The sequence below is a fragment of the Mya arenaria genome, chromosome 4 (assembly GCF_026914265.1).
Source record: "Mya arenaria isolate MELC-2E11 chromosome 4, ASM2691426v1".
Taxonomy (NCBI): Eukaryota; Metazoa; Mollusca; class Bivalvia; order Myida; family Myidae; genus Mya; species Mya arenaria.
The window spans coordinates 65,460,622-65,604,800 of record NC_069125.1 but is presented as its reverse complement, the minus strand read 5'-3'; the positions used below and the strand labels follow the sequence as shown (position 1 = coordinate 65,604,800).

Genomic DNA, 144,179 nt, shown 5'->3' with positions numbered 1-144,179 from the left:
CGAACAACACTCCCGAACCACGGATATATAGGATCTCACATGAGTTGTCATATGATATAAGATTTTATTAAACGAGCTCAAGAAAATGTTACATAGCGAGCCTCGGGCGAGCTTTATAACATTTTCTTGAACGAGTTTAATAAAATATTATATTTTTTGACAACGAATGTGAGATTCGTTTTATCACATGACTTAAAACATAAAAATAAAACATATAAAATAAACCCTTTTTAACGCTATGAGTACGCACGCTTTTCACGCCTTTTTTCTATATGGAATGTATTGGCGGAAATGAGTCACGTCAAAGTTATATTACACGTGTTAAATATAAAGAAATTCGTAATGATTATATTACATGAAAAACAAGCGATGTCATGTGATAAAATCAGATCTAGCAAATTCAACGATAATGCTACCAAGACCCGTATCTATATTCACACAAAAGTAAAAACACTCTAGAGGCCACATTTTTATATGAATCTTTATAAAATTTGGTCAGAATGCTAGTTAATTCGAGTGAGTTTAAAACTGAGTCATATTAGGTCAAAATTAGAAGTATGTCCGTCCGTCTGTCCGTTTGTCCGTCCGTCCGTCTGTCTGTCTGTCTTCCGGTAATGTCAAACACCCCCGGGGACGTAGACATGGTTGCGCGTCAAAATCGCAAGAAGGTTTAAAGAGTAGTTTAAAAAGATTTAAAAGAATGTTTAAAAGGGTTAACTAGAAATACATTCTGCATGCCCACGGGCAGATGTCGAGCCCGCTTTGTAGGTTTAAATTTTCACAGAAAGATTCATAATGGACATTTGTGAAGATGAAAGAATGATAATGACCTTGACCTTTGATATTGTGACCCCAAAAACAATAGGGGTCATTTACTCAATATGGGTGATCATCCTATCAGGTTTGGCAGCTGAAGGTTGAACAATAATTAAGTTATTGAGCGGAAACCGTTTTCAGTTTTAAGGTCTATGTAACCTTGAACTTGTTATTTGACATTTGACCTCTAAGTGTGACCTTGACCTTTGCCACAGAGACATAATTTTTTCGCGCGACACACCGCCTTGCCATGGAGAACATTTATGCCAAATTATATTAAAATCCCTCCATCCATATAGAAGTTATGCTCCGGACACGGATTTTGCGCCGACTCCAAGTGTGACCTTGACCTTTGACGAGCGGATCTGGGTGGTGTGCGCGACACGTCTTCTAATTAAGGTTAAAATATATCTCAAGTTAATGTTAAATTCCTTCAAAAAATGAGCGAGATATTTCGTCACGCAATCTGATTGGCACATACGAAATAAACAAGTCTCCGTGACGTCATATGGGCTGGCCACCGCTCTTCCGAATAACGGACGCGATCGTCGTGTTAATAAGATGCAATCGATTTTCTTAGAAGATAATCCAATAAATCGACTATTATTCTTTTGATATAAGTAGAAATAATATAAATGATAATATAAATATAAGAAATGAACGCCTTCTCGCTATAGTTCAACGGGTATATGAATACAACAAGTAGCGTGCATAGTTAACGTAAACCCCTTCGGGGTTTACGAACTATGCACGAGACTTGTTGTATTCATATAATCGTGAACCGACGCGAGAAGGCGTTCATTTCTTAAATATAGCTGCACTGAACTGCTCAGGGGTAGGGAGGAGGGCAACAGTAAGTGGTAGGTTGTTCCAATGGTACACAGTCCTGGGGAAGAAAGAACATTTATGATAATAAGAGGTTGCTGTAATTAACCTGTAACTCAGATCTTTTGCATGAATTGCTTATCCTTTTTGTGCTAAATGATTTCTAAAACCACTTTTCGAATGGTCATGAAAAGAAAAAAGGGATAATATTTTTAAGTCATTCATCATTGCTAGTTCCATTAATCTGTGTGGGACGTTTAATCACTATACAACTTTGATGACTACGAAAATGATTCAAATCACTAACAAACACTTGTCACTTACAGTGCACTTACAGTGATTCTGCTTGTATAATTAATAATTATTTAATTTCAATCGCAGAGAGGTTTATATAGTTGACTCCTAATCCAGTTGCACAGATTCGATTCTTAGGCGAGGAAGCTATCGAAGTATGTTACATCAGATCAGGATTAGACGAGTTCTGGTAAGAAGTCCAACGATACTAGATTGAAATCCAGCCACCCTCGCCCCCTGAAAACTAGCTAGTTCTGTGATTATAAATATTTTTGATTGTTGATATTCAAACAGGCCGTAAATTACAACAAGTAGTTGCGTATTTTGTTGATGGAACGTTCCTATGCAGTCCATCGCCTATGTTTTAAATGATAAACTGAGCAGCGCACAGTTTGTATGCCTGTCACCCATACACGACCCTGGTAGGCGTCGAACTCACAACGGTGAGGGGCAAGTGATTCTCGGTCGGAGACTTTAACCATTTTTTCTTTCCACACAAATAGGCATCGGTAGTGGTAATCCCTGAAGCTTGGATCAATTCCATCTAACTGCGGTCAAAAAAAAACGTGCAGTATGGACGCATGCACGGACGGGTGCCATCTCTCCTCCGATGTCTATGGATGAAGATAATTATGTTGTGCAAGTGTACCTTAGATAGGTTAGGTCAAGGTTTGGATTGGGGGGGGGGTCCTTATTCTATAGGGGGTCACATTTCTACGTGAGGGGTCATTTTTCTACGTGTGAGGAGTCATAATATAATGACCCCCCAGTCATAATATAATGACCCCCCGGTCAATATTTTATATAAAATAATGACCGGGGGTCATTATTTTATATAAAATAATGACCGGGGGGTCATTATTCTATGGGGGTCACTTTACAACGTTACACCGGCATGAACGCGCTCAATATAGTTTATGAACAGAAACAATACTGGTTCCATCACCTTTACGTCTTTTTTTTCAGGCTGATAGTATGTGCAACTTTTGAACGAAAGTAGTGCTATGTGTGACCGTAATAGGGCTCTGCCGAGCTTCGCTCGGTTTAGAGCCCGTATAAACAATGAGTGGGGAATTGTTTTAAAATGCAACCAAACAGTCGAAGCAATTTATTTCACTATTTCAGGTAATGTACGTCACTCTTTCATTCCCGATGCTGTTTTCTTCAGCGTTGTTTATTTGCTCTATTTTATTGCCTGGATAATCAGATGGAATATATTACCATTTCTACCCTAATTTTGCAAAGCTTTTTAACCCTAGGGTAAGTAAATGAAAAGGAAAGAAATTGACTTGAGTTTGTCTTAGACATCTTCACTGAAATAACTAAAATAACAAATATTGTTATTGCAAATACATTAATAACCTTATTAATACATCTAGTTATGAACATTTCATGAACGGAGCTCGCGGTTACTGAAGAAGTATGACAGTTATGTATCATTTTAATACTTTTTAAACATAAATTGTTCCATAAGAATCGAACTATTTGGATAGAGGCTACCTTGATGGTGTTCTACACACTCGCCTTTAGATGGAGAGCGATTATAGTAAAGAGTTCACATTCCTCATTTCGTGATAATAGCTACAGGTAGGTATTTGTACAAAGAACATATTGGTCATTTGGTAGAAATTCCTCTTAGGCATTGTTCAAATATGACTTACATGGTATGTTCAGCAATAGATATATGTATTCGTGACATTTATAGATATCAAAATATGTTGATAAATACTACAGTTATTGTCTCCAAATAGTACTTTGAACATGTAAACTGGAAATATCTTCCAGGGTAAACTCAATTATTATTTTCCTTTATCTCATAAGATATCCTTTGGCTCACATATGTTCCCAATTCTAGGACAGCCTTTGTTTGTACTTTCCTGGACATGGGAATGGCTGCTTTTAATGGATTGGTTTGCTTCTCCGTTCTTGGCAACATGGCTCATACCCTCGAGGTCCCGGTCACCGAGGTGATCAATGCAGGTGGGGATGTTTATGAGATGTCTGAGTTTCGATTTGCCATGCTCATGTCCACTTTTTAGCCGACAATGCATATGTTTAACGCAATGCCGTACTGCATTAGACTAATGTAAACACCAGTTTACGGATGACCAGTATTCAATTCAGTTCCATTTATATTCGGCCTAAACACGATTTAACAACACATATGTAAACCATGCAAATGCAAAATTATACAGATATTTGACACAAAATGTATCACTTGTTAACAAACTCATAATGGTCTTCTCTATGTAACATGTTTATTCCATGCTTGACTAATGGGCTCGTCCGTGTAGTTTTGACTGCATTATTGAAGATTGATTGGGTTATTACGATTTTGAAAAAAAAGATGGCCATCGGTCAAATTAGACATTCGTTGAAGTTCAATGGCGCTTAAAATTACACGAACGCAATCAACATGATGATCATGATATTAAGTTCTGATATTTTGGTTATGTTTTAATGGGTCCTAATCGTATTTTGCCAAATTAATGTGTGCATTGCAAATAATATTTTGCCAAATTATGTGTACCTTCCAATCTATACCTTGCCAAATTATGCGTGCATTGCAATTCATACTTTGCCGATTTCTATGTGTATATTACAAATCGTACTTTGCCAAATTAGGTGTGATTTACAATCCATACTTTGCCGATTTCTATGTGTATATTACAAATCATACTTTGCCAATTTAGGTGTGATTTACCATCCATATTGTGCCATATTATTGTGCGTATTACAATTTATAATAACGTCTTGAAGGGTTTTCCACTGGTTTGGTATCGTACATTACAGCCCTCAGCATTTTGCCTTTGCCTCAGCTCTGGACATTTTAATTCCTATTGTCAGGAATCTTGTCTGGAATGGAAGCACAGGTTCAGATGGCTTTGTTTGTGGATATGTATTCTATAGGCAATTAAAAACAGCTACACCTCGAGTAAACAATGATTAAATAAACTAAACTGTAACAGATAAACGTGGTGGTGTAAGTATTGTGTTAATAAGTTGCCTGTACGTAAAATTCATCATGTCCCTATTAATAGGTCAATTGACGAGTAGTTTTGGATTTTAAAGAGCATGTTTTGTCATCCATTTGCCAATGAAATATGTGTGAGATTCACTTTGTCTATGTTGCAGATGATTCCGATAGAGATGATGATTCAGCTAATTGGATACTTGTTCCCGAGACTGAAGGCTGGGTTCCGCATCCCCACGTTAATTGTCATAACTGTTGCAATGTTTGTCCTAACACTTCCGAAATGCACAGGTGTACATGTTAAGCAATAAAGCTACTTTCAACAAAAGGTATTTTGTGCCACTTGACAAAAATTACTTTCATGTTCTTTTTTTGGGCCGCAACAAAAAAAAATGCTGGTAGACTGGTACACAGGAACATGGACGGGAACAATCGTTGCTTTATTCGAGGTTATATCTATTTCTTGGGTATATGGTACGTACGATAATTATCCCTCAACCCCACACCCTTCGAACATTACGATTTTAAGTGTTTTCATTCAAGTGAGTTACGGGTTTCTTTGAACTCATTCGTATCTGTATTTAGTATCTTAAATATATTCCGAAATACTTTTGTCTCTGTACTTTTTCTTTTATTAAGCGAATTACTTCGTATGTCATGATATGTAATACGTAATAGTATTGTAAAAAAGGCATACTCAGTACCGGTATATTTATGTGATTTGAATTAAATTGCATTTTCCCACTCACACTGCTATATTATTGAAAAGAAATTTAACAGTTTAAAGATAACAATGATCAAATAAATGCATATTTTACAAAATACATACTAATATTGTATTGTTTATTGTGTATTACCAAGGTTTCCATAACATTTATCAACATACTCATCGATGCATTCTAATGCATGTTAATGAGTATTATACTAGTGTCCTGTGTTTACGATTAGATTCGTTATTGTTCAACATAACTGATATCGCATTTTCATGTGATAAAAGAATTATAATATTTTCAAAACGTTGTACAATAAGGAACGTATAATAAGTATGTATATGGTTATTCTGTGAAAGGCTTATTAATCAGTTTAATGAGTAACCATTTTCAGAGAATCAGTTCCCTGTGTAGACCCACCGACACGTGGGGACCATGTGGGGATGGAATGGATTGCAACTACAGGACGAACATAATCAAATACTCGGAGAGAACATTCTGGGATCTGTTCTACTTCAATGTTTTTGGTCGATTCCAAAGAACTCTGCCGTGAATTTATTATTGGAACATGAACTGACTTACAAGACGCTTCAGATCAAGTTGCAAATCGGTTTAATCAATCAAATGTTGACATTATTATTGAGAATTATATAAGACATGCCCAATTAAGAGAATGAACAAAATGAACTTTTTCACGTTTTAACAATTTAATGACCAACGTCGGAATAAAATACGATCTAGTCGTTTATAAGAATACTGATGAAATATTAACTTTATTGCCCTGACCACCACATTTGCTTCAGATGGAATAAAAAATGACAGAATAAAAGTCGCGAAGACAAAGCAAAATTGGGTCATGTTTTATATTTAAGTGTCATGACTCCAGAGAGAATAATTTGATCGAACTGTTGATCGTATTTGTACAATACACTACGTGCTTAAACATTGTAACCCAGTGTAGTTACGTGATATAGCTGTTCCGCATACTTTTTTGACCCTGTGGTGTTTTTCTTTTCCTGAGAAGTATGAATTTTACATTAACGCTTTGTCGCTTTTTCGCTTCCTCGCTTTTGTAAAATGGATAAAAAGTGTATAAATTTGAGAGCAGACATGAAAATGGGTCGGCATGGTCGACGACGATGCCAATCGGCACCACCCCTATGCAGGCACCATACAAATGAACGCAAACGCTTACGTTTAAATTGTTTACTGTTATCAACATCCACGCGATACTTGCCTTTCAGTAGGTCAAATGAAACGGTTTCAGTAACGACGGGGTGTTTTATGGCAATTTGTTATACATCTATGTCAATTATTTAGTGACACACCCAAAAGTCTTTGATTTTAGTTACAGTGCAGTCTAACGAATGTGTCACGTAATTCGTAAATGGCCATAACTAGAGGCTTCAAAACTTGAATAAAGGGATTAGACGGCAATCGCTTATAGATGATTTATTTTGGAGTTTTGACGAATTTAACACTCAGACTATTCAGCTCTCCAAACTGTCGAAATATTGTAGCATTTCCAGACAGTATAGTATCTTAATATGTGCGCAATACTGCAATAGGATATTTATACTGAAGAAAAAAGGATAGCGAAGGAAAAGCGATCGATGTACATGTATTAAAAAACGCCATTTTTATATGATTTAAATAAACAAAGAAAGCAGCGATTCAATCTCGTAAGAATATGCAAAAAGCAATGTCATTGCACTCAAAAACATTCCCTTGTCGTATCGAGCTAGACAAATAAACAGAACGTCTTTCAGATATACCCTTGGATAATTATTATACTTCTGTGTGTTTCGGCTGTAACCATCATGCATGTGATGACAACAAAAAATGCAATTTTGTTTATCCGTGAATACATATAGAAATAAGCAGATAATTAAAGTATGAGACTTTATCGACATCAAATTCTTACAACGTCTATTGTAAAACGCTTAAACATGGTAAATCAATTTTAATGTTACCATATAAAGAATATGATGGCAAATAAACTTCGGGACGGATGTGATGACTTTTTATTTTTATTTTCCCCGTACATTTATGGTATGCGTGAATGTGATGACTTGATGGTTACAGCCGAAACCCACAGAAGTATAATAAAATTATCCAAGGGTATAATTTTTGTGTTTAATTTACTGTTTGACAAAACATTGCAAGATATATACACAAAATATAGCATGTCGCAGTTCAAACGCTATTTATTTACAAACACCCATATTTAAAGTAATATTTATTACATTGCATTTGAACTTCTTTATATTAGCATAAAGTGCTTTGTTGAATAAAAGTTTGTTTTACTTAATCCCCTTTCAATTACGTGAAATAATGATCTCATCTTTGCTTGCTCACCAAAAGTATCCCTTAATTTATGGAAATAACAAAAATAAATTTGAAAGGAAAAAAGAGGTTCGCACTATTAATGACAAATATTACTGTACCGTAGAAACATACGGTGATTATGAACGATGGTATGAGGAGTGTTTCATATATTGGGGAATACATGAAGAAATCTGAATAGGTTTAAATTGTAATTCATTTCACATTTTTACAAGCACATGCTAACCATGCGAACGTGATATTGTGGTAAACAGTGTTATCAAATTGATAGATCATCAACATTAACTTGTGGTGAAGGTGGATATATTGTTTTTCTTTTTTTATAAATTTATTTAACTTAAATCAACTGTAATATTTTTGACAAATATTGATTATTGTTTTTACTCGATTGTTAAGAATTCAAATGTTGTTGTTTAAGTATTAAATATACATATTATAAACATGGACTTATTTGCAAAGAGACATCTAAAGCAAACAATAAAGCAACGGATAACACACAAATGGAAATATTACGCTTAGCATTTATATGTAAGAAACAGAGAGTGTTTCTTAAACAAGTTGCTTATCAAGCCGCGCGGATAATGCAAAGTTGAGGGAGAAAATAATTAAATAAATAATAATAAAATTACACATGTTTAAAATTTCCTCAATAAGAAATATGCTACCTCAGGATGCGATGATATACGGATACGGATATACACTTAACATGTCATTGTTTCCCAGTCTAGATCTCTTCGTTATATGTGACGTATTTAAAAGTTAGGTTGAATACTTCATTGAATATCTTGTACTGTCTTAAGATGAATCAGGGGTAGAATTCAACAACTTTTTAAGAATGCTTTGAAAAAATATCAAGGGAAAAAGTTGTTTAAATTTAATGAAAAACGTTCTTACTTAAGATGCTTCAAATTAACATTTTGATATGATATTGAGCGTGTTAACATTTCAACTTGACAAAACTGATGTGACCTCGTTAAGGTCAGGTCAAGTCGACCTTATTCTATATTTTGACGTAAGTCATTGTATGTTGAGCAACATAGTAAAAAGCGGTATTCAGATTCATATGCATTTTGTTCGCAAGTACGACAATGAACAAAAACCACAATATTATTGTTTCTTTCATGCTTTACGATGAAATATGGGGTTTTAACAGTGAAATAACATCAGTGAAAATATCAATTTGATATTTTCACTGCAAAATAAGGAGTGAAAATATCAACTTTCAGAACTACTTTTAAATTGCTTTGTTGTAACATGTACTTGCCTTGATCAAAACAGAACACTGGACTTCAGTAAATTATGTCAAAAAATGTTTAAAAAAATAAAGAAATGTTTTATAAATTTAAATAAATATATAATTGGAAATTAACAACTTACCGTTTATTACCGGTTATCCCGTTTATCAAACATTTTACTGATCTTTGAAGCTGAATGTTCGAACATTTGCTTTCATACCAAACAAATTACAGTCAAAAACAACTGTTCGAACATAAATAAAATTTTATATCATCGTTCAAATGTATTTTGAACTGTTAACCGTTGTAGTACGTAAATGAGCTTCCTGGAGAATTCACACATCAATTTACAGATAGATCCGATATTTTTTACCCCACCCACACCTCAAAATGTGTCAACAAATTAGCGTGGCATTTACTTTTTATCTGGAAAACCAACATTTTAAAGCGAAACAGACTGGTCTCTGACAGTAAGATGACTGAATATTAACTTACTATAAAAACACGTGTACATGCAGTCTTAAACTAAGAAGAATGGTTAAAATCCAGTGTGTATCCACATTTGTTTTGCTAACACATTTGACTTTCCAAATTTTCATTCTTTAAATATCGGCGTAGTAATTTGGTTATGTATTCATGCCCATCTTAAAATAAAGAGTGTTTTCATTATTTTTTGGAACATATGTGCGCTAATAATACTTCATTGTTTACTGTTGATAAAGCTTTGCAATAAAAAACGAGCGAATATTAAGCTATAGGAATGAATAGCAGAGAACTATTTCTCAGCAAACCGAAAGTAGAAAAGTTGACAGCTATAATTATGCATGAGGGGCGCCCCACGGGTAGCGGCGGAAAGCCCACCCTTTTCAAAAAAGGGGGTAATTCAGAAATAAATAAAAAAAACAAATAAAACTCCGAAAATAAGCATAAAAGAAACAGAAAATTTGTTTATTTCAGTGTAAGATCGTATTTAATTTCACTCGTGATCATAAAAAACTACATTTTCACTCGTGGCTTCGCCACTCGTGAAAATATGTTTTTCTATGACACTCGTGAAATAAAATGCGATCTTACACTGAAATAAACAAATATCCTCTATATCTTCCGACTTCAATTTTTAAAAAATCAGAACTTAATCTAAATTTGGATAGAACCTTTCTATGTTGATCATTCGTAATAAATTCAAAATATCGTTTGAAATGAAATGAAATTAGCTTTAAACATTTTATAAGAGTCCATTTTGTTTTGATTGAGGAGCATCCTTCGTGTACATATTGATCCTTAAGTCCTTGAGCTCACAAACTAGCATTCAACACATGTAGTGTTAAAAAGTGTCTAAATGCAATACTTTTTAAGATTATTTTCAGTGACGTGCACCAATGATGTGTGTGCATACCAATCGTATTACTTAAGAAAGCAAATAATAGTGGTCACAAAAGACATTGTTAATGAATACATTTTGATTTTTCAATATTTTGATCCAAATGAAACTTAATTTGTCAGAACAAAGAAAAACTTATGAGTTTTGTATTTTTTCCAGAAACATAGTTTCAATATGACAAAAGAGTAAAGTTGAGCCGTCGGAGATCGGACATATCCATATGCGTAGTTTCAAACTTTGCAAATAAAATACCCACAGTTTATAAGTAGATGTATTTCTATTTCGACTTTTACATCTGCATGCATTGGTGGTGATCGTTTTGCTGCTCCTCTTATCTCTTTAGTGCTATTCTTAACTCGCTAATTCAGTTTCAGAATCATGGAATCCCCGGATACCATCAGCGTATCGAATGGACATCAGCAGCAAAGCAAGACCGTGAAATTCTCATCCACTCTCAGCACGTACATGACCTTGCTAGGATATTCACTGGGATTTTCTGACATTTGGAGATTTCCGTTCCTGGCCTACAGGAATGGCGGAGGTATTTTGTAAAGATATAGGGCTATAGCTATATGGCTATTGAGAAGCAATGCTCTAATAAGTTTAAAATTTATATTTATAGGTCATGGTATGTTTTCCTTATTTTCACACTAAAACATTCAGAGATAACAATTAATTGTCATTTCGTCTGTCTTTATTGCACTGCTAGCATCAGATACACGTATTTCACATGATTTCGATACAGCTTGAAAGTTTTATTTTAAAAATAATGTACTGATTAAAATATAGTTTCTGCCATTCTTTGCGAATGACTACGTTTAGTAATAAAAGTCAACGAATGGCTGTTTTGTCTTTTCATGAAGAAACAATCTGGCAGACTGCCGCCCGTGTGCAGGCCTTCTTAAGGATTCAGTTTTGATTTTTGATCAGTAAGGTCATTAGACACCGTATAACTACAGTTAAGCAGCGTTCGAGACACAAAATTTCATCGATGGATTCCAGAACCTCAAAGTCAGATGCTCGGATGGGACACCATATTTTGGTCAGAAAGTTAGATAGAAACCCAAAATGAATGTTCAAGCAGAAAGTCATTAGCAATCGAAAATATATATATATATAATAAATGCAGATTTTTTAGCGCAAGAGGTAATGAAGTGCACATCGTTGGTTTTGATAGTCATTTTCCCCTTTTATTTTGATCTCAGAAATTATTCTGCATTCTATACATTTACATTTAATTCTATATATTTTGGATGAAAACTAATCAACATACAGTAAATTTTAACCTCTCAAGATAAATATGCCAATACATACTCATAGAATTCAATTAGGATTCGAAGTGCTTTGCGATTTTTTTAATGCTTGTATTAGATTAATATATACACTTTTGATATACTTAACTGAATAATTTAAGAAACCTTCTACACCATACGGCATGTGATATAATATGTAATCGAGGCAAAAACAACAACAATACAAACACATAGAAAAAAGTCTTCTTTTCAAAAATAGAAAGTATCGTCCATTCGTTAGGAGAGATTGCCTACTGCCAAATGTATGAACTTGATTTAACCAGCCAAAGTCGAGTATACAAATGTTTCGTTGCATTTGTAAAAATTTTATCAAGGTAATTTATACCAAGAAAGAAATAGTGTCTGACATTTATTGTACTTGTCTTGAAGGTTTATTTTTGTTATGTCTATGTGTATCAAAATCAATAAATAAAATATAAAATGAAAGCCACTCGCTCAATCTTGAATATATTTGCGCATAGTGTATATATGTCATAATTTGAATTTGGAAGACATTTGCACGTTTTTACATCAATGACTCAGATTGTTATTACAAAACAAATGAAACTAGATATGCAATCCACTCTTCAGTTTAAATGGTGTATGCATTATAAAGTAGATCAGAATTTAATGAATTTTGAAGAATAGCCTGTCTGTGATATAGAAAATAAAATAAATGCATTTGACACCATATGAGTCAAGGTCACAGAACCGTTGGTGAAACATTATAAAAACATCAAAATATTATGTTTTTCTTTCAAAGAGTTTATGCTTATCATTGGAAATTTTGTGGAAGAGAACCTATTGTGCATCTGCTATGTATGCTACTCTGTTGTTGCCTAATCAACGTTAAAGTTTTTGATCATTTTCATATTAATGACGCACACGAATAAAACCTCGAAATTAATGTGTACCGTTTTTACAATAAAAGGACCAGTTTCGACCAATTTTAATACATATACCATAGTGCGATACATTATCAGAAGTTACTTTGTCTTATATTGCAAAAGTGATGTCGCTGGCAAGAAAATTATTTTGCAGGAGCGTTTCTGATACCGTTCGTTATTATGACTTTCGTTTGCGGAGTGCCACTATATTTCCTAGAATACACGATATCAAAGTTTTCTGGAAGAGGGCCATACCAAGTATGGGACTTTTGTCCCTTACTCAGAGGTTAGGACATTCGTTATTGTACACACTGAAAAACTGTATTTGTATGAAAAACAATACTTAGCTACACTTTGGATTGATCCAGCAACTTGCAATAGGAATAATGTTAACAATTAAAAACAAATGGCAAAACAAATGTATGGTGTGCCTTTCAGGAGTGGGGATTACCGTTTCGTTTGCCTACTTTTTATATATAGTCGGTACAAGCATCTTTCGTTGTTGGCTATATGAGTTTGCCTATTATTCTTTCTACAATCCAATTCCATTTACATCCTGCAATAACCCATGGAACACAAACACCTGCAGAAATGAATCAACTATCAAACTCTACAGTGGATCTTCTATGGTGAACATGAACATGAGTACCGTGTCAGTCATGTACGTGGAGAATGATGTCAGTACATCCAAGATCGAGATACCAATAATGTCCGCTGCTGAGGAGTTTTGGCAGTATGTTTTCATCCTAACACATTCTGCCTATACCACAACACTAGCATGTGTTTAGGATTGTTTGATAAGTGCAACCTTTTCAAATGAATTACAATCATAGAGACTGTGTATCGTATACACGTAGAGTCAAATGCTGAGATTGCCAATTCTGGAACTGTGTATTTAATTTAGTTCTCAACTGAAAATATTTATTCCAGTATCACATGAACCTTTCCCATTTATTTTACTTAAATATTTCATTTTGAGAAAGTGTATGGTTATCACTCGTTTTGAATTTCTTATAGCATTGTCAAGTTTGTATTTTACGTTGAATTATTAGTAAAAGTGGCAGTTTAGAAAACATATAATATATATTGCTACATATCATGATTTTTTTTTAAATAATAACATAATTATTGTACAATGTATTTCAAACAGGTTCCAAGCTTTGAAACTATCAACAGGTATCGACGATTATTCACATATTATATGGAAATACGTCCTCGTGATGTTTGTCTTTCGAATAATTGTGTCGTTAACTGTCGTCAAGAGTATAAAAACCATAGAAAAGGTATTTGTTATTTGCTCTTACACATGTATACAAATACTCGATAAGTGGAAAGACAGTGAACTGTTACCACCTCAATCAATCCGAACATCAACATCTACTGTTATTTTAAAACACGTACGTGTGTATGTGTGTGATATTGTATACGCTAGTGTCTATAGTACAGTTTTGTTTGTGCCCTTCTCTTGTGCAGCTAAACAGGTTTTAACATAACAGCGTGTCCCTGTAGTTTTCCTTGTATTATTGGTACTCAACGAGAGACACAAAATGCCACAAAATTTACTATAATGTTATTAACGATGAGTGGGGAAATGATTTAAAATGCAACCAAATAGTGGAAGCAATTCATTTCATTATTTCAGGTAATGTACGTCACTCTTTCATTCCCGATCCTGTTTTCTATAGCGTTGTTCATCCGCTCTATGTTATTGCCTGGATCATCAGATGGAGTATATTACTATTTCTACCCCAACTTTGCAAAGCTTTTGAACCCTAGGGTAAGTAAATAAAAAATGAAAAAAATGACTAAAGTTTGTTTCATATATATTCACTGAATTAACTAAAATAGCAAATGTTGTTATTGCAAATAGATTGATAACTTTATTAATTCATCTAGTTATAAACATTTCCAATGAACGGAGCTTACGGTTAATGAAGAAGTATGACAGTCATGTATCAGTTTAATGCGTTTAAAAAAAATTGTACAATCAAAACAAAAGATTTGGATAGAGGCAACCTTGATGGTGTTCTACACACTCGCCTTTGGATGGGGAGCGATTATGGTAATGGGATCACATGCCTCATTTCGTGATAATAGCTACAGGTAGGTATTTGTACAAAGAACATATTGGTCATTTGGTAGAAATTCCTCTTAGGCATTGTTCAAATATAACTTACAAGATATGTTCACCAATAGATCTAGGTGTTTGTGACATTTATACTTATCGAAATGGTATGTTTATAAAATACTACAATACTTGTCTCAAGTTCCCTCCAAATAGTACTTTGAACATGTTAAATAGAAACATCTTCCAGGGAAAACTCAATTATTATTATTTTTTTTAACTCATAAGATATCATTTGGCTCATAAATGCTTCCAATTTTAGGACAGCTATTGTTTGTACTTTCGTGGACGTAGGAATTGCGATTTTTAACGGAATGGTTTGCTTCTCCGTTCTGGGCAACATGGCTCACACTTACGGGATCCCTATCACCGAGGTGATCAATGCAGGTGGGGATGTTTCTTTTTTGTAGGAGTTTCTATTTGCCGTGCTCATGTTAACTTTTTAGCCGACACTTGTTAACAAACTCATAGTGGTCTTCTCTATGTAACATGTTTATTCCATGCTTGACTACTGGGCTTGTCCGTGTAGTTTTGACTGCATCATTGAAGATTGATTTGGTTATTACGATCTTGAAAACAATATGGCCATCGGTCAAATTGGACATTCATTTAAGTTCAATAGCACTTAAAATAACACGAACGCAATCAACATGATAATCATGATATTAAGTCCTCATATTTTGATTATGTTTTGATGTGTCCTAATCATATTTTGCCAAATTATGTGTGCATTGCCAATCATAGTTTGCCAAATAATGTGTGCATTGCAAATAATATTTTGCCAAATCATGTGTGCATTGCAATTCATACTTAAAGAATATAAGTTCATACTTGCCAAATTAATTGTACATTGCAATACATTGCAATTCATACTTTGTCGAGTTCTATGTGTGAATCATACTTTGTCAAATTATGTGTGAATTACAATCCATATTTTGCCATATTATAATGCGTATTACAGTTTTTAAAAACGTGTCGTCTTGCAGGGTTTTCCACTGGTTTGGTATCGTACATTACAGCCCTCAGCACTTTGCCTTTGCCTCAGCTTTGGACATTTTTATTTATATTGTCAGGAGTCTTGTCTGGAATGGAAGCACAGGTTCAGTTGTCATTGATTATGTAGATGTTTTCTATAGGCAATTAGAAACAGCTACACTAAGAGTTAACAATGATTGAATAAACTAAACTGTAACAAATAAAAGTGGTGGTGTAAGTCTTGTGACTATAAATTGCCTGTACGTAAAAAAAAACATCACATCCCTATTAATTGGTCAATTGACGAGCAGTTTTGGATTTAAAAAAGGATGTTTTGTCATACACTTAACTATGACATTTATGTGAGATTCACTTTGTCTATGTTGCAGATGATTCCGATAGAGATGGTGATTCAGCTAATTGGAGACTTGTTCCCGAGACTGAAGGCTGGGTTCCGCATTCCCACCTTGATTGGCATAACTGTTGTAATGTTTTTCCTATCACTTCCAACATGCACAGGAGTAAGTGTTAAGTAATAAAGCTCCTTTCAACAAAAGGTATTTTGTCCCACTTGACAACATTCACATTCATGTTCTCTTTTCAGGCCGGAGCGTACCTTTTCTTGCTGGTAGACTGGTACGCAGGAACATGGACGGGAACAATTGTTGCTTTATTTGAGGTTATATCTATTTCTTGGGTATATGGTACGTACGATAATTATCCCCCAACCCCACACCCTTCGAACATTATGATTTTAAAGTTATTTCATTCAAGTGAGTTACGGGTTTCTTTGACTTCTTTGCAATCATTCGTATCTGTATTTAGTATCTTAAATATATTCCAGAATATTTTTGTCTCTGTACTTTTTCTTTTATTTAGGATATACTTTGTATGTCATCATATGTAATAGTTGACAGTATTGTAAAAAACATACACCGTACCGGCATATTTATGTGATTTGAATTAAATTGGATTTTCCCACTCACATTGCTATATTAAAGAAAAGTAATTTTACAGTTTTAAGATAACAGAAATCAAATAAACATTTTACAAAATACATACTAATATTGTATTGTTAATGTGTATTCCGCGGTAATCATGTATCTGTTATATAATTCATTTTTTAAACATTTATTAAATCATTATAATGCATAGACTCCAGCTCAGGTGTGCAGCTGGATTAGTTTCTGATCGCCTCTGATCCCATTTCATGCCAAGCTATTAAAACTCTGAATGAATATATGTAGAAATACTATTTTAGGAACATTGAATTCTTTGTAGAGATCTGGTTCCCTTAAACTATACGAGCATGATTAGTATGAAGGAACCATGTGGTAAAGTTCGACATTTATAACTCAGATATAACTTTGTCTTTAAGAAAAAAGTATTTGATCGACGTTCCAAGCAGTGCATGAATACTAATTCTTTAGTGTACCCTTCCATAAACATTTGTGTATACTGTAGCACCTGCTTGGATTTATTTATGTGAATGAATTTTGCCATTGCAGGTTTGGATCGTTTTAGTGAAGATATACATGTTATGTTGGGTCGTCCTCTCCATGCAGTGTTTCGGTGGCTCCTCGCTTTCATTTCGCCTGCAACTGTGTTGGTAAGGAACTATTACTGTTTTTGTCGATAAAGGTTTTATGAATGTAATCGGCAGGTCACTGTCGTCGTTTGCGTTTTAGTAATACAGTAATAAAGTTTAGTAATTTTACAATGTATGAATTAATGATTGCAAAACCTGTTGATACACAATCGTAAAGTTTGCGAATTTTGCAGGTTATATTTTTCATGAGTTGTGTGGAGTATGTTCCCCCTAACTACGGGTCGTATCATTACCCTGGTTACGCACAAGCTATTGGGTGGGGAATGGTTGTAATCGCCGTGGTCCCGGTATTCGGCTACGCTGTTCTCAATATCTACCGGGCCAAAGGCACCGTTACTCAGGTTTGAATTGATTTCACCAAGGTTTTCATACATACTCATCGATGCATTGTAATGCATGTTATAGAGTATTGTATCCTTTGTATACGATAAGATTCGTTATTGTTCAACATAACTTACATCGTATTTTCATGTGATAAAAAATTATATTGTTAAAACATTATACAATAAGGAACGTATAATAAGAATGTATATGGTTATTTTGTAAAAGGCTTATGAATAAGTTTAATGAGTACCCATTTTCAGAGAATCAGTTCCCTGTGTAGACCCACCGACACGTGGGGACCATGCGGGGATGGAATGGATTGCAACTACAGGAAGAACAAAATCAAATACTCGGAGAGAACATTCTGGGATCTGTTCTACTTCAATGTGTTTGGTCGATATCCAAAGAAATCTGCCATGAAATTAATGTTAGAACACGAACTGGCTGTTCTTAGATCTGAGAATAATGTGTTTGCGTAAAATTAATTCATGTAAGAGGTTGCAAATAGGTTCTGTTAAATCTTAAATATTACCTGTATCTTTATTAAATTATAATAGAATAGCACCCGCCATATCACAATCCTGTAAAACCGTTATATTTAAGCAGAATCTTAGCAAAACTTGCTTGTCAATCAAAGAAGAATTCAGGATCGAGTCAATCAATAAGTGACGCACCAAACATATTTTATTCAAGCGCAATCTGGCAATACAAAATTTAGAGAGTTTTTTCACGTGATATATACACGCTGCTTGCTGGCGGTGTTTGGATATACGCTGTTAAGAATTTCAGAAAGAAGAAATTCCGTCCGCTTTTTCATTTCATTTTTATCTGCAAAAAAGAAAGCCAAGATAAAATCTTGTAATTAAAGTCACAGGGCAAGGGCTGTAACTATGACAAATTACACCCAAAATTGAATATTTGTTGAATCATATTTGGAAAAATAAAATTGATGTGCTTATTTTGATGAAGATACTGTTCTCACCAAGTTACCCTCGAATAATTTTCTTATATGTCAATGCTACAGACTTATCGAAGATCAGATCGTTTCAAAGTTTATATTCTTTTTATGATACCTTTAAACAATTTTTTACATTAAACTGAGCATAAATGTTTGCAAAATATGTTTTATGACTTTAATATCACGATAGAGTATCATACTTGATCTAATCGTTCTTATAGGTTTACATCTCACACTTCTTGGCCTCTAAAATGTTTAGTACGAAACTATTCGCAGCCGATGATGTCCTTAATTCCCTTTCGTTTTCAATATAATATGTTCAATGTTTGGGCATATTCTAAGGATCCACTGTGAATAAATGTGACTATATGACATGGAAAATATTATATGCACAAAGCAAAATAATCACGATAGAATTAAGAATGAACCTTGTTCGCTTCTGACACTCTTTTAAGCTTCTCATACTGGTGGAAATTGCTGACATGCTATCTCGCTTGCTCATATATCCAATCGTATCAATATCTTTGCTGATAAAGCAATATTTTTTGCTGGTATAATCATAACGTATACAGTTCAGCATTTGAGTTTTAATGTGTATTGTCGACCATTGGTATTCCATTGAATGATTTGTGCGTCAAAATACACTATAAAGGAACCGTAATTTATATTTAAAAAACAACAACATAACATAATATTTGATACAGAATATACAACTACAAATGATATTATTGTTGTTATAATGAATTCATATGTACACAGTTCTCGACGAACAGTATATATACAAACAAATCTCCATACGGTTTAAGTACAGGAATCCTGTTATTATACAGACTCTAGAGTTCGTTAAGATATAAATTATATTGCCTAAATCTCACTCATATCCAGTTGGTTATTCGCGATTATAGTTGGTAGTTGGGGATTCAGATGGTGACTTGTTTTATGGATAAAAGGTAAAAAAATCATACGCCTAATGTATTTATATGCATCATACACAGATGAATCCTAGTGAGAAACACCTTTTTGTTTGAGTATGTTTTCTACATTCGCCAGTTGGATATTCGAACGTTTCAGGTTGGTTATTCACGAATGTCCCAACAGGTACACATGTAAAGAAATCAAACAATCAACAGCAGGTAGTTGAATAATTAATTATTCGAATCCCAAACTCCCAACTACCAACTATCTCCAAACTTTACCGCCATAAAATAACGCTAATTCGGTTTTATCAACACACACATACGAAAAAACTGATCATTAAAACTGTGAGATAATTAAATATAAAGTTGCAATTCCGGTGCCAAGCAAAGCAACAAATTATTCTAATAACAAGACAACGCTCTAGCATTGATACAAGTTTAACTAGTAAACGATAATCATTGCTAAAGGGACCAGTTAGTTTAAGCTACTAGTATATCTATTTCAAAACGACTGTGAAGAATGTCATATTAGCTTATGATAAGTCACTGTCGTTGTCACAATGTTGCTTGAGAGTATGGTCTTGTGATGTGGAGTACCCAGAGAAACCCCGCCTGCGTTTGACCACAAACCAAACTCACATACGCTAAGGCCAGGATTTGAACCCGCGACGCCTTGGTGAGATGCAAGTGCAAAAGCTACTGCGCTAACCGGATGCCAAACGAACAAATGAATTATGGATTCCAGTAAGATTTAAGAAGAACATTATCAATATTCAACAAGAAACACTGGTTTTAAATGATCGACAAATGAACTACAGCGTGTGTTGTGAAGAGGACCAAATGTTTTACTGCATACATAGAATAATGTATTGAAGCAAACACTTATTGAAGATAAATTTAATCAATTTTTATTGTATCGTAAATCATACGAATAGTAACGAGATTTAGTTAATGAATGTACTGTAACTGTTTTCAGTGTTTCCACTGTTTCTCAATTTTTAGTAACAGTGACATTGACACAAGGAGCCCTAGAACGCAATTCAATGAAAGATCTCTATTAACTCTTTATAAATACCAAATTTGTTCTACATATGTCGACCGAAACTTAAGATATTCAGTTAAGTTTCAACCGTTTTTCCATGTTGAGTAAAAGTGAACTTGACCCTATGGGGTCCCAAACGCAATCCCATGAAAGGTATCCATATAATTATTTTTATATACCAAGTCTGGACACAATATGCCAACCCAAACTTAAGATTTTCAGTTTTAGCCGGGGTTTTCTACTTCTAGTAACAATGACATTGACTTTACCCTGAAGGTCCAAAACGAAATCACATTATAGGCATCCATACACTCTTTCTATATACCAAGTTTGGTCACAATATGTCAACCCAGACTAAATATATTCAGTTTCAATCGTTTTTCTATTTAAAGGTACAGTGACAGTGACCTTGACGCAATGGGCCCACAACGATTTCCAATGAAAGGTCTCCATGAAATATTCCAAAAGTTTGGTCAACCTTATGTACGTATGTAAGTAACTTGGCATGCAAATGTCATATTGATCGCAAAGTTACCAAAAAGTTGTGAAAACAAGATTTCATCGAGGCAAATATTCTGATAGGTTCCGGACATGATATTAATAGACTTCACAATGTGAACTTGTTTCTGTTATCCCAGTTCCAAACTATTTAATAACTTCATCAAGAAAAACATTCTGACTAAGTTTCATAAAAATTGGACCGGATTAACTGCGTCAAGTATGTTCCCAATACAAGATCAGATTTGACCTAAAGACCTAGGTTCAACCCATGTGACCCTCTTTAGATGTGCGGTGAGTTTTCATCAAGGGTAACATTCTGTCAAAGTGAAAACATTCTGACCAATCACAACAATGATATGGTTCCAGACAAAAAATCTAAGATTTGACCTAGTGACCAACATGTGCCCCAGTTTTAATTTCATCCAATATTTCATTAAGAGGAACATTCTAATCATGTTTGATGAACATTGGACCAGATATAATGCCCCTAGTGTTCCAAAGATTTTTCTAAGATTTGACCTTGTGACCTAGTTTTTGATCCTATGTGACCCACTTTTACAAGCGTTGAGAACTTGAACGAGGGAAGCATTCTGGCCAAATTAGAACATTATAAAATCCTTCCAAGAACTTGTTCCAATGTTTTGATTCCAGACAAAAAAATCTAAGATTTGACCTAGTTACCAAATTGTTCATGTGATCCAGTTTAAAATTTATCCGAGAGTTAATCAAGGAAATTTTCTGATGAATATTGGACCAAATATAATGTGTTTGGTTCCAAATATTTTTAACAAGTCACCTTGTTTTTGACCCCATGAGGCCCACTTTTCCACGCAATCGAGAAATTCATCAAGGGGAACATTCTGACAAAGGTTTGAACATTATCTGACCAAATCCTACCAAGATATGTATACGGAATGATGGACGAAAAATCTAAGATTTGACTTTGAACTATCATATTTGACCCAGTTTTAAATTTGCCCGAGAACTAATTACGGAAAGCATTCTGATTAAGTTTGAGAAATAATGGATCAAAAATAATGTCTGTGTACCAAAGATTTTTCTAAGATTTCACCAAAAAACCTTGTTTTGACCCCATTTGACCCACTTTTACAAGAAGTCGAGAACTCATCAGGGGGGAACATTCTGACCAAATTTGAAAATTATCTGACCAATCCCTACTAGTATGTATTGGGCCGAATGGGATTCACTTTGTGTAAAATGTTTGTATCAAAGGAAGCCGACATGTAACACGGCCATTTAAATTTAAAAGCGCATTTCGCATTGACTCAGACCCTTGTGTGCTGGTACATGGACAATGAAACATCTTTTTTAATAATGGAGAGAAAAAATTCACTATTACAAGCCATCTGACTGGATGCTGCCATTTTTAGCGCATGCTTTCAAAGAAACTGACCATCACCTCAGGTATTGATTTCAAAAGTAATAGCCTCCTGGGGCAAAGTCGAATGGATTTTTCCAATAATATTTACTTTGAATTTAATTCGTGACATTCGCTCGATATTTAGCGGACTTCGGTAATCGTTCCATATTTTTCCAAACACTTATTGATTAAATAACCCTCAGTGTTAACGAAAATTCGACCTGACTTAGTATTTGACAAGATACCCATTATGAACTAATGTTCATAAAAACAGTATGAAGAGGAGTTTTATGAAGAAAGAAATACAAGCGTCTAACATACAATATAGCTTAAGTTTTGACCAGACGGGTCCAAAACAATGACTGACAAATATCAAATTATCCTAAACGCTGAAAAGTCGAGGTTGAAGTAACATGTTCTTTTAGAATTGTTTTGACAGTTTAAAACGAATTATAATGTACCAAAATTGGAATTATGACGAATAAACTGGACGTGATTCTCGAGTCCCAGAGACGGCAGGACCATGGCACCTTTGAATCAGACAGACAAGTGCCAGTTTTTCGAATATTCGCTACATTTCTAACGAGTTGTTAAACTAACTATTGTTATTTGCCACTTGCTCTTACCTGGCGAGTCGTTAAATGTTCAGTCGTTTGCAACAATTTAACGATTTTCGTCACTGTGACAATGCTTTCATTGTTAAATATTTAACAAAAGTACGAACAACCAGGTCAGTGTGACGAAAGCGTAAATCTGATGATTTCATGGTCAGTAATTCACGAAGAAAAAAAATGCATCGCAGTATTTTATTATGTTATCCTTGACAAATCCATCAAATGATGAAACATTTAAGACATATCTGACAATATGCAGATTACATATATTACATTAACACAAAGGTAATTGCATTATGCTAACTATTTCATTTTAACTTGTACATAAATATATTGATAAGGTTAAACACTTTACTAGACTACATTGCGAAAAAAAGTAATTTTCATATAGTTGTAACCCAATCTTAGAAAGGAAACTTGAGGTAAAATAAAGGAAACAAATTCTGACTGAGAGCTTGAGCAAAACAAAGAGGAATGTTGGTACACTAAAAGCATGAGGAAAAGCCAACAATAGTTCACATGTATAGCGATGAGGTTCGAGTTCAAATTACAGATAAAAACGATGATGTTACCTTTATAATTCACAATAATGATGAACACCATTTTGTGTATCATTTTTCCCAAAATATAAGAAGCAAGACTTGATCTAATGCATGAAGAATAAATAGTACGAACATGTATTTACAACCAATGTTTCAATAAGGTGTTGTCAGAGAAATATGAAATAGCTAAAGCGAGCAATAAATTGTCAGAGAAATATGAAATAGCTAAAGCGAGCAATAAATTATAACAATAAACCTTCTCTATATACAATTATAATAGGTAAATACAACATTTCTGTTTAAAACAAGCATATTTTTATGTGCACAACATACAGTTTAACAGGAAACCTTTTTTATGATTTTGCAATATTACAAGAATTTTCCATCTGTCCATGAATCTGAATATTAAGATCATAATTATATAGATATTAAAACCATAGAAGTGTAAGTATATCCCTGAATAACTTAATCTAATGCTAGTTTAACCAATGCTCAGCCTACATTGGTAATAATAGTACCTTTCATATCAAATGCAGCTTTTCCATAACACCAAAGAAATGTTATTATTTTCTCCTGGCCTGGATTTCTCAGACATTCTCAAGTCTCTTAAATATAATGGGATCAAGATAAGCTCACTATTTTGGTATGTATTGTGTGTATTTGTCATTGTTAAGAGTTTTTAGACATTTAATTATAAGGTGTTATATATCAGATAGCACAATAAAGTATTTTCTTTGTTGACAAATCAACTGACTTGGATAAGTGTAATAAGACACTTAAGCCTGTTATGCTTTAATAAGAATTTTTGAGAAATTTGCGTCTGGTTTAGTAAATCATGTTGCTGATTTGGTGAAATATCAAACAGTATCAATTATTATAACACAAATGTTAATGACATGAATAGATAAATTAACGAAAATGGACAAAGTATTCTTGACTGAGGTCAAACTATGGTATTGCCTTCAAAAACGTGATCCTTACAATTGACTAACTTATCAGAAAGACCATACAACAAATGCATAAGTCTAGCATGCCCATACATACTATTGCACTGTTAACAGTGATATCCCTGTATATGGATACAAGCTTAGTGAAAAGTGATATTAAAGGCATAAAATGTATACAATATATACTATTCTGAATCAACATGATCCACTGATAAATTAGTAACCATCATACAGCAATCAATGTTTTAAAATCCAGACACAGTCAGATATTTTTCACAGCTGTATTCATTTAATAAATACATTTACATACACCTACATACAAACATGTACATACATCTACATATATAAATACATGTACAAAGGCTCATATACATACATGTACAAAAACACAAATGCATACATGTAAAAAAAAACATTTACATACTTTTACAAACACACACACATGTATACATGTTTAAAGACACACATACATACATGCACAAAGACACACATACATACATGCACAAAGACACACATACATACATTTGCACAGACACACATACATATGTGTACTAAGACACACATATATGTACAAAGACACACATACATATATGTATAAAACACATAAATATATGTTCAAAGACACACATACATACAGACACAAAGACACACATACATACATGTACAAAGACACACATACATACATGTACAAAGACACACATACATACATGTACAAAGACACACATACATACATGTACAAAGTCACACATACATACATGTACAAAGACACACATACATATACATACATGTACAAAGACACACATACATACATGCACAAAGACACACATACATACATGTACAAAGACACACATACATACATGTACAAAGACACACATACATACATGTTCAGAGACACACATACATACATGTACAAAGACACACATACATACATGCACAAAGACACACATACATACATGTTCAGAGACACACATACATACATGTACAAAGTCACACATACATACATGTTCAGAGACACACATACATACATGTACAAAGTCACACATGCAAACATGTATAAACACACACATACATACATGTTCAAAGTCACACATGCAAACATGTACAAACACCACTTACAAACATGTACATGTAATTAACCGTTTTCTCAAGAAGTTCTTTGAAAAGATTTTTGATTTTGTATAATTCAAACACTTTAGACAAAATCCAACTTCTTTATACAAAAACAATACTTTTTTTTTTGACTTTCCAACTAAGCCAGTCAAATTCAGCAGACTTTGCAGGTGATCGACAATGATAAATACAAGGCTAACATAGCAATGGACCCATGTCATCATGAGGAATTATGTGTAAGCTGGTCCACTATATGCCTTCTTAAACAGGTCATTTTGTACAATGGCGGAAACGGATTTCAAGTATTTAAAATTAATTAAAATTTCAATACCATCTTCAATTTGTAGCTGTTTTCAAAAGAACTTTCTTCTTTGTGTTCTTTCTTGCAATATGAATAATCAAGGGCATTGTGTTCTGACAGCGAAGGAGAATGCCAAGACAAACAGAAGAGATTAATTATCAATGAATTCACATCCACACACTTGAAATTAAAATCAAATAAATTAAAAATAAAACAATTTAAAAAATTTAAAGATCTCTGTAAAATCCAAATATCAATTCTCATGTACAATGTTCTATTTATACAAATGGCAAATACAAGGCTATGATATGGTGTTCCTATCTGCTGAGTAGCCTCTTGGTTTTACACTGTCTCTTGTGGTAGTTCTGTGCCATGGAGTTGATGATGGAGAGAAGGAAGTAGGCCACCATCACTATCACAACCTTCTCAAATATCCATGCCAACACATTCCCAGATTCCTGCAACACAAATGATTCCTGTAAAACATCTTACTGCCAACACTATTAATGCAGGTTGATATCCGTTATTTTTCTCACTCAAACTCAGGGCTTAACTCAAAACAATTATTTAATCATGAGTTATGAACCTTACTACACATGCAGTCGAACCCGTTGGCTCGAAATCACTTGGCTCGAATTCCTCGTTGGCTTGAACTGAATGTAAAGGACCGATTTCATTTAACTGATTGTAAGCCTTCATGCTTGGCTCAAATTATTCGAGGCTCAAAGTTATTTTGCCGGTTCCTGCAAGTTCCGGCCAACGGGTTTCGACTGTATGTGTATTGGCACTGTTGACATGTTCTATAAGTTTCTTATCAATACAGTGAATGTTGTTGTTGTTTATTGCCGAATTTGTTAAAACATAATGGCATCAAGGCTTTGACAAAAGTACTTTGTATAATTCATTTACTTTGTTTAAAGGAACAACAAAGCAAGCATTGAAATAATTTAAGTCAAAATAAACATTCTTCTTGGATGGATATGATTAGTGGTGCCTTACCTTATGAGAGGAGGAGCCTGGTTTGTGATGGAGCTTCTCCTTCTGTACTCTGAGATACTCCTTAAATGGGGTTTGTAACACTGGACCATACTTCGGCAGCTTACTGCAAGCACAAATATTCATTTTTGTCAATATAGTGTCCACTTAAGTTTCTTTGTACTTGTAAATCAATGTTAGGTTGTATGCATTTTATAAAGAGGCTATGGACATGAGATTTATACTTTGTTAAAAAAGTGTAATATACACAGGTAACTATAGAGGTCCTATTATAAGACTGTGTTCTTCACTTATCATACAGGCAGCATGTTAATACTGAAAATGTGATCTATAATATGAAAAATAAGATACTCACCCTATTAAGCTGACTACAGTCTCTACATGATGTTCACTAAACAGGAATATCACAAATAATTTCTGAAATAAATTCAATCATCAATGTTATTATACACTCATTATTATCATTGGAGAAGCAAATACATATATATGTATGCATCTTTTATTAACAAAATATCAAAATGATACAATAATCATTACCAGAACAAATGTTGCATAATCATTTATGTCTAAGAAAATTCCATTATCAGTCTGAATTACACACATGAGTATCAATATCTACTGCACGAGAATACAGACTTATAATATGAGAGTCGGACAATGATCAACTAGAATCTGGTACCTGTATATGCATTTTGATAATGGCCTTTCCAATGAGAGTGGCTCCAAAGAAAGTCCAGAATGGAATGAGGAAGTGCCCACAGGTGATGCCCGCCAGATCAAACAGTGGGTTGGGTATCTGAAAAATGAAAACACCTTAAGTTGTGTTCCTAAAGCATCTTAGTGAAACATTTTAACTTAATAACAAAAAAAATAATAGTTATCATTTTAAATATCCTCTATTTTTCATTGCATATATTCATACGCATTTATTGTTTTTTCCATTTTGTTTTCATATTTTTGGTGTACAAACATTATTACTTTTCTTTAAATTCAACATGTTGAAAATGTTCACAAAGATGCTTTATAAAAATGGACTATGGTAAAAAAACTTTGAACTTACTTTAAATGCTTGTTGCAGGTTGTTTCTACTTATTTTTAAAAAATGCAATAATAGTGAGGTACATGTAGGTCACTAGTTATTAATATTTCTTTTTCATAAGGTGTACTTACAGATGCACACAGCAGAATACCAAAGAAGCCCACTCGCTGGACTAGATTGTGGATGGACAACTTTGCCTTCTCCAAAAAACTCTGCAAGGAGTCAAACAAGGGTTATCAGTCCTTCTCAGATAAAAATCATTGGTCTTTCTCTTTATTGATTTTGTACTGCTAACAAAAGAAGAAGAGAAAAGCATACATCCGGGTAAATATATTAAAAGCTAAAGACAAAAACATTAACAAGATATGTAAGCTTTTGCAGAAGTCATTGATTCGTTAAAAGAAAATTACATTTAAAATTGACTTGTATAATCCCCAGATAAGCATTGCAGGATAACAAAAGAAACAGAACCAGACATATGCATGCAATAGTTGATGCTAACATGAACCCTATTTGAACTGATATTCATTCATACACATACATGTAAGATGAAGCTACATCACAGTTTATCATACCACCACTTAATGTCATCAGTTCTATACCACCAATCAACTTTTACCTTCAAGCTATGGAAAAATATGGAAGCTGGTAATTTAGGGTTAAGTTGTTCATACATCCCTCTTAACTACAAGTATGTTAAAGGTCTCCACCAATGGTGCCATGGGTGATAAGCCCCTTACAAGCCTCTGTTTTGTTTACTTACAAATACATTCCTTTCAGTCTACAATCATAAGAAATGTTTGCAGTAAAAATATTTCTTTTAAATTTAAATAATCTATGATAGATAAACAACCAATATTTGTGATTCAGGGCTATTAAATTGAAATAACATGCTTTCACTTTCTATGAGAAAATAACTGCATAACACAAATATTCAAAGATCTCATATATCCCTACCATTTCTTCTGGGTGATCTTTCTTCTCATGAATAAGCTCTTCGAGTTCCTCAAAGTCATCATCATCAATGTCTGCCCCAGATAGACGGGCAGCGCGTGCCATGAAGTATGGGGGTAGCTCCCCAATGGCTGTGCCCGCCCCCCACATGAATGACTCCAGCCGAACCTTACTGATGATCTTCCACATGGAGATGTATTGATGGCCCTCATCATCCGGACACACAATTCTGAACGCAAAAGTAAAGTTATCATTCACTGGACCATCTTATTAGATTTATAATATAACCTATATTTTTATCCAATGAAATCGTTAATTGGCCGGTATTAAGCACTATGCAGCATTGCTTAATAGCTTAAAAATTCAACATTTAGCAGGGTTTTCAAGCTCTTCCTAGAGAATCAGTGGAAGCCATACAATATTTAAAAATGTACTCTACTTGTAAATGACAGTTTCTACACTTTCTACCCTTTTTAAAATGTAACAAGTTAACATTGATTCCGATGATGGCGATGAATAAGATCTTTTTTTCTTCATTTCAGCCTCATTCAGATCAAAATTAAAAAAGTAACAATGAACAACGATAAGTGTTCTAATTGCACTGAGGGACCTGACACCTGTCAGAGACAATCATACATCCAAAAGACTAATTTTAAATATTATAGTAAAGCAACAAACAGAAAAAATTACTTCTGATTTTTTTAATTCTAATTTCAAATTCATGGAATCTGTTTGGCAAATGCTTAAATCACAGTGAAAATGTTAGATGAAAGTCCTAAATATCTGATGGAAATCTGTTTTATAAATCAAAATTAAATTGTAAAAAGAACCCAATGGAAAGAGAGCCAGCTACCCGGTATCTTGTTTTTTAATTTGAACACATCATTTTTTTTATTTCAGGTTTTAAGTATAAAAAAAGTCTTACTGTGTGGGGTATGGAGGTTCAGGGAAGTCTGTGGACATACATTCATACGCTGCCAATGTTACTGCTGCTATGTGAGGACCCTGAGTAATGTTTAATAAAATAAATATGGACATTCAGTCAAATTGGAAATGATAATATACTTCTTATGACTATACATTTTAGAGACAAAAATAAACTGATAAGTGTTGTGAAAAAGCATGGGATTAATAATTATGATATAAATAAATCCATCTTAGATAAAAACAACAAAAGTATTCAAATGCTTAGAAATTTGTAAACAGCCATATTCAATGTCATGAGGGAATTCAACAGCTTCTCAGTGCCATGCCCTATAAGCTTACCAGGTAAAGTAGGAATGTATGGAGGCCAGTCCCAAGTCCGACGGAGGAGAGGATGCCCAGCCCGACCCAGTATGCGCACCACAGAAATGTCTTTTCCACACTCCCCACAGTCTGAAAAATTTCATTTACATATAAACATTTGATATATGTATGTAAAGTTCAACCCACTAAATGAAGGTGCACCACTGAACCGTCTTTAGTGTTTTGGGGAAACGACCTACAACCTTGGAATTGAGAATCTCTGTGTTTTTACACAATTGGGAATTTTTTATAAATAGTCATGAAGTTGAATATACTCATACACTCTCATATAAAGTGCATCTATCTAGGCTCCTTTGTATCTCCACATTACTAGATCAAGTTGTCTTGGAAGTCTCTTACATGGTGCAAACAAAGTGATAAATATACTATTTCAAAATAAGTAAGTTTAAACTAACAGCCTGTTATAGAAGTGTGTAAGTTAAGGCCATTACCTCCTGGTGGGCTCCCTCCACATGATATACTGCCAACAGTATCAGCGAAATCAACACACACAAGGCAACAGCCTTCTTTCTGTTGTACAATCTGAAAAGCAACAAACAATACTCTACAAGATATCCCATAAATTTCAAGTTGTTTGAGATCATATAGATACGTGTCAATATCATAGCAAAATAACACAAATAATTGGTAGAAATGTTATATACAAAGACCAAGGTCTTTCCTGAAAATGACTCTCAAGTCTCACCTTTTCCCTAACAAATACAGCAGTACACTGGCCTCCAGAAAGAAATATCTGATAGTCCTCACTGGGGACCGCCACAGGACTATAGACTCTCGCTCTTGTTTGTCCATCTCACGTTGTTTTTCGTCTTGTTTTTTGTCACTTACACTTCCATTTAGATCCCTATCACCTGAGCTAGCAGCATCATCATGTTTGCGCTGTCTTGCTTTTGTTTTTGATTTTTTCATTGTTTTCTCAGATTCCATTAATCTTGCCACCTATAATTGTATAATATTAACACTAATGTCAAATCTTACAATACCACAAAAACATATCACTTACATGTAGGTAAATGAAATACCACTAGAAAATACTTTTTTTTAAAAACAACAACAAAATATTGTCATTTTTCTAAATCATGTACACATAGCTTAAACTAGACAAAGACAATTATAATTTATGTAATAAGACAGACTCCCACAACAAATGTGCACCAAGTGAAAAGAACAACTATACTATCATCTATGTTATGAGAAAGGTTAGTCATGGTTAGTCATAATAGGGGATCCAACTGCTTTGTGCTATCACTACAGGGGTAGTTGATAACTTCAAAACATTGTCTTGAATTTTAAGTTGGAAGCTGGACAACTTTACAAAACTGTGAATTTCAGTGTCAACTTGTTCAACACTTCAATTAATTATAAATTGCTATGCTGATAAGCACATGTTTTTTCTGCACTATTTAAGTTAATTTTATCATTTTCGGTAATGTTTAAATATACCAAAAAGGGTGAATACCGGTAAATGTAAAAAACAATAGCTCTTATAAAGGATACTGAGTTTAATTTGAATGAAAGATGCTGAAAACACAGTATTTCTACCTTATGAGACTATAATCACAGTAAATCTTTTAGCACTCACCAATCATTTAATGTGTTTTGCTTTTACAGCCATTAAATACACAGTTATCAGTAAGTAATATTTTTCATAAATGTGTTATTTAGTAAGTAGTTAAAGGTTTATCACTCAAATTGTATTTTAATTATACATGTGTACAACTGTACATATTGATTTTGAATAAGAGTGTCTGTTTAAGATTCTCATTTGCTCTTTTTTTACATGGGGTCGCTGTGCACAAACAATCTTCGATCAGATATGTCTAAATTATGGGAACTACGGACATTACGGACCATGGCAATTTCAGACCAAACATATCGGACCATATTTGGGGACAGTACAGACCATATTTTGGGACAATACAGACCATATTTTGGGACATAACGGACTATATTGTATATTTCGAGACATTATGAACCATGATTTATAATTTTACTAACAGTTTGTTTTAACTCATTTCTCCACATCGTCTTCATATTACGCTTAAAAGTTTATTTTTAATTTATTAATAAATACTTGTATATGAATCCTCATTTTGATATGACACCTGCCAAATGCCTTCCAACTGAAATATTCCCATGAAATTCCAAACAGTCGATGTTTTATATGTGACTATTGTCAAATTCCTGTGAAATTCCATTAGGTATAAGAGACCAGTGTACACCTACAGTAAATAAGTATATAGTAAATAGAAATACATATTGAATTTATATCAAACATGTATAAAATAATATGTAAATAAATTATGTTCATCATGAATTAAGTTTTAAACTACGTCAACTAGAGCTGTCACAGGAGTGACGAATACCCCCAAATGCCGCCTGGACACAGGAATGGCAAACCATTCCTTTGAAAAGAGGCCATAACTCCAAGGTTACTGCACACTGCATCTTCTTTTATCATGCATGTATTGTTTTATTTAAATCTGTTGAGTAATTTAGAAGTTACACTGCTGACAAGAAAAACTAGCTGATGCTCTAGCTGATCTCTTCTGGAATAAGACATCTAGAGCATTCACGAGCTTTTCTTCCAACACGATCATCATCAAATTTTACAAGTACATAGTACAGGTCAATATTTGTAATAAGCACTACTGTGGCAAATAAGCCATACTTAAGTTCTGCTGGTATTCCACTGGCATCTGGTTCAAATGAAGCATGCTGGATTTGTTTTGTTTGTTCATCTTTCCAAGTGTCAATTACTTTTAAGGTAAATATTTGCTCATTTAGTTTTTGAAGGATCTATCAAACTTGACCTGTATCTTCTGATGTTATACCTGTGTACCAAAAAATGTTCAAATCTGTCAAGCCTTTCATGAGTTATCATCCGGAAACCATTTTTCTATTTTTAGTAACAGTGACCTTGACCCCATCAGCCCCAATATCGAACTTGATCTGTATCTTCTGATGTTACACCTGTGTACCAAAAATTGTTCAAATCCGTCATGCCTTTCATGAGTTATCGTCCGGAAACCGTTTTTCTTTTTTTAGTAACAGTGACCTTGACCTTGGCCCCACCAGCCCCAATATCGAACTTGACCTGTATCTTCTGATGTTACACCTGTGTACCAATTTTTTTTAAAATATGTCAAGCCTTTCATGAGTTATCGTCCGGAAACCGTTTTTCTATTTTCCATAACAGTGACCTTGACCCCACCAGCCCCAATATCGAACTTGACCTGTATCTTCTGATGTTACACCTGTGTACCAAAATTTTTTCAAATCTGTCAAGCCTATCATGAGTTATCATCCGGAAACCGTTTTTCTATTTTAAGTAACAGTGACCTTGGCCCCACCAGCCCCAATATCGAACTTGACCTGTATCTTCTGATGTTACACCTGTGTACCAAAAATTGTTCAAATCCGTCTAGCCTTTCATGAGTTATTGTCCGGAAACCATGAAAACCGACAGACCGACCGACAGACCGACCGACCGACAGACAGACCGACAAGCTCAATCCTATATACCCCCTCAAACTTCATTTGTGGGGGTATAATTAAATCAGATGAAAGAAAATAAACAAATATGACAATCTGAAGGTCATTTCAGAAAGCAATCAAGCAAATAAGAACATATAAATATACACATGATACACAAATATACATGGTCTGTAGTGTCCCCAAATTGGCAGGTGCGTAGGAGCCAATATTCTGGCTAGTAACGGCAATGGGGCAACGAATATTTGATACCAATTTTCTTAATAATAGTATTTTAAATTTAAAGCTACGCGCATGTAGATCAATACCAGTCTGACACGATATTGAATAAACAGGTCACAATGTCATAATTAAACCTGTGATAATCTAGCTAATTGATGTGAAAACAGGCAGCAGATTATCAAAGACGGGTAAGTTGAAGAAGAGGCAATAAGACAATAATTATTTGTGTCGTTTTTGATGTGTCAAAAACTGTAGTTGATTATGATAATTGCAATTAATCGTTAAAATAGAATTGTCATTAAATAGCCAGCAATATGCATTTGTTCAAACTGGTCACATTAAAGTTTGACTTTAAAATGGACGTTCCAAATCTGCCTAAAAGTTTTAAATTTCCAAAGAGATCTTTTGGTACTAAAAAAACTGAACACGGGGCATTCAACTCGCAATGGTTCCAAAGTCAGCTGTGGCTTCACTATGAAGAAGTAAACTGCGCTTATTTGTTATTTAAAAATACATTGAATGTTTAAAAGTAAATAAATACTGGCATTTATTATAATTTATGATTGCACAATAATCGATATGTCGCTGTTGCTCATAATGTTATTTTAACCGAAAAAAGGTTTAGACAATAACATGAAAAAAAAACCTGAGCTCACTGGAAATCGAGTCTTTCAATGCTTCAAATTTAAAAAAAACTCGACAGGAAGGGGACACACCTCCCCAGCCCACCCCTTCCGTGGCCCCAATGTCAATTTCCTTCTTACATGCCTGAATGGTACATTATGAAACACACTGTAAGTAATCTTAAATCATGGTCCATAATTTCCTGAAATATGGTCCGCTATGTCTGGTTCATAATGTCCATGGTCCGTAATGTCCTGACACCAATTATGAAGGTGTATTGCTTTTTGTCTACTACTTTTCCAATATGACTTATAGTGCATAAAGAGTTAATTTTATGAGCAGTATATTGATATGAAATAATACATGAAATGATAGACTTTCATCTTACCAATTCATTTTTCTTTCCATTTGTTCCTAGTTTACGCTTTTTTAATTGAGCACGTAACTGTGCGGCTGTCCAACTTTGTATTTCCTCTTGTGTCAACTTATTCAACATTGTACACTACAGTAAAGGGCAATTTCTGACTTTCTATTGGTTATAGATAACATTGGTTAAGAGGTTTAAGAGTGTTATGATATTTATAGGTTACTCTACATAACGAACGTATCATATCCTTTACAAATAAATAAGAAAACGGACTTTGATCGTATGTAATCAGTTTGTTGGCCACGGTGAGTTGTGAAAATAGCCGGTTCCCTTAAGCGTCGGTGAATATTGAAAAATAAGAAGGGAAGCTGGATACCAAACCAGTTTCCGGTGTTCGATATACAGTAAAAACGTCTCCACCCCAAACGGTTATTTGTTTAAGCTCCGTGTATAACCATTTATAATTAACATTATCAAATGATAAGCTGATGAATTGAGTGCGATGATTTTGAAAGAAATACCTTTAAATTTGAATCTAATAGTTATGAATTGGGGTGTAACTAAGAGACAAAACCTTTTGACATTCGCCCCTCCCTCAGAACCATAATTTAAATGGTTTAAAATGTTGGCAAGGGGGTTAATGAAAATTTAACACTTTTCAATCCGAAATGGTGCATTTTGATCATATGCTATATTTTCACCCATATGGTTTATAACTCTACTGTATTAATATTATCACTTACTCCATACCGTAGATTATATTCCTATTGTCTCTTTGGTAATGTAAAATAATTATACTTTGAACATAAATAAAATAGTCCATTTAAATTGATGAAAGCAAATGAAAATTGCCTTAACATGACATGACTCCGTGGGAAAATTTACTCAGCTTCTTATTGTACCACCTATCTTGAGAATCTCGGCATGCAAACGTATCAGGGATAAGGTAGACACACACTAAAAAGTATATGTAATTTCTTTACTGCTTTACGTACTTGTCCGGACTGTTAGCTTGATCACGCATAATTAACAAGGTCGATCAACACAAGGCTAAGTGTCGCCCACAAAAGTAAAGGTTACATTTACTTCATTTAAGTCAATAATACTTTTTTATATAGCTTGGCTTGTCTTGGCTTTATGCACAAGGTCGTGTATGGTAATTAGGTAATTCAAGTACATACACGCCTTTTTGTGTATATATTCTATAATTCGAGCACTTAAGAAATGGGTTTCCATTGATGCCATACACCTGAGCTCTCGGACTAATAAATCAAGACGGTCACTCTCAATGGGCATTTAATAATTAAAATTTCTTACTTGAAATAGCTTAAATATAAATTAGCAAACTAATATAATTAAGACACGTACGTGTTTGTAATTACGACATAGGTAAAGGTAATATTTAGAGGTCATGGTTAAAATTATATATTTATATAATCTCTATAGATATGCTTTTTTCATCACTTACTTGCATTACTGTTAAACAACACTGAAATGGAGTTAATGGTCCTAATAACTTATTCTCAAGATTTTTCTGGGCTACTTTCAGTCAATGTAACGTTTAATAATATACACCCTTAGCTGGCTCGATGTTGATGACGGGCGTTGTTTGATAATACATATTTATTAACTATTATCCTACTGAGGAAAACTATTTAAAAAATACACAAAATTTAAAAAGAAAAGAAAAAAATCTGAACTATAATCCAAGTTGGCATTTTTTCACACATATTCACCCTGCTGAGGCGGTGTCATGTACAAGGTCACACGAAGGAATGAATTGTCAAAAGCAATTATATTTTGGCTCAATTGTTGAACGAAAATGTGGCCTCAAATGTGTATTTTTAATACTTGATCCAATATAAACCATTCTTGACCCTGACCTAGATCAAGCAAACTTTGGCTTTAATAAGTGACAACACGGAAGTTTAGATCAAGCAAACTTTGGCTTTAATAAGTGACAACACGGAAGTTTATATCAAAACTTGATATCAAATAAATTGCACTTAATTAAGTAAATATTCATGCTCAGACATACACACTTGCATATGAATTATTCTTAATTGGAAATGCCTCATTCATAAAACTCCAAAGGTCAGCGTCTAGTGATTCAATGGTATTTCGAAGCATATTTAATTTAGTTCGTTGAACATAATTTTATAGTAAATCATTGCCTCTGTGTGCCTTGCATTTGTGCCAAGTTATTTTTATAATAACAGGATCAACTATACTGTATGTGCATATAATTAGGCGGCATTCCATAATGATTAACCTCTAAATGTGACCTTGACCTTTAAGGCAGTGACAGTTACAGCACGGGCACAACCACTAAAACTCTTGTGCATTTATGCAAAAACAAATTAAGATTAACCTCTTCACCATGACCTTCAAGCTTAGGGAATAGGGTCTTGCATGCGACACGTCGTCTTTATATGCCAATTATCTTTGCCAGGTTATATTAAAATTCCCTTCTGCATGACAAAGTTACAGCCTTGACATGACCATCTAATATCTTTCTATACATACACAGCATTCCATAATGATCAACATTTTAAGTGTGGCCTGGTGGCCACGTGGGGATGTGGGACTCTTCACAAGACACGTAGCCTCTGTGTGTTACATCTGTGCCAGGTTTTTATTCAAAATCACACTGTGCAGATTACAGCCCAAAAGGAAAAACAAACAGAAGGACGGATGCATGGACAGACGGACCGTGCGATTTGAAAATAGTTTCAAAAATTCACTGAAGAAGATACAGTTTCAAACATTTATTTGTATAAATTAGTCACTAATAAATAAATAAAATACATTTATATTTACAATGTTAACAACTTACACAAGAGTACCACAGAGCTGACATAAATAGTCTGTAGTTGTTTATTTCAAGAGAATGGGAATTATTTGACAATACTTAAAGCCAGAGTTACGGGCCCTGCTGTTCATGTGCGTTCTGTCTCAGGCAACATGGGATCCAACTTCCAAGTGTTGTTTCAATATTTAAAAAAAAAATAAATCTGTAATGTCTATTTTCTTATATGACACATACGCAGACAGCAAGTGTATCACAATACAGTGACTTGTTTTCTTAAAAAAAACAGACAAGCTAAAAAGCACATTCTTTTATCTATTTAACTGCATTTTCATGATTACAATTTAACTTAATCATAAACCTTCAAATCAAAGCTTCATTTTGATTTTAAGGGTTAAAACAAATATGGAAGTATCCAACATTTATCTAAAAAATATACTGTACTTCACACTGATTTTCCAAAATCTCTAGCAGTGATTAATTAGCACACTCAGACACCCTAGTAATAGCGGTAATCTATTTATAAGATTTTTTTATCAATATAATTATGCACCATTCCCTGTCACAACCATGCCCGGGATTCCCTGTCACAACCATGCCCGGGATTCACCATTTTCCACCATCATACTTCATCCATTGAGTTCAGCTGTCATTCTCCCACACAATGGATAGCAGGATTAACTTTTCCAGGCAGTCAATGAACATTAAATCTCTTATGAATTTCTATCAATTACGAGTGAACATGTAGTTCTACCGGTACTAGTTTTACATAACTCTTCCTCCTATCACAGCTGAATTTAAAACTCCCCACTATTTGAGCAACATCACCAAAATGGCCTAGAGACAAGGCCGTATCCAATGAAGAATATGATTGACAATGAAACCATCCCAAACACGTATTCACGACTCTCAGAATTATACCGCCTGGTGAAGGGGTGCATGAGGTTGTCCCAGCATCGGTCACCAGGACATAGCTGCTTGTTATCTTCACGCGGTGACTCATAATACCTGCAAAATAATCGAATTCAATTATAATTAATTGTAACTGTAATACGGCTTTTTATTTAACAATAATAAAATACTGACTTGAGTTTAGACCAGTAAATAATTTTTTACATTCTTTATGACTGGAGTAGCTTGCCATCTACGCTCGCAAACTAATTACAGAAAGACATATTACACAAATAATGTAAATATAAATATTAAAAATGGAATCAGTTGAGAACTTATCCCAACAGCAAGGCACACCATAAAGGATGGGTTGTTAAATGAATCATTATATTTTGGTAATTACAAATTTAAAACTTTTATCACATCATGTACAACATTTAAAAAAACAACAACAGTGTCACATACTTGGAGACGGGCTTGGGTATCTGAGGTGGTATCTGTGTGAAGCGGACGCGGGAGGTGAGCAGGAAGGGTTGGCTATCGGTCCCCTCACACACGCCCCCGGCCATATTCGAACAGCGTACAGACCAGCTGGTGTTCTGGTAGCTGTAAAGTTGCAACATACATGCAATTATATTCTATTTAATTGTAACAACATGAGACAAGTCTGACAAAAAAGGAAGAATTTGTATTACTTATTTGTGTTATTGATTTCTTTTTTACAAATCAAAATTACAAGATGAAGTAATGCAACAAGTGTACAAATCACAACACAATCCTCAATTTATTGACAAGCATGAAATACAACATTAACAAACACATTTTGATGAGCAAAAAGAAAGCCTGACCTAACTTTACTACCAAGCACTTCATAGATTGGGTAGCTATTAGACTGTCCCGTTTCTGCGTAGAAGATGTCTAGTTGTATGGTGTTGGTCATGTTGAAGCAGATTCCGGCCCTCCGGTCCACCGGGCTGGAGCCCAGTGGGAAATACTCGCTCAGCGTGCAGCCCTGGGTCAGATCTTCCCTGAAGATGATGAGTTAGAGAACTAAGGTAAATTATTCATCTCAAAAGATAATCTTTCCACAAAAAGAGGGAACAACTGATTGCATCCATTGTAGTCTGGGTATTCTAGATTAGCTTTTCATTTTTTTAAAAAGTTTTTAACATGTGAGGAATAACCAATTTGTGAAATAAACATACCGATATTAATATCGACATCCAAAGCAAAAGTTTTAACAATATGTTTTCCAAAGAACCTTATGTAGCATGATGATGGCATGATTGTGATGATCATTGCAATAATACTTATATTTGTTTGCTTAAATCTAGGAATGAAGTTCAAACAAAGCATGAATACTACCTGAGGACAGGGACCCAGAATGCGGAGTTTAGCTGATCATTGTATCCCCGTCTTCCCAACACATCTGCTGGCATCAGGGAGTTGAGGTAGTAGATCATGCGCTTCCTGTCATAAGGCAAATAAGCAACAGTGTTGTTGTTTTTCTCACCATTTTTGTGAATGGGGCCATTGCCCTTAGAATTGTGAAAATAGTGACAAAATGCCTTAAATTGTGAATTTATGATTCTATCGGTATATTTCAAATACTATATTTCAAAAAATGAAACAAAGCAAAGGCACTTTAAGATACAGAAATTTAAGAGATAAGAAATGCATTTAATCATGACTGTTCTAGTTTACTTGTTAAGAGTTGAATTGTTTCTTAATATTTTTGGGGGGATTGTTTTAAAACCAACTTTTGTGAAAAAAGTATATACTTTGTGGCATTGTGAAAGGGGCCGATTTCGGCCCCATTTTCAGTCACAAGAAACACCGTTTTATGCTTTTAAATTGTGAAAACAAAATTATTGGTACCAACTAGACAAGCTGCAAACATTTTGAAAGCAACCATAATGTTCATCTGTTTTAACATTTATCTGCAAAAAGTTGGTTGATGCAATACATGTATGTATGATAAATCAGTGTGTGTTACATAGCCAAGTGTTTACTCCAATAAATGTGTGTGATACATAACCAAGAGTTCACTCCAATAAATGTGTGTGATACATAACCAACAGTTCACTCCAATCAATGTGTGTGATACATAACCAACAGTTCACTCCAATAAATGTGTGTGATACATAACCAACAGTTCACTCCAATAAATGTGTGTGATACATAACCAACAGTTCACTCCAATAAATGTGTGTGATACATAACCAACAGTTCACTCCAATCAATGTGTGTGATACATAACCAACAGTTCACTCCAATAAATGTGTGTGATACATAACCAACAGTTCACTCCAATAAATGTGTGTGATACATAACCAACAGTTCACTCCAATCAATGTAAGTGATATCATACATAGTCAATTGTTAACTCCAATAAATGTGTGTGATACATAACCAACTGTTCACTCCAATAAATGTGTGTGATGCATAACCAACTGTTCACTTCAATAAATGTGTGTGATACACAACCAACAGTTCACTCCAATCAATGTAAGTGATATCATACATAGTCAATTGTTCACTGCAATAAATGTGGGTGATACATAGTCAATTGTTCACTCCATCATTTACCTGAGGGCTGTACAGTCAGTAAAGTTCGCCACGTTCAGCTGCAGAGTACAGGAAGTTGTGATGTCTTCTCCAAATTTTAGAACCCTCCTTCCCGACCCCTCACACAGGCCGTCAGGTCCTGGGAAAAAAACAAGTCTTCATTATTATTATTTTTATCTTATTGATTTAATCCTAATAAACAGCAAACAAAATTGATATTTTATGTTAAAAGAATACACTTGAATGCATTGAAATGGCATATAAGTACCAGTAGTTTATGTAAGCCCTATACTATAAAATGTCCTCAACATTTAAAATCAATGAACTAAATCTACTAGAAAGTACACTTTGACCAAGAAGTCAGTGACAACATCTTGTGGAGTTTGTTTTGTCATAATTAGTTCATACCTGGACTAAAGACTGCCATCTGCCTGGATGCATTACTGTTGACAAAGAGGAACTGCTGGGGATCAGTTGTGGTATTATACACCATGGATCCACTGAAGAATTCACTCCCTTTGTCATATCCAACCTTTCCTGACCTTGTGTATGGCTCACCAGTTATGTTGTTAAAATTATCTGTTGCTGCATCTGTTATGTTATTGTTGAGAAAGGTCATCTTGAAACGTTGTGAAAGGACATTGGGCACGTTATTGCTTCTTACCGGAATATCGCCAACAATTATCACAGCATCTACTCTAACAATAGTGCTGCCAGCCCACTGGGCAGTGTATTCAACATCTATTACAGCATTTGAGCAGATTTCAGACACACTATTATATGAAGGGGTAAAATTGACCAATACATTTTGAGATGTACAGTCATCCACAGTAGTAGATGGGGTTGTCGAATCAGGTGTATTTAGATCAACACAGAGATCTGTTCCACAGGTTCCTACACAATTTTCATCCAGTCGAAGATCTGAGGTGGCTGAGCTATCAACAGTTATTGGAGTTGTTGAACGTAAATATGTAGAAGCTTGGGCAGATGATGCACATTTATATATTACATTTGTAATTGCCACATTAATTCCATTGAATTCTTGTAAAACACTGAAGGAAGAGGTGAAACTGCTATTTTGGACATAGAAAAGTCGGCTAAGGATGGATGAAGATGAGCACAGATCAGTAGTGAGGGTAAATGTACATGAGTGGTCAAGATTCTTCAGGTACTGGACAGGGGCTGTGTCCAGGCACTGACCACTGAGGACAGGCTGGGGAAGAGTGAAGGTACCAAACCGACTAGGGGTTTCACTCTTTGTTTTCACTCTGGTTCCATACTTGTACGCCACAACACCCAGGTCGGCAACCTGCCTGGAGTCCTGTTCCCTAAAGTAATCAATCACAAGCAGATTTTAAACAGTTTTTCTCAATTAACCTATGCTACACCAAAACAACATTTGAAAAACCTCCAAAAAATCTTACCTGTTTTAAACAACAAAGACAAGTTTAATTTAGGGAAAAATAACATTTGCATTTAAAATTGTTTCTCTAAAAACTAACTCTATCCTTACCTGTACCAATAATAGGACACAGTGCTCAGCCTGTCAAGGAATGTCTGAGTATTGTTTGCAAGTTTTTTCTGCCAGTCATAAAAGTATCCGAGGAAGGCGTTATACTCAAACTGAACACAGAGCAGGGGAAACCAGTCCTCCTTGTTTTGGTGGGTGGAGGTGCATCGGTGATGCTGTGTCTCTGGATCCTGGCCCCCAGGCAGAAATGGTATACAGGCCTCAAAAGTCCTCTTCTGATCATCTGTGCAATCCTGAAATAGCAGTGGAATAGTTTAAGAAACATTTACACTTAAAAGTATTATTATAAAGCATGTCTTGCACTCTTTACAGTAGTCATATAAGTTACGATACATTCATGTTTTGCTTTTTACTCAATGCAGTATATATTAATGGTTGTTCTTAAAATCATATGATCAACAGTGACTTCAACAAAAAGAATCAAAAACTTAGTCATACATATAACACTAACAAATTTTACTGTTTTTAAACTTTCCAAATTTGTTTACAATTTGAAATGCTTACAGAATCACAGCAGCAGTTTGTATCACATGAACCACCAGTGAGATCACAGGGACAAGGGGCTATGTCCTCGAAGGCTGCATTGATAACTTCTGTCTCCTGGGCAACTACAACAAGACCAATCATAGAATTAATTTAGTTTTGAGTAATGAACTTCAAGCCTGGGTCAATATACAATGAAGTTCTGCTTCTTTGGACATGTTCAACTTCTTTGTGGCTTTAATCTTCAAAGTATTTCCCCAGTTTGAGTTGGTGATACCAATCATTCTTTTTCATCCTCACAAACCAATATTAAAGAATTTTGCCAAGGGTATCCTTTTAATAGGACTTTCCACTGTAATACTCAAGTCAAACAGTAGACCCTTTTGACCATGCTGTCAGATAAAAGCTTTAGCCCACCCACCACAATGGATTCCCTTGTCAATAAAAGAGGGAATTCTACAAGCTAGGAAACAAGCTTCCAACAACTGCAATGCTGTCATTGACTGGTATGTATAAACAATAATGCAACTTAAACATTCACAGAATGTTGAGCCGAAAGGGCCAAGTAAGATTCAATAAACACTTGGGTGTCTAAAGCTCTTAAATGGGGTTCTCCCTGTTGATTTTTTGGTCTGATTAAACAGTTCTCAATTTCATTTGTTTTAATGAACAAAAAAGTAATCTTGGGAGGAAAAGTGCGCCATGTTGGGCTCGGACCCATGACCGCGGAACACTAGCAAGGCAATCTAACCAAATGAGCTAAACGGGCGGCTGGTTCTTACCCACACACACAACATTCCTCCCTATTAACCTTTTAGGTCGATCCAGTTTTGTGCTAAAACTGAAGACTGCTGGGACACTAGCATTGAGCTAACAGGGCAGATTCTATTGTTCAATGCCTATATAAATTTTAATATAATGTTTTCATGATACCGTTCCTAAACACATATTTTGAAATTTGAAACTGTTTGGTGATAGCTTTTCATATTTCGATATTTAATAAATTTTGAATAATAATTTAACACTTTTTCCACAGTAACCACAGATATATTGTATAGTATGGTGATAACTATTTATTATGTATTTGGCATTGAACGGGTTTATGTAGTTGAATTTGGTAGAGACCGGAATAAATGCGTACATTGACCATAGTTATGCAATACAAGGTGTTTCACCCATACCAAATTAATGTTTAGCTTCTGCAGATGGATAGGTTTTGGGCTTCCTGATCAAGAAAAACAACAATATTTTTTATGATCAACAATCTTTTACTATAATTCCAACTCCAGAACACCAGTGCAAAGAACATGCTTCATACTTTGCACTAGTATTCTTCGCATTTGATATCAGAAAAGGCTCCTGTGATTATGTGTAATTCCTCTGCAGGCACAGGCACCGCCGCCCCAATATTTTGAGATGTTGAAACTGCGCACTAATACATTTATTGTAGCCCAAGTCTTGTGGCTCCAATATATTTAAGAGTCTGACCTATTATTGTCATGCATACTTTCACAACAGCAGCAGACGGGCCAATTAAAAAATGTGTCACCAGTGTAACCAATGATACTTGAAAATGTATAAGTGCATTAATTAATAAATTTGCAAATTATTAACTGCATGAAAACTTAAACAGTACACGAGATAGAACAAAGATATCCAATTCTATGTGTTCAGAAAACACAAACAAACAAAAGGGCCAATTAATGGAAATTCATTTTTTTATAATAAACTTAAGCTTGTATTCTGTTGAAATAATGCAAAATCAAGTGAAATTAAACAACTTAACTCTATTTTCATAGGTTATGTCAGAGGAATTCAGAAGAGTTTAAATTTTAGTTTGACAGTAGTAGTTCTGGAAAGCTTCCTAAAACTAACAACATAACTTGGAATCCTGCCCTGATATTATGGTTTGCTTTTTTGCGTATTCACACTTAAATTGTGATTTCAGCGGAAGTGAGATGTGATTATGTCAACAAATGGAGACTTTTGAAATTTAACTTCTCATAATCCTTACCTGATGAAACCAGTGTTACTTGCTAAGATGTTTCTAGCGCCTGATTGATAATAACCTGGCGCCTGATATGTAACATCCAATATGAAGGGAAAATGTCATTGAAATGTCTGAGAACTACTGCTGTCCAAGAACTACTGCTGTCCGAGAACCACTTGCCTGCTAGCTTATATGTATAATGAGCTATTCATATTGAACTGTATTCATTCTATGTTTATTATGTGCTATTTATATTGTTCTATATTTAAGACAGTCTATATAAAAGTCTAAACCTGTTGGCTTGATATTTCAGGGACCGGCCAAAATACTTTGAGCCTTGCGAATATCAAGCCAAGCAGGAATTTTTACTGAATGTGTATTTTTCTTTGATACATTAAATAAAGTAATGTTTATCTGCATACTTATCCGATATTTAGGCATTTGGAGATTTTATGACATTGTCAAACTGCAGTAATTCATAGATATTTTAAGCTAGATAGTTGGTAGGAGTGACCTCTTTGATAAATTTGAAGAAAAAATAATAATTCTGTTCAATGTCACTTAAATTTATACAGGTCATATGACACCAAAGCAGGAGTTCATCAAACCACTGTGGTCCAAGATGGACTAAGGAGGCTCTGGTTTCTATATTCTACATGGGATATGCTTTCGTGAAAAGCGCTCATGCGAAACTCAACTTATTGAGCTGACCGACGATCTTGTAAGAATCACTTCATCAGGTAATCAAACTGACTTAATTCTTTTGGACTTCAGCAAAGCTTTTGATAAGGTAAATCATCTCAAACTTCTATTCAAACTACAGGATTATGGTGTTTGTCCACAGGTTCTCAAGTGGTCTGAGGCATTTCTCCTTCATAGAAGTCAGACAGTAGTCTTGGATGGCGATCATTCTGAAGAAGTACCTGTAACACCTGGTGTACCTCAGGGCTCTGTACTGGGTCCCTTGTTTATCTTGATTTACATAAATAACCTCCCTTCTAGTATCAAATCACAAGTTCGACTTTTTGCAGATGATACTGCTGTTTACCTTACCATCAATTCTCCCTCTGACTGTGCTATCCTTCAAAATGATCTCAAACAACTGGAATTATGGGAAAATGATTGGGATATGGAGTTTAATCCCTCCAAGTGTCAAGTTTTGCACATAACAAAGAATAAGCATATCATCAGAAATCGATACATTCTCCATGGCCAGATCTTAGAGCCAGTCAGAAGTGCAAAATATCTTGGTGTTGACATATTAGCAGACCTCACCTGGAACACTCATATCTCGAGAATTACCACCAATGGAAATCATACTCTCAACTTCATTAAAAGAAATATAAAAACAAAAACAGAAAGTGTCAGGACTTTAGCTTACAAAACCCTTGTCTGTCCACAGTTAGAATATGCAAGCACAATTTGGCACCCACACACAAAATCAAACACCAATAAAATTGAAATGGTTCAATGTCGGGCTATCCGTTGGGTTAAACATGACTTCTCTCCTCTCTCCAGTGTTACAAACATGCAGGAAAGTCTTGGTTGGCGCTCACTTGAACAACGTAGACTGGATTCCCGACTTGTAATGTTTTACAACATATACCATCATCATGTTGCTATTACGCTGCCATCTTATATTCAAACACCAATAAGATTTACCAGACTAATGCACCCACTATGTTTCAGACAAATTCAAGTAAAAACTGACTATCACAAATTTTCATTCTATCCTCCCTCGGTTGTACTTTGGAACAGTTTGCCAAATCATATTGTCACTATCCCCACCCCTGACACATTCAAAGTGGCTGTGGCAACCATTAAGCATTAGAAAAGCGAGCAGTATTTTTATCCTTTTACCAGTTCACCAATCTCTTTTTATCATGTTACCTAAATTGTGTTCTCTTTTATACCCTAGTTCTCACTTTTCTGATGTGATTTGCCTCATCAGTGTTTTATTTTTTTCACTAACAAGCCGGCGGTCACCGTTCATGTCAGTAACACTCGGAAGAGGAGTTGACATTAAACAGAGATAGATAGATAGATAGATAGATAGGGATGTCACTTATTAGACTAAAGGCTAAACTGTAAACATTTTACAGATTTTGGTTTATATTACGAACTTTGGGCTGAAGCTGATGAAACAGCCAGTAGGAACAGCGCTGCAAAGGTATGCATGTTGATCATTCAGCATCCATATTGAATAGAGTACACGCGTTGAATTGAGATTTGACTTCGATGAAACAAGAATGTGCAGATCTTTTCCTTCCCACCATTTGTTTACATGTCTCTACGTCAATGTGTTACGCCGGATTTCATTGGACGAGAGCGGAAGAGGTGAAAGTCGTAAAATATACAGACAGGTTTAAATGATTTAAACTACAATAGAAATGTATAATTTTTTACTGAAACCATTATACCATATTTTATCATACACTTTATGTACTTTTCTTTTAAGCATGATGTCGTAAATAGTATGCGCTAATCAAATCTTCACAAAAGGTCAAGGAGAAGAGTGCCATGCTACTTTTACTTTCGCTTTGTTGCAACTTAGTAAATTGTTGTTCAAGATTTTTATTGTATTTCAATACATTGCCACTACATTAGCAAACAAAGATGGTTGAAATCCTAAGTAGTTCTTTCGATGAAAAGTTTGCTGAAATAGAACAAGCAATCAGAAGCTGTGATTATATTGGTGATTATTTTTACACTAAATACCAATACATACATGGAACTGAAAGTTGTTTTTTATGGTATACATACTGTATTTGTATTTGTAAATTAATTCTTTATTTTATTTTACAGCAACTCAAATTTGCAAGTGTCCTATTAGTTTGCTGATGTTTTAAAAGTTTTAGTGACTATCGTTTTCTGGCTTTTGTTTATTTAGGTAGATATCTGTGAGTGTCATTAAAAATAATTCAGCTAGGACTATAATTTAGCATGCCATTATTTGACATCAATCACTTACATGTAACTTCCTAAGACTAGTACGACGCTCTGAATTGATAGTCAGATACTGAACTCCTGTTTATTTGTTTAGGATTCTATGATTCATTTTGCACCAGAATGGTTAAAAGAAATATTTTATTTTTGGTAAGCACATGTATGTATGCGTAAGATGAATAAATGTTTCTCACTTCCAAGGAGAAATGAAATGCTTAAAGACCCAACTGGGGTATAAAAGGGAGGTAATGGCAGGTGGGTGTTTTCCCCTGTTTTTTGAAAGCATTTCAAATCAGGAAAGCATTTTTCAAAATTTTAACCTTAAATCAAATTATTACAACCCATAAAAATTTAGGCATGTAGTTTGAAAGTATGTCCATCAATATGTATACATATATCATAGTTTTATGTTAAAACATGGTCTTGATAATAAGAAATGCATATCTTCAATTTCAAATTTTGAATATTGTAGGAGCTAACAATCTGGCTTGATCATGTGATCTTCTGTTTGTAAACATGAGCACATGTTAGACAGGTCTATCTAGAATCAGATTTTCAATCATGTAAATGGCATGCATATAAACTTACTGAGTTCAGCTGCATTTTTTCTCACAACAGGGACAATAAAATTCCAGTGAATATAACACAGTAATATCATTATGGTAATGCCAGCTGTATGTGGGTATTTTGATCAGACCAATTCAAGCACACATCTTGGCATTATTTCTCTTTGTATTCTGAATACTGTCATATCAACATTGTCCCTTACATTAGTCTAGCTTTCTGTTTTATTTTGATTGTTTCATGCACTGTGATATAACATTGACCAGAACTTTTTATATCTCACTCTGCGAACTCTTCTATTTTGTTCATGTGTCAGGGCTTTTTCTATAGTACCCGCGGGTCCGACTATCGGACCCATTCCCAAAGCAAAATATAAGATATTTTTCCCAATCTTCAGAAAAAAATCCCAATCCAAATTTTTTTTTTTTTTTTTTAGAAATTCTTTTTACCTGTACTGGTTCATTTTCAACATCCTAATAAATTATGTGATGTGAAGTTTTTTTGGTAATTGAACATTGAACTCAGTAATCATTGATTTTCATCATATTCAGAGATATGAAATATTATCTGTCATGATTTATTGCAATAGATATTTACACCCCAAAGGATTGATATTTCAGTTATTGTGGGTCTTTTAAAGGGAAAATAAACTAATATTAAATCATTTCCTAATTCACAGGAGACTGGACAGCTTTTTCTTTTCCCTGTAAAATTTCTCAATCTCCGCATTTTCATGACGCAAAATTTCCCAAAATGTCTAGGGTCTTTTTCCCAAAATGGGCAGAAAAAGCCCAGTGTGTGTTGACTCTACACCGAGCCTTGCCTGTTCATGTGTAATATGTCACACATAATGAACATAAACACTCTGTACATGTTCCATCTTAAACATCATTTTCATTAGTTTCTCATTTTCCTGTATATTATAATATTATTTTCCAAAATGCTCCTTCTGATGTCGAAGGCAATCTCAGCTGATGTTCATATTCTAAATTATTATGTAACACAGCCTGTTGTTTTGACTGTTCATTCATATCCATTTATTTGTAAATTTTAACAAAATCCCAATTATTGTGATTGAATAATGCTTTAATGGTTAATTTTTGCTCCTCGTTTAATGATATTGATAGATAAAACTGCTTATTTTCATCCATACTCAATGTGATGATTTCCAAAAGAATGACTGTGAGAGCAATAAAATGGAGCCAAAATCATCCCGCCAGAAATAAACTTTCCTATTGAAATATAATAGGGTAGGTCGCTTATACACAAATTATTTTTAGAGTAATTATGAAAAGTTGTGTTGATATAAATTAACCATTCTTTGAAAATGTTCAAGAACATAGATTGTAGATTTGAGTGTTACGTTTTAAAGCAATAAAAACACTTAATATTAAAATGCAATTTTACTTCAAAAGTAATACCACCCATTCAATATATGAACTGTTCCAATTTGCATGGGTCAGTTGGTCAGGGCTAAAGACTTCACATTTTGGAACATTTCTAGGCCAAAGTTGTAAACATGTTCTTATATAAATAATCTGTTAATTGAGCCTTACAACATCTGAAAGCATTCCAACAAAGTAGCTACTCACTCAGATATGGGTTGTTTGTTTACATTCTTGGGCTATAAATACTTCCCAGGTACTGACCCTAACTGATAAGCCACTCCTCTTCTATAGCTCATTTACATCCGATAGTCTGATCGGATGTTGGGTCTTTAAGAAATTGTACTGAAAAAATATTTGAAAAGAACTTAATTTTTAGCTTGACTTTTCGAAGAATATAAACGGACTGTACAGTACTAAATTAGGGTCTTTACAGCGGACGTTATAGAAAGCGTTGAATAGTGCAGACAACATAAACAAAGAAGGGTTTTGAAAACTGCGGCCAATATAGACAAAGAAGGAAATCTAATAATTGTGTTTTCCTTGATTCGCGTAAGCTGAATGATGCAAATGTTAATGTTATTTTATTAGAATTGATAGATAACATGTTATAAGAGCTTGTATTTGTTTATTATTATTGTTTTTATGAATGAAAATCCGGCTTTTTGTGGTGAAAATAAGATAATATTGGCAAAAATAAGCACATATAAACATAATATTATTGTATTTAATAAAATTTAAATATATTTTTAGAGCGCTTAGTTGTAGATGGATTACTTTTCTAATCATAAGCAATAGAAAGTATCTATCTACATCCAGGCCACACCAAGTGGGGGCTATCTTGCAATGGCCCTTGTGTTGTTGAATACATGAATTAGTTAGTGAGTTCGTAAATAATAAATGAAAGAATCAAGAAATAAGAATATAAGTAGATATATAAGTAAATAAATTTGTTTGAATAGTGCGGGCGACATAGAAATAGAACAAACAGAGGTAATGAGACTTGTTCTTATTCAATATTGTCCGCACTATTGATACAGAGGTAAAGATATTTGTTTTTATTTTATATTGTCCACACTATTGAATCAGATGTATTACAAAAAATGACCAAAATATAAGCTTTTAATATTAGATTTATTCTACTCCTTTATTGTCCGCAGTATTCCAATAAATGATCTGTTGAAATTTGTTCTTTTTCTATGTCGTCCGCACTATTCAAACAAATGTACATATTGAGATTTGTTCTATTTCTATGTCGTCCGCACTATTCAAACAAATGTACATATTGAGATTTGTTCTATTTCTATGTCGTCCACACTATTGAAACAGATTTATTACGAAAAATGACCAAAATTTTAGTTTTATGAGATTTATTCTACTTCAATATCGTCCGCAGTATTCCAATAAATGCTATGTTGAGATTTTTTCTATATCTATGTCGTGCGCACTATTCAACGCTTTCTATTAAGTCCGCTGTAAAGACTGCATTTTAGTGCGACCCAATATAGAGAGCTGTACTACTAACCCACACATCAGTGTCACATCTTTGCAAATTGGAGGTTTTTAGAAGCCCTGGTTTATATTATTAATTGGTGGAATAAATTTGCTTCTGTCCAGAAACTTAAAGAATAGCCCTAAAACATAGTCATTAATTTATGTCTCTGATTTGAACTGTTGAAATTAAAAATCAATAAACAATTATACTGTTATTTTTGTGTAGAAATAAATTTTTAATGATATCAATTTAGCTAAACATCATTAAATGAGTGCTAGAAAAAGTATTTTTATGTTCTGCTGTACATGCTGCCATTATGTAATTATTTAAAAGTATCTCAATTTTAAAAGATCTATTTTCCAAAGTGCATGATCATTGTTTCAGCTGTATTCCAAATGTATGCTCATGTATATTTTTATATTTTAACTTATATCTTTACAGCTATTGACACTGAGTTCACAGGCCTGAGATTGAATGAGCAAGTCAAATCAAGGTAGTTCATGCCAAAAAATTAAATCATCAACATCTTCATAATATATATATATATCATATTTTTTTGATCTTGTCTACATGTATCTGAAGAATAAGGATGGTTATACTAGTTGCCCCGATTGTACTTCTCAACGTTGTTCAGGACCATTACACAATTTAGTTACTTAACTCTGTATCATCCTAAATACGAATTATGGCCCCTGTTTGACTAAGGATCATAGCTTGAAGGTAAATTGGGAGTTTCACTAATAACTTCTATACACTTCATTTAGTTGACTTCATACTTTTCAATGTTGTTGACTACCATCATACAATTAGGTTAGATAACCATATTATCATAAAGACAAATTATGGCTCTTGATTGACTTTAAATGTTTGGTCCAAGTTTAAGGGCAGCTTTGGGTTTTAACTCAGACCTCAAATACTGTTCATTCAATGGACTTCATACTTCACACAGTTGTTTATGGCTAACACACAATCAGGTTACATAACTCCACAGATGATGGCCCTTGATTTTTATGCCCCCGAAGGTGGGCATATTAAGATCGCCCTGTCCGTCCGTCCGTCTGTCCGTGTGTCCAGCTCAATAACTCGTGTCCGGGCTGTAACTTTCCCTTGTATGGACAGATTTTAAAATAACTTGGCACATGTGTTCCACATACCAAGACGACGTGTCACGAGCAAGACCCGTGTCCCTACCTCTAAGGTCAAGGTCAAACTTAGTGTTTATTCACAATGGAGTGCTGCATATAGGACATAGAGTATAGGTTGTTGTGTCCAGGCTGTAACTTTCTCTTGTATGGACAGATTTTTAAATAACCTGCCACATGTGTTCCACATACCAAGGCGACATGTCGGTGCAAGACCCGTGTCCCTACCTCTAAGGTCAAGGTCACACTTAGTGTTTATTCACAATGGAGTGCTGCATATAAGGACATAGAGTATAGGTTGTCGTGTCCGGGCTGTAACTTTCCCTTGTATGGACAGATTTTAAAATAACTTGCCACATGTGTTCCACATACCAAGACGACGTGTCGCGTGCAAGACCCATGTCCCTACCTCTAAGGTCAAGGTCACATTTAGTGTTTATTCACAATGGAGTGCTGCATATAAGGACATAGAGTATAGGTTGTCGTGTCCGGGCTGTAACTTTCCCTTGTATGGACAGATTTTAAAATAACTTGCCACAAGTGTTCCACATACCAAGGCGACGTGTCACGTGCAAGACCCATGTCCCTACCTCTAAGGTCAAGGTCACACTTAGTGTTTATTCACAATGGAGTGCTGCATATAGGACATAGAGTATAGGTTGTTGTGTCCGGGCTGTAACTTTCCCTTGTATGGACAGATTTCAAAATAACTTGCCACAAGTGTTCCACATACCAAGACGACGTGTCACGTGCATGACCCGTGTCCCTACTTCTAAGGTCAAGGTCACACTTAGTGTTTATTCACAATGGAGTGCTGCATATAGGACATAGAGTATAGGTTGTTGTGTCCGGGCTGTAACTTTCCCTTGTATGGACAGATTTCAAAATAACTTGCCACAAGTGTTCCACATACCAAGGCGACGTGTCACGTGCAAGACCCGTGTCCCTACTTCTAAGGTCAAGGTCACACTTAGTGTTTATTCACAATGGAGTGCTGCATATAGGACATAGAGTATAGGTTGTTGTGTCCGGGCTGTAACTTTCCCTTGTATGGACAGATTTCAAAATAACTTGCCACAAGTGTTCCACATACCAAGGCGACGTGTCACGTGCAAGACCCGTGTCCCTACTTCTAAGGTCAAGGTCACACTTAGTGTTTATTCACAATGGAGTGCTGCATATAAGGACATAGAGTATAGGTTGTCGTGTCCGGGCTGTAACTTTCCCTTGTATGGACAGATTTTAAAATAACTTGCCACATGTGTTCCACATACCAAGACGACGTGTCATGAGCAAGACCCATGTCACTACCTCTAAGGTCAAGGTCACACTTAGTGTTTATTCACAATGGAGTGCTGCATATAGGACATAGAGTATAGGTTGTCGTGTCTGGGCTGTAACTTTCCCTTGTATGGACAGATTTAAAATAACTTGCCACATGTGTTCCACATACCAAGGCAACGTGTCGGTGCAAGACCCGTGTCCCTACCTCTAAGGTCAAGGTCACACTTAGTGTTTATTCACAATGAAGTGCTGCATATAAGGACAATGCAACATAGAGTATAAGTTGTCATGTCCGGGCTGTAACTTTCCCTTGTATGGACAGATTTTAGAATGACTTGCCACATGTGTTCGATGTACAAAGACGACCTGTTGCGTGCAAGACCCGTGTCCCTACCTCTTAGGTCAAGGTCACACTTAAGTGTTTATTCACAATGAAGTGCTGCATATAAGGACAATCCAACATAGAGTATAAGTTGTCATGTCCGGGCTGTAACTTTCTCTTGTATGGACAGATTTTAAAATGACTTGCCAGATGTGTTCGACGTACCAAGATGACCTGTCGCGTGCAAGACCCGTGTCCCTACCTCTTAGGTCAAGGTCACACTTAAGTGTTTATTCACAATGAAGTGCTGCATATAAGGACAATCCAACATAGAGTATAAGTTGTCATGTCCGGGCTGTAACTTTCCCTTGTATGGACAGATTTCAAAATGACTTGCCAGATGTGTTCGACGTACCAAGACGTCCTGTTGCGTGCAAGACCCGTGTCCCTACCTCTTAGGTCAAGGTCACACTTAAGTGTTTATTCACAACGAAGTGCTGCATATAAGGACAATCCGACATAGAGTATAGGTTGTCGTGTCCGGGCTGTAACTTTCCCTTGTATGGACAGATTTTAAAATAACTTGCCACATGTGTTCCACATAACAAGACGATGTGTCGCATGCACCCGTGTCCCTATTCTAAGGTCAAGGTCACACTTAGGTGTTTATTCACAATGGAATGCTGCATATATAAGGACATAGAGTATAGGTTGTCGTGTCCGGGCTGTAACTTTCTCTTGTAGGGACAGATTTTAAAATGACTTGCCACATGTGTCCGACATACCAAGACGACATGTCACGTGCAAGACCCATGTCCCTACCTCTAAGTTCAAGGTCACACTTAGTGTTTATTCACAATGGAATGCTGCATATAAGGACATAACAGTATAGGTTGTCAAGTATGGGTGGTATTTTTTTATGTTTAGAGGCAATTTTAAATAACTTACCATATGTATTTGACATGTAAAGGCAAGATCAACTTTTCATGTACTGACCTTGTTCATAGGTCAATGTCACATTCGGGGGCATTTGTCACATACTGTGACAGCTCTTGTTTATGATTTTTATACCCCCATAAACGAAGTTTGAGGGGGTATATAGGAGTGAGCTTGTCGGTCAGTCGGTCGGTCTGTCAAAAAAAAATTTGGTACACAGGTGTAACATCAGAAGATACAGGTCAAGTTCGATATTGTGGCTGGTGGGGCCAAGGTCAAGGTCACTGTTACTAAAAATAGAAAAACGGTTTCCGGACGATAACTCATGAAAGGCTTGACAGATTTGAAAATTTTTTGGTACACAGGTGTAACATCAGAAGATACAGGTCAAGTTCGATATTGGGGCTGGTGGGGCCAAGGTCAAGGTCAGTGTTACTTAAAAAAAGAAAAACAGTTTCCGGACGATAACTCATGAAAGGCTAGACGGATTTGAACTATTTTTGGTACACAGGTGTAACATCAGAAGATACAGATCAAGTTAGTGAGCTTGTCGGTCGGTCAGTCGGTCGGTCGATCTGTCGGTCGGTCGGTTTACATGGTTTCCGGAGGATAACTCATGAAAGGCTAGACAGATTAAAAAAAATTTTGGCACACAGGTGTAACATCAGAAGATACAGGTCAAGTTCGATAATGGGGCTGGTGGGGCTAAGGTCAAGGTCACTGTTACTAAAAAAAGAAAAACAGTTTCCGGATGATAACTCATGAAAGGCTAAACGGATTTGAACAATTTTTGGTACACAGGTGTAACATCAGAAGATACAGATCAAGTTCGATATTGGGGCTGGTGGGGTCAAGGTCACTGTTACTAAAAATAGAAAAATGGTTTCCGGATGATAACTCATGAAAGGCTTGACAGATTTGAACATTTTATGGTACACAGGTGAAACATCAGAATATACAGGTCAAGTTTGATAGATCCTCCAAAAACTAAATGAGCAAATATTTACCTTAAAAGTAATTGACACTTGGAAAGATGAACAAACAAAACAAATCCAGCATGCTTCATTTGAACCAGATGCCAGTGGAATACCAGCAGAACTTAAGTATGGCATATTTGCCACAGTGGTGCTTACTACAAATATTGACCTGTCAGATGGACTTGTTAATTCGGCTACAGGAACAGTCCCGGGATTTATTCCCAGGTGGATAAGGATGCATTCAAGCCCAAATATGTACTTGTAAAATTTGATGATGATCGTGTTGGAAGAAAAGCTCGTGAATGCTCTAGATGTCTTATTCCAGAAGAGATCAGCTAGAGCATCAGCTAGTTTTTCTTGTCAGCAGTGTAACTTCTAAATTACTCAACAGATTTAAATAAAACAATACATGCATGATAAAAGAAGATGCAGTGTGCAGTAACCTTGGAGTTATGGCCTCTTTTCAAAGGAATGGTTTGCCATTCCTGTGTCCGGGCTGCATTTGGGGGTATTCGTCACTCATGTGACAGCTCTAGTTTTTATTGTTTTTGACAGGAACATTTAACATCATTAATGCATTCATTTTAAAGAAAAATGCAACATATAGTTTTGCTAGCTGTCCTATAACAGCTATTGTTAGGTTTATTCTCATGGTAGATCACATAAAAGCAACATACCGGTATTGTTGTGCTGGCTGTCCTATGACAGCTATTGTTAGGTCTATTCTCATGGTAGATTACATGTACAATTGTTAATAAGATAGCTTGGTTTACTTGTAATATAAAATTTGCAAGATTGGTAATGAGAATGTTGAAAAAGGTCCTTTATTACTACATAACTGTTATGTAACATCTGAAATGGCCTAGATATTATAGATATTGCTCTGTCAAGTTAACATTTAATGTACACTAGAGCCAACTGGTCCCAGATGTACATAGATCTTCTATGATCATTTAGATATTCTTACATCTACATATTTTTCAGTCTATTTGACGATGGTGCAGAGCGCTATAGGAAGCTGAGAAAAACAGTGTCCCAAATTACAATGTGCCAGATAGGTTAGTTTAGACTAGGTTGTATCATGCCAAAGTTCAGTTATGAGTTTTTTCTTCTCTTCATTTAAAGAAACATTTATTTAGGTGTAAATCATTCTATTTATGAGATATTTGGTCAAAAGTGAAGGTAATTATGATTAACTAAACTTTGTAAATCACATTGATTCTATGGCATAAAGATTCACTCCCACAGATATACCATTTTTACAATTTTTTTTATTTTTTGAATTGGAAAGAGCAATTTTTTGCTTAAATATCCACAAACAAATGATAAATGATTGCGGACAAAAGATCAGATCGCAGATTTTCTTATTTCCGTTCAAAAATTAATGTTTTATGGCTACTAACGATTTAAGAAAAATGCATAAAACATCAACTTTTTAACTTAAATTAAAAATCTGCGATCTAAGTTTTTGTCAGCAGTCTTATATAACTGGTTTCCATGAATTTTTCGCAAAAATTGGCTCATTCCAAGACAAAAAATAAACAAAAATGTCAAAACGTTCAACCTGTGAGAGTGCAGTTTAACTTTAAATTTAAAAAATAATATTTTATACAATAAATATAAAATAATTTCTTGATTTTTAAAGAGTTATATACTAGAAGTATTCACATGTTACCATGCTACATGATTTTTCAGGAATATCAACATTTACCAGAGACCGAAAACAGAACAGGTACTAACATCTTTGAAGATGCTTTTTCTGTTATTAAGTTATGAGAATAAAATATGCATGAATATCAAACTCTTAATGTGTTTGCTGAACTAACAAGTCACATGACAGTGTTACTATGTAAATGATATTTTACTGCACATTTCAGCCTGTATACTGCAAAGACTTTCAACATACCAATATACCCCCGCTCGTTTGGTCCGATTGATGAAAAGTTTGTGTGCCAGGTAAAATATATGTGGAATAACCTCTTGAGAAAAGTATTGTGTACTATTCCTTTGTTTTTAGCTCAAATAAAAAGAAAGCTGATGGGTCATAGAACAATAAGTATCTTTAAAAAACTACATGTTTAATGAATTTTGTCAAAACCATCCATCAACCATCCATAATCCTTAACTTATCAAGTTAGATAACTATATTTTGCATAATCATATAACCCCGGTAATGAAAATTATGGCTGTTTATTAATCACCTAGAAACTGTGGTAAAGGTTTTGCGTGTAATCTAACTTTATAGCATGCTTTACCAGAACTTTGCAATCATTAAACTATATAGTGATAGAATAGTCGAGTGTTTAGTTTTAAGGGCTGCTCTGAATGAACCATGAAAAGAAATTTGACTTGCAGAATACATGTATTAATTTTACTTGGTATCATTTGAAAAACTTTGTTTTCTTCAGGCATCCAGTTTTCAGTTTTTGACCCGCTACAAGTTTGATTTCAACAAGGTATGTTTGCATATAAAAATATATATAGTAAACTCTCACATTATTACAGGTTATTTCTTATTTCTATGTTTTAAATGGTGAGATGAGAATCTGTTTGTTTAGAGTTGGCAAACCAAAAAAAACAATGTAACATCAGATTTATGATGATAAATACTGATGAATTTGATTATAATTGTAGTTTGTGTATGAGGGAGTGTCATTTCTCAATGAAGTCCAGGAGCGAGAGGTCCGGGAGCATATTGCCAGTAAGGCCATGTTTACAGGGCTGGAAAGGTGAGCATCTGCAGTAGTGTGGCTTTTACTTAAGTTACAGAATGTTGTTGTCACCCCTGTGTGTGGTGAGCGAGACATAGTTGTCACAATGGCAGTACAGTGTATGTGCGTGCGTCAGTTTGTCTGTCCGTACTGAACCTTGTCCGGGCTGTATCTTGACGATGCATTGCAGTATTTTAAAAAAATACTTGCCATAAAAGTTTACCATGATAAGGTGGCTTTTCACACTCAAGAGCCAGGTCAAGCTTAGAGGTCAAAGGTTGAAATGATACTTTTTTGAGCTGTATCTTGACCATGCATTATAGGATTTTCTAAAAACATGCCATGAATGTTCCCCATAATGCAGTGGCTTGTCACACACAAGACCAAGGTCTGTATCTCAAAGATCAAGGTCATGCTTAGAGGTCAAAGGTTGATAAGATTCTGGTACTGGCTGTATCAAGACCATGCATTATAGGATTTCGAAGAACTTGCCATGAAGGTTCACAGTCATGCTTAGAGGTCATAGGCTGAAATGATAAATATTGATAGACCTGTATCTTGTCCGGGCCACCTCTTTACCAATCATTGTAGGATTTCCGTGAAACCTGACATGAATGTACATTAATATTAGGGGTTGTCATGTACTAGTCTCAGGTCTGTACTTCAAAGGTCAAGGTCTCACTTTGAGGCTAAATGTCTAAATGAGTACTGCTGATAGGACAGTACTACTCCGGGCCTTATTTTTACCATGCATTATAGCATTTTCAACTTAGTTGAAAGGAATGGGCATCATGACGGGCAGCATGTCACGCACAAGTTTAGTCTGCATCTTAACCATGTATCATAGGAATCCCAAGTAACTTGACACATATGTTCTCTATTATGTGGAATGGGTTAGTTAAAGACTCAGGCCTGTATTGCAAAGGTCACTGTCAAACTTACATGTCAAAATGAGCTGTGTTCATAGGCCACTTACTTGTCCAAGCCACATATTTATGTATTATTAGATTGGCAAGTAACCAAGCACACATAGTCATCATTATGAGATTGTGTGTCTCATGCACGACCCAGGGTCACATAAATTGTTGTTATTTTGAAATATTACTTTTATTTTTTAGGGTGGTCATATAAACATCATAATTATGGTGTCTGATATCTATTCTACTACATGTGATTATGTGTTGCTTTTGCATGGAAGAGCACTATGTCTGTGTCAAAGGCTCCTTCAACAGGCTCGACATGTCTCCTGTTGGCATCTGGTATTGAAGTAGTTGTCATATATTTGTATTGGAATATTAATATATAATGATTTTTGAATTAATAATAGGTTAACCTGGAATAGTTTAGCTAAATGTTTCTAAACATAGTTTTAGTAACACATACAAAAAAAAATGAAAATAAGAATGTTGTTTTCATGGAAAAAGAGATCTGGATGAGTTTGCTATACAGAAGATCTGTTCTCGTGTGGCAGATTGGCTGGTCAGTAAAGAAGAGGAGAAGACTTTTACCCTTAAGCAGACAGGTATGTCTTATCCTGTGTCTACCTTTAAATAGACAGGTATGTTCTAATCTGTATCTACCCTCTAGCAGACAGGTATGTCCTATCCTGTATCTACCCTCTAGCAGACAGGTATGTCCCATCCTGTATCTACCCTCTAGCAGGAAGGTATGTCCTATCCTGTATCTACCCTAGAGCAGACAGGTATGTCCTATCCTGTATCTACCCTCTAGCAGACAGGTATGTCCTATCCTGTATCTACCCTCTAGCAGACAGGTATGTCCCATCCTGTATCTACCCTCTAGCAGACAGGTATGTTCTAATCTGTATCTACCCTCTAGCAGACATGTATGTCCTATCCTGTATCTACCCTCTAGCAGGAAGGTATGTCCTATCCTGTATCTACCCTAGAGCAGACAGGTATGTCCTATCCTGTATCTACCCTCTAGCAGGAAGGTATGTCCTATCTGGTATATACCCTAGAGCAGACAGGTATGTCCTATCCTGTATCTACCCTCTAGCAGACATGTATGTCCCATCCTGTATCTACCCTCTAGCAGACAGGTATGTCCTATCCTGTATCTACCCTCTAGCAGACAGGTATGTCATATCTGGTATATACCCTAGAGTAGACAGGTATGTCCTATCCTGTATCTACCCTAGAGTAGACAGGTATGTCATATCTGGTATATACCCTAGAGTAGACAGGTATGTCCTATCCTGTATCTACCCTAGAGTAGACAGGTATGTCCTATCCTGTATCTACCCTTGAGTAGATAGGTATGTCCTATCCTGTATCTACCCTTGAGTAGATAGGTATGTCCGATTCTATGTCTACCTTGAAGTAGTCAGGTATTTCCTAATCTGTATATACCCTCGAGCAGACAGGTATGTCCTATCCTATCCTGTATCTACCCTTGAGTGGACAGGTATGTCCTATCCTGTATATACCCTTGAGTGGACAGGTATGTCCTATTCTATGTCTTCCTTGAAGCAGACAGGTATGTCCTATCCTGTGTCTACCCTTGAGTGGACAGGTATGTCCTATTCTATGTCTTCCTTGAAGCAGACAGGTATGTCCTATCCTGTATCTACCCTTGAGTGGACAGGTATGTCCTATCCTGTATCTACCCTTGAGTGGACAGGTATGTCCTATTCTATGTCTTCCTTGAAGCAGACAGGTATGTCCTATCCTGTATATACCCTTGAGTGGACAGGTATGTCCTATTCTGTATCTACCCTAGAGTAGACAGGTATGTCCTATCCTGTATATACCCTTGAGTGGACAGGTATGTCCTATCCTGTATATACCCTTGAGTGGACAGGTATGTCCTATTCTGTATCTACCCTAGAGTAGACAGGTATGTCCTATCCTGTATATACCCTTGAGTGGACAGGTATGTCCTATCCTGTATATACCCTTGATTGGACAGGTATGTCCTATTCTGTATCTACCCTAGAGTGGACAGGTATGTCCTATCCTGTATATACCCTTGATTGGACAGGTATGTCCTATTCTGTATCTACCCTAGAGTAGACAGGTATGTCCTATCCTGTATATACCCTTGATTGGACAGGTATGTCCTATTCTGTATCTACCCTAGAGTAGACAGGTATGTCCTATCCTGTATATACCCTTGATTGGACAGGTATGTCCTATTCTGTATCTACCCTAGAGTAGACAGGTATGTCCTATCCTGTATATACCCTTGAGTGGACAGGTATGTCCTATCCTGTATATACCCTTGAGTGGACTGGTATGTCCTATTCTATGTCTTCCTTGAAGCAGACAGGTATGTCCTATCCTGTATCTACCCTTGAGTGGACAGGTATGTCCTATCCTGTATATACCCTTGAGTGGACAGGTATGTCCTATCCTGTATATACCCTTGAGTGGACAGGTATGTCCTATCCTGTATATACCCTTGAGTGGACAGGTATGTCCTATTCTATGTCTTCCTTGAAGCAGACAGGTATGTCCTATCCTGTGTCTACTTTAAAGTAGACAGATATGTCTTATCCTGTGTCTACCTTAAAGTAGACTGGTATGTCCTACCCTGTGGGTACCTTGAAGTATACAGGTATGTCCTATCCTGTGTCTACCTTGAAGTAGACAGGTATGTCCTACCCTGTGGGTACCTTGAAGTATACAGGTATGTCCTATCCTGTGTCTACCTTGAAGTAGACAGGTATGTCCTACCCTGTGGGTACCTGAAGGAGACAGGTATGTCCTATCCTGTGGGTACCTTGAAGTAGACAGGTATGTCCTATCCTGTGGGTACCTGAAGGAGACAGGTATGTCCTATCCTGTGGGTACCTTGAAGTAGACAGGTATTTCCTACCCTGTGGGTACCTGAAGGAGACAGGTATGTCCTATCCTGTGGGTACCTTGAAGTAGACAGGTATGTCCTACCCTGTGGGTACCTTGAAGTATACAGGTATGTCCTATCCTGTGTCTACCTTGAAGTAGACAGGTATGTCCTACCCTGTGGGTACCTTGAAGTATACAGGTATGTCCTATCCTGTGTCTACCTTGAAGTAGACAGGTATGTCCTACCCTGTGGGTACCTGAAGGAGACAGGTATGTCCTATCCTGTGTCTACCTTGAAGTAGACAGGTATGTCCTACCCTGTGGGTACCTTGAAGTATACAGGTATGTCCAATCCTGTGGGTACCTTGAAGTAGACAGGTATGTCCTACCCTGTGGGTACCTGAAGGAGACAGGTATGTCCTATCCTGTGGGTACCTTGAAGTAGACAGGTATGTCCTACCCTGTGGGTACCTAAAGGAGACAGGTATGTCCTATCCTGTGGGTACCTTGAAGTATACAGGTATGTCCTACCCTGTGGGTACCTGAAGGAGACAGGTATGTCCTACCCTGTGGGTACCTGAAGTATACAGGTATGTCCTATCCTGTGTCTACCTTGAAGTAGACAGGTATGTCCTACCCTGTGGGTACCTGAAGGAGACAGGTATGTCCTATCCTGTGGGTACCTTGAAGTAGACAGGTATGTCCAATCCTGTGGGTACCTTGAAGTAGACAGGTATGTCCTATCCAGTGGGTACCTTGAAGTAGACAGGTATGTCTTATCCTGTGGGTACCTTGAAGTAGACAGGTATGTCCTACCCAGTGGGTACCTTGAAGTAGACAGGTATGTCTTATCCTGTGGGTACCTTGAAGTAGACAGGTATGTCCTACCCTGTGGGTACCTTGAAGTATACAGGTATGTCCTATCCTGTGGGTACCTTGAAGTAGACAGGTATGTCTTATCCTGTGGGTACCTTGAAGTAGACAGGTATGTCCTATCCTGTGGGTACCTTGAAGTATACAGGTATGTCCTATCCTGTGGGTACCTTGAAGTAGACAGGTATGTCTTATCCTGTGGGTACCTTGAAGTAGACAGGTATGTCCTATCCTGTGGGTACCTTGAAGTAGACAGGTATGTCCTATCCTGTGGGTACCTTGAAGTAGACAGGTATGTCCTATCCTGTGGGTACCTTGAAGTATACAGGTATGTCCTATCCTGTGGGTACCTTGAAGTATACAGGTATGTCCTATCCTGTGGGTACCTTGAAGTAGACAGGTATGTCCTACCCTGTGGGTACCTGAAGGAGACAGGTATGTCTTATCCTGTGGGTACCTTGAAGTAGACAGGTATGTCCTACCCTGTGGGTACCTTGAAGTAGACAGATATGTCCTATCCAGTGTCACAGCAGTGTGCAGGTGGAGACAACACTCCTGGATATTTGAATTGCTCTGATAAAAATTGTTTTCAAAAAAAGTTCCCCCACCTTGATGAACCAGTATAATCATTTCACAAAGGTATCCAGTAGAGTATGTCTGGGAGCATCCATCAATTACATCAATAGTTTTGTTCATTTATTGTTTTGATTTGATGATTGAATTGTAAAATCTTCAAATTATTTTCTCATTAAGTTCATCAGGTCTAGGACAATTATAAATCTATGCAGATGGTTTAAAAGGACATAGATTCTCTAATATCCATACTTTAGCTGAAGGGCAATTAAACTTTCGTTTTGCTATTTGACAGATTTTCTTTTTCAGAAACAGAGGGTATGCCAATGTATGTGTTGAGTATGGAGCTGAGAGGGAGATTTCCCTCCATTTGGACAACCATTGATAATGATGGCAAACTGGTATGGTGTGTGTTTTTAAAATACACATCTTGTATTTCTAGTTCATACAACATTAAAAATAAATAGCTCATTTATTTAAAACCAGTTTAAACAAATTATTTTCGAAAGATGGCTTAGTAATATTTAATTTTTAAACACACAGTAGGAAATAAGGGAAGCTACTGTACTGTTGTTGAATTTCAAATAATTATAATCTTTTAATTGTCAAAATATATTCCTGCTCACCCAAGATCAGTATTGAGCGTATAGGGTTGGAGGAGCGTCAACGTTTCGAGGAGGCAGAGAAGGCGTTACAATGGAAACAAGAGGAGCAACTCGTACTCAAAATGCTTGGCTTTACACGAGTCTTCCGGGTCATGAAGCAATGCAAGAAGGTATGACTTACTATCATCATTTACAGTATACAGTATTGATGAGTTAAAATAAGGGATGCAAACGAATATTCGATCAAACGTTAGGTATTCGAATGTCAAAATCGGTATTCGAATATTCGATTTTTTGATGTTGAATAAATAGAATAATACATATTTTGCGTACAACTTATTTTTACAGCATTGACCCATAACGCCAGAGGTGTGAAATAGGATGACAATACACTAAACACGTGTCATATGTCATTAAGGGACTTACCGTCTGGTACAATTAAAAGTTCCTGTAATTTTACAATAACTGGCTAAAAGACAAGAGACATCCAAAATTTCAATTATTTTCAGTAAATTTAAATGCCTTTGCCAATTAAGGATTTAAAGAATCGGCCTTCTCACCAATGTGTTGTCTTGACTGCAAATTAAGCTGTGTAACATTGCTGAAATCGCCGTGATGATATGAATGACATGTGCTACAGTAATGTAGTTACATGTATGTGCTTTATACTGTTTTCCATGTTTTTCGATATAATCTTCATGCTTTGAAATGAAACTGTATATTACAGCGGTTTACGATATATTTATTTTTCTCTATTGATGTACAGTGAGACAAAATGTGTGGCTGCTCTATCTATGGAAAGACCTTCCATAGACGCATAACATCATTTGACCAGGAATCCATCTTATTTCACATTGTGTATAAATATGAAAGCAGTGGAATTGAAATTATTCGATTTTGGTAATTGTTTATTCATAATGTATTGCGTTTTTTCTTTCTGAAAATATGAAAATTCAGAGGATCATTTGGGGAAAACCAGGGTCTGCCGAGCGTACTTGCTATGGCAAAGTAGGGTTAAAATACCCCGGTTATTACTTTAGTGAATTATAATAATAGTTTACTTCAACTTCTAAAAGACGTATTTTGATAATCGAATATTCGAATATTCAATAGAAAGAATTACCGAATATTCGAATATTCATTTTGCCATTCGATTGCATCCCTACCCGGTAGTTAAAATTGAGATTTCATTTCGATTTTCTTGCTAGCAAAGATTTGCACTGCATCAAAGTTCTGAACAGTAAACCTTTCAAACTTATTTGAAATTTGTAATTGTAATGGAAGTTAATGACTTAATCAAGTAATTTTGTGAAACTGGGCCCAGGCTTAAAAAATAATAATCATTGTCTTTAAAGAATGAACCTATTTACAGCCTCTGCTGGGTCACAACATGTTGATGGACCTGATGCTGATGTATGACAAATTCCACCGCCCACTACCCGTGTCGTATTCTGAGTTCAAGGCAACCCTACATGCCTTCTTTCCCTGGATATACGACACTAAACATGTTGCTCTTAGGCTCAGAGGGGTATGCCAAAGATGCTTTATTGATTTTCCAGTTATATCTATTTTACATTGAATTTTCATGTAATATAGTAATTGTATCATCCATCTGTCCATGTGCTCTGTTGTTTGCTTTTTTATCTCCAGGCTCTATCTTTCTTATGCATGGGATGAACTGGCACAAATTTACCCCACACTACAGGCACCCAATATAGTTTGATGTGAAAATATTTTTTTTTAATTTTTATACATTTTCATGTTTGACTCATTTGAACCTAATGATCAAAACAAACAAAAAGCATATGATTAAGGTACATAAAATAATAGTAGTGATATTTTGCGGCTTTTTAACTGGGGATTTATGGCCATATAGCTATTAATTAAAAAAAACACCATTTATAAAGATTAATATATTATTATCTGTACCTAAATTATATGCTTGTTTTTGTTTTTATTTGGTGAATATACAATCATATTACATATGGTCATGTCCTTCTTGTAGTTTTCTCACACATTGGAGTAATTTTACATAACTATAAGCAAATGTTCAGCACATGAAGATGATATGTCTGACACAAGTCCCAAGTTCCTACCTTAAAGGTCAAGATCTTACTTGCAGGTTATATGAGAAAATTCAGCTAGTACATTACATATGATTGAGTCCGTGCTGTAACTTCCTCATGCAAATTTGGTACAAATTTTTAATAACTAGGCACAAATATTCAACACATAGAGACATTGTGTCAGCTCCAGCCTCTAGATCAATATTGTACTTTGTGGCTATTGAGTATTCATTGAAATTTTGCAATTACATTTCAGGTGCTAGGGACTTCGGTTCATTCCTTCAGGGGCATTTGTCACTTATGATTGAATGCTCTTTTTTAATCAGTCTGATTTACAGGAAATATGCCATCAAAAAAGTTAGTTTTAAATTAAAACTAACTTTTTTGATGGCATATTTCCTGTAAAACTTTTAATAAACAATGATACATGCTTCTTTTCTGAGTTGCCTTAAAGAGCTCTATTATTTTGGAATAATTTTATAATACTAAGTAAACATTTGTTGATTTCATTCAAGAAACTGGAGGAGTCGGGATTGTTGCAGAACACCAGTCTGTCGGAACTGTATACGGATATTGAAAGGTATGGAAAGTTTACTTCAAGAACATGATGAATTTATTAGATTTTCTTGAATGATAACACAAAATCATTTGAATTTATACTGCACTTTATCATCTTCCAACAGTAACGCAGTGTAAATGCATGTATGTGGAATTTCTTAAAGTTTGTGGACAAGTTCATTTTGCAAATTAATAATGTAAACAATATATTAAGATATTTAAAGCTGCACTCTCACAGATATACCGTTTTTTACAACTTTTTTATTTTTATGCCCCCGAAGGTGGGCATATTAAAATCGCACCGTCCGTCCGTCCGTCCATCCATCCGGCTCTGTAACTTTCCCTTGTATGGACGGATTTTAAAATAACTTGCCACATGTGTTCCACATACCAAGACGAGGTGTGGCGTGCAAGACTCGTGTCCCTTCCTCAAAGGTCAAGGTCACACTTAGTGTTTATTCACAATAGAGTGCTGCATATAAGGACATAGAGTACAGGTTGTCGTGTCCGGGCTGTAACTTTCCCTTGTATGGACAGATTTTAAAATAACTTGCCACATGTGTTCCACATACCAAGACGACGTGTCGCGTGCAAGACCCGTGTCCCTACCTCAAAGGTCAAGGTCACACTTAGTGTTTATTCACAATGGAGTGCTGCATATAAGGACATAGAGTATAGGTTGTCGTGTCCGGGCTGTAACTTTCTCTTGTATGGACAGATTTTAAAATAACTTGCCACATGTGTTCCACATACCAAGACGACGTGTCGTGTGCAAGACCCGTGTCCCTACCTTAAAGGTCAAGGTCACACTTAGTGTTTATTTACAATGGAGTGCTGCATATAAGGACATAGAGTATAGGTTGTCGTGTCCGGGCTGTAACTTTCCCTTGTATTGACAGATTTTAAAATAACTTGCCACATGTGTTCCACATACCAAGACGATGTGTCGCCTGCAAGACCCGTGTCCCTACCTCAAAGGTCAAGGTCACACTTAGTGTTTATTCACAATGGAGTGCTGCATATAACGACATAGAGTATAGGTTGTCGTGTCCGGGCTGTAACTTTCCCTTGTATGGACTGTTTTTAAAATAACTTGCCACATGTGTTCCACATACCAAGACGACGTGTCGCGTGCAAGACCCGTGTCCCTACCTCAAAGGTCAAGGTCACACTTAGTGTTTATTCACAATGGAGTGCTGCATATAAGGACATAGAGTATAGGTTGTCGTGTCCGGGCTGTAACTTTCTCTTGTATGGACAGATTTTAAAAAAAACTTGCCACATGTGTTACACATACCAAGACGACGTGTCGCCTGCAAGACCCGTGTCCCTACCTCAAAGGTCAAGGTCACACTTAGTGTTTATTCGCAATGGAGTGCTGCATATAAGGACATAGAGTATAGGTTGTCGTGTCCGGGCTGTTACTTTCCCTTGTATGGACAGATTTTAAAATCACTTGCTACATGTGTTCCACATACGAAGACAACGTGTTGTGTGCAAGACCCATGTCCCTACCTCTAAGGTGAAAGATACACTAAGTGTTTATTCACAAGGAAATTCTGAATATAAGGACATAACAGTGTAGGTTTTCAAGTATGGGTGGTATTTTTTTATGTTCAGAGGCAATTTAAAATAACTTGCCATATGTATTTGACACGTAAAGGCAAGATAAACTTTTCATGTACTGACCTTGTTCGTAGGTCCATGTCACATTCGGGGGCATTTGTCACATACTGTGACAGCTCTTGTTGTCTTATAAAGTGCAATTTTTTGCGTAAATAACTGCAAGCCAATGATAGAAGATTGCTGACAAAAAATCAGATCCTAGATTTTCATATTTCCGATCAAAAATTAATGTTTTATGGCTTAAATCGTTTCGAACAGTTTATGAAAAATGCATAAAACATTAATTTTTAAACTTAAATATAAAATTCCGCAATCTAATGTTTTGTCAACAGTCTTATATAACTGGTTTCCATACCGGTATATTTTCACAACAATTGGCTTGTTCCAAGACAAAATATAAAAAAGTTGTCAAAACGTTCAACCTGTGAGAGTGCAGCTTTAACTTGCAATTCAATACATTGGGAACAAATATTGAAGATTTCATTCACAAATAATGATGGGAAAAGTTTTCTATGTACAATTATTAGCAACCCTTCGTTAAGGCACCGAGAACTTTTACATGCCAAGGACGTCGTGAAATAAAACAAAGCTTTTTTTCCAAAGACTGTTATCTGTCCATATTTCTGCTATACAATGGTGTGTTTTTCATTCTTTTTTATTTTGAATATATAAATATCACTAAATTGTCATATAGACCTACTATTTAGATGTTTTCTTTCTCTTTTTTTCCTCATTTTTCATTATGTAAGTTAAAATGTGGTTTAGCAATGATCATAAAACCCCTCAATACACATTTGTAAACAGTGTCAAGGACAAAAACCTTTGTTTCTATAATGGACAAATTGTATACCTTATGTTGATAAAACATAGGAACATTAAATAAGTTATTAAATATAAAAAACTTTTAAATATAAAAAACTTTTTTGGTTTATGTTACGAAACCCCCAAAGACATGGCTTCGCTTCTTGCATAATGTCAGTTTCACAAGTTTTAATGTTGCTATTTCCACCATTGATTTTCCAAATCAAATACAAAATGATTCTTATTGATCAAAATCTTGACCAAAGTATGTAGTCTCTGACCTATGGCTTGTATTTCCAGTGAGAAAGGTCGAGACTTGGTCATACATCCCCCAGCTGTAGTTCATGCTGAAGGGTTTGACAGATATCGTAAGTCATTTCTGTGTATTTCTGTTGACTTGTATCAATTAAGTATTAAGCTTCATGACACACCTTTGGAGAGAACTTTGGGTAAAATCAGAAGCTCTTTCATATTTTTTTTTTACAATTTATAATATCTTAAAAAAGTATTTGGTGTACTCTAAAACACAGAAATTACAGCTACAACCTGTGTAGTTATTATGTTGGATACTTAATTAACTTACTCATGGAGAGCTTTTGTCTTGACTGTTGTCTTATTCAGTCCTGTATATATTTTACCTGTAGACACTCAAGCAGCCACATTGCTACCAAATCTTCATGAAACTTGTTTCAATTTTTTGTGTTTAAAGAATCTATGCCAATTAACTTTTATGTTATAACATGTTTTTGCATAGTGACATGACCATGAAGTAAAATGCACTATGTATTTAATTATTTGTCTTAATCACTGGCCATAGTCTACAGGTCAATTTTTCATTCACAGGCGATGGTTTCCTACCTCATGAAGCTGGTTTTGATGCTTATATGTGTGGTTTTGGTAAGATGTTATAAACTTTAACAATAAAACACATCTTGATTCATTCACTAAGTTATTCTGCTTAAATATACACTGAAAATTTGATATAGTCATTAATGTGGCTGTAGTCTATTTCTTTAACATGACTGTACTTTAGCAGTTATAAATCCATGTCAGTTGAAATTTTTAAGGATACTGTATTTGTAAGCCCATGTCCAGTTGACAATCATAAGGAGATTGATAAATAAGCTGGTGTGTTCATTGACATTGGAAAGGCATTTTATACAGTAAGTTCTTGTCCATTTAACATTTTTCAAAGCAAAAGCTGTAACCCTAGACCAGACAATTTAAACTTTTGATAATTTTAAAACTAATAACTAAACAAATGAATTTGGATTTTTCCACAATTTCATGATTTTATTGTTTTACAGTGTTCCTGAGATATGCACACATCATAACCTTCATGGATGTTAAGTATGTGAATTGACTTGTAAAGACTGTTCTTATGAAATATATCTTCATCTTTATCTAAAAAAAACCACATTTTCTTGTTTTCTTGTTCTTTTTTACCCCCCTGAAAATTGGCATAATGTTATGGTAAATATCCCTTCCGTGAGCGTATGTAGGTCCATGTTGAGTTGAATGTTAAAGTCTGTTGTCCCATTGTCTCCTCAACGAAATAGGCCATTGGCTTCAGACTTTCAGCAACTATTTTTGGCTCCATAATAAGCAGAGCATGTCCAGAAGTAAACATAACTGGAAACAATATTTCTACGGCTTTATGGCTCAAGAAAGTTTGCCTCAACTATATGTATAAAAATATTTCCTTCAAATTTTAAAAACTACATAGTTAAAACACTTCTTTTGCACCCTGTCACTAAGCTGAGAGTGTTCTGCAAGATGCAATGAACATTAAACTTAACTTTTATGGCCCTTTCGGAACAAACAGTGTTCAAGTTTGAATGGCTATTTAAGCATTTAGAAATTATATGGATGGCAATCTTGTGTTACAAGATCTGTTTGGAAGCATTTTTTCTACTCTTTAAAAATGAATGTATATGAATGAACTGAAATGCTTTCCATACACACTTGACTTTGTACTAAATTGCCCTCATGTGCGTTGTAGATCCTCCGATGTGATACCGTGCATGTTCCGGCGTTACCTCCAGGCGATGGAAGACTACTGCAACAGAATCAACATCATACGAGCCAGAGTCAACAATATAGTAAGTTTCTATAGCATTTGAATATCTCACAAATTTCTATGAATCAATATGTTTTACCAATTTAATTAATAATATTTCTTTTTTTAGCCAATAATAGTTGAGGATTTCCCAACATCAACTTTTGTAATGATCGCTTGTGTTGATGGAGTTGAGATTACCTTGATAGTAGGATGACCTTATTTGCATTTAAGGTATCTGAAACACAAACACTGGAATTTTGAAAGCCTTTTGAGTTCTAATACCATATTATTTTTGAATCATTTCAAAGGGGTTTTGGTGTAGGAAAAAACTGAAGAAGTTAGACATTAAGTAGTGTTATAAACAATTTTTTTTGTCCTTGAAAAAAAAGAAGTCTTCACTTTTGATTTCAGTTGAAACAAAATTACAAAGTACAATAGCTTTAAATATATACAAAATACTTCTGGTCATTTAGTTAACATTTTGGTAATCGGCAAGAAGAACTCTTTCGAAAGATGCTTAAAATTACATGGGGTCACAACTTGCATCAACATTTAACATAATCGTAAACATAACTTGCTTATATGTGGGTCAGATTCCTTAATCTCAAAAACTAAATGTTGTTACATAATCATATGATATAAGCCGTTACATTATTATACAACCTGTAGCTGTCTTTACAAAATACTGAATGGACAACATTAAGATTTTTTTTATAAAAGAGGTCATTGTCTTATTTATGGTTTCAATAATTTTTCAAATAAATAATTTGTATTAGAATCTAGATGGGGCTGACTACAAATCTCAAAAGCCAGAGTTCTTGTTTGTGAAGAGCAGATTTATGAAGAAAAGACTCAATATTGATCAGGTGAGAATAGCATGGGTTTGTAAAGTATGGTGGCCGTATTTGCATATAAGTGTCCTCAAATGATTAATAATATCAAAATATGAAACTTCTTTGAAAATAGTTTCCACTTTTATAACATCATTTAGGAATGTTACCTACACACTTGTACATTATGTAATCATTTAAAACAATGTAAAAAAAATCTGTCAATATGATGTTTATTGACAAATATTAAAATTGATAATGTTTATGGTTGCAGCTGGCAAAGTGGTTTTCTCCGTATGGCAATGTAGACTTAAAACTGTATGGCAAGAACCAAGCACTGGCAGCCACCAACAGTTTCAAATGGTAAATTAACATCATTCCTTGATAACTCACCCTACAAAACAAAAACAAAATAGTAAAAAAAAAAAGTAATCTGTACTAATTATAATTTATATATGTTACAATATATGATTTGCAAAGTTTGGACAGTCGGATTTAAACATATGCAAATTCATTGACATTTAATGGCAAATTGTCAAAATGTCTACTTGTACATTAATACATGCCTGTGTATGTTAGGCCAAAAAAATGAAATAGTTTGGTTAAGGTTACATACTTTAAAAACTAGGTAGGGTAGGTAGGCTTTTTCTATTAGGCTTTATATAAGAACATAATTGTCATCATTGGAGAATGAGGTTAAAGCAATTTTCTAAATAAAGCTTTAAAGGTTTTAAATCACGTATTGAAACATAAAAAATAAATAATTATTAGGGTATTTCGATGAGTCGGGTTACCCAAACCAAATATATTTTGTAAGGCCTTATCCTTTTGCTTACCGTATGTTTTTTTTTTTCAAGTTCCAAGGACATTCTGAAGGCCTTTAAACAGCACAACAGCATCTTTGTGACCAAGTACAGTGTGTGGAGACATTCACCTGTGGTCCGTGGAATACTTTGGTATGTTTTGTGTGACAAGAAAAATGGAATGTCCAATTTTCTCCTTATCTGTATAAGTAAAATAACGCTTTTATCTCTGCCAAAATTGCTTATATTTACAGCGCTGTAATGTAAACTTGGTGTACAATATATGTGCATGTAAAGCAGCTACATAAACAGTAGAAAAATTAATTAGCTGGCCTGGGGGAGGGAGAAAGGGGTAAGAAAACAATGATATAAGTATTGTCATAGCCTTTGGTGTTTTTGGCTGGATCATGCAAAAGTTAGGCCTTTTAGTGATTTGGTCTGGGTCATGCAAAACTTAGGCCTTAGCCAGGCTTATTTCACATTTTTTTTAGCATGTAACTAGTAAAATGCTATCAATGCCCAGGGTGTAACAATGACTATAATAAGTAATAATATTATTATGGAAAATAAATAACTGTTGAGTTGTGCCCCTCAACCAGCTGGAAAATATAGATGAAAGTTTGCATTGGCTATTAAAAAGTGTGCTCGTTTGTATATGTTGAAATTATATCATCTGTTTTAATTGCATTTTTCAGGTCAGGGGTGTTGATCTCTGGAGGACTGTGTATATGGGCATTACTGGGCACAACAGACAACAAAAAGCCTTGAGGTCTGGCAGATTTTCGAAACCGTGCTTTATACAATGTATATGTACCGGTACCTGTTGTACATGTGTATGAGGGCTTTCAGGATTGGTCTAGTTTACTAGAATCCACGTGAATGTTTAAAGCAGACAGTCAACCAAATATTTGGTGATAACAATATTCTTTTTGATTGAGATAAGCCAAATTCTGCAGTGTATTGCAGTGTATCAATACAACGTAATATTGTGTTCTCTCACTATCTGCTTGAGAAAAGGTACTTGTGTATAGAATGCTATTCTCAACAATTTAGTGTCAGTAAAGCATTTTTACTCATTTCAAACTGAAATTCATCGTGAAAAAAGATGATGAAATTGAATAATATGTAACAGTATAATTTTACATTTCCAATACATGTAGTCATTATCAATTACAGACACGTACCTGTGTATGTCAAAACAACTTTGTTAACTTATCATGTGTATAGATATGCACTTTTGGTTTTACATACAATGTCATGTAATGTATTCTTTTTTGTTAATGTTCTTTTGGTGTTAACCTTTTTTTTAAATGATGAACAAAACCGTGATGTAGTAAAACAGATAAAACTTTTGTTCCTCTGCTTTATTGTGGATAGGTTTGAAGCTTGTGTGTGTTTTGAAGAAAGGGCAACAGTATTGTCATAGCTTTTGTGTTAACATCAACTTGCTACATTGTTTAATTGCCATAAAACCTTTATATTATTTACATCAAATTTAGCATTAATGTTTCAATTTAAAGCTGCACTCTCACAGATTTACCATTTTTACACCTTTTTTTTTTTTTTGGAAAGAGCAAACTTTTGCGTAAATATCTGTAAACCATTGATTTAAGGCTGCTGACAAAAATTCAAATCGTTGATTTTTATAATTCCGTTCGAAAATTAATGTTTTATGGCTTAAACTGTTTATAACAGTTTATGAAAAATGCTTAAAAATCAATGTTTGAACTTAAATATAAAAATCTGTCATCTAATTTTTTGTCAGCTGTCTTATCTTACTGGTTGCCATGGATTTTTGCAAAAATTGGCTAGTTCCAAGACAAAAAATAAAAAAGTTGTCAAAACGTTCAATCTGTGAGAGTGCAGCTTTAAAATGGGATACATGCATGTAGCAAATGCCATAACTCTGTTTAACATATTGGTCAAGTTCTATTGGAAAATATGGACGAAGGTTGGCACCTGCCAGTGCGGGGTCTTTGATTAAATCAAGCATCATCAGTGTTGTAGGGAAGTCCAGAGAACATGAACATGTATCTTTTAAACGAAGAAAATAGGTCGAACAGTCTTGGTTAATGTCATATCAAAATGTGTTTGCAAAACCACTAATATGTCTAATTCCGAAATTTGGCATAAAAAATGGTCAAGGTCATGCAAGGTTAGAAATACAATTTTTTCGCAAGACTGTAGACATATTAAGAATTTCATTGCTGTTGTTTTAAAAACAAGAAAGGAAGTCAGAGGTCATGATCATAATGGAATGTGTTTGCAAAACTGAACTTAATGCATACATTTCATTGCTATCACTTCCAAAATAAGGTCATCCAGGGACACTATCAATTTGGTTTGCGCAAAAATATGTCATTGGAAAAATATGTTTTCGAGACAATTAAATTAAATTTACCTTCCTCTAAAGCCTTTTAGAAAATTGTGCTTAATTCTATCAGCTTTGATGACTTTCAGACAATAAGAGAATAGAATTAATATTATTAATTTCTTCCTTCCAAAATAGTAATATTTCTTTTCCTTTGATAATTACTACAAAGTAATTGATCACTTGTTGTAAAAGTTTCCTTTTGGCATTTCACCCTTGTGGATTTGTACAATTAGTTACACTCACATACTGTGGTTTCACTTTGTCATTATTGCCTGATGTAAAATTTCTAAAAAAATAAAAAAAAAAAAAATTTTTAATTCCGGGGGATTTTTATCTCCCGCCGGGAGACCGGGGGATGGATCGAAATTTCGGGTGATTCCCCCCCCCCGCCGGGGGATATGGCATGTATGTGGAAGACAAATTTTAAAATGGTGAGTGAAGTGTAACTGGGTTTTTATATATGTATAGAGCAGCACGTATTCTGTCTCACTTTTCAGCTAGCTTTTATATTGATGCCTGCAGATTGAGAGGTCATTGGTACAACACCACCAGATGCGTCACGATTTGTGAAGTATTGTTATATTGATAAGATAAAAGCAAAGACATACTAGAAATAAACGCCATGCCATGCTTAAATAAAATAGCATACATGTTGAAAAAAATAATATCAAATTATTTTGCCTCAGTTTCTCGAAATTAAGTACATTATTTAATTCTGTGTATATTGCCAATGGAAAGGAAACATATTCTGCATCTTTCATATTTTGGTAATGTTCATTGCTTCCTAATATTTTAACCAAATTGTGTGTGTTAACATCCTATAAATATAAGGTCATTGAATTAAAAAAACAAAACTTAAGTACACTTTTTCAAATCTTGAACAATCATGTTTGAATTTTTACCAAAAATCTGTATCAATATGCCCAATATGTACAATTTCGGACTAGAAACTGTAGAAAGTTATTGCATAAGTATCTCCAAAGACCCCTTGCCGACAATTTAATTTCGAGTTCAGTGGGAGGTGACCCGGAGGGGTGCAAGTCAAGTTACGCCCACTTTATCACCAAATCCTGGATAGGAAGAGGTAAAATGAGTTGAGTAATTACAGAAGTATTTTCGAGAAGCAAAGCCAAAGGCCTGGTGTTCGTATATAACGCAAAATTTCTTTAAAATGTTAACTTGACATTTGTTGCGGGTTCATGTAAAGGGAAGTTAATGCGTAAGAGTTTTTAAAAGCGATGGGTTTTGAAAACTGTTGTGTGCTACATATAAACAGGAAACACGTGAAATGAGGTAAACAAAGTTATGTCAAACATTATCTGGGCTTTATCCTATTTGACAAGAGGGAAAATATAATACATAGTTTGTATCAAAACACATTCTGTTGATTTGTCTAAAATATTTTACATTTTATATGAAGACTGTGGTAAAACTACATTTGTTTTTGTCAAGCATATCAGTATTTCGGATGGAAAGTTCGGACATTGAGATCATCAGAAGTCGTTTCGGTGTTTAACTTTTACTGTGTCGGATCGAAAACGGGTTGAAGCCATGCTCGATAACTATGACTATCAACTTCCATTCCATTCGGTTTTCCTGCGCTGTCATTTTAGGCACTTACTAAAATGCATGTTGCTTTTTTTTATAAACTTGTAAAGTTTTATGATTTAGTAAACGATTTTCTTTCAACTTCTACATGATTTTTTCATCTTTCTATATTCCTTAATGTCAAACCCTTTAAAATGATGTTGATTTTGAGATATTTGCTGAAGCCTACTTAAAAGAAACAAGACACCTGATTAGTCTAAAATTATAGACATGATATACGGGATTCTTCCACTCCCTAAAGTCTAAACGGGTTTGTGCAAAAACCTGGGGTGTTTTGAAAAATATTGAAATTGTATTAAGTGAAGTATTTTATGGTTTAAATTGATCATAAAGGTTTATATTCATATTTGATCATGTAAGTGAAAAGTTATTTTGCACAAAACAAGCATTTAATGTATTAAAACACATTATTTACCTTTCCAACAAAATGAAATTTGACTGACACAAACAACAATTATGCCAAGTGGAACAACTCGACCCAATCGTTATAACTCGGCCACCTCAGACAAGCTTCGAGATAGACCTCGTAAATACTATCGTAACCACTCGGCCAAGGCAAAAATGTTCCGATTGATTAAAAATTGTGTCCTGAAGCCTTGCAGGTGCCCTTCATGTATATATCGCTATGTTTTGACAGCAAGAAATGAAAAAAAAAACACGTCAAACTCATAATTATTCGTAGGATATGACATTTTTATGTATCGAACTGATATAAAATAACATAATCTGGTTATATTTCTTGTTTTTATGATATATTTTTTAGATGTTAAATGCTTTAACCCGGAATCCCGACGGAATAACTACCCACTTTTGATACTAAACAATTTGTACGTGAAGGATTTGCCATATCAAAAAACGTAAAAAAATTCCGTAAATGTACAATTATTTGGACTAGACACCTGATATGGTCCAAAAATTGGCAAATACAGGGTTCGAATTTAGACTCGCATACTCGCAAAATGCGAGCGACATTTACAAATTGCGAGTAACTTTTATTCAAGCTTGCAAAATTCTGCGAGTTGCCTTTTCTAGACCACAAAATGTTAAAAGGAGAGTGGAATGAACATGAACTTAATTTCGCTACATAGTCTAGTGTAAACAGCCTATAAGTGGCATGTTTACACTACCAGTATAAAGAAGACAGTACGGAGTCACGCTCTAGTAAGTTTTCAAAAAAAGAACAAATACGGAAAAGGCGGAGATTTATCTCGTATCTTTCCGGGATGCTCCGAGGCGTGCATAATACAAAGTGAATACAAATGACATAATCACCGAGCTCAATCATTGGCTAAATTTAGCGCTTTCTCGCACAATATGAAAACCCCATCAACCTTTGAATATATTTCCGCCCAACTGTCAAAGTGAATAGACTTTGTCGATCGATATATTTCATGGTCCAAAGCATCCACGCTACTTTTACTGTTACTTTTATTTATTTGAAATTTATAATGTTATTGTTTTTAATACTTGTAGACTTAATTAAATCTGTAGCGTGCTTGCGTAATGGGTATTACCCGATGGCGAGGGTAAATATACAAAGTGAACAATGTCAAATTATTGGACAGCTTTGTTACCAAAAAGTGGCCAGCATCTGATGAGTCTTTCAGTACCCCCCAAAAAGAATAAGCCATCAACAAGTTCTAGTAGCCGAGTTACTCAAGATTGATACTTTTTAATATTCATAATATGTCTTAAGTGTAAATTTCTACTTTAATTAGACAATATTATAAGGGAATAAAGCAAATAATAAAATTGCAAGTTGATTTTTCATTTTGCGAGTGCTCCTCAAAGTTAAATTCGAACCCTGAAATACAGTATTCCCCGCATCAAGCCTAGTATTGTCAATGCAAGCTAGTATGAGGCTGTTAATACATAATTTTACATTATTGAAACAATAAATGCAACAATCATGCTGCTGTCTCAACTGAGTTTCCCCATTAAGAAAAAGCACATAATGGTTTCCCAGTTTAAAATAGCGCAGAATGTGTTTTAACACCTTGCAAGTCATGTTATCGTTTCAGACACTTTACTGTCAATGAGCGTTTACCAGCTCGATATCATTTTCAGCAGAGTTAACATCTTTCAAAAGTTTTCATCCATCATTTTCATCACCAATGTTGATCTGTCAGGCTCTGTGTCTATGTTGTTTCACAGTAGTCTTCCTCTTCATAGCATCTTCAGTTCTTCTGCAAAGCCATGAAGCATGTGAAAGTCACGTGTTGAGTACAGATAAATATACCGACGTTGTTTTTAAACTTACTTGACTTTATTTGGTAAACAATCCTAGCAAATTTAGAATTAGAACAATGCCCAAAAGCTGGGAAAGATACATGTGTCATTCATCAGTAAGTAAGATTCAATGCATTGTACACAATGGTATCAATTTTATGAAGGTTTTGGACAATTTTCTTTGTATTCTTGCAATTTTGACATGTGGTGTCTAGTCCCTTTAAGGGGTTTTATTACACGTGGTATTAGATTTACCAAGAAAATACATGAATGACAGTTACAGAAAAAGCAGAGCATCAACACTGACGATTTTAAACATGATGCTGACAATATATAACTTATATTCATAGTTAAAGCAGCACTTAAATTGTGGAAATAAACAGAGTGCATGTCTATATAAGAACATTCAAACTTGATGTTTAATGAAGTGTTCTTAAAATGGTTACACATATATAAACTGCAAATGCCAAAGAATCTTGTCCAGGCAAAGTTTCTCTACAAAAGTACAGATGCTCAATAAAAGGTAACTGTTTCTCACTGTCTGTTTACATAGAGATCAATGACAAACATGCCATCAACATGTACATAAGTGGTCATTTGGAGTTTATTTTCATGTATTGCATTATGACTAGGATGAAATTCTATTGGACACCATTCTTTGGTAAGTGCTTTTAAGATATGTATAACCAATTTTAAAAATAATGACACAGATTATGAGTTTGAATGTGTCTTGGGAAAAAGGCAATTTTTCTGGTAATGAAATGGACATTTTTTGGAACATCCTATTTTTCAGTAAAACATTTTGCCAATTAAACTTATTATAAAAAAGAATGTTGTCCTAATTAGTGCAACCATACTGTATAGTAAGTTATTTGACTTATATGTAAAACAACACAACATTGATAACCCGAAGTGGACATTTAGGGTTTCCATACATTCTATATTTGAAAAAAGCGCACAGGGATTTTCTTATCCTATCACATAATTGAAAATCAATACAACTCCTAAAGAATAGTGTATAGCATATGGTCATGGAAGATAGTTAACTTTCCTAGGGTTTAACCAGTACTAGAACTCCAAATTTCCCAGTAATGCCCTTAATGCCTATCACCATGTAAGGGAGAACCAATTTATAACGTCTTTGGTATGACACGCCTACTTCCTGCTTTGAAGCAAACGCTCTACCACTAGGCTTTCTTGGCATGCATGCATGTTATCAATTCTGAAAAGAAGAGTTTCTTAAAACCATTTTATAAAATCACTTGAATTCTTTAACCCAACATATAGTTTATTAACAATAACTGCTCATTTCTGAAATTATATTTTAATAGAGGAGTCTAAGATATGGAACACTTGCTAAACAGAAAATGAAGTTGTTCATGACATACACATCCTTTAAATAGTTACCATATATTGAAGAAGTAAGGAAATGACAATCACAATAATTTTCAAATTAAATAAAAAAAAATAATATTTATGTCATTTCCATTTGTTTTAGTTCACAAGGGGATGAAGACAAGGACCAGACTGGTCGCAGACTATTAGCGCAGTTTAAGAGTGAAAATGGTGAAGTGACAGGCAGTGCATTCGATCTGCCAGTGAACATCACAGTTGACAAATTACAGCTCATCTGCAATGCCCTCCTGCAAAAGGTACTTCTAGTCTTCTGTGATTGCCCTCATATCCCCCAAAAAGAAGGAAAAAACTTGTCTTTGTTGATGCATTAATATATACAATTTGCTTTTACAAAATTAATGTCACATATATTTTAGAGCGATACTAATATTTGTTCTTTTAAGGTTATTTTCTGAAACTGTTCATGTATATTATTATATATAAGATGGCAAATATTATTGTATGGCAGGAAGAAAAGGTTCCATATTCCTTCTTTGTGGAAGACAAGGAAATAACCGAAAGCCTTGAGAAGACATTGGATGAGAAGAGACTTGAGAGTTCAGAGGATGTGTTGGACATCGTCTACCAACCACAGGCTGTGTTCCGGGTGAGGGCAGTGACCAGATGTACTAGTTCCATACCAGGCCACGCTGAGGCTGTCATCGCTGCACAGTTTAGTCCTGATGGCAGGTTAGTGAATTTTTGAGTGAGCTGATATTCTGATGCATTGTAACAAACATAATATGCTACATCATTTCATTATTTAGGTGTGGATATATAGAATAGACACAAAAAATACAAGGCTGAATCTCTGGACCATATATTTTGACCTTGACCTTAAGTTGGTGTGAAACAAACATTGGGACGAGTGTCCTGGAGAAATAAATGTATAAATACACTATCTTACAAAAATTAGAACAATGAATGTTTTCAATGAAAAACTGACATGAACCAATGTTTTATTTCAGGTATTTAGCAAGTGGTTCAGGTGATACAACAGTTCGGTTCTGGGATGTGAACACAGAGACCCCTCAGTACACATGTACCACACATAAACACTGGGTGCTGGCTATTGCATGGTCACCAGATGGGAAAAAATTGGCGTCAGGATGTAAAAATAGCCAGGTAATTTGTTGAACCTTGATAAAAAAAAACACATGATATCGACATCAAAGATTTGTTCATATCATTTATTAGCTTCTTTACAGCGTTTTAAAACATTTAAAATTTATTATTGCATTAGACTATATTAAGGATGTATACACATACAGTCAAAATCAATTATACATTTATTAAGAGTACACTAAATGGACAATAATAAAGCATGGTAATTTGGCATTTATTGTCTGATATACAGAGGATTATGTTTCATTAGTATATAAGCTTCCAATAATGGTTCTTTAATTACCAGTAGTGTCATTGATATCTCTGATACACTACAATTTTGAAAACAATTATCATTCACATTTTTTCTATGATAAAAAGTTCTTTTCAACATGTAGGTATGTGTGTGGGAGCCGTCCACAGGGAAACAGATAGGGAAGACCATGGTACAACACAAACAGTGGATCACCTGGTTGGCATGGAAACCACTGCATCTGTGAGATTCATATTCAGCACTAAATCCTTGCAATCCTTTGCTTATTTGTTCCATTGCTATTTAGAGAAATTGTTCAGGTAATTTATAAAGCTTGTGAAATGCATAATTATGATGACCATTATCAGTGTGTCATGGAACTCTTAAAAATGATGGCACATATATCAAGCTAACTTTATTTGTTGAGTTGATTGTTAAGTATATTCCTGAGTATTTGGAACCCTGATCATGTCACGCTCAGATTATTCATGCCTTGTGTTTATTTTCAGAGATCCAGAGTGTAGATATTTAGCCAGTTCATCAAAAGTAAGTGCTTCACACTGATGATTATATTGCATATGATTGTTCGCCTTTATAAAATAGGTTACAGATTTTTAGCTCAAAGAATAAGGAGAGCTCTACTACTCACCCTAGTGTCGGCGTCTAACCTTGGTTAACGTTTAGCATGTAAGCACGTTCAAGTCATTATCTTAGCAAATAAATAATGCAGTGCATTAAAACTTTAGATATGTGTTCTTAACTATTCAACCCACTCATTTAATAAAGTTAGATAACACTAATTTGAAAATAATGCCTTCATTATTTAACTTTGCTGGTTAAGGTTTCGCATGTAAGCACACATAGGTTAATATCTCAGTAACTACTGGATGTATTGCAATGATACTTAATAGAATGGTACTCAACAGTCCAACCTACTTGAATAACCAAGTAAGATAGCTCAATTGTGCATTAAATGCAAATTATGGCCCTTTATTATTCGACTCAGAAATTCTGGTTAAGGTTTTGCATTTAACCACATGTAAGTCAATATCTCCGCAAATACATCATGTATTGCATTGAAACTTTCTACAAGGGCTCCTAACTATCCAACCTTCTTAATTGATAAAGTAAGATAACTCTATATTGCATATAATTTAATTTTGCCTCTATCTTATTTGACTTAGAAATTCTGGTAAAGGTTTTGTACGTAAACACATATAAGTCAATAACTCTGCAATTATCTCATGTATTGCATTGAAACTTTATACAATCATGTATGATAACTCTATCTTGCATATAATGCAAATTTTGCACCTTAATTTTTAACTGGTTATGGTTTTGCATGTAATCTAATTTTATAGTGATCCATGCATGTTTCACCAAAACTTTGCAATCCTTAAATTTAAAGCGGTGGAAAAGTTGAGCACACGTGACAGCTCTTGTTTATAGATGTTTTTTGTGATATTTTTTTCATTAATATTCTATAAATTATATGATTGAATAATTATGAAAATAAAATGGATTAAAAATATGAAATAACTTTTCCCAGGATGCTACAGTGCGTATATGGGATACGACATTATCGCAGTGTATGGTGTGTATATCGGGACACCTACAGAGTGTGACATGCGTGAAATGGGGAGGGACAGACCTGATCTACACTGCATCACAGGACAGAACCGTCAAAGTCTGGAAGGGAGACAATGTGAGTGCATCTGGTGAAACATTCCAGAAACTTGTCTGGTATAGGTGTCAACCTCTCAACCAAGAGGTTCTGGGTTAAAGCCCAACCAGGGTTTGAGTGGTCTAGTGATATAGGTGACTGCCTCTCAACCAAGAGGTTGTGAGTTCAATCCCCACCTGGGTGGGAGTTGGTTTTAGTGGTATAGGTGCCCCACAATTCACCCAAGAGCTTGTGGGTTCTAGCCCCACAAGGGTGAGAGTGGTCTTGTGGTATTAGTACTGCAATATGGTGAAAAATTGTGCAAATCATGGGAAAAGCATGAAACTTTGCAGATAGGTTCTATTTACCATACAGAATTCAAAATGTATGAGACCCCGGAAGTATCAGACAATATGGCCGCCAAAATGCGATAAAGTCGTACGAAGTCTTTGATTTATTTGGTCTGTATAGTATTTTATTTCTTTTTTCCATTTTTTGCACAATTTTAGCTATATTTGCACCAAAGTGCAGGACTATGTAGGTGTCTGCCTCGAGAGGTTATGGGTTTCCGCCACCAGCAAGGTGAGAGTGATCTGGTTGTATATGTATCCACACCTCACCTACGAGATTGTGGTTGAAGCCTCATCCGGATGTAAGTGGTCTTGTGATATAGATGTCTACCTCTCACCCAAGAGGTTGTGGGTTCAAAGCCCACCTGGTTGAGAGTGGTATAGATTTCCACCTTTCACGTAAGATGTTGTGGGTTTACACCAAACAAGGATGAGAGTGGTGTAGTGGCATAGGTGTCCACACCTCATCTTAGAGGTTGTGGGATCAAGCCCCACCAGGTTGAGAGTGGTCTTGTGATATAGGGTTATAAGTAGAATTTTAATATGCTTTCTCTTATGACTTTAGAAATATTGCCAACGTGTTACAGGGCATGCTGTGTAGAACACTGCAGGGCCATGGACACTGGGTGAACATTCTGGCCTTGAGCACAGACTACGTGATGAGAACAGGAGCCTTCGATCCTCGCAAGGCAGAGATTGTGTACAGAGAACAAACACTCTCAGGTAATAACAGGTTTTATTTACACAGTAAAGGGTGATGGTGATTTCTGAAATTGAAGTCTGTGTTGAAGGCGTCACTGCAGTAAAACATTTAGCTGTACTTTCATGTTGCAATTTCATGTACTGGTATTCTGTACCAGTTGGGGTTCAAGATTGTTGTTGTTGTTGTCTGAATGATGATATTATATTTTTTTCTTTAGGACCTGAACTACAACAAAAAGCAAAAGAGAGATATGATGAAGCAGTTGTAAGTAAAATCGTTCAAAGCATTTAAGATTTGCACATGTTGCCATGGTACATGTGAATGAGCTGTAGTCAGTGAAGTGGAATGTAGCCTATGCTGTCATGGTACATGCGTATGTACTGTAGTCAGTGAAGTGGAATGTAGCCTATGCTGTCATGGTACATGCGTATGTACTGTAGTCAGTGAAGTGGAATGTAGCCTATGCTGTCATGGTACATGCGTATGTACTGTAGTCAGTGAAGTGGAATGTAGCCTATGCTGTCATGGTACATGCTTATGTACTGTAGTCAGTGAAGTGGAATGTAGCTTATGCTGTCATGGTACATGCATATGCACTGTAGTCAGTGAAGTGGAATGTAGCCTATGCTGTCATGGTACATGCGTATGTACTGTAGTCAGTGAAGTGTTATGTAGCCTATGCTGTCATGGTACATGCGTATGTACTGTAGTCAGTGAAGTGGAATGTAGCCTATGCTGTCATGGTACATGCGTGTGTACTGTAGTCAGTGAAGTGGAATGTAGCCCATGTTGTCATATGTACTGTAGTCAGTGAAGTGGTATGTAGCCTATGCTGTCATGGTACATGCGTATGTACTGTAGTCGTGAAGTGGAATGTAGCCCATGTTGTCATATGTACTGAAGTCAGTGAAGTGTTATGTAGCCTATGCTGTCATGGTACATGCGTATGTACTGTAGTCAATACATGCGTGTGTACTGTAGTCAGTGAAGTGGAATGTAGCCCATGTTGTCATATGTACTGTAGTCAGTGAAGTGGTATGTAGCCTATGCTGTCATGGTACATGCGTATGTACTGTAGTCAGTGAAGTGGAATGTAGCCCATGTTGTCATATGTACTGAAGTCAGTGAAGTGTTATGTAGCCTATGCTGTCATGGTACATGCGTATGTACTGTAGTCAATGAAGTGGAATGTAGCCTATGCTGTCATGGTACATGTGTATGTACTGTAGTCAGTGAAGTGTTATGTAGCCCATGTTGTCATATGTACTGTAGTCAGTGAAGTGGTATGTAGCCTATGCTGTCATGGTACATGCGTTTGTACTGTAGTCAGTGAAGTGGAATGTAGCCCATGTTGTCATATGTACTGTAGTCAGTGAAGTGTTATGTAGCCTATGCTGTCATGAAACATGCGTATGTACTGTAGTCAGTGAAGTGGAATGTAGCCTATGCTGTCATGGTACATGCGTATGTACTGAAGTCAGTGAAGTGTTATGTAGCCTATGCTGTCATGGTACATGCGTATGTACTGTAGTCAGTGAAGTGGAATGTAGCCTATGCTGTCATGGTACATGCGTATGTACTGTAGTCAGTGAAGTGGAATGTAGCCCATGTTGTCATATGTACTGTAGTCAGTGAAGTGGTATGTAGCCTATGCTGTCATGGTACATGCGTATGTACTGTAGTCAGTGAAGTGAAATGTAGCCTATGCTGTCATGGTACATGCGTATGTACTGAAGTCAGTGAAGTGTTATGTAGCCTATGCTGTCATGGTACATGCGTATGTACTGTAGTCAGTGAAGTGTTATGTAGCCTATGCTGTCATGGTACATGCGTATGTACTGTAGTCAGTGAAGTGGAATGTAGCCTATGCTGTCATGGTACATGTGTATGTACTGTAGTCAGTGAAGTGGAATGTAGCCTATGTTGTCATGGTACATGCGTATGTACTGTAGTCAGTGAAGTGGAATGTAGCCCATGTTGTCATATGTACTGTAGTCAGTGAAGTGGAATGTAGCCTATGCTGTCATGGTACATGCGTATGTACTGAAGTCAGTGAAGTGTTATGTAGCCTATGCTGTCATGGTACATGCGTATGTACTGTAGTCAGTGAAGTGGAATGTAGCCTATGCTGTCATGGTACATGCGTATGTACTGTAGTCAGTGAAGTGGAATGTAGCCCATGTTGTCATATGTACTGTAGTCAGTGAAGTGGTATGTAGCCTATGCTGTCATGGTACATGCGTATGTACTGTAGTCAGTGAAGTGGAATGTAGCCTATGCTGTCATGGTACATGCGTATGTACTGTAGTCAGTGAAGTGTTATGTAGCCTATGCTGTCATGGTACATGCGTATGTACTGTAGTCAGTGAAGTGTTATGTAGCCTATGCTGTCATGGTACATGCGTATGTACTGTAGTCAGTGAAGTGGAATGTAGCCTATGCTGTCATGGTACATGTGTATGTACTGTAGTCAGTGAAGTGGAATGTAGCCTATGTTGTCATGGTACATGCGTATGTACTGTAGTCAGTGAAGTGGAATGTAGCCCATGTTGTCATATGTACTGTAGTCAGTGAAGTGGTATGTAGCCCATCTAGTCATATGTACTGTAGTCAGTGAAGTGGTATGTAGCCCATGTAGTCATATGTACTGTAGTCAGTGAAGTGGAATGAAGCCCATGTTGTCATATGTACTGTAGTCAGTGAAGTGGTATGTAGCCCATGTAGTCATGTGTACTGTAGTCAGTGAAGTGGAATGAAGCCCATGTAGTCATATGTACTGTAGTCAGTGAAGTGGTATGTAGCCCATGTAGTCATATGTACTGTAGTCAGTGAAGTGGAATGAAGCCCATGTTGTCATATGTACTGTAGTCATATGTACTGTAGTCAGTGAAGTGGTATGTAGCCCATGTTGTCATGTTACATGTATAATTTATGTACTGTGTAGTGGAATGCAGCCCATGTTGCCATGTAACTTGTATATGTACTGTAATCTGTATAGTGATATATAGCTCATGCTGAGGTCTAGTTTTATCTTTGGTGTTGTCACCTTTATTTTGATTGCATTAACAATTCTGAGATGATTAAAAACTATAAAAATGGAATACATTCCATGCAACTTTAAGTCTGATGAACATAGTGCATTGTTATACCTTTAACTTAGTCAATAATTGTATTATTCCTTATCACTTTCTTACTCAGAGTATAGGTGGTGAGAAGCTGGTTTCTGGCTCGGATGACTTCACTCTGTACATGTGGACTCCAGAGACAGAGACGAAGCCGTTGGCCCGCCTTACAGGGCACATGCAACTCATCAACGATGTCCGCTTCTCTCCAGACACAAGACTTCTTGCTAGCGCATCATTTGACAAGTCTGTGAAGCTCTGGGATGGTAAAACTGGCAAGTAAGAGAGATTTAGCTTTATCAGAAATCTTGCATTATTTAGGGTAAAAAAAATATAGATTCTGAAATACCATGATATGTATCTTTATCAGCAAACATAACCTCTTCAGGACTTCTAAATGGTTATAGTATGTTAATGTCTATATTATAGCATCCATTAATCTATATGAACAAACACTATGGCATGCTAATGCCTGCACATCCAAACCCTAATCTGCATATAAGGCTAACCTTCATTTCTTCTTGATCAATGTAGTTGGAATGATAATAAACAAACTTGTAATATAACGTTTATTTAGCGCGAAAGGTAATCAATATTTCTCACTACATCATTCACATTTCTGCCAGATTCATCACCACCCTACGAGGCCATGTGAGTCGTGTGTACCAGGTTTCCTGGTCTGCAGACAGTCGCCTGCTTTGTAGCGGGAGTTCTGACTCCACACTCAAGGTCTGGGACTTGAAGACAAAAAAACTCCTGCACGACCTCCCAGGGCACGCAGATGAGGTGGGTTTTTAAGTTTGTATTCCTTAATGCAATTATCGTGGAATACACCATTAACATGATGTGTGTTCACTAAGTGGTCAACATATGAACAGTAGGTGGTCAATAAATTTCCTAATTTATAGAAAATAAATTCCTCACACGTGAGTGAAATATTTAAAAAATGACATACACTTATTATTTAAAGGGAAATCACTTTAACTCTTATTTCAAGAGTTTTAAATCTGTAAAAATATTTTTTTCTCTGAAAATTATAATATATTTGGGATCTCTGAAAATGATTAATGTGAAGGTTGAATCATGGTTTTTAAACCGTTGAAATTGTAGGTGTACACGGTTGATTGGAGTCCAGATGGTCAGCGAGTGGTCAGCGGGGGCAAGGACAAGGTCCTCAAAATGTGAGTACAGTGTCCTCGACTCACCTGCTGGGGTGTTGTCTATCATATGAGTATTCTGGTGAAATATGTTCGACTTCGGTGATGGAGATACCATAATGATACATTCGTTTTGCTAATGCCCAAGTTGAAATCACTACAATACTTAATATTTACTGCACTTAATTTGATATTGAATTGACTTGAGAGTAAATATTTTATCCCATTTTTCCAGTTCTGTATAGAAAAAATGTCATAAAAGCCCTCTTTTCTAAGTTCTTTCTAAGATTTAGTTTAATTTACTATTAAAGAAAAAGCCAATACGTTTTAATATTTTTTTTGCTTTTTTCTATTTTCAGTTGGAGAAAATAAGAGTAGCTTGCAGCTTGACTTGTTGAAGATTGTTGTGTATTATTTTGAATAAAACAATCAATGCAATGCTCTTATGTCCGTACTGTATGTGAAATAAATGTGTTAAACATGAACCTTCTGTACATAATACATGGCGAGATATGTAGTTCTATTACTACTAAATACAACATTTTTGTATGTGTTTAAGCTGTTATTTGAAATATGACAGGTAATGTGTTATTCTGTGGCAAAGTTTTGCAAATGATGGAAGTTATAGATTGTTTGGTGTATTCGTTGAATTTTACAAATCTTTGCGTCATCTGCATGTCTTTATAATGTGTTAGTTGCCTTCGTGTTGTCGCCATAGCTGTCGTCTGCCCAAACTGGAGCCCGTTAAATACAATATTCAGTAGCTCGCCGTAAACTTAGTCGTTAAATCATTTTTTTAAATTGCCAATGCAATCATGTAGTTTTCCGTCTTTTCTTAGATTTTACCATTGTAATACGTCAAGTTCCGGTACCATGCATGACTGGTTTGAAGTTGTATTTACTGGTTTGTTGTATGAGTAAATCAATTCCTTGTCGTCATATTATACAACAACCATCTTTTTGCCTGTCAAAATCGCTGAGTAAGCTAGTCATGGTCGGTGGAAACTTCATTACGGGTGAAATGACATCTACTCACTGTCCACTGCCCCGGGGCTACATTCGGTCAGCTCTGATTGGTGAACGTATTTCTTGACGTATTTTACAATTTTTTATCATGACAATTCAATATATATACCACAACCAGCCCCCTTACCCACCATTTAAGAGGGATAACTACACTTTAATAGGTATGTTTTGTTATAATTTTCTATTTTGCTAATTGCTTTTATAAGAATTTCATATGGAACGTGATTTTTGCTCCAAGTTTTATTGGCGTATGTTGCTTTCTAAGATTGTTTCAGTAAAATTAATTTCCAAACATCAGATTTTACAAGGTACTTCTGTTTTAGACGATGCGTAGCGCCAAACAGGTTCTGCTGCACGTGTCGCTGTTGATTGGCAGCCTCCTACCCTCAATCCACTGTCAGGTGCCTGCTACCGGTAAGGCTGATTTCTTACGGTCACACTGATTTCTTGGATTAATGTATGTGTATTTTTTTCGAATTTGGATTGACTCCGCACAGTATTGTAACAGTCCAAGGCGCTCATGAAATTATCTAATTCTTAGCAGCTATGCAATTGCGTTAAACGTTTTAAATATTAGTGATTACTGGTGGGAGTGCAGAAGATTTGACGAGTGTCGTGTTTGTTAATTCATCAATTCATTGTGATATTTCATTACTTGCTTTATTTTAAGCCGAAAAAAAATGAACAAAATGGTTTCAATTAATATGTAAACAGCATTAGAAACGTGACTTGCGAACCTTATTGTTGAACATGTCTAGTTCATTACGAACCACGAAGTTCTCCATCATTTCGATTAAATATCTAGTATTTGACATAAAGTGCATAAAACGCTATTGAAATTTTACATACATTCGCTAGGACTTAACCCGTTCAGACCATTGTCACTCACCAGAGGTTTGATAATGGTAAATCTACGCATAACATCATCGCTCTTGATGTACGAGAAAGATTTAGACAATCATATCGGCGGTGATAATAACTAGTTGCACTGTCATATTCTGTTGTCAATGCCTCACTACACTTAAGGCTACCACTTTTATTTCATTTTAATCCGGAAAATACTGCAATTATTATTCGTTAAAGAAATACATCATAATTCATGCACTTTACGAGGATCTGATACTAGGTAAAACTGGTCACACAATACAAATGATAGCATCTTGTTTTATTGCATTACACAGGCGGCGGATATTACCCAGTTAACGCGTACGCGCCTGTAGGGACAGGTGTGCGGGGCTACGCGAGCGGAGCCGTCTACCAACCGGCCGTTCAGCCCCTGCAGTCCCAGTACTGGACAGGCCAACAGTCCTCGCAGTACGCACAGCCACAGTATTCGGCCGGATACACACCGACCAACGGTTATTATCAACAGTATGGCCAGCAGGCCTATTCTCAGTACGGCCAGCAATACTATCCACAAACGACCGGGCAACAGTCTTATCCACAGTCGTATGGTCAACAGTATTACCCTCAGTCTTACGGTCAGCAGAACTATCACCCAGGATACTGGACGGGAGCCAGCCAAGGATACTACCCCCGGCAGCAAGTTCCTAACTACCCTGGCCATTATCCTGCCCACCCAGTCCACTACCCCACAAATCGCGGCTACTATCCCACGCAACGGAAGCCGTATAAAAAATCGAAAGATTTGACTAAGACTCTCTTAGGAGCGGTTGTCGTTGGGGCGGTGGCTGGCGCTGTAGCGCGCGGTTAAACGTTCCAAACATTGGTGAATTACCGGGACGAAAACTGCAGCTTTCTATCAAAGTCTAATTTATAAAATAAACGATTAGCACGCATGAAAGCATTGATTCCGTTACACAACTGCTATATCTACATTGATAAACAATGCATTTTGTGGCCTTATCACTTTTATTTTACAAGATTCGTACTGTTTACAGAGCTTTTATATATTATGCATATATGCTTGTCTTCATTTCTTTAAAATAATAAATATTCTTAAAATGTTCTCGTCTTTCTTTTTTTCAAATCGTATTTGACAACTTTATCCACTGTTTGTGCAGTGTAAAATGTTTCATATCGAAAACAAACGAAATAGTCTTGGACCATTCCTAATTTCGTTAACTACTCAAAGTCAGAAATATCAAATGAACTCGGTGAATTAAATGTAATAATTACTATCGCCTTAACTCACATTTGTTAACAATGCTTACACTATGTGAACCTGCTTTTATAATATAGTATCTCCGTTAATCTCTATTGTCCAATATGAAACATTTTAATTGAATTTTAAGAAAAGATTGAAGTCAATTGAAGATATCTACCTCCGTACACACTTCATGACGCAGTTCACCACCAACTCGGTGATTTCGAATATATGTTAAAAGTTCACCAGTACTGTTCAAGTTGATAGTGTGTGACTGGCCATGAGCTCTGACGTCGTCATAGTCCGATTGTCATCGATGTTGTCCATCACCCAAACACCTATTTACTTTTAACTTAAAAAAACAGAGTCATAAATGTCGTAAAGCTGGCTCCATGGACTGAAAAACAGAACAGCGCTGCCCCCCCCCCCCCCCCCCCCCACACACACAGACACACACATTAGAAGTGTTTTGTTTTCTCTTGCACGTTTCATCTGAAAGATTTTAAGAGAAAATCAACTTAAAACTTCCCGCGAGTGCCAGTGTTAAGTTGCGTATGAGCCAGGATATTTTTCACACGAGCAGGGGCAGCGGATAGGAGGCGAGGAACGACGAAGTATAAGGGGTGGGCGATGTACTCGTGCTTGCGCCATTTGCCATATAATAACTTTAGTAGTTAACACCATTTAACCTGAAACATGTTGATAAACTTGTAGTTACATAGTTGACCATTAAAGTATATTTTGATCTACTCGTGGTTACATAATTCGCCATTGAATAGCTTCATGTACTCTTGGTTACAGCATGTGACTTTAAATGGATCGATGCACTCATGGTTACAATATTTGACTTTGAATAGTTTGATGTACTCGTGGGTACAGTCTTTGGCTGGAATAGCTTGATACACTTGTGGTTACAGCCTTTGGTATTAAATAGCTTAATGTACTCGTGGCTACAGCCTTTGGCATTGGATAGCTTGATGTACTTGTGGTTACAGCCTTTTGTATTAAATAGCTTGATGTACTTGTGGTTACAGCCTTTTGCATTGCATAGGTTGGTGTACTCGTGGCTACAGCCTTTGGTATTGGATAGCTTGATGTACTCGTGGCTACAGCCTTTGGCATTGGATAGCTTGATGCACTCGTGGCTATAGCCTTTGGTATTAAAAAGCTTGATGTACTCGTGGTTACAGCCTTTTGCATTGCAAAGCTTGATGTACTCGTGGCTACAGCCTTTGGTATTGGATAGCTTGATGTACTCGTGGCTACATCCTTTGGCATTCTATAGCTTGATGCACTCGTGGCTTCTGCCTTAGGTATTAAAAAGCTTGATGTACTCGTGGTTACAGCCTTTTGCATTGCATAGCTTGATGTACTCGTGGTTAATGCCTTTGACATTGAATAGCTTGATGTACTCGTTGGTACAGCCATTGGCATTGAATAGCTTGATGTTCTTGTGGTTACAGCCTTTGGCATTGAATAGCTTGATGTACTTGTGGTTACAGTCTTTGGCATTGAATAGCTTGATGTACTTGTGGGGACAGCCTTTGGCATTCTATAGCTTGATGTACTCGTGGGTACAGCCTTTGGCATTGAATAGCTTGATGTACTCGTCGGTACAGTCTTAGGCATTGAATAATTTGATGCACTTGTGGGTACAGCCTTTTTGCATTCTATAGCTTGATGTACTCGTGGGTACAGCCTTTGGCATTGAATAATTTGATGCACTTATGGGGACAGCCTTTGGCATTCTATAGCTTGATGTACTCGTGGGTACAGCATTTGGCATTCTATAGCTTAACGTACTCGTGGGTACAGCCTTTGGCATTGAATAATTTGATGCACTTGTGGGTACAGCCTTTTGCATTGAATAATTTGATGCACTTGTGGTTACAGCCTTTGGCATTGAATAATTTGATGCACTTGTGGGTACAGCCTTTTGCATTGAATAGATTGATGTGCTTGTGGTTAATGCTTTGGCATTGAATAGCTTGATGTACTCGTGGGTACAGCCTTTGGCATTGAAAAAATTGATGCGCTTGTGGTTAATGCCTTTGGCATTGAATAGCTTGATGTACTTGTTGGTACAGCCTTTGGCATTGAATAGCTTGATGTTCTTGTGGTTACAGCCTTTGGCATTGAATAGCTTGATGTACTTGTGGCTACAGCCTTTGGCATTGAATAGCTTGATGTACTTGTGGTTACAGCCTTTGGCATTGAATAGCTTGATGTACTTGTGGTTACAGCCTTTGGCATTGAATAGCTTGATGCACTCGTGGCTACAACCTTTGGCATTGAATAGCTTGATGTACTCGTGGGTACAGCCTTTGGTATTGAATAGCTTGATGCACTCGTGGGTACAACCTTTGGCATTGAATAGCTTGATGTACTCGTGGGTACAGCCTTTGGCATTGAATAGCTTGATGTATTTGTGGCTACAGCCTTTGACATTGAATAGCTTGATGTACTTGTGGGTACAGCCTTCGGCATTGAATAGATTGATGTACTCGTTATTCCAATGCTTCGTATTTGGCTTGTTGATGATTCAGTGGTTGTAAGAGGATAACGCGAGAAAGTCCGTGAAATAGAGACTAGCGTTGATGACACCGTAGATGAAGAGGAAACAAGACTACCATGAAGTTTTAATGTTGACGTACAGATAACTTGACGTTATTTGAACCACTTAGTAACGTCACCCGCACGAAAGGGCATATGCGCAGTGCACGTGAGGTTGAGGTTGACGGTGATATCGTGGGGCTCGTGACCAGGGAAAACACGCACGTCTGATCGTTGGCGGCAAACTCGTCCTCTCAAGTGCTGTCGTTGCAGGACACCTTAACGGAGCCCTGCTCACATAATCACCAGTGGATCCAGAGGGGGGGGGGGGCTAAAATCATCCAAGTTTACTTATTATTTCAGTTTAGGTAATAACATACGCCCAAAATGCACCATTTCGGATTAGAAATAGTTCAAACTTTCTTCGGGGAGCACCCCAAACCCTCATGACAACACTTTAAACTAAATAAATTTCGATTCTGAGGGAGGGGTGTAAGTAAAAAAGGTTACATCCCTAAGTCACGCCCCCTCTAACGTCGATTCCTGGATCCACCCCTGCTAACAAAAATCATACCGTTAAGTCTTCAGCGGTTGAAAATATCATTAAGTAAGTATATAATATATGTTTAAAATTGGTGCATTTCACACTTCCTGCACTTTGAATAGTGCTTTTAGGTCATCTGTATTAATTTACCAGACTGAAACCAAGATAGAGATACATTCACACAGAAGTAACGTAATATGCGGTGGGTACGGTTCGCTGGTTGTCTGTGCGCCTGCTCCAGATGACAGCCCGGATACGAGGCTCCCGATGCCTTTTTTTAATATTTCTTCAGAATCATGCAGAATGTCTTTCCATTTCCTTTTCTGGAACATAATATGTAGACGGTTAACAAGGTAAGATATCGTAGATGTAAAAAAACAATGTCAAGATTTTAATGACCGAATTACAATCATGGATAACTCCCTCATCATCAGCAAATGCGCTGGAGTACCAAGTGTAACGTTCCGCTGTAGGCGGAAGTGCGTTCGAAGCGTAACGTTCCGCTGTAGGCGGAAGTGCGTTCATGGCGTAACGTTCCGCTGTAGGCGAAAGCGCGTTTATGGCGTAACGTTCCGCTGTAGGCGGAAGTGCGTTCAAAGCGTTACGTTCCGCTGAAGGCGGAAGTGGGTTCAAAGCGTAACGTTCCGCTGTAGGCGGAAGTGCGTTCAACGCGTAACGTTCCGCTGTAGGCGGAAGTGCGTTCATGGCGTAACGTTCCGCTGTAGGCGAAAGTGCGTTCATAGCGTTACGTTCCGCTGTAGGCGGAAGTGCGTTCAAAGCTTAACGTTCCGCTGTAGGCGGAAGTGCGTTCAAGGCGTAACGTTCCGCTGTAGGCGGAAGTGCGTTCAATGCGTAACGTTCCGCTGTAGGCGGAAGTGCGTTCATGGCGTAACGTTCCGCTGTAGGCGGAAGTGCGTTTATGGCGTAACGTTACGCTGTAGGCGAAAGTGCGTTCATAGCTTAACGTTCCGCTGTAGGCAGAAGTGCGTTCGAAGCGTTACGTTCCGCTGTAGGCGGAAGTGCGTTCAAAGCTTAACGTTCCGCTGTAGGCGGAAGTGCGTTCAACGCGTAACGTTCCGCTGTAGGCGGAAGTGCGTTCATAGCGTAACGTTCCGCTGTAGGCTGAAGTGCGTTCATAGCTTAACGTTCCGCTGTAGGCGGAAGTGCGTTCATAGCTTAACGTCCCGCTGTAGGCGGAAGAGCGTTCAACGCGTTACGTTCCGCTGTAGGCGGAAGTGCGTTCATACGTTGGTGTACTTGGTTGGTTATATGCAAATTAGCAAAACCCGGTCTCCGTAACGTGGCTGGATAATATTATATATATATATATATAAGACCAGTCGGGGTTGAGCGTGCTTTTCTCTGAAGGTATCCGTTACGTCCTTGGCCTCGCACGTTACACAAAACTGTATTGGTTGCATGCTGAAACATTGAGAGAACATGTCAGGGCCGAAAATGCCAGCCTCTATAGAAAAACGTCTCTGATCTGGTCCATGTTAACAGATAGTATCCAGTCTGAGTTCAAACTTCAAAATCGTACTTTGATTACAACGCGCTTTCAAGATAAAAAATGTTGACTGATTTCCACATGAATGTTTCGCTTTGATTTACATGTGTGTACGAGTGTTTCATAGCATTGACATATTAAAGATTTGTTTGTGATTAATTATGTTTATTATTCTGATTTTTATATACAACCAAGTTTTTGCCCATTTAAATTAAACAATACTTTTCGTCAGACTGTATTTTGTCACACGGTTTTTGTGAAAACACTAAATACTTTACTGACGGAAAAGGAATTGAAAATTTGGCTGCAAAATAAACATTAATCGATGATTGAAAATTATGCTCAATTCATTTATAATATCTGCTGTAATGTTATGTTATTGAATACGTTGTAGTTATTGATAGAACATTTAAAGAAATGTTGCAGGTAGTTCATTCAAATAAATAATACCATTTTTAAGCAATAAACCTGTTATTCCATAAATTGTCGGAATTTTTATCATTTGTATCACAAATGGAATAATGATTACGTAAATATAGTCACAAAACATTTTCGTAGTGTGAGCAAAGTACATGATTAACGGGTCATTAGAACGAAATCTTGACGACACTTTAATTAAAGTGGCCCTCTTATTTAAAATCAATACATACACATGTATAACGAACTTAAATTTGAGTGATAAACCTAAATAACTTCTTCCTAAATAATGCATTTATTGAAAATATTAATTAATGATAACAAAATTGTAACCTTGTATATAATAGCTGAATACCCCAAAATATTAAATGATTGCTAAAAGATTTACAGTGATCTACTATCGTCTCATAAGGTTGAAATACCACCTTTCTTCCAAATTAAACTCGGTATCCTTCATCAGCATCATCGTTTTCGGCATTTGTTCATCCTTTTTGGTATATTAAAACAATTGTATAAAATGTGTTTAATCTTATTTGGGATTAATTGTGCATTTTTAAGCAAATGTAATCGATTATTCATACGTATTCTTGGTATAGTGCAAGACTTCAATCCATTATTTTATGTTCACATTATCGTCATGCATCTTAAATCGAAAACGTATTAAACGAGAATACTATCGCGACTGATCACAGCGGTAACTTATTATATTCGAGTATGTTTTTATTCGATCCTTGAGGCTTCCAACCAATGCAAAACACGTAACCCTGAGATCAGCTAGGGCTGACATTAGCATATGTACGCAATTTGCTTTGTATCCCTGCTGCATTGTAGCGCATACAGTGCATGCGGGGAACCAAAACGCAAACGTTGGCGGCAAACACCGAACAACTGGTTTAGGCATTGTCCCATTGTCCCACCACTCTGCAAGTAAGGAGGATGCTGCGTACGCCTGGTGATGTCATACATTAGGTCTGACAATTTACATCAACAGAAGCAAAAATACTATGCATAACCAGCCCAAGGTTGGCACGTATACTTGTCATAACAGATTAATACCTAGGTCACATGTTCGTACGAAGACCGAATGATAAATGAACTCGTACTATTCAACCAATATTTAAAATCCGTACGGTTTCTTTGCATTCATAGCTTCTGGTCACATGCATACGGACCCCGTACGACCTCTTGGAGGATATCCATATAGTCATCGCAGACAAGTCGTGCGGAGTTCACAAGGAGCTCGAACATACTTTGTAGGATGCCCGTAAGGTGTCCGCACGGTGTCCGTGCATCAAAAATAGACCAGTTCGGTGATATCTGGAGGTTTCTCATTTCTAGCCAGTCATTTGAAGTGGAAATACTTAGTTCAAATAAATTAAGAAAAAAATAAATCAAGATGCCTCCAAAAGGACAGTGTGGTACTAATAGAAAAGGGAAAAGGAAGGCTCCCAAGAAAAAACATGGATCTGATTTAAAAGTAGGCATATAATTGGTCGACACGGATCAGAGAAAACAGCAGATGCTGTCAAAAATATCGTACGGAATCCTTGCGGCGGACGTTACGCATGTGTGCCCCTTGTGGACAACGCAAGTTCCCCGCCCGGTGCCCGAAGAATTTTACGAACATCGTGCGTTGACTGTGCAGCTCCCCTGCAATACTCGTAAGAACACCGGCAAGCAAACTGGTGTTCTAAATCTGCAAGGACATCGTGCGATTCCCAAACGAGCTCTACCGAGCTCGAACGAGCGCTACTGGGACCCTTGCGGGCTGCTCCCGACTACAAAAATTTCTACGAGCTCGATGAGAACTCGGGAGCTCGGCTTGGAGGCCCGAGTCCTATTTGCGAGTTCAAAAAATTCGTACAATGCCCACAAGAGTCAACGGTGTCTGTGCGGACTCTGTGTGATTTTGCAAAATTTCGACCAAAAACCTACTCGCCCGGAGTTCGTAGCTTAAATAGCTTTGTATCTAAAGCATATAGTTATACGGTGTATGTCGTAGTTCAAATGGAAATACAAGAACATATACGGTAGCCAACAAACTAATCTTTAGATTGAAATAATGGTTCCATTTCCATAATAGCCATTCGAATAAAACGTATGGATACATACGTTCATGGACTCAACATACATGCACAAGTTTAAATTGTATACTGTATGTGTTCGTAAATTATATTTTAATTAAGTACCAAAATAAAATTTTCATAGACTTAAAAAAGCCTTTGATATCGTTTCTTTTAATGAACATCTAATGATTTACGCAAGTATAAAACGTGGAAGGAATTTTGTTATGCGTTGAATACCACTTATTATGTTTATAATTATTAGAAGAAATCATTGTACCATTCCTGACCTATCGTTACACCCATGGTTTTACTCCAATATTTTGGCAGACATCTGCCTTAGGAAACCTTGTAAAGAGCACTGTCATTGAAGGGCTCCCGAATCCTTGATTGTATTTCAATCCATTATTCAGTAATAACGTTTGCTGGAGAATGCTTTCTTCTCAGCCAGTAAGAAATACACAAAAAGTTAATTACTCGCCCCAAAAAATCTAAGGATTTAAAAAGCGATTCTTTAATACTACATCGAGAATTCGGCCCAATGTACGAGTTTTGGTGCACCCATTCAAAACGTTTTTACGGTGTAAAAGGAGGAGTTAATTTGTAGTCAACAATTGTGTCAATATCTAAAGTGAGGTCGGTAATATCTTAATGACAGCATTAAGATGTCATAATGTACAACAAGTAATGAATTCGTTTAACTGAAATACGATCTGCATTTTAGATGTGTTCATTTATCTGATACATGCCTTAATATTCGAGAAGAATATAATAAATTTAAATTATTTAAAGTTTATTTAGACACACGTGAATTGTATTTGATTAAAATATAGACATACGCCAATTCTATAAATGAACGGTTAAATAGTAAACAAAAGTATCTGTTATAGGACCATTGCTTTTTCTCTCGGGTCTATAATTTGAAAAAACGGTTGGCACCTTACAAGCATTACCATTGATAATCCGCCATAAGTACCACAATACACCTTGAATGGTTTGTCTGATATTGTGTTTTCTTCGTCCATTAGTACCATAGTAAATCTTGAATGGTTTGTCTGATATTGTGTTTTCTTCGTCCATGAGTACCATAGCAAACCTTAAATGTATTGTCTGATATTGTGTATTCTTCTACTGTGATAACCATAGTAAATCTTGATTGGTTTGTCTGATATTGCGTTTTCTTCGTCCATTAGTACCATATTAAATATTGATTGGTTTGTCTGATATTGCGTTTTCTTCGTGCATAAGTACCATAGTAAATATTGATTGGTTTGTCTGATATTGCGTTTTCTTCGTGCATAAGTACCATAGTAAATATTGATAGGTTTGTCTGATATTGCGTTTTCTTCGTGCATAAGTACTATAGTAAATATTGATAGGTTTGTCTGATATTGCGTTTTCTTCGTGCATAAGTACTATAGTAAATATTGATTGGTTTGTCTGATATTGCGTTTTCTTCGTGCATAAGTACCATAGTAAATATTGATTGGTTTGTCTGATATTGTGTTTTCTTCGTGCATAAGTACCATAGTAAATATTGATAGGTTTGTCTGATATTGCGTTTTCTTCGTCCATTAGTACCATAGTAAATCTTGATTGGTTTGTCTGATATTGTGTTTTCTTCGTGCATAAGTACCATAGTAAATATTGTTTGGTTTGTCTGATATTGCGTTTTCTTCGTCCATTAGTACCATAGTAAATCTTGATAGGTTTGTCTGATATTGTGTTTTCTTCGTCTATTAGTACCATAGTAAATCTTGATTGGTTTGTCTGATATTGTGTTTTCTTCGTGCATAAGTACCATAGTAAATATTGTTTGGTTTGTCTGATATTGCGTTTTCTTCGTCCATTAGTACCATAGTAAATCTTGATAGGTTTGTCTGATATTGTGTTTTCTTCGTCTATTAGTACCATAGTTAATCTTGATTGGTTTGTCTGATATTGTGTTTTCTTCGTCCATTAGTACCATAGTTAATCTTGATAGGTTTGTCTGATATTGTGTTTTCTTCGTCTATTAGTACCATAGTTAATCTTGATTGGTTTGTCTGATATTGTGTTTTCTTCGTCCATTAGTACCATAGTTAATCTTGATAGGTTTGTCTGATATTGTGTTTTCTTCGTCTATTAGTACCATAGTTAATCTTGATTGGTTTGTCTGATATTGTGTTTTCTTCGTCCATTAGTACCATAGTTAATCTTGAATGGTTTGTCTTATATCGTGTTTTCTTCTAATATGAGTACCATATTAAATATTGATTGGTTTGTCTGATATTGCGTTTTCTTCGTGCATAAGTACCATAGTAAATATTGAATGGTTTGTCTTATATCGTGTTTTCTTCTAATATGAGTACCATATTAAGTATTGAATGGTTTGTCTGATATTGCGTTTTCTTCTAATATGAGTACCATATTAAATATTGAATGGTTTGTCTTATATCGTGTTTTCTTCTAATATGAGTACCATATTAAATATTGAATGGTTTGTCTGATATTGCGTTTTCTTCGTGCATAAGTACCATAGTAAATATTGAATGGTTTGTCTGATATTGCGTTTTCTTCTAATATGAGTACCATATTAAATATTGATTGGTTTGTCTGATATTGCGTTTTCTTCGTGCATAAGTACCATAGTAAATATTGAATGGTTTGTCTGATATTGTGTTTTCTTCTAATATGAGTACCATATTAAATATTGATTGGTTTGTCTGATATTGCGTTTTCTTCGTGCATAAGTACCATAGTAAATATTGAATGGTTTGTCTTATATCGTGTTTTCTTCTAATATGAGTACCATATTAAATATTGATTGGTTTGTCTGATATTGCGTTTTCTTCGTGCATAAGTACCATAGTAAATATTGATTGGTTTGTCTGATATTGCGTTTTCTTCGTGCATAAGTACCATAGTAAATATTGAATGGTTTGTCTTATATCGTGTTTTCTTCTAATATGAGTACCATATTAAGTATTGAATGGTTTGTCTGATATTGCGTTTTCTTCTAATATGAGTACCATATTAAATATTGAATGGTTTGTCTTATATCGTGTTTTCTTCTAATATGAGTACCATATTAATCTTGAACGGTTCGTCTTATGTTGTGATGTTTTCTTCATTAATTAATAATTACTTTATTAAATTTTGAACTGTTTGTGTAATAGTATGCTGTCTTATACCATATCCAGTACTATAGTAAATCTGAAAGGCTTTGCTGATATTGTACCAGCAGTTCCATGGTAAATTGTGAACGGTGTATCATAGTAAATCTGATATTTTGTCGTCAACCAACATGAAGAAAAGGTTATTAGTTTCTTACTTGATTACAGAACAATTTCTTCAAAATCTAAAACATTGTAACAACAAGAGCCCTGAATGTCATTACGTCATGATTGCGCTCACCTACTTTATTGTTTGACTTTTTTGATGAGTATTCAGATAAAGTATAAAGTGGCATCATTTCGTTGTTGAGTAAACATCGCTATTGAAGATCATTTTAAAAAGATCCATTGTAACTTAAAGTGTTATGTCTCTTAACACCGTTTAGAGTTATTAAAGTGCATTGTTAAAAAGGTGTTTCATAGAAAACTAAAAGATCAAGAGGAGCTGTACAGAGGACTACAAATTAAGTCCAAACGCTGAATTGGACAGAAATGAGAGGTTCAGAAAGATCCGATTATTGCTGTCCTCTTTTAATACACATTGATATTTTACTTCCAATGACTATTATTGCTTCAAGTGATGGGCAATCGTCATGGTCTTTCGACATCGCTTACTTTGTGTATTCAGATGACCTTACCAACCTTCCGTATCAGAAGATTACAATTCCGTTTTGGTACCGGTTCAGTGTATTCCTCCCCGATGCCTTCTACCAGTGTCAGGCTTATTATTGCTGGTATTTTCTTTTGCCCCACTTCCATGGCGCTGATAGATCTGCCGAGTAGGGCATTAGCTTTTCTCACTTCCAGAACATGAAGTCTTAATTACTAGCTTTTAGTAAGTCTTGCTTAAAACCTCTAGTCTCTCGTTACATTCAGATTGGAGGCCTTCAACATTACCAGTTTAACCTGATACTTGGTAGGGGAATTATCTTGTCTGTTTAAAATGGTCAAAAACAGCGCTTACTATTTGAGCTAATGCCAGTTCATAACATGTACACCGTATGCTGTAAAATGTGATATTGCAGAGTATTAGTATCATCCCACAATTGCTGGCGTTGGCTCGTCAGCTATGTCGAGCAAATAATTTGTGGAGTATTTGTGACTGGTTTGTGGGAAAACTATGAAATTTTTGCTTTTGCAATTTTGATACTGGACCTAGGTCAAAAGTTTGTGTACATTTAGGGTTGTGATAAAATTTCGGCAATGTAATTTATCTTGTGGCCGTAGCAACGAAATATGTTCAAATGGAAGAGCTGAACACTTTACTAGCACCTTTCTTGTTGTTTGCTACCGTTGTCAGCTGTGCATAACACTTTATAGAATATATATTATAATATACATATACACTGAAACCGCCTTTTCCAACTGTATGGTCAAACGTTTTTATTTTAGTGTTTTGTTTTCTCGTACCATTATCTAACATCTACTATCTATATAATTATAACATCTTTCTGCAATACCTCCCGATATTTTTCGACTGTATGGTCAAACGTATTTTGTTCTCTCTTAACATTTTCTAATTCTGTCTATCTTTCTGCAATACTTCACTTTACTAGTTTAAGGAGTTGCCGGGCCTCTACTTGATAAGTGTGTCGATAAAAAAGACGCCTTTTCATATCATTACGAAAGAGTTGATCGTTATAGATGTGCAATTAACTATCGGGCATAAATCAAAATATTATATCTAAAGACGTGAATTGTTTAAGTAACTGCTAATTTACAACATTAGTTTTTATACTAGTATAATGTTAAGCACGAGGCGGGTGAACTATCTTGCAATTGTGGTACTTTTGTCTTTTATCGGCACAGGTAAGATTAATGCTTAAAATATACATCATATGAATATATTAAATAAATTATTTAAAACATGACCACTTAGTGTTTCAATCATATAGATTCCAGTATCAGCTAACATGACCCAAATAAAAAAGTAGTTTATTTCTACGTGTTCGGAATTCATTCGTCCGTTTGTTGGTACTATGCTGTTGTTTTTGAACCATTTTGCCGTGTCAAGTATTATTATTTTTCGTTTCAATTGCTTTACTTGATATTTGTTTGACATTGGACATGAACCTAAATTACCATTTTCCTCACATTCATTCTGAACAGGGGAATTCAATAATAATATTGTTTGTTAAAAATAAACGAATTCATCAATAAGAAATAACTCCATATTGATTGCCTATACCTGATGAAGTCTCATTTTATATTAATGCATTAACGACATTCGTTTTTGAATACTATCATTTCGCTTATTTCGTGAATACTGTGAATGTTGCGAATGTTCCGAATCTTGTTAATGTTGCAAATGTTGTGAATGATGCGAATCAACTGAACTGTACGAATGTCATAAATGATTCGATTGTCATAAATGATGAGAATGTCATGAATGATGCGAATGTCAGGAATGTTGTGTATGTCGTGAACGATATGAATGATGCGAATGTCATGAATGATGCGAATGTCATGAATGATGCGAATGTTGTGTATGTCGTAAATGATATGAATGATGCGAATGTCATGAATGATGCGAATGTTGTGTATGTCGGGAATGATATGAATGATGCAAATGTTAAGAATGTCATAAATGATGCGATTGTTGTGAATGTCGTGAAAGATATGAATGATGCGAATGTCATGAATGATGCGAATGTCATGAATGATGCGAATGTCATGAATGATGCGAATGATATGAATGATGCGAATGATATGAATGATGCGAATGTTGTGTATGTCGTGAATGATATGAATGATGCGAATGTCATGAATGATGCGAATGTTGTGTATGTCGGGAAAGATATGAATGATGCGAATGTCATGAATGATGCGAATGTTGTGCATGTCGTGAAGGATATGAATGTCGTGAATGTTGCACAGATGATAAAAAAGGATGTTATTTGAATGTGGAATGGCGTAAGTTGAGCAAACTTTACACAGCTCGTTATAAGACGCTCGTTTGTAATTGATACTGTAAGCAATTTTCATTTTGTTTTAATTCAAACTCAATATTTGTCAGGATTCTATAAATTATTTAACTGTTGCAAGCGAAATTGGACTAATTTTAAGAGGCAGCAATGGAACCAGAAGTTAGTTATTGTATGAACAACTTAATGTTGTATACCATTATGTTTAGTTATTATAGTAGGCTAGTAATATTTTTGTAGATATACATGTAGTTAAAGTATTTTAGTTAAGATGTTATGCACTGTTGAAATTACCTGCATAGTTCCCTACCATGTGCACTGATTGAAAACGTTACTCTGCCTGAAGACTGACGAGTGACTCCGTTGCTTGCTTTTTTTTTTGCCAAGATCTGCCTTCACGAATAAAACCTTTGTAAATGCCATAAGTCATATGAGGAAGAAGTGAATCTAGTCATTAGAAGACATGAAGAAACAAATAAAGATACAAGAGATCCGGGTGCGAATAGAACTCTTGGTTCCTTAACGTTCTCAATGTAAGGCACCGATATACGGATAACAATTTCCTGGGTTGAACCAGTACTGAGTACAACATTATCCCCAGTTCTACCCTTTTAATGGCGATAGTTGGGCAAGGGAGCTGCTGGTGCCATATTACAACGTATTTCAGCTTGACGTGGCCGGGGTTTGAACCCCCGAACCCGAACCGAACGCTCTATCACTGAGCTACCGAGGCGGACTGACTCCATTGCTGTATGTTTGTTTATTTGTGTTTATAAAGGTCTGCCCGAACCTATTGGCTGCATTATGGCTTGACATCCACCGTAGACGCCATCACGACTTAAATTATGTTGAAATTCCATAAGTGACATCAGATAAATTAATTCAACTTGTCCGGCCAGGTGACCACAAACCAAACAAATTTTAAACATGCAGTTTGGAAAAATGATAAATATTACTAATACACTATAAAAACATAGCAGGTATTCTAATCGCAATTTAATTAAGATGATAAAGGTCACAAAAAGGCTATTCAGTTTACAATAAAACACAAAACAAGTGTCTGGATAAAATAAGCACCCGCAGTATCGGTCAAAAGATTCACCAATTTCATGGGAGTCTCTTCAATGATAAAAATAAAAAGGTTCAAGATCATATGACTCGTCGAAAAATTGAAAAGGAGCCTCGGCCAAGAACCATATGGTACACGTCAAAAATATAAATTTTAGTGAAATTTTAGCAGGCTTGTTTATCTTCACACTGCGTTATCAAACGTTTGTTTAGTATTTAAATCACTTAAACAACCATATCGGTTCTGAATGACAACTGGCAAAAACGAGGCCAAGTCGAACAAATAAAACACATATTTGTAATGGCGTACTGTGATTTACTGTGATGAATACCAACAACAGAAACTATTTCTTATTCACAAGTTCCACTGTGTGACTTTGTTGCAGTGTCGTCTGCTGTTTCTTTCACGAATCTTCCGAGCACGATTAGTGTCAGCAGTAGTTTGGGGCTGGACGACGCCGTCTTTACAGTGCGCACCAACAATGACGCCGTTAATGCCGTCACGTTAGCGTCAACGTCACAGTACTTCACACAAGACTCCGCCAATGACGGTAACGGAAGTGTTTTTTCTTTCGTTATTTTGATATGATGGACACTATTTAAACATTAAAACACTTCCAAACAGAAGTTGCATTAATAGTCTCACTGCCAGCGCAAAATGAAAGTTCTCGCCTTTATCATCTGGCTGACAAATGCACAACTCTATGATCAGGTCTGCTGTTAGTCGGATCATGTATGGAGTCCAGTCTCGGAGACGTAACGGAGGTGTTGACGTTCACGGCCACGGACGGAACACAGACGGCCACCGCCACGCTCACCGTCAACATCGTTGACACGGTACGCCTCCGTCTTGATATAGGGCTATGGTCATAACTTATAAGCAATCTGGGGGCAGTCATTTCGCATATGTAATAGATGCTGCACCCACAACTCGAGTTATACAGTTTATACACGAGCGCCTCAGTACATGTGTATGGTTTCAATCACGATGGTAGTGGTTGACGTAAATATAATTTTATGCCGACATAAATGTAAATGGATCTGCGGGTTGAACTGAATCACCCCTTGCTAAATGTGCGGGTTTAACCGGTTACATCTAAAGCGTGGCTTATCAGCGTTCCACACCGTGACCAGTGGTCACGTGGTGTGTGCTTGGCTTATCAGCGTTCGAAGCCGTGACCAGTGGTCACGTGGTGGGTGTCAGCCTATCGCTAGCCTCCCGCGTCAGCCATTCTAGAAAAATCTTCTGAGATACGTGCTTGCATATTTTGAGCAAAATATTTTGCATAATTTTACAATACAAATATTTTATCCGCACGCTAGTTTTCAACGGTTAAGCTCTGTCTGCTTATTACCGTTCCGATATGGACGAAAAGAAAAGAACCCACTAAAACATGGAATAAGTCTAAATATACGTCTGTTCCCTTCTTAAGTTCATATTACCCTTGGTGACCCGTCCTTTCTATGAAAGATGGGGGGGGGGGTGTTTTGTTTTTTCAATTTTTCAATTTTGCTTGATCAGTGATTTTCGGATTATGTTAATATTAATTCATGTGGTGAGTATAATCACTAAAGGTCCCGATAATGCACAACGTACCAGCCACAACGTGGAAGCTGACCACATCGGAACGTAACGGTCTGCAGGAGCTGTACGTTATTGACGTGTCTAACGGCTGTGACGATGTCGATTGCGTGGTGACGTCAGTCGTTCCCGACACGGGCGCTAATGTCCGAATGCAACAAGGTAAATTGAACCTTTCACTGCGTTGTTAATGTTTTTATGTTTGGAATAAATACGGTATTTATTTGTTGAGATTATTTTTACCGTGAAACATTTGGAATTCAACCAGTGAAGTGGCTCCTTTTTATAATCAAGAATGATGTTTTATCCAGGAACAAATATCGTCGCTAACGTGAAACTGCTTAATGAGCCAACTTCCCTTGAAATATCCGTGAACTGCGGCGGCGCAACAGGGACAATTTACCTTGGCGTTTCAATAACAACCCCACCACCAACGACAACGCCAACAACCACAACTTCTCTAACAACAATGCCAACAACAACTACAACGCCAACTACAACTACAACACCAACTACAACTACAACCACAACATCAACTTTAACTACAACGCCAACTACAACGCCAACTACAACCACAACGCCAACTACAACCACAACGCCAACTACAACCACAACACCAACAACAACCACAACACCAACTACAACCACAACACCAACTACAACGCCAACTACAACTACAACCACAACGCCAATTACAACAACAACGCCAACTACAACCACAACGCCAATTACAACCACAACTGTAACTACAACAACAACTACAACAACAACAACGCCAACTACAAACACAACGCCAATTACAACAACAACGCCAACTACAGCCACAACGCCAACTACAACCACAACTGCAACCACAACACCAACTACAACCACAACGCCAACTACAACCACAACACCAACTACAACCACAACTACTACCACAATACCAACTACATCTACACCACCAACTACAACCACAACGCCAACTACAACTACAACGCCAACTACAACTACAAAGCCAACTTCAACCACAACGCCAACTACAACTACAACGCCAACTACAACCACAACGCCAACTACAACTACAAAGCCAACTACAACTACAACGCCAACTACAACCACAACGCCAACTACAACTACAACGCCAACTACAACCCCAACGCCAACTACAACCACAACGCCAACTACAACGCCAACTACAACCACAACGCCAACTACAACGCCACCAACGACTATAACAACAACAACAACTTCACTTTCAACGCCAACTACAACCACAACGCCAACTACAACCACAACGCCAACTACAACCACAACTACATCTACAACCACAACCACAACACCAACGCCAACGCCAACTACAACAACAACACCAACTACAGCCACAACGCCAACTACAACCACAACTGCAACCACAACACAAACTACAACCACAACGCCAACTACAACCACAACACCAACTACAACCACAACTACTACCACAATACCAACTACATCTACACCACCAACTACAACCACAACGCCAACTACAACTACAACGCCAACTACAACTACAAAGCCAACTTCAACCACAACGCCAACTACAACTACAACGCCAACTACAACCACAACGCCAACTACAACTACAAAGCCAACTACAACTACAAAGCCAACTACAACCACAACGCCAACTACAACTACAACGCCAACTACAACCCCAACGCCAACTACAACCACAACGCCAACTACAACGCCAACTACAACCACAACGCCAACTACAACGCCACCAACGACTATAACAACAACAACAACAACTTCACTTTCAACGCCAACTACAACCACAACGCCAACTACAACCACAACGCCAACTACAACCACAACTGCATCTACAACCACAACCACAACACCAACGCCAACGCCAACTACAACAACAACACCAACTACAACCACAACTGCATCTATAACCACAACGTCAACAACAACCACAACGCCAACTACAACCACAACTGCATCTATAACCACAACGTCAACAACAACCACAACGCCAACTACAACCACAACGCCAACTACAGCCACAACTGCAACTACAACCACAACACCAACAACAACGCCAACTACAACCACAGCGCCAACTGCAACTACAACGCCAACTACAACCACAACACCAACTACAACCACAACGCCAGCTACAACGCCAACTACAACCACAGCGCCAACTACAACCACAACACCAACTACAACCACAGCGCCAACTACAACCACAACACCAACTACAACCACAACGCCAACTACAACCACAACTGCAACTACAACCACAACACCAACAACAACGCCAACTACAACTACAACACCAACTACAACCACAACACCAACTACAACCACAACGCCAACTACAACCACAACGCCAACTACAACCACAACAAATACCACAATACCAACTACATCTACAACGCCAACTTCTAATTTTTCACAAACCAATCCTTCTGCGCTTATTACTTCCACAACATTAATGGCTGTTGCACAATTTGATGAAGAACCAGACGTTCTAAACGTGAAGGAGGAGGAGTCCTCAGGGTTCTTTGACAGTCCATGGGTTATTGCGGGGCTAGCTGGGATACCTGTAGTGTTGGGCGGGGCGGGGCTCGCTCTCTGTCTTGCCAGGAGGCTTGGAGCGCACGGGTTGAAGAAGGTGGCTGCTGCAAGACGAAGGTATCTTGTGATTTTTCTTTGCGATTTCATTTAGCTTGATAAAAAATCTAACTGAAAATATCCCCCCTCTGTGTTTAATACTCCAATGTGTACTTATATCTAAGACGGTTTCATAATATAACTACCATATGATGGATAACAGTGTTGTGCATGTGCGAATGCTGGTTGTTAATTGTTGGTTATATTACACTCATTATTAACTTTCTTGTCTGAAGACGGGACAGCGAGGACGAGGAGGGGGATATTGACGGTGTTCAGGAGGAGGCGCCAAGGCCGCCCACCGGAAGGCGGCTTAGCATCTTCTCACGCGGAGGCAGCGCGCAGCTGGCGCCGAGTTCAAGGACATGCACGGCCATGACACATCCAGGTACGTGGCCGCGGTCGTGTTTTAGAGGAACTGCTCCTTGTAATTAGTATTGACTTATGTGGCTTATATATATCCAATCATGTATAACGACACTTTCTTAGCTATTTTTTTTACTTCGTTTGCATTTTAATTTTCAGATGATCACAGTCTAACACCCGTTGGTAAGTGCCCGCTTATTAGAAAAATTAAACTTTACACATACACGTCTTATTATCTACACACAAGCTATATTAATTATTTAAGAAAAATTAATATCTTGCCTTCTTTGCGCTAAACGGTTTGTTGCCACGAGGCAAACCTAGTTGGCGTTTACAAAAGAGCAATTGGTTTCGTGTTGAAAAAATGTTTTCAAAATTTATGCTTTTATAGAGTTATTTCTTTTTAAAGCCTTCATTCAGGTTGGATAAGCATGCTTTACAAACATATAATTATACTTCACAGAACTGACTGGGCTGCGGTTTGTATGAGACTTCAGATGGAAACCTGTCGGAACATATGCGACCGTACAGACTGTACGTCGTCGCGCAATCCCATTTAAAACATATCGTGATGTTCAAATCATTTCAATACCCTGTGTAATAGTGTAACGTCTTGAATTGAGTATTAAGAGTGATTTTAATGAGATTGGTCATCGCGGAGCCCGGTACATTTACCGTCATAATGTTGTTGTTTTTTGTGATCTTCCCTGTTTATTGATGACAAAAATGATTGAGGCTTTTGGTTCAGCTATTATCATGTCCTTTATAATGACATAGAATAATACATTAGGACCACCAATCCCTTAACAGAATGAAACAACACGAACAAATATCCGTAAACTGATAACAGAATACAACAACATGACCTACAATCTAAAAACTGTCATGTAACACCATGACCAAAAATCAATTTTAGACAGAATACAAAACCATGACTACCAATCGACTTTAGACAGAAAACAAAACCATGACCACCAATCAACTGTAGGTAGAACGCAGCACTATGAACGCCAATCAACTGTAGACCGAAAACTAAACCCTGACCACCAATCAACTTTAGATAGAATGCAACACCATGACTACCAATCAACTGTAGATAGAATGCAGCACCATGACCACCACTTAACTGTAAAAATAATGCAGCACCATGACCACCACTCAACTGTAGATAGAATGCAGCACTATGACCATCACTCAACTGTAGATAGAATGCAGCACTATGACCACCACTCAACTGTAGATAGAATATAACTCCAAGACCACCACTCAACTGTAGATAGAATATAACTCCAAGACCACCAATCAACTGTAGATAGAATGCAGCAGCACCACCACCACCATTTTAACTGTATATAGAATGCAGCACTATGACAAAAACTCAACTGTAGATAGAATGCAACACCATGACTATCACTCAACTGTAGATAGAATACAACACCATGACCACCAATCAGCTGTAGATAGAGTATAACTCCAGGACCACCAATCAACTGTAGATAGAATGCAGCACCATGACCACCACTCAACTGTAGATAGAATGCAACACCATGGGCAACACTCAACTGTAGATCAAATGCAACACCACGAACGCCAATCCGTCAAAGTTAGACATAATACAACAACATGACCACCAATATGAACACATTAAAAAGAATGCATAACCATGCCCACCATTATGTAAACTTTGGACAAAATACAACACCGCCAACACCAATCCGTTAACTGTATTCAGAATACCAGTTAGCGCCCAAAATCGTCCCATAAAATGAGAGCTTCGGATTTTGTGATCCTTCCCACATTATGGGTACACGGATTTCAAGCAAAAGTACCCAACGTAATAATGAGTTACAGCATAATTATGCATGCAGTGTTTATCAGCAGCAAAAAGTGTTGTTGTTGTGTGTTTTTTTATCTCAAATATTAGGTTACGCGGTTACATCGGTGGAAACAAGCGGTTACATCGGTGGAAACAAGCGGTTACATCGGTGCCATTAAAATGTTCAGACTCAAAAATCGAGTTTTCAGGCCGACATCTGATCAGAGTTATACGGTCACAATAGTTCCAATTAATGAGTTACATGATTGTTTTAACACAATGTGAAAACGTTCTATCTCAAATATCTGGTTACGCAGTTACATTGGTTATAACCGGTAACATCGGTTATAGCGATTTTTTTACAAACTCAAAAATCGAGTTTTCAGTCCGTCGTCTAATCAGAGTTATGCAGTTACAATAATTACAATGAGTTACAGCAGTAGTTTTCAAAAGTTTCTTTTACTATGTCAAATATTGAGTAACGCCGTTACATCGGTAATAACAAGTTACATCACGTGGCCACAAATCCGTACACTGTAGACAGAATACAAAACCAAGGCAAAAGATGGAATACAACATCATGACCGGCCATTTGTAAACTTGATATAGAATAAAACATCTTGAACCCCAATCTGCAATTTTTTGATAGAATACAACACCATGACCGCCAATATGTATCAATTTTAGATAAAATACATCAACATGACTACCGATCTGTAAACTTTAGATATAATACAACACCATACTCTATAGCACAATATTCTCACTAGTAGCACAACCGCTACCATAACAATTTTGGCCAGCATTTTCCTTAAAACAGCTTACAGAGTTAAACCAAACATCTGGAATAAACAAACGAACGAATATTTTGTTGTTGCAGTGACACAAGACGAGAGTACAACTAAATACTATCTGTATGAGAATCAAAAAACACTTCACCTCTCGTTGAATTTCACTCAGTTCAGAGCCGGAATGGTCGTCATAACTCAACGATGTTTTGATATATTGGTCTCACATTATACCAGCGGTCAGATAAATCCAACACGCATCGAATCAAATTTCTGGTTTTCCGAAGAAATGTTTGAAATTTAAACAAAATGAGTCAAAGCTGACCAACTACTTTTCTTGATCAAAACAAACTTTGACAGTACCGTCACCGGAACTTTGCGGAACAATTTTCCCGCTTCATCAGAGGTAAAGGTTGTGCGCGATTTCACTCAGTGCGAAAGTTAGTTCATTTAACCCTAAAATGCTATGCTCTCGCTGGAAAGTTCATCTATCCTGTGAGGCGTAGTAAGTTGCGACTTCTAAAATATTTCAGAGAAAGTTCTGCTTTCCTGTTTCACGTAGTTAGAGCGTACATAGAGATATGGAATGCTTGCAGTAGTAAAGAAAGTGAGCCTCCCTCTATGTTTATACCAAACAAGATCGGCCACCTGGTCATGGGGGTACAGGTATTCCGGATCTGCAACGGTTTAAGTGAGGTTTTGGAGTCTGATATGCAAGATGGCGGCGAAATAATGGCAAAATGGGATTTTCGGAACCTGTTTTCGCCTGGTTAGTAGTATAAAGGATATATTTTCAAAATATAATGACGCGCATTCGGCTCTACAATTACCATGCCGCCATCGTGCATATCAGACTCCAAACTCTCACTTAACCGTTGCGGATTCGGTATACGTGTACCCCCCTGCTGGTATTGCATAACTGAAAAGTGTTACATTTCACAACCGAACAAAAACTGTTAAGGACTTAAGGTACAACACTGTGTTTTAACTAAGAAAGACCAGCTTTCTGTTCACACATATCATTTTCATAGAAGTAGATTTGGATGATTTTGGAGACTTTGTAGTTCATTGTTGATAAATCAATTAAAGGCAAGAAGCTACAGGGAAAGTTAGTTATACAAAACTTCTTCCATAAATGGTTCGTAAATATTTATTGGGAGCTCAATCAATATGTGTGTACAATCAAAAGGTTAAGTAACCTTGTGGAAAATTATTATAACGTTTCATCTTTTGATATTTATGAGTAAGTTCTGCTGTTTATATAATGATAATATAGTGTACATCATCTCGGTATTTAACCCCGCACATGTTACAATAGAATACAACACCATGACAGCCAATCTGTTAACTTAATTTAGACGGAATACAACACCAAAACCGCCAATATATATAAACTTTAGATAAAATACAACACCATGACCACCAATCTGTTAATGACATCTGTATAGATAATCTTAAGACGAAATTCAACACTTTGACCACAAATCTGTAAACTCTCGAATGGATATAAAACAATGACCACCAATCTGTAAACTCTAGAATGGATATAAATTTGACCACCAATCTGTAAACCCTAGAATGGATATAAATTTGACCACCAATCTGTAAACTCCTGAATGGATGTGAAATAATGATCACCAATTTGTAAACTGCCGAATGGATATGAAACAATGACCACCAATCTGTAAACTTTAAAATGGATATGAAACAATGACCACCTATCTGTAAACTCTAGAGTAGATATTAAACAATGACCACCAATCTGTAAACTTTAAAATGGATATGAAACAATGACCACCAATCTGTAAACTCTAGAGTAGATATGAAACAATGACCACCAATCGGTAATCTTTAGAATGGATATGAAACAATGACCACCAACCTGTAAACTCTAGAATGGATATAAAACAATGACCACCAATCTGTAAACTCTAGAATGGATATGAAACAATGACCACCAATCTGTAAACTTTAGAATGGATATGAAACAATGACAACCAATCTGTAAACTCTAGAATGGATATGAAACAATGACCACCAATCGGTAATCTTTAGAATGGATATGAAACAATGACCACCAACCTGTAAACTCTAGAATGGATATGAAACAATGACCACCAATCTGTAAACGCTGAAGTGAATATAAAACAATGACCACCAATCTGTAAACGCTGAAGTGAATATAAAACAATGACCACCAATCTGTAAACTCTAGAATGGATATACAAAAATGACCACCAATCTGTAAACTCTAGAATGGATATAAAACAATGACCACCAATCTATAAACGCTGAAGTAAATATAAAACAATGACCACCAATCTGTAAACTCTAGAATGGATATAAACCACCAATCTGTAAACGCTGAAGTGGATATAAAACAATGACCACCAATCTGTAAACTCTAGAATGGATATAAAACAATGACCACCAATCTGTAAACTCTAGCATGGATATAAAACAATGACCACCAATCTGTAAACGCTAAAATGGATATAAAACAATGACCACCAATCTGTAAACTCTAGAATGGATATTAAACAATGACCACCAATCTGCAACCTTCAGACAGAATGGTGCCCCTTTTTAGCATAAATCTCTTACTTAGATTATAACAAAAACAAATCGGTAATGCAGATAAATGCAGATTTTCATCCAGAAGCAGTAAAGTTACCGTTCGTCGAAATCGTTCGCCGAAATAATGTTTATGTAAGATAGAATCTGTACAAAGAATATGATCGGGTTATTCAATTAACACTGTGAACAACAGAGCATTTTGTACTCGACGTTGTTGTTATAATCGGTGTTGTTCTTTATGTGAAACTGTTGTTGGCATGGTTTGTGAATTCCACTTCATAAGTATAACAACTACTAGTTAACTAGATAAGATTTGATAATTAGATGTATCGCTAAGATAATGTGGCTCACACGAAATAGTTTTCGAATGTTATCCGGTATTCTAATGGCAGTAATATGCAAACATACTACCGCCTTAACTCATATTCAATAACAATGTCCGCACTATGTAAACCTTTATTATAATATTGTATCTCAATTATATCTTTTATTGTCGAAAATGAAGCATTTTAATTGATTTTTACGAAGTAATTAAAGTTTATTGTTAACAGATATCTACCACTTTACGCAATACATGAAGCAGTTAATATCGCGAATATATGTCAAACGAATCAAGTTACTTCGTTATTCACGTTTATAGTGTGAGACTGGCTATGAGGCTCGATGTTGTCATATCCTGAGTGTCATCGTCGTTGGCGGCGGCGGTTTTGTCGTCGTTGGCAGCGATGGGGGGGGCGGTGTTGTCGACGTCGTCCATCGACCAAACATCTATATGTATTTAAATGAAACTTTTTACACAGTAGCAGGAATGTAGCAATGCTTACATATTAACCTCTTGCTCCATTGACTGATCCATCAGACCAGCGTTAGTTCCCGCTAAAGAAGAGTTTTAAGACAAATCACAAACGTCCGATTACTTTCGCGTCACTGGTGGAGATAGCTGCTTCCGGTGTGACCGGAAGTACCTAAACATGCGCTTTACGATCCCTACTAACACCGGCAGGTCGGACAGCACTAGCAACGAGATTACGGCGATAAAGAACGCCATTCCGACTGTACCCACGACCCTAGCGGAAGTCCGCTGGTCCTCCACACTGACCAACTTCCGTTTGGCGATTATGGTCTCCGTCCTCTTAACAGTCATTTCCTTGAGGCTTTGTTCTAGCTCCAGTCCTACCTGATCCGTGGTTTTGTTGGTACTAGTCAGGTTCCGGATAAGCCAGTACTGCTTACACGAGCATGGACACCAGACTGGCACTACAGAGGAGGAAGAGAGGAACAACGAGGAGGAAGTCGTCGGCGATATACTCGTGTTTACACCATTTGACATATAATAGCTTGGTTTAGTATTGATTACAGCATTTAACCTGGAATATGCTGTTATACTCGTATGTAGCTCATTTATCGTTGATATATCCCATGATATACTCGTTGTTACAGCATTTATCATTGAACGGCTTAATGCACTCGTTGTTAAATAATTTAGCATTAAATACCTTGATGAACTCGTGGTTACATCATTTAGCATTGAATATATTTGTGTACTCCTGGTTACAGCCTTTGCTGTTGAATAGTTTGTTGAACTCGTGGTTACAGCCTTTGGTATCAAATAGCTTGATGCACTCGTGGTAACATCATTGAACATTGAAAAGCTTGATGTACTCGTGGTTAAAGCAACTGACATTAAATAGATTGATGTACTCGTGGTTACATCATTTAGTATTGCATAGTTTGATGAACTCGTGGTTACAGCCTTCTGCATTGAATAGCTTGATGTACTCGTGGTTACAACTTTGGGCATTGAATAGCTTGATGTACTTGTGGTTACAGCCTTTGGTATTGAATAGCCTGATGCACTTGTGGTTACAGCCTTCGGCATTGAATAGCTTGATGTACTCGTGGTTACAGCCTTCGGCATTGAATAGCTTGATGTACTCGTGGTTACAGCAATTGGCATTGAATAGCTTGATGTACTCGTGGTTGCAGCAATTGGCATTGAATAGCTTGATGTACTTGTTGTTACATCCTTCGGCATTGAATGACTTGATGTACTTGTGGTTTCAGCCTTCGGCATTGAATAGCTTGATGTACTTGTAGTTACAGCCTTCGGCATTGAATAGCTTGATGTACTCGTGGTTACAGCCTTCTGCATTGAATAGTTTGATGTACTCGTGGCTACAGCCTTCGGCATTGAATAGCTTGATGTACTCGTGGTTGCAGCAATTGGCATTGAATAGCTTGATGCACTCATGGTTGCAGCCTTCGGCATTGAATAGCTTGATGTACTCGTGGATGCAGCAATCGGCATCGAATTGCTTGATGCACTCGTGGTTACAGCCTTCGGCATTGAATAGCTTGATGAACTCGTGGTTGCAGCAAATGGCATTGAATAGCTTGATGTAAACGTGGTTGCAGCAATTGCCATTGAATAACTTGATGTACATGTGGTTGCAGCCTTCGGCATTGAAAAGCCTGATGCACTCGTTATTTCAATGCTTTGTATTTGGCTTGTTGATGGTTCAGTGGTTGTAATAGGATAACGTGAGGAAATCCATGAAAAAAGAGCTGGCGTTGATGACGCAGTAGACGAAGAGGACACAAGAGTACCATGAACGTTTAATGTTGATGTAAGTTCAGAGGCTGTTGATAAGCTTGCAGTGTTGCTGATCGAAAGCTCACTTGTTGAAGGCGACGCCGTGGCTATACTGCTCGAGGACGTTAATGTACCACTTGGTGTGACAACGGATGTTGTGTAAGAGTCTTCACACAGAGATTGTTGCCCTAAAATGCAGTAGAATATAGTCAGTTATAGGGTATACATTGAAGAAATTTGATCCTAAAACTACCAACAAAAATAGAGATCTGATACATATACCAAATATAAACATTTTAATCGTCACAAAGGGTATATTTTTACATGCAAGGAAGGGTTTCTTACCGAGAACTGTCGGGTTACATACAGATAACGTGGCGTTATCTGAACCACTCAGTAACGTCACCCGCACATAATTCCCGTATATAGGCGCAGTGCAAGTGAGGTTGACTGTGGTATCGTGGGGCACGGTACCAGGTACAAACACGCACGTCTGATGGTTGGCGGCAAACTCGCCCTCCCAAGTGCTGTCTTGGAAAGACACTGTTACGTGTCCCACCTCAACTAGCAGATTTCGTAACGTTAAATCTTCAGCTGTTAAACAAATATTTAAAAAATGAATATAATATAAGATAATATCGGTTCTACTGGTTATAATCAATAACGGCTGCCAGCTAATGAACGGCATATATTGAAAATACTGTTCTTCCACTAGACACAATATATTTTTAACGATCGTTTTGTGTTACATATTGTACACCACTGAAGGTTTATTTAACGTCTGTTTTTCACCACGATGTCTTTCTAATGAACAAATTTGATTAGAACTTACAACATCTTTTGCATTCGGGCGATGAAGTAACCGACACAGAAGTAACATAATATCCGGTGTCAAGTCCGGCTTGCCACCAAGGGTTCGGTTCGCTGGTTGTCTGTGCGCATTCTCCGGATGATAACCCGGATACGAGGTTCCCCATGCCTTTATTTAAATATTTCTTCAGTAATTCAATGATATCTTTCTTGCCAGCTCTAAAACATGAATATACACAGACGGTAAACAAGGTAGGAAAGCGTAGATGTGAAAACAATTTAAAGGTTTATATGACTTCATTACAATCATGGATAACTTACCCATCATCAGCGAATGCGCTAGAGTACCAGGTCTGGTTAACAGGCAATTGGGATGGGTTGCATGCTGAAACATCGAGAGAACGTGTAAGGGCCGAGAATGCCAGCTTCCTCTTAAAAAATGCTCAGAACAAACAACATCAAGTCTGAGTTCAGACTTAAGAATCAAATATGCAAATAAATATCCTTATGTTAGTACTCTTTTTAGCAGCGTTCGATGGTGAAAAATGCTGAATAGATTCATTACCATTATAACGTTTCAGTGATTATTATGAAATATAATGGATTATTTTGTAATTTAATTGTTTGTTTTAAGTTGGAGTTTGCGATCAGACCTGCGACCATTCGATAATACAGATCGGACTCGAACCCAGACCTGAGACCATTCGTCAATACGGGTCGCACTCGAACCCAGACTTGTGACCATTCGTCAATACGGGTCGCACTCGAACTCAAACTTGCGACCATTCGTCAATACGGGTCGCACTCGAACCCAGACTTGTGACCATTCGTCAATACGGGTCAGACTCGAACTCAGACCTGAGAACATTCGTCAATACGGGTCGCACTCGAACCCAGACTTGAGACCATTCGTCAATACGGGTCGCACTCGAACTCAAACTTGCGACCATTCGTCAATACGGGACGCACTCGAACCCAGACCTGAGACCATTCGTCAATACGGGTCGCACTCGAACTCAAACATGAGACCATTCGTCAATACGGGTCGCACTCGAACTTAAACATAAGACCATTCGTCAATACGGGTCGCACTCGAACTCAAACATAAGACCATTCGTCAATACGGGTCGCACTCGAACTCAAACATAAGACCATTCGTCAATACGGGTCGCACTCGAACTCAAACATAAGACCATTCGTCAATACGGGTGGTACTCGAACTCAAACATAAGACCATTCGTCAATACGGGTCGCACTCGAACTCAGACCTGAGACCATTCGTCAATACGGGTCAGATTCGAACTCAGACCTAAGACCATTCGTCAAACTCAAACACAACATTTTAACTTATTAGCATGTAGTAAACAAATTAATTATTTTTGTTGAATACGTATCCACAAGTGTTCCTATCCGTTTTGCAAAGTTTATATATACAAGCTTGATAATTTAGTATCTTTCTTGAGTTCACTTTGATCCTGGGCTTGATCATAGTTCGGCTGTCATTTCTGTCACGCGTTATTTTGTGAAAGCACTTGTGAAAGTAATATACTGATAGTAAAGTATTTGAAACATGGGCTGAAAATAAACATTAATTAAAGTCATTATATTAATAATACATGCCGACTGTTCTGTTATTGTAAACGTTGTTATTCTTGTTAGAACATTTACAGAAATGTTGAGGTTAGTTTATTAAAACTTTAATACCATTTATTTTGAACCTAGTAGTATTTAAACAAACCTGTTATTCCATAACCTGTCGGGAAATTAATCACTTGTATCCCAAATACAAGTATGATTACGTAAATATAGTCACAAAACATCTTTTCGTAGAGTTAGAGGTGTCTAAAGTGTTTAAAGTAAATGATTAAAGGGCCATCGGAACAAAGTCTTAACGACACTTTAATTAAGCAGATTTAATCAATTATTCATACGTGTTCTTGGTGTCGTGCAAGACTTTCAACCATTATTTTATGTTCACGTTATCGTCATGCATCTTAAATCGTATGTGTATTTAACGAGATTACTAAGGAGACTGATCACACCGAGCATTTATTCCATACGAGGTCTTGTATGTTCATATTCGATCCGTGCAGCGTCGAACCAATTAAAAAACTTACCCAGATTTCTGTTACGGCCTACATTAGCTAACGTTCGTAAACTTTGTTTTGTATCCCTGCTGCATCGTAGCACACTGCAAGCAGGTAACCAATTCACAGACGTTAAGGCTATGTCGGTTAAGGCTTTGTCCCACCACTCTGCATGTAAGGACTCTCGAGGATGCTGCGAATAATTTTGAGCATAGATTGAACCAGATTGAACATACTATCTAAAGCATAAATATGGTGTATGTTGTAGTTCAAATGTAAAATTAATATTGTAACATGCACGGTAGCCAACGAATTAATCTTATTTTGGTTTAATGGTTTATAGTCCATAGTAGCCATTTGACAAGTAGGTATGCCTTGGATCACATTGGTGGCAGTATCCGTCATGGCTGGTAAAAGCAAAACTAATGTTAAAACATCAATTTAAAGACCTTTATCATCATTTAAAAAATGCAAATGAAACTATTGTTAACGACAAAAAACAAACAAATCATAACCCATCTTTTGAGACATTGAAGCATATTCATAATATTCTTAACGCCCTAATAACTAAGGAAGAAATACAGATGTTTGGCACGAAAAAAAACAGTGCCCACTAGGTGCAGAAAATTATAGGCCAATTACAATTTTCAGTGTTTAGATAAGTTATTCACCGCTTTTTTTAAATATACATCTACATCATTTTGTTGACAATAAAGACATAATAAATGAATTTCAATCTGGATTTCGCTCAAGCTACTCATTGATAATATGCTTGTGCTGCATTGTTTAATACAAATATTAAGAGCTAAAAAAAAGAAATATCATTACGTGCGTTTATTGACCTTTAAGCTGCATTTGAATCTGTCTGGCGCTCTGGTCTTTGGTCAAATTTATTTTATATAATATTGGCGTTAAATTTCTAATGGTAATAAACAATATGTGTAATTCTATTAAATCTTGTGTTAGGGTAAATGACGAGTCGTCTACATGTATGTGATATAGAGGTACGAGTGGACAATCTTTCTCCGGGGTTATTTTCCCTGTTGCTAAACGACCATCAAAAAAATATTTTACACTAGAACGCTAAATGGCATCGAAATGAATCTTGTTTTTTCTGTTTTGAAAAGTTTCATCTTAACATTATTACAATTATATTTGTATTTTGACAGCATTTGAACCACATTGTACATATAGTTTCTTTCTGACTCAATGTATACTTTGTTCTCATATTTGTATTCTTTATGAGCCTGCATAAAGTCTCGTTATACTTTGTATTTATAATTTCCTCATATTTGTAAACTCTGTTTGCATTGAGTGTATGAATAAACTTTGAAACTTTGGTCTAAAAATGTACTGATTTATCTATAATTGATTTGAAGCTAACTTTTACTATATTAAAGGGAATTGACACCAGATGATACAGTTGCAAAAAAGAAAATTGTAAAATATTCACATAAAATTGATATTGTTGTGTTCAACGCATTGAATCGTGTTTACTGATAAATCACATCGCTTGCGACACATGCATCTTCCGCATTTGTTTTTCCGAATCCGAAATACCACGTAAATCTCAGTAAGTGTTAAAGTATCGTCGGTATATTTATTTGATTAATCAGGTGACTTTCACATGCTAAATATACACATTTCATGGCTTCCCGGAAGAACGGACATTGTAAGGAAGTGGGATACTGCTGCGAAACAACACAGAACAGAGCCTGACAACCCAGCATCTGTGATTAAAATGATCGATAGAAACTTTAAAAAGGGGTTAACTCTGCTGAAAATGACAGCAGTTGCTAAAACACTTATTGACAGTTAAGTTTGTGAAACGATCTCATGACATGCAAGGTGTTGAAAAAACCATTCCGCGCTTTTTCAAACTGGGAAACCATTATGCGATATTTTTAAAGGGGAAACTCAGCTGAACCATCGGCTAATTGTTGCACTTATTCTTCGTAAAATGATGTATTGTCGACTTCATATTAGTTCGCATTGACAATTCTAGGCTTGCATTGAGGGAATTATATGTTTGCCGATTTTGGGACCATCTGGTGTCCAGTCCCTTTAAAAAGGTTTTATAATTTAAGTGTTGAGAGCATTAAATCGGCTAATTTTGAAACAAATTAATATATAATAATGATTTCTTAGATATCACTAATTAAATCAGAGTGGCCCCTTATTATGATATTGATTTTAAGAGCTCTACAATTCAGTTGATATAGAAATATTTTCAATTGAATTGTAGAGCTCTACCAATCATTCGGAGAGGTCTCTTTTTTAATTGATGCTGACATTTATTCGATTGGAGCCCTCTTTAATTGATTTGAAAAGGTTTCTAATCATTTGAGGGGTTCTTAAAATATTCGAGTTTATGTTGATTTGATGTTCCATATTGATCCATACAAAATTATGTATTTCAGAAAAGAAGGAAAACATATATTTCTTGACATGCACATTTAAGGATTTTCAGGAATGCATTTTAATATGCATTGAATACCTTCTTATAAAGTTTATAAAATATATGCAATGGTTTTTCTCGTATATCTTGACAGAAATCTGTAACCTCTCTGGAGAACTTATAAAGTGTAATGTCATTGACAGTCTATTATTATTATAATTGTCCAAATATATTTGAGAATTAAACGTACATCGGTTCTGTATTATGTGATTTGTTGAATTCATGTTTGATATTATTTGACCATGTACTTCGATGGTATACGTCTAATAAAATTCTGTTCTGTTCTATTAATATTCATAAAATATCGCTGGATAATGCTTTCTTCTCAGCCAGAAAGAAATCAACAAAGAGTCAATTACTCGTCCAAAAGGTGTTGCAGGCTTTAAAAAGCCATTTTTCAATACTACATGGAAAATTGGGTCCAATGTACGAGTACGGCTGTACTCATTTAATACGTTTTTAGTTTATATGTAGGAATAATCTTTATTCAACGATTGTGTCAATATCTAAAATAATATCGGTACTATCATTATGACAGTATTAAGATGTCAAAATGAATTTCATCCAACTGAAATACAATCGGCATTCTATGCATTTTAGATATGAATAAATGAAATTTACTTACGCGATTTTAATTTGGATGATTTTGTCTGATATTGAAGTGTCACCTACCAGCAGTACCAAAGTAAATTTTGGGTTGTTTTTCCGATTTTGTGTCATCTGCCACCATTAGTACCAAACTAAGTCTTGAATGGTGTGTCTGATATTGTATTGCCATCGACTTGCAGTACCAACGTAAATCTTGAATGGTTTGTCCGATATTGAGTTGTTATCCACCAGCAGAACCATAGCAAATCTTGGATGGTTTGTCAGATATTGTGTATACATGTACCAGCAAAACCATAGTGAACAAAAGTAATACCATAGTAAATCTTGGATGTTTTGTCTGAAATCGTGTTGTCTTCTACCATTATAATCATAGTAAATATTGAAAGGTTTGTCTGATATTGCTTTGTCTTCTACCATTAGTAACGTAGTAAATCTTGAATGGTTTGTCTGATATTAGGTTATCATTCACTAACAGCTCCATAGTAAATCTTGGAAGGTTTGTCTTATAATGCGTTGTCTTCTACCATTAGTACCATAGTAAATCTTGAATGGTTTGTCTGATATTAAGTTGTCTTCTACCATTAGTACCATAGTAAATCTTGAATGGTTTGTCTGATATTGAGTTGTCTTCTACCATTAGTACCATAGTAAATCTTGAATGGTTTGTCTGATATTGAGTTGTCTTCAACCATTAGTACCATAATAAATCTTGAATGGTTTGTCTGATATTGAGTTGTCTTCAACCATTAGTACCATAATAAATCTTGAATGGTTTGTCTGATATTGAGTTGTCTTCTACCATTAGTACCATAGTAAATCTTGGAAGGTTTGTCTGATATTGAGTTGTCTTCTACCATTAGTACCATAGTAAATCTTGGAAGGTTTGTCTGATATTGAGTTTTCTTCTACCATTAGTACCATAGTAAATCTTGAATGGTTTGTCTGATATTGCGTTGTTTTCTACCATTAGTACCATAGTATATCTTGGAAGGTTTGTCTGATATTGCGTTGTCTTCTACCATTAGTATCATAGTATATCTTGGAAGGTTTGTCTGATATTGCGTTGTCTTCTACCATTAGTATCATAGTATATCTTGGAAGGTTTGTCTGATATTGAGTTGTCTTCTACCATTAGTACCATAGTCAATCTTGGAAGGTTTGTCTGATATTGCGTTGTCTTCTACCATTAGTACCATAGTAAATCTTGGAAGGTTTGTCTGATATTGAGTTGTCTTCTACCATTAGTACCATAGTAAATCTTGGAAGGTTTGTCTGATATTGAGTTGTCTTCTACCATTAGTACCATAATAAATCTTGAATGGTTTGTCTGATATTGAGTTGCCTTCTACCATTAGTACCATAGTAAATCTTGAATGGTTTGTCTTATATTGTGTTGTCTTCTACCATTAGTACCATAGTAAATCTTGAATGGTTTGTCTGATATTGTGTTGTCTTCTACCATTAGTACCATAGTAAATCTTGAATGGTTTGTCTTATATTGTGTTGTCTTCTACCATTAGTACCATACTAAATCTTGAATGGTTTGTCTTATATTGTGTTGTCTTCTACCATTAGTACCATAGTAAATCTTGGAAGGTTTGTCTGATATTGAGTTGTCTTCTACCATTAGTACCATAGTAAATCTTGAATGGTTTGTTTGATATTGAGTTGTCTTCTACCATTAGTACCATAGTAAATCTTGGATGGTTTGTATTATATTGAGTTGTCTTCTACCATTAGTACCATAGTTAATCTTGAATGGTTTGTCTTATATTGTGTTGTCTTCTACCATTAGTACCATAGTAAATCTTGGAAGGTTTGTCTGATATTGAGTTGTCTTCTACCATTAGTACCATAGTAAATCTTGAATGGTTTGTCTGATATTGCGTTGTCTTCCACCATTAGTACCATAGTAAATCTTGAATGGTTTGTCTGATATTGAGTTGTCTTCCACCATTAGTACCATAGTAAATCTTGAATGGTTTGTCTGATATTGAGTTGTCTTCTACCATTAGTACCATAGTAAATCTTGAATGGTTTGTCTTATATTGAGTTGTCTTCTACCATTAGTACCATAGTAAATCTTGAATGGTTTGTCTGATATTACGTTGTCTTCCACCATTAGTACCATAGTAAATCTTGGAAGGTTTGTCTGATATTGAGTTGTCTTCTACCATTAGTACCATAGTAAATCGTGAATGGTTTGTCTTATATTGTGTTGTCTTCTACCATTAGTACCATAGTAAATCTTGAATGGTTTGTCTGATATTGAGTTGTCTTCAACCATTAGTACCATAATAAATCTTGAATGGTTTGTCTCATATTGAGTTGTCTTCAACCATTAGTACCATAATAAATCTTGAATGGTTTGTCTGATATTGAGTTGTCTTCTACCATTAGTACCATAGTAAATCTTGGAAGGTTTGTCTGATATTGAGTTGTCTTCTACCATTAGTACCATAGTAAATCTTGGAAGGTTTGTCTGATATTGAGTTGTCTTCTACCATTAGTACCATAGTAGATCTTGAATGGTTTGTCTGATATTGCGTTGTCTTCTACCATTAGTATCATAGTATATCTTGGAAGGTTTGTCTGATATTGCTTTGTCTTCTACCATTAGTATCATAGTATATCTTGGAAGGTTTGTCTGAAATCGTGTTGTCTTCTACCATTATAATCATAGTAAATATTGAAAGGTTTGTCTGATATTGCTTTGTCTTCTACCATTAGTAACATAGTAAACCTTGAATGGTTTGTCTGATATTAGGTTATCATTCACTAACAGCTCCATAGTAAATCTTGGAAGGTTTGTCTTATATTGCGTTGTCTTCTACCATTAGTACCATAGTAAATCTTGAATGGTTTGTCTGATATTAAGTTGTCTTCTACCATTAGTACCATAGTAAATCTTGAATGGTTTGTCTGATATTGAGTTGTCTTCAACCATTAGTACCATAATAAATCTTGAATGGTTTGTCTGATATTGAGTTGTCTTCAACCATTAGTACCATAATAAATCTTGAATGGTTTGTCTGATATTGAGTTGTCTTCTACCATTAGTACCATAGTAAATCTTGGAAGGTTTGTCTGATATTGAGTTGTCTTCTACCATTAGTACCATAGTAAATCTTGGAAGGTTTGTCTGATATTGAGTTGTCTTCTACCATTAGTACCATAGTAAATCTTGAATGGTTTGTCTGATATTGCGTTGTCTTCTACCATTAGTATCATAGTGTATCTTGGAAGGTTTGTCTGATATTGCGTTGTCTTCTACCATTAGTACCATAGTAAATCTTGAATGGTTTGTCTGATATTGAGTTGTCTTCAACCATTAGTACCATAATAAATCTTGAATGGTTTGTCTGATATTGCGTTGTCTTCAACCATTAGTATCATAGTATATCTTGGAAGGTTTGTCTGATATTGCTTTGTCTTCTACCATTAGTATCATAGTATATCTTGGAAGGTTTGTCTGAAATCGTGTTGTCTTCTACCATTATAATCATAGTAAATATTGAAAGGTTTGTCTGATATTGCTTTGTCTTCTACCATTAGTAACATAGTAAATCTTGAATGGTTTGTCTGATATTAGGCTATCATTCACTAACAGCTCCATAGTAAATCTTGGAAGGTTTGTCTTATATTGCGTTGTCTTCTACCATTAGTACCATAGTAAATCTTCAATGGTTTGTCTGATATTAAGTTGTCTTCTACCATTAGTACCATAGTAAATCTTGAATGGTTTGTCTGATATTGAGTTGTCTTCAACCATTAGTACCATAATAAATCTTGAATGGTTTGTCTGATATTGAGTTGTCTTCAACCATTAGTACCATAATAAATCTTGAATGGTTTGTCTGATATTGAGTTGTCTTCTACCATTAGTACCATAGTAAATCTTGGAAGGTTTGTCTGATATTGAGTTGTCTTCTACCATTAGTACCATAGTAAATCTTGGAAGGTTTGTCTGATATTGAGTTGACTTCTACCATTAGTACCATAGTAAATCTTGAATGGTTTGTCTGATATTGCGTTGTCTTCTACCATTAGTAACATAGTATATCTTGGAAGGTTTGTCTGATATTGCGTTGTCTTCTACCATTAGTACCATAGTAAATCTTGAATGGTTTGTCTGATATTGAGTTGTCTTCAACCATTAGTACCATAATAAATCTTGAATGGTTTGTCTGATATTGAGTTGTCTTCAACCATTAGTACCATAATAAATCTTGAATGGTTTGTCTGATATTGAGTTGTCTTCTACCATTAGTACCATAGTAAATCTTGGAAGGTTTGTCTGATATTGAGTTGTCTTCTACCATTAGTACCATAGTAAATCTTGGAAGGTTTGTCTGATATTGAGTTGTCTTCTACCATTAGTACCATAGTAAATCTTGAATGGTTTGTCTGATATTGCGTTGTCTTCTACCATTAGTATCATAGTATATCTTGGAAGGTTTGTCTGATATTGCGTTGTCTTCTACCATTAGTATCATAGTATATCTTGGAAGGTTTGTCTGATATTGCGTTGTCTTTTACCATTAGTACCATAGTAAATCTTGGAAGGTTTGTCTGATATTGAGTTGTCTTCTACCATTAGTACCATAGTAAATCTTGGAAGGTTTGTCTAATATTGAGTTGTCTTCTACCATTAGTACCATAGTAAATCTTGGAAGGTTTGTCTGATATTGAGTTGTCTTCTACCATTAGTACCATAATAAATCTTGAATGGTTTGTCTGATATTGAGTTGCCTTCTACCATTAGTACCATAGTAAATCTTGAATGGTTTGTCTTATATTGTGTTGTCTTCTACCATTAGTACCATAGTAAATCTTGAATGGTTTGTCTTATATTGTGTTGTCTTCAACCATTAGTACCATAGTAAATCTTGAATGGTTTGTCTTATATTGTGTTGTCTTCTACCATATGTACCATACTAAATCTTGAATGGTTTGTCTTATATTGTGTTGTCTTCTACCATTAGTACCATAGTAAATCTTGGAAGGTTTGTCTGATATTGAGTTGTCTTCTACCATTAGTACCATAGTAAATCTTGAATGGTTTGTTTGATATTGTGTTGTCTTCTACCATTAGTACCATAGTAAATCTTGGATGGTTTGTCTTATATTGAGTTGTCTTCTACCATTAGTACCATAGTAAATCTTGAATGGTTTGTCTTATATTGTGTTGTCTTCTACCATTAGTACCATAGTAAATCTTGGAAGGTTTGTTTGATATTGTGTTGTCTTCTACCATTAGTACCATAGTAAATCTTGGATGGTTTGTCTGATATTGAGTTGTCTTCTACCATTAGTACCATAGTAAATCTTGGATGGTTTGTTTGATATTGTGTTGTCTTCTACCATTAGTACCATAGTAAATCTTGGATGGTTTGTCTTATATTGAGTTGTCTTCTACCATTAGTACCATAGTTAATCTTGAATGGTTTGTCTTATATTGTGTTGTCTTCTACCATTAGTACCATAGTAAATCTTGGAAGGTTTGTCTGATATTGAGTTGTCTTCTACCATTAGTACCATAGTAAATCTTGAATGGTTTGTCTGATATTGAGTTGTCTTCCACCATTAGTACCATAGTAAATCTTGAATGGTTTGTCTGATATTGAGTTGTCTTCTACCATTAGTACCATAGTAAATCTTGAATGGTTTGTCTGATATTGAGTTGTCTTCTACCATTAGTACCATAGTAAATCTTGAATGGTTTGTCTGATATTACGTTGTCTTCCACCATTAGTACCATAGTAAATCTTGGAAGGTTTGTCTGATATTGAGTTGTCTTCTACTATTAGTACCATAGTAAATCTTGAATGGTTTGTCTTATATTGTGTTGTCTTCTACCATTAGTACCATAGTAAATCTTGAATGGTTTGTCTAATATTGAGTTGTCTTCAACCGTTAGTACCATAATAAATCTTGAATGGTTTGTCTGATATTGAGTTGTCTTCAACCATTAGTACCATAATAAATCTTGAATGGTTTGTCTGATATTGAGTTGTCTTCTACCATTAGTACCATTGTAAATCTTGGAAGGTTTGTCTGATATTGAGTTGTCTTCTACCATTAGTACCATAGTAAATCTTGGAAGGTTTGTCTGATATTGAGTTGTCTTCTACCATTAGTACCATAGTAAATCTTGAATGGTTTGTCTGATATTGCGTTGTCTTCTACCATTAGTATCATAGTATATCTTGGAAGGTTTGTCTGATATTGCTTTGTCTTCTACCATTAGTATCATAGTATATCTTGGAAGGTTTGTCTGATATTGAGTTGTCTTCTACCATTAGTACCATAGTAAATCTTGGAAGGTTTGTCTGATATTGAGTTGTCTTCTACCATTAGTACCATAGTAAATCTTGAATGGTTTGTCTGATATTGAGTTGTCTTCTACCATTAGTACCATAGTAAATCTTGGAAGGTTTGTCTGATATTGAGTTGTCTTCTACCATTAGTACCATAGTAAATCTTGAATGGTTTGTCTGATATTGAGTTGCCTTCTACCATTAGTACCATAGTAAATCTTGAATGGTTTGTCTTATATTGTGTTGTCTTCTACCATTAGTACCATAGTAAATCTTGAATGGTTTGTCTGATATTGTGTTGTCTTCTACCATTAGTACCATAGTAAATCTTGAATGGTTTGTCTTATATTGTGTTGTCTTCTACCATTAGTACCTTACTAAATCTTGAATGGTTTGTCTGATATTGTGTTGTCTTCTACCATTAGTACCATAGTAAATCTTGGAAGGTTTGTCTGATATTGAGTTGTCTTCTACCATTAGTACCATAGTAAATCTTGAATGGTTTGTTTGATATTGTGTTGTCTTCTACCATTAGTACCATAGTAAATCTTGGATGGTTTGTCTTATATTGAGTTGTCTTCTACCATTAGTACCATAGTAAATCTTGAATGGTTTGTCTGATATTGCGTTGTCTTCCACCATTAGTACCATAGTAAATCTTGAATGGTTTGTCTGATATTGAGTTGTCTTCTACCATTAGTACCATAGTAAATCTTGAATGGTTTGTCTGATATTGAGTTGTCTTCTACCATTAGTACCATAGTAAATCTTGAATGGTTTGTCTGATATTACGTTGTCTTCTACCATTAGTACCATAGTAAATCTTGAATGGTTTGTCTTATATTGAGTTGTCTTCAACCATTAGTACCATAGTAAATCTTGAATGGTTTGTCTGATATTGAGTTGTCTTCAACCATTAGTACCATAATAAATCTTGAATGGTTTGTCTGATATTGAGTTGTCTTCAACCATTAGTACCATAATAAATCTTGAATGGTTTGTCTGATATTGAGTTGTCTAGTACCATTAGTACCATAGTAAATCTTGGAAGGTTTGTCTGATATTGAGTTGTCTTCTACCATTAGTACCATAGTAAATCTTGAATGGTTTGTCTGATATTGCATTGTCTGCTACCATTAGTATCATAGTATATCTTGGAAGGTTTGTCTGATATTGTTTTGTCTTCTATCATTAGTATCATAGTATATCTTGGAAGGTTTGTCTGATATTGAGTTGTCTTCTACCATTAGTACCATAGTAAATCTTGGAAGGTTTGTCTGATATTGAGTTGTCTTCTACCATTAGTACCATAGTAAATCTTGGAAGGTTTGTCTGATATTGAGTTGTCTTCTACCATTAGTACCATAGTAAATCTTGGAAGGTTTGTCTGATATTGAGTTGTCTTCTACCATTAGTACCATAATAAATCTTGAATGGTTTGTCTGATATTGAGTTGCCTTCTACCATTAGTACCATAGTAAATCTTGAATGGTTTGTCTTATATTGTGTTGTCTTCTACCATTAGTACCATAGTAAATCTTGAATGGTTTGTCTGATATTGTGTTGTCTTCTACCATTAGTACCATAGTAAATCTTGGCAGGTTTGTCTGATATTGAGTTTTCTTCTACCATTAGTACCATAGTAAATCTTGAATGGTTTGTTTTATATTGAGTTGTCTTCTACCATTAGTACCATAGTTAATCTTGAATGGTTTGTCTTATATTGAGTTGTCTTCTACCATTAGTACCATAGTTAATCTTGAATGGTTTGTCTGATATTGAGTTGTCTTCTACCATTAGTACCATAGTAAATCTTGAATGGTTTGTCTGATATTGAGTTGTCTTCCACCATTAGTACCATAGTAAATCTTGAATGGTTTGTCTGATATTGCGTTGTCTTCTACCATTAGTACCATAGTAAATCTTGAATGGTTTGTCTGATATTGAGTTGTCTTCTACCATTAGTACCATAGTAAATCTTGAATGGTTTGTCTGATATTGAGTTGTCTTCCACCATTAGTACCATAGTAAATCTTGGAAGGTTTGTCTGATATTGAGTTGTCTTCTACCATTAGTGTCATAGTAAATCTTGGAAGGTTTGTCTGATATTGAGTTGTCCTCTACCATTAGTACCATAGTATATCTTGGAAGGTTTGTCTTATATTGAGTTGTCCTCTACCATTAGTACTATAGTAAATCTTGGAAGGTTTGTCTTATATTGTGTTGTCTTCTACCATTAGTACCATAGTAAATCTTGGAAGGTTTGTCTTATATTGTGTTGTCCTCTACCATTAGTACCATAGTATATCTTGAATGGTTTTTCTGATATTGAGTTGACTTCTACCATTAGTACCATAGTAAATCTTCAATGGTTTGTCTTATATTGAGTTGTCTTCTACCATTAGTACCATAGTAAATCTTGGAAGGTTTGTCTTATATTGTGTTGTCTTCTACCATTAGTACCATAGTAAATCTTGGAAGGTTTGTCTTATATTGTGTTGTCTTCTACCATTATTACCATAGTAAATCTTGGAAGGTTTGTCTGATATTGAGTTGTCTTCTACCATTAGTACCAAAGTAAATCTTGGAAGGTTTGTCTGATATTGAGTTGACTTCTACCATTAGTACCATAGTAAATCTTGAATGGTTTGTCTTATATTGTGTTGTCTTCTACCATTAGTACCAAAGTAAATCTTAAAAGGTTTGTCTGATATTAGGTTATCATTCACTAACAGCACCATAGTAAATCTTGGAAGGTTTGTCTGATATTGTGTTGTCTTCTACCATTAGTACAATAGTAAATCTTGAATGGTTTGTCTGATATTGAGTTGTCTTCTACCATTAGTACCATAGTAAATCTTGGAAGGTTTGTCTGATATTGTGTTGTCTTCTACCATTAGTACCATAGTAAATCTTGAATGGTTTGTCTGATATTGAGTTGTCTTGTACAATTAGTACCATAGTAAATCTTGGAAAGTTTGTCTGATATTGAGTTGTCTTCTACCATTAGTACCATAGTAAATCTTGGATGGTTTGTCTGATATTGCGTTGTCTTCTACCATTAGTACCATAGTAAATCTTGGATGGTTTGTCTGATTATGAGTTGTCTTCTACCATTAGTACCATAGTAAATCTTGAATGGTTTGTCTGATATTGCGTTGTCTTCTACCATTAGTACCATAGTAAATCTTGGAAGGTTTGTCTTATATTGAGTTGTCTTCTACCATTAGTACCATAGTAAATCTTGGAAGGTTTGTCTTATATTGAGTTGTCTTCTACCATTAGTACCATAGTAAATCTTGGAAGGTTTGTCTGATATTGAGTTGTCTTCTACCATTAGTACCATAGTAAATCTTGAATGGTTTGTCTTATATTGTGTTGTCTTCTACCATTAGTACCATGGTAAATCTTGGAAGGTTTGTCTGATATTGAGTTGTCTTCTACCATTAGTACCATAGTAAATCTTGGAAGGTTTGTCTTATATTGAGTTGTCTTCTACCATTAATACCATAGTAAATCTTGGAAGGTTTGTCTGATATTGTGTTGTCTTCTACCATTAGTACCATAGTAAATCTTGAATGGTTTGTCTTATATTGTGTTGTCTTCTACCATTAGTACCATAATAAATCTTGAATGGTTTGTCTTATATTGTGTTGTCTTCTACCATTAGTACCATAGTAAATCTTGGAAGGTTTGTCTGATATTGAGTTGTCTTCTACCATTAGTACCATAGTAAATCTTGAATGGTTTGTCTGATATTGCGTTGTCTTCCACCATTAGTACCATAGTAAATCTTGAATGGTTTGTCTGATATTGAGTTGTCTTCTACCATTAGTACCATAGTAAATCTTGAATGGTTTGTCTGATATTGAGTTGTCTTCTACCATTAGTACCATAGTAAATCTTGAATGGTTTGTCTGATATTGCGTTGTCTTCCACCATTAGTACCATAGTAAATCTTGGAAGGTTTGTCTGATATTGAGTTGTCTTCTACCATTAGTGTCATAGTAAATCTTGGAAGGTTTGTCTGATATTGAGTTGTCCTCTACCATTAGTACCATAGTATATCTTGGAAGGTTTGTCTGATATTGAGTTGTCCTCTACCATTAGTACCATAGTATATCTTGGAAGGTTTGTCTGATATTGAGTTGTCTTCTACCATTAGTGTCATAGTAAATCTTGGAAGGTTTGTCTGATATTGAGTTGTCTTCTACCATTAGTACCATAGTAAATCTTGGAAGGTTTGTCTGATATTGAGTTGTCTTCTACCATTAGTACCATAGTAAATCTTGAATCGTTTGTTTGATATTGAGTTGTCTTCTACCATTAGTACCATAGTAAATCTTGGAAGGTTTGTCATATATTGTGTTGTCTTCTACCATTAGTACCATAGTAAATCTTGGAAGGTTTGTCTTAAATTGTGTTGTCTTCTACCATTAGTACCATAGTAAATCTTGGAAGGTTTGTCTTATATTGTGTTGTCTTCTACCATTAGTACCAAAGTAAATCTTGGAAGGTTTGTCTGATATTGAGTTGTCTTCTACCATTAGTACCATAGTAAATCTTGGAAGGTTTGTCTTATATTGTGTTGTCTTCTACCATTAGTACCATAGTAAATCTTGGAAGGTTTGTCTGATATTGAGTTGTCTTCTACCATTAGCACCATAGTAAATCTTGGAAGGTTTGTCTTATATTGTGTTGTCTTCTACCATTAGTACCATAGTAAATCTTGGAAGGTTTGTCTGATATTGAGTTATCTTCTACCATTAGTACCATAGTAAATCTTGAATGGTTTGTCTGATATTGAGTTATCTTCTACCATATGTACCATAGTAAATCTTGAATGGTTTGTCTTATATTGTGTTGTCTTCTACCATTAGTACCATAGTAAATCTTGGAAGGTTTGTCTGATATTGAGTTGTCTTCTACCATTAGTACCATAGTAAATCTTGGAAGGTTTGTCTGATATTGAGTTGTCTTCTACCATTAGTACCATAGTAAATCTTGGAAGGTTTGTCTGATATTGAGTTGTCTTCTACCATTAGTACCATAGTAAATCTTTGAAGGTTTGTCTGATATTGAGTTGTCTTCTACCATTAGTACCATAGTAAATCTTGAATGGTTTGTCTGATATTGAGTTGTCTTCTACCATTAGTACCATAGTATATCTTGGAAGGTTTGTCTGATATAGCGTTGTCTTCTACCATTAGTACCATAGTAAATCTTGGAAGGTTTGTCTGATATTGAGTTGTCTTCTACCATTAGTACCATAGTAAATCTTGAATCGTTTGTTTGATATTGAGTTGTCTTCTACCATTAGTACCATAGTAAATCTTGGAAGGTTTGTCATATATTGTGTTGTCTTCTACCATTAGTACCATAGTAAATCTTGGAAGGTTTGTCTTAAATTGTGTTGTCTTCTACCATTAGTACCATAGTAAATCTTGGAAGGTTTGTCTTATATTGTGTTGTCTTCTACCATTAGTACCAAAGTAAATCTTGGAAGGTTTGTCTGATATTGAGTTGTCTTCTACCATTAGTACCATAGTAAATCTTGGAAGGTTTGTCTTATATTGTGTTGTCTTCTACCATTAGTACCATAGTAAATCTTGGAAGGTTTGTCTGATATTGAGTTGTCTTCTACCATTAGCACCATAGTAAATCTTGGAAGGTTTGTCTTATATTGTGTTGTCTTCTACCATTAGTACCATAGTAAATCTTGGAAGGTTTGTCTGATATTGAGTTATCTTCTACCATTAGTACCATAGTAAATCTTGAATGGTTTGTCTGATATTGAGTTATCTTCTACCATTAGTACCATAGTAAATCTTGAATGGTTTGTCTTATATTGTGTTGTCTTCTACCATTAGTACCATAGTAAATCTTGGAAGGTTTGTCTGATATTGAGTTGTCTTCTACCATTAGTACCATAGTAAATCTTGGAAGGTTTGTCTGATATTGAGTTGACTTCTACCATTAGTACCATAGTAAATCTTGGAAGGTTTGTCTGATATTGAGTTGTCTTCTACCATTAGTACCATAGTAAATCTTTGAAGGTTTGTCTGATATTGAGTTGTCTTCTACCATTAGTACCATAGTAAATCTTGAATGGTTTGTCTGATATTGAGTTGTCTTCTACCATTAGTACCATAGTATATCTTGGAAGGTTTGTCTGAAATAGCGTTGTCTTCTACCATTAGTACCATAGTAAATCTTGAATGGTTTGTCTGATATTGAGTTGTCTTCTACCATTAGTACCATAGTAAATCTTGGAAGGTTTGTCTGATATTGAGTTGACTTCCACCATTAGTACCATAGTAAATCTTGGAAGGTTTATCTGATATAGCGTTGTCTTCTACCATTAGTACAATAGTAAATCTTGGAAGGTTTGTCTGATATTGAGTTGTCTTCTACCATTAGTACCATAGTAAATCTTGAATGGTTTGTCTGATATTGAGTTGTTTCTACCATTAGTACCATAGTTAATCTTGAATGGTTTGTCTGATATTGAGTTGTCTTCTACCATTAGTACCATAGTAAATCTTGAATGATTTGTCTTATATTAAGTTGTCTTCTACCATTAGTACCATAGTATATCTTGGAAGGTTTGTCTGATATTGAGTTGTCTTCTACCATTAGTACCATAGTAAATCTTGAATGGTTTGTCTGATATTGCGTTGTCTTCCACCATTAGTACCATAGTAAATCTTGAATGGTTTGTCTGATATTAAGTTGTCTTCTACCATTAGTACCATAGTATATCTTGGAAGGTTTGTCTGATATTGAGTTGTCTTCTACCATTAGTACCATAGTAAATCTTGAATGGTTTGTCTGATATTGCGTTGTCTTCCACCATTAGTACCATAGTAAATCTTGAATGGTTTGTCTGATATTAAGTTGTCTTCTACCATTAGTACCATAGTATATCTTGGAAGGTTTGTCTGATATTGAGTTGTCTTCTACCATTAGTACCATAGTAAATCTTGAATGGTTTGTCTGATATTAAGTTGTCTTCTACCATTAGTACCATAGTGTATCTTGGAAGGTTTGTCCGATATTGAGTTGTCTTCTACCATTAGTACCATATTAAATCTTGAATGATTTGTCTGATATTGAGTTTTCTTCTACCATTAGTACCATAGTGAATCTTGAATGGTTTGTCTGATATTAAGTTATCTTCTACCATTAGTACCATAGTATATCTTGGAAGGTTTGTCTGATATTGAGTTGTCTTTTACCATTAGTACCATAGTAAATCTTGAATGATTTGTCTGATATTGAGTTTTCTTCTACCATTAGTACCATAGTAAATCTTGAATGGTTTGTCTGATATTAAGTTGTCTTCTACCATTAGTACCATAGTATATCTTGGAAGGTTTGTCTGATATTGAGTTGTCTTCTACCATTAGTACCATAGTATATCTTGGAAGGTTTGTCTGATATTGCGTTGTCTTCTACCATTAGTACCATAGTATATCATGGAAGGTTTGTCTGATATTGAGTTGTCTTCTACCATTAGTACCATAGTATATCTTGGAAGGTTTGTCTGATATTGAGTTGTCTTCTACCATTAGTACCATAGTATATCTTGGAAGGTTTGTCTGATATTGAGTTGTCTTCTACCATTAGTACCATAGTATATCTTGAATGGTTTGTCTGATATTGAGTTGTCTTCTACCATTAGTACCATAGTATATCTTGAATGGTTTGTCTGATATTGCGTTGTCTTCTACCATTAGTACCATAGTATATCTTGGAAGGTTTGTCTGATATTGCGTTGTCTTCCACCATTAGTACCATAGTAAATCTTGAATGGTTTGTCTGATATTAAGTTGTCTTCTATCATTAGTACCATAGTATATCTTGGAAGGTTTGTCTGATATTGAGTTGTCTTCTACCATTAGTACCATAGTAAATCTTGAATGGTTTGTCTGATATTGCGTTGTCTTCCAGCAGCATAACAATTTGGATTGATTGTCTTATATTGTTCGCCTACAAGCAGTACCATAGTACAAAGGCAATTACTTTTTTCAATGATCACAAAACGATGTAGTCATAACCTTGAACATTGTAACAATACTGGCATTGCGTCATGACTGCACTCACTTACTCTATTGTTTGAATTTTTTAGACAAAATATTAAGCCTGACATCATTTCGTAGTTGAGTAAACATTCACTATTGAAGATCACTTCAAAAAGATCCATTGTAACTTTAAGTGTTACGTCTCTAAACACCGTTTAAAGTTATTACAATCCATTGTTAAAAAAGGTCTTTAATAGAAAACTAATATATCAAAAGATAATTGTACGGGGGAATGTAAATTAAGTCCACACAATGAATTCGGACAAAATGAGAGGCTCAGATAGGATCCGCTTATTTTTGTCCGCTTTTAACAAACATTTGTATTTTTATCAACATACATTATCTAAATTCTGTCATTCAACCAATGTAAGATGTTCAAGTTCTTTCTTACTGATGCCAAGTTACATTGTATGCAAGTCAGGTTTATTTTTTCATGCATTTTATTCTTTTCCCATCCATTGCAAATGGCAATCAGACGAATATGCATGTGCCTCTTCTGTTTTTTCTTGTTTTTCAGGCATAGATGCAAAGCCATTTTTGTTTGTTTTAAATACAAATGCTGTCCGTGTTACATCTTCGCATTTACGAGCTTTTTGTTAGTATTGCTTTAATTGTATATGCACTTAATGTCAGTCAGACGTCCTTCGCTTTGTGTAGAGGGCTTCAATACTAACAGTTTAACCGTAAACACGGTAGGTAAGTTTTCGGTACAGAGTAAGTCTTGTCTGTCTTGTCTCTCTTAAAATGGACAAAATCAACGCCTACCATTTGAGCTAATGTCACTTCGTCACCGGAAGAACATATGCTGTAACGTGTAAGGTTTCTGAAAGTATTAGTATCATCATTTGCTATAGAGCCCCTATCGCTAATGTTGGCCCCTCAACTATATGGAACTCAATCATCATTGAATACAACCACTATCGCTGACGTTGGCTCGTCAGCTCTATAGAGAAATTCATATGTGGAACTCAATCATCATTTAATACAACCACTATCGCTGACGTTGGCTCGTCAGCTCTATAGAGAAATTCATATGTGGAACTCAATCATCATTTGCTACAACCACTATCGCTGACGTTGGCTCGTCAGCTCTATAGAGAAATTCATATGTGGAACTCGATCATCATTTGCTACAACCACTATCGCTGACGTTGGCTCGTCAGCTCTATAGAGAAATTCATATGTGGAACTCAATCATCATTTGCTACAACCACTAACGCTGACGTTGGCTCGTCAGCTATATAGAGAAATTCATATGAGGGAACTCAATCATCATTTAATACAACCACTATCGCTGACGTTGGCTCGTCAGCTCTATAGAGAAATTCATATGTGGAACTCAATCATCATTTGCTACAACCACTACCGCTGACGTTGGCTCGTCAGCCATATAGAGAAATTCATATGAGGGAACTCAATCATCATTTAATACAACCACTATCGCTGACGTTGGCTCGTCAGCTCTATAGAGAAATTCATATGAGGGAACTCAATCATCATTTGCTACAACCACTAACGCTGACGTTGGCTCGTCAGCTATATAGAGAAATTCATATGAGGGAACTCAATCATCATTTAATACAACCACTATCGCTGATGTTGGCTCGTCAGCTATATAGAGAAATTCATATGTGGAACTCAATCATCATTTGCTACAACCACTATCGCTGACGTTGGCTCGTCAGCCATATAGAGAAATTCATATGAGGGAACTCAATCATCATTTAATACAACCACTATCGCTGACGTTGGCTCGTTAGGTCTATAGAGAAATTCATATGAGGAAACTCGGCACTCGGTCAAAATCTTGTTTACATTATGGATTGTTTGATAATTTTCTGCAAATGTAATTGATTTTGTGGCCTGGCTGTAGAAACAAAATATGTTAAAATATTTTTTTTCCGACTGTAAGGTTTAACGTTGTCCATTATGTTCGCTCATATCATTTTCGTATACACTTTTCTAGACTAAGTCAACGTTCTGCAATAATTCACTTCTATTTTAATGAGTTGCCGGGCCTCTACTTGATAAGTGTGACGATGAAAAAGACGCTTTTATCATATCATTATAAAAGAGTTTATCGTTAAATATGAGCGATTAACTATTGTGCATAAACAAAAATATTAACGTTATAGACGTGAATTATTTTAAAATAAAACCGACAATTTAAAACAATAGTTTGTAGAATAGTATAATGCTTACCACGAAATGGGTGAACTATCTTGCAAATGTGGTAATATTGTCTTTCATTGACACAGGTAAGATATACATTATATAAAATATATTAATTAGATTGTTTAAAACAGTTCAACTTATTTTTTTCATTCATATAGATTCCTGCATCAGCTAACATGACCATATTGAAATATATTATTTTCACATCGTCCGTTTATTTGTGATATGCTGTTGCTTTAGACCATTTGGTGATGACAGTTATAATTAAAACCAAAAGCCAATTCGCTAACAGCTAACGTATTTGACAATTGCTACACAAATCATAGATGTTTAATACGTATGTTAAGTAAGATGCGATCTTGAAGAGACGGCGCATTGGCGCGTACTTTGAGTCAGTAATCGTTTTTGTTCGGGTTGGTTTTTCAAAACAATTTGATCGGCATCATCATGTAAATAAAATTGTGAGGACCTAAGACAACTGTTAAAATAAGCATTTTCCGGTAGACAGGATTTTCTATGTACAAGATAAAGAAAAATATTCGAAAGTAAAACTATGGTGGCATATAATTGCCGTAAGATAACCTGTTAACGATCGCGAATTGTTTCATGTTAACCACTTAATTTTCGCGATAATTATCTAGCTAACTAGTTAATATTCGCGTTACTTTTTTCGGTAAGATAAATATCATAAGACTAAAAACAGGCTTGAAAGTGCCCAGTACTGCCACATATTACCTTTTTAGCTGTACAACATTAACAGGTTATCTAGTTATTGTTTGCGAATTCCACTTAATAAGTAAGATTCTAACTGGTTAACGTAATAAGATTCGTGTTCTGAGCTATAAATGCATTCCAGTTTCAGGCGCTAACAGGTGCTAACAGGTTTATGGTGTGCGAATTCCACTTAATAAGTAACATACACGTAACAAGATTCGTGTTACCACTAATAGTTGATGCCAAACTAGCACTTGTTAACTGGCAAAAGTAACAGTAGCGAAAGCCGTCCTTCTCAATTCTGTCGTGACTATTTTATTTTGTGAACATATCACGTGCACATTTTTCACATATTATAACCACAGTAATCCTTTGAACATGCTTAAATGTTGTATGTATAAAAAATGTTTCGTAGAAATAAATATCTTTTAAACTAAGCAAAAGTAAGACGAGATGCATTCCAATAGCAACAAAAAAGTACACAATGTAATAACACATTTATTGTTCTTTCCAATTTATAACTTATACGCTCTAGTTAACTGTTGTTTCGATTTCTTTAGTTTATATGTCTTTGCCATTAAGCATGAAATTAAATTACCATTTTACTCCCATTGAACTCCAATAATGATAGCATAGTTTGTTAAGAATAAACGAATACATCAAAAAGAAATAATTCCATATTAATTTACTATACTTAATGTAGTCTAAGTTAAATCAATGCATTATATGAGCTATGTCACATTTCCGAATGTCTTAAGTGAATGTCGCAAAAGGTTGAAATGTAGTGAATGTCGCGAATGGTTGAAATGTAGTAAATGTCGCGAATGGTTGAAATGTAGTAAATGTCGCGAATGGTTGAAATGTAGTGAAATTCGCGAATGGTTGAAATGTAGTGAATGTCGCGAATGGTTGAAATGTAGTGAATGCCGCGAATGGTTGAAATGCTGAGAAAGGTTGAAATGTCGTGAATGTCGCAAAAGGTTGAAATGTAGTGAATATCTCGAATGGTTTAAATGTAGTGAATGTCGCAAAAGGTTGAAATGTAGTGAATAATGCAAATGGTTGAAATGAAGTGAATGTCGCAAATGGTTGAAATGTAGTCAATGTCGCAAAAGGTTCAAATGTAGTGGATGCCGCGAATGGTTGAAATGTAATGAATGTCGCGAATGGTTGAAATGTATGTAGTGAAATGTTGCGAATGTGGTGAATGGTTGAAATGTAGTGAATGTCTCGAATGGTTGAAATGTAGTGAATGTCGTGAATGGTTGAAATGCTGAGCATGTTTGAAATGTAGTGAAATGTTGCGAATGTGGTGAATGGTTGAAATGTAGTGAATGCCGCGAATGGTTGAAATGTAATGAATGTCGCGAATGGTTGAAATGTATGTAGTGAAATGTTGCGAATGTGGTGAATGGTTGAAATGTAGTGAATGTCTCGAATGATTGAAATGTAGTGAATGTCGTGAATGGTTGAAATGCTGA

General features: G+C 35.8%; 7 protein-coding genes across 11 annotated transcripts; 4 read left to right on the top strand and 3 right to left on the bottom strand.

The window, feature by feature from the left end:
• The first annotated feature begins 8,187 nt into the window (after window positions 1–8,187).
• On the top strand, window positions 8,188–19,396 carry LOC128232419 (sodium- and chloride-dependent glycine transporter 2-like). 4 transcript variants are annotated; one of them, XM_052945952.1, is made up of 14 exons: window positions 8,188–8,262; window positions 10,950–11,122; window positions 12,915–13,046; window positions 13,199–13,493; window positions 13,911–14,043; window positions 14,403–14,537; window positions 14,760–14,863; window positions 15,148–15,272; window positions 15,872–15,984; window positions 16,250–16,381; window positions 16,465–16,564; window positions 17,369–17,469; window positions 17,643–17,810; window positions 18,054–19,396. In XM_052945952.1, exons 2-14 carry the CDS (start codon window positions 10,960–10,962, stop codon window positions 18,270–18,272), a joined length of 1,920 nt encoding a protein of 639 aa, XP_052801912.1. In that variant the 5' UTR covers window positions 8,188–8,262; window positions 10,950–10,959; the 3' UTR covers window positions 18,273–19,396. The 4 variants fall into 4 exon arrangements, with proteins under 4 accessions (XP_052801912.1, XP_052801913.1, XP_052801915.1 ...); XM_052945955.1 differs by lacking the exon at window positions 8,188–8,262 and adding an exon at window positions 11,445–11,623 and having other exon boundaries at window positions 10,984–11,122; XM_052945953.1 differs by lacking the exon at window positions 8,188–8,262 and having other exon boundaries at window positions 10,935–11,122.
• A 3,986-nt stretch (window positions 19,397–23,382) lies between these two features.
• On the bottom strand, window positions 23,383–35,479 carry LOC128232022 (vacuole membrane protein 1-like). Of its 2 annotated transcripts, none has more exons than XM_052945360.1 (11): window positions 35,385–35,479; window positions 31,089–31,342; window positions 30,835–30,925; window positions 30,362–30,472; window positions 30,021–30,100; window positions 29,099–29,324; window positions 28,273–28,353; window positions 27,782–27,898; window positions 27,458–27,519; window positions 27,106–27,208; window positions 23,383–26,564 (listed from the first exon to the last, which is right to left on the bottom strand). In XM_052945360.1, the coding sequence occupies exons 2-11, from the start codon at window positions 31,328–31,330 to the stop codon at window positions 26,424–26,426; spliced, it is 1,254 nt and encodes a 417-aa protein (XP_052801320.1). In that variant the 5' UTR covers window positions 31,331–31,342; window positions 35,385–35,479; the 3' UTR covers window positions 23,383–26,423. The 2 variants fall into 2 exon arrangements, with proteins under 2 accessions (XP_052801320.1, XP_052801319.1); XM_052945359.1 differs by having other exon boundaries at window positions 35,133–35,452.
• Window positions 35,480–37,864: 2,385 nt separating this feature from the next.
• Window positions 37,865–47,668, bottom strand: LOC128230284 (tectonic-2-like). Its single transcript, XM_052942425.1, has 9 exons — window positions 47,507–47,668; window positions 43,415–43,518; window positions 42,893–43,143; window positions 41,788–42,707; window positions 41,401–41,518; window positions 40,177–40,281; window positions 39,660–39,839; window positions 39,277–39,417; window positions 37,865–38,928 (listed from the first exon to the last, which is right to left on the bottom strand). The coding sequence occupies exons 1-9, from the start codon at window positions 47,568–47,570 to the stop codon at window positions 38,745–38,747; spliced, it is 2,067 nt and encodes a 688-aa protein (XP_052798385.1). The 5' UTR covers window positions 47,571–47,668; the 3' UTR covers window positions 37,865–38,744.
• Window positions 47,669–47,911: 243 nt separating this feature from the next.
• Window positions 47,912–75,103, top strand: LOC128232156 (poly(A)-specific ribonuclease PNLDC1-like). Its single transcript, XM_052945557.1, has 20 exons — window positions 47,912–48,078; window positions 52,215–52,266; window positions 57,419–57,492; window positions 58,130–58,166; window positions 58,312–58,390; window positions 58,843–58,890; window positions 59,069–59,163; window positions 60,570–60,667; window positions 64,710–64,801; window positions 65,032–65,175; window positions 66,378–66,533; window positions 67,587–67,651; window positions 70,357–70,424; window positions 70,900–70,953; window positions 71,364–71,406; window positions 72,059–72,158; window positions 72,895–72,984; window positions 73,223–73,311; window positions 73,806–73,904; window positions 74,447–75,103. Exons 1-20 carry the CDS (start codon window positions 48,000–48,002, stop codon window positions 74,517–74,519), a joined length of 1,635 nt encoding a protein of 544 aa, XP_052801517.1. The 5' UTR covers window positions 47,912–47,999; the 3' UTR covers window positions 74,520–75,103.
• Window positions 75,104–77,399: 2,296 nt separating this feature from the next.
• On the top strand, window positions 77,400–90,149 carry LOC128232008 (notchless protein homolog 1-like). Its single transcript, XM_052945336.1, has 13 exons — window positions 77,400–77,418; window positions 81,461–81,614; window positions 81,827–82,047; window positions 82,326–82,482; window positions 82,860–82,957; window positions 83,224–83,260; window positions 84,264–84,419; window positions 85,315–85,450; window positions 85,648–85,694; window positions 88,629–88,831; window positions 89,179–89,338; window positions 89,663–89,733; window positions 90,069–90,149. The coding sequence occupies exons 1-13, from the start codon at window positions 77,414–77,416 to the stop codon at window positions 90,079–90,081; spliced, it is 1,458 nt and encodes a 485-aa protein (XP_052801296.1). The 5' UTR covers window positions 77,400–77,413; the 3' UTR covers window positions 90,082–90,149.
• Window positions 90,150–91,061: 912 nt separating this feature from the next.
• On the top strand, window positions 91,062–112,156 carry LOC128231001 (mucin-2-like). Its single transcript, XM_052943425.1, has 9 exons — window positions 91,062–91,149; window positions 91,917–92,444; window positions 107,460–107,624; window positions 107,786–107,910; window positions 108,649–108,817; window positions 109,201–110,858; window positions 111,171–111,322; window positions 111,538–111,689; window positions 112,131–112,156. The coding sequence occupies exons 1-9, from the start codon at window positions 91,062–91,064 to the stop codon at window positions 112,154–112,156; spliced, it is 3,063 nt and encodes a 1,020-aa protein (XP_052799385.1).
• A 5,605-nt stretch (window positions 112,157–117,761) lies between these two features.
• LOC128231000 (uncharacterized protein DDB_G0271670-like) lies at window positions 117,762–120,418 on the bottom strand. The gene is made up of 4 exons (XM_052943424.1): window positions 120,274–120,418; window positions 119,787–120,035; window positions 118,667–119,629; window positions 117,762–118,105 (listed from the first exon to the last, which is right to left on the bottom strand). Exons 1-4 carry the CDS (start codon window positions 120,416–120,418, stop codon window positions 117,762–117,764), a joined length of 1,701 nt encoding a protein of 566 aa, XP_052799384.1.
• Window positions 120,419–144,179: the final 23,761 nt, after the last annotated feature.

Bases quoted from the DNA above. Each gene is read 5' to 3' on its own strand.
- LOC128232419 (XM_052945952.1), top strand. From the start codon at position 10,960: ATGGAATCCCCGGATACCATCAGCGTATCGAATGGACATCAGCAGCAA. The intron at 11,123-12,914 runs GTATTTTGTAAA...ATTATTTTGCAG, and splicing joins GGCCTACAGGAATGGCGGAG to GAGCGTTTCTGATACCGTTC. The intron at 14,044-14,402 runs GTATTTGTTATT...TCATTATTTCAG, and splicing joins GTATAAAAACCATAGAAAAG to GTAATGTACGTCACTCTTTC.
- LOC128232022 (XM_052945359.1), bottom strand. From the start codon at position 35,240: ATGTTGAATAAGTTGACACAAGAGGAAATACAAAGTTGGACAGCCGCA. The intron at 30,101-30,361 runs GTAAGCTTATAG...AACATTACTCAG, and splicing joins ATACATTCCTACTTTACCTG to GGTCCTCACATAGCAGCAGT. The intron at 27,899-28,272 runs GTAAGTACACCT...TTCATTTTTCAG, and splicing joins GTATTCTGCTGTGTGCATCT to ATACCCAACCCACTGTTTGA.
- LOC128230284 (XM_052942425.1), bottom strand. From the start codon at position 47,570: ATGATCAACATGCATACCTTTGCAGCGCTGTTCCTACTGGCTGTTTCA. The intron at 43,144-43,414 runs GTAAGCATTTCA...CTGCTATTTCAG, and splicing joins CAAACTGCTGCTGTGATTCT to GATTGCACAGATGATCAGAA. The intron at 41,519-41,787 runs GTATGAACTAAT...TTTTTTTCCCAG, and splicing joins GATGGCAGTCTTTAGTCCAG to GACCTGACGGCCTGTGTGAG.
- LOC128232156 (XM_052945557.1), top strand. From the start codon at position 48,000: ATGGTTGAAATCCTAAGTAGTTCTTTCGATGAAAAGTTTGCTGAAATA. The intron at 70,425-70,899 runs GTAAGTCATTTC...TTTCATTCACAG, and splicing joins TGAAGGGTTTGACAGATATC to GCGATGGTTTCCTACCTCAT. The intron at 73,905-74,446 runs GTATGTTTTGTG...TGCATTTTTCAG, and splicing joins GTGGTCCGTGGAATACTTTG to GTCAGGGGTGTTGATCTCTG.
- LOC128232008 (XM_052945336.1), top strand. The intron at 84,420-85,314 runs GTGAGTGCATCT...AACGTGTTACAG, and splicing joins AAGTCTGGAAGGGAGACAAT to GGCATGCTGTGTAGAACACT. The intron at 88,832-89,178 runs GTAAGAGAGATT...CATTTCTGCCAG, and splicing joins TGGGATGGTAAAACTGGCAA to ATTCATCACCACCCTACGAG.
- LOC128231001 (XM_052943425.1), top strand. From the start codon at position 91,062: ATGCGTAGCGCCAAACAGGTTCTGCTGCACGTGTCGCTGTTGATTGGC. The intron at 108,818-109,200 runs GTAAATTGAACC...CAACTTTAACTA, and splicing joins TAATGTCCGAATGCAACAAG to CAACGCCAACTACAACGCCA. The intron at 110,859-111,170 runs GCGCCAACTACA...CTAAACGTGAAG, and splicing joins CAACACCAACTACAACCACA to GAGGAGGAGTCCTCAGGGTT.
- LOC128231000 (XM_052943424.1), bottom strand. From the start codon at position 120,418: ATGGGGAACCTCGTATCCGGGTTATCATCCGGAGAATGCGCACAGACA. The intron at 120,036-120,273 runs GTAAGTTCTAAT...TTTGTTTAACAG, and splicing joins GCCCGAATGCAAAAGATGTT to CTGAAGATTTAACGTTACGA. The intron at 119,630-119,786 runs GTAAGAAACCCT...ACTGCATTTTAG, and splicing joins ATGTAACCCGACAGTTCTCG to GGCAACAATCTCTGTGTGAA.